This window comes from Carettochelys insculpta, chromosome 10 (assembly GCF_033958435.1).
Source record: "Carettochelys insculpta isolate YL-2023 chromosome 10, ASM3395843v1, whole genome shotgun sequence".
Lineage (NCBI taxonomy): Eukaryota > Metazoa > Chordata > Testudines > Carettochelyidae > Carettochelys > Carettochelys insculpta.
The window spans coordinates 53,310,533-53,453,907 of record NC_134146.1 but is presented as its reverse complement, the minus strand read 5'-3'; the positions used below and the strand labels follow the sequence as shown (position 1 = coordinate 53,453,907).

The following is a 143,375-nucleotide window of genomic DNA, read 5'->3' as shown; positions in this document are numbered from 1 at the left end:
TGTCTTTAAACCTCTCAGCTGACACTGCATGGTCTGGTTACCACTGCAAAGACCCAGCAAGGATCAAGCAGTGAAAGGGTTTGAAAGACAAGGAGTTACTGTAGCTAGCCAGCGTCTTTTAAAGAGGTAAGCCTGAGAAATGTCCGCATCTCAGTTGCAAGCTTTATCTATCTGATGAACAGCAAATCAATTCTGTCTTTTTAAAAAGTCTCCTTTCAGGTAAACAGAGAAGCTAAGAATTTACTAAAATATTTTTTCCATAGTGTGCCAAGTAATAATATAGCACTTAAACAAGGAATATGGTGCTTGTGAGAAAATACTCCTCTTCCCCCATGGAATTTAAATGTACTTACGTATACTTGGTGAATCATTAAGCCCAGAGGGAGTGGCAATCTCACAATTCTTATCCCCCCTTCCGCCCGCCTTGCAGACATGCCTACTAGTTGCAGTGGCAACTTTCTCATGTTAGCATTTTACAGTCAGAAGTGGAATATGTGTTTAATGTTCCTTCTGACCCTGCTCTGATTTGCATAAACCTTTTCTGGGTGGGCAATTTTCTCTAATTAACATATGTTTGTTTAGTAATATTATAAATAGAGTCATAACCAATCACAAATGACTTAAGTTGTGTTACAGCAAGGGGTTCTGTTGACATTTCAAACCTTGAGGCTGCAGCTGGCGGGGTTGTTTAGAAGTCATTTAGAATCTCAAGGAGGTGTGAATGGTTTTAATTTCAAAAGGCATATTACATTGTCATATTTCATACTGCTTCCTAATAAATTTCCTTAATTGTGCCATGACTAAATTCTTGGTGTTACCTTGGTAACAATATAAAATAATAATACTCTCCTATGATACCCTCAACAGCTCATGAAAGTATTCCTCAGTAAATCCCTAGGTAGTAAGCAACCTTAGCCCCTTCCAGAAGGGGTAATCTGAAGAACAGAGAAGGCGCATGTCTTAGTAAAGATCATACAACTGTGGTGGAGCAGGGATGAGAATTCAGGAAAATAAATTTCCTAGCACTTTGCTCCAACCACAAGTCAATAATCCCTCTCATTCACAGAGGGAAATCTTGGCTTCCTGAGACACTACCTCCCCAAACTGATTGTCCAACCCTTCGGAAAACAAAAATGATGAGAGAAGAAAGAGACCCCCTCTGGGAAATGTCCAGCTCAAGTAATGAAGTAAGTGGCAAGAGAGCAGTAAGATTTGGTCTAGTTCTCTTTGGGCTCACTCTGGATTGCTGTTTAGGGGTCCACAACATAGAAGAAGTCAGACTGGTGATCCAGTGGTGCCTTCTGGCCTTAAACTCTATGAGAAGTTAATAAGTGATATCCCACACAGACTACAAAAGCTTGTCAGCTGAAGGTCAAGGTATCTGGATTGCTGGATCTGTGAAGAAGCCAATTCTTTAAACTTGTTTAGTGCTTTTCACCCAAGGAACTCATGTTATAGATTGGCAGATACTATCCTCATGATACTGCTGGAAAAGCTGAGGCACAGTGAGGAGAAAAGGTTTGCATAATGCAATACCTCGGAACAGAGACTTGGTATCCTCATTCCGAAGTCCCATGGCTCTTAGATTCTTCTGATACCTAACCTTTGTTTCTTTCACATTCCACAGTAGTCTGGTGGCTGGAGAGAGACCTGGTGCTATCATGCCCTCTGGAACCTGAGGAATTCTTGTTTTGTAGTGTTGCTAATTGGGAGCAATGGCTTCAATTTTCAGACATGTTTACTAGTTTTGGATGTCCACTTTGAGATGCTGAAGATGCATACCAGGGCACTAAAATTAAAGGATGCCAGTATCAAATGGAGTGCCTCAGGGGCTGGTCTTGTGACTGGTTTTGTTCAACATCTTCATTGGTAATACGGATGGCAGGATTGACTGCACCTTCAGCAAATTTGTGGATGATACTAAACTTGGGGGGTAGGGAGCAGTGGTAGATATGCTGAAGAATAGGGATAGAGTCCAGAGTGATCTAGACAAATTGGAGGATTGGGTCAAAAGAAATCTGATGAGGTTTAATGAGGACAAGTACAGAGTCATTTACTTAAGACAGAAAAATCCCAAGCATTGTTACAGGCTGAGGACTGACTGGCTAAGCAGCAATTCTACAGAAAAGAACCTGGGGATTACAACAAATGAAAATTTGGATATGAATCAACAGTGTGCCCTTGTTACCAAGAAGCCTAACGACATATTAGACTGCATTAGTAGAATCATTGCCAGCAGATCAAGGGAAAGGATTATGCCTTTCTATTTGACATTGGTGAGGCAAGGTCTGGAGGATGGTGCTCACTTTTGAGCCCCCCCACCCCAGCTACAGGAAGGAGTTGGACAAACTAGAGAGAGTCCGGTGGAGGACCACAAAAATTACCATGAACACATATTAGAAGACTAAAGCACATGACTTTTGGAGAGAGGCTGAGGGAACTCGGCTTATTTCATCTGCAGAAGTGAAGAGTGAGGAGGGGATATGATAGCAGCCTTCAACTACCTGATGGGGTCCCAAAGAGGATGGAGGGAGGCTGTTTTCAGTTGTGACAGATGACAGAACAAAGAGCAATGGCCTCAAGTTGCAGTGGTGAGGTCTAGGTTGGATATTAGGAAAAGCTCTTTCACTGGGACAGTGGTAAAGCACTGGAATGGGTTACCTAGGGAGGTGGTGGAATTTTCATACTTGAAAGTTTTTAAAGTCAGGTGTGATGAGGCATACCAATCCTGTACAGGGACTGCAGGGTTAATCCTGTTCACCTAGTTGAGGAGGCCCTGCCACTTCAGCTCTGCTTGGCATACTCCAGCTGGAGGCCAGGTATAAAGATCCGTAGAACAGCTCAGCCTGGCAGAGTGGGGAGGTACACAGAGCTACGAAATAACAGAGGGGAACAGTAGATTTACCAAAAAGAGCTCGGCATGTTTTGGTGGGATCCCTGCTGAGCTGGTGGCAGGAACTCTGCCACTGACAGGCCCTGTGTTAGGATGTATGGAGAGGGAGGTACAAGGCCCTTCTACCCCACCATAAACACCATATCCCAAGGTAGTGAAACTGCACCTTGGGTCACTGACTCTGGCTGCTGGGTCTCACTGGAGGGAGGCATTGTCATTGATGCTGGCTGCTAGGCCACATGGTCCCTGTAAGAACAGGAGTCTGCTATTGAGCCAAGATGCCTAGCTAGGTTCGCCCAGGTCGTCTGGATGTGGGCAAAGACCTAGACTAATAAGTGTCATGGGATTGAGCCCCTATCACAGGGCTTTAGAGCAAGCTACCCACCTCTAGAGAGGGACCACATATCAGTCCTGCAAAACCAGGCTTGATAGAGCCCTGGTGGAAATGAGTTAGTTGCGATTGGTCCTGCTTTTAGCAGGGGCTTGGACTGGATAACCTTGTGAGGCCACATCCAACCCTCGGTTTCCATGTTTCTATGCCCCTGGCAATATCATCTTTAGAGTTCTAGACCTGCACACGAAGAATGTGACATTGTGCTAATGGTTCCTGTTTGAGCCAATGTCAGCAGTGCCCGCCATTGTGGGAATCTAGTGGGCTAACCAAAAGGCAGAGCAGATTAAATACATGGTGTTTAGCACTCAAACGGATGCTTAAGCTGATTCACAAACATTGTCTAATTAGCCCTCCCAACACCGGCCTGAGGCGGGAAAGTTCAGTAATACGCATTTGCAAGTGACCAATCCTATGACTCTGACCCTGAGTGTGGTGCTGTCCTCTGTCTCCAGAGCTCCCCCACCCTTTCCTGGGACTGGAAGGGGCAGCTACACTGCCATTAACCCCTTGTTCACCCAGAAGTAGACCCTGTCACAGGGCTAAACTTTAGCCTGTATGAACACTCCCACCAGGCAGGACCCCCACCCCCGCACCAGGGTCCCTGGTGTGGGGCCAAAGGCAACCTCTCCTTCACCACAGGCTCCACCACACCCCTTCTTCACCCCCACCCTGTCTCCTTACCTCCTGGTCCTAGGCCACGGCAGGACCCACCTCACCTCACCTCCCTCCCACACGCACCATGTGGCGCAGTCTGCCTCACCCTGCTGCCACGCCCTCCCGGCCTGCTGTGCCTCACTCCCGCTTCTCTGGTTCCCGCCACTGTGGAGAACAGAAGCACAGTGGCCAGGAGGGCAGCACAATGCAGCAGGGCGGAGCAGGCTGCTGCTCCCTCCGCCCCATGCAGAGGGGCGGTGGGCCCTGCTCCTCTGCCACCAGGCCCTTGGTCGTTGTGACAGGGCATACCAACCCTGCACTAGCCAGGGGGAGTGGGGGGCCAGGCTTTCTGGGTGGAATAGGCTCTTCCCCATGGCCCTGCTGGGAGTGCTCCAACTGCAGCCAGGTATAAAGGCCACGGAGGCCAGTGAATTGGGGCCGGCCGGCAGGGGAGAAAGAGTTCCTGTGGCAGCTTGGGAGGAGCAGCCGCCGCCGCCGCCGCCGCCGCCGCCGCCGCCGCCGCCGCCGCCGCTGCCACCCCAGGAGGAGCAGCCGAGGCGGGATGGCATGCCTCATCAAAAATGGGGTGGGAAGTATCCCAGGGCAGAGAGCCAGGGGGTGTCCTGCCAGCTCAGCGTGCTGTGGTGGGAGCACCTGCTGAGGTGGTGGTTGGAGAGACATGCCCATCACGAGCAGGGCCCTGGGCTGGATCCTGGTGGAGTGGGAGGGCCTAGTCCCACCCCTGTGACCTCAAGGAAGGGGAAGCACTGACCTGAGAATGCCAGCTGGGCTGCTGAGGCCTGATGAGGCTGTCGAGGCCTGCAAACACCAACTGAGCCACTGAGGCCTCGTGAACTGCTAGGCTGGACTGAGGGAATATGGGCTAGAACACCGTGGCATGAGTGCAGTGCGAAAGTCCTCAGCAGAGGCACGGGGCTAGAGGCCCCGCCACAGTCCTACATAAGACCCCATCTGTCCTGCCCCTAAGTTGGTTGGGGCCACTGCCATGCCCCCCTGCCAAAGCAGGGAATCTAAGGTATCTAGCCCAGTTCATCCTATGGATGGGATGCCTCAGATGCCCACACTTTAAGGAATCTCAACTCTTACAGCATATCTGAAATTTGCAGCTGGGCCCAGCTCAAATATGTTCTGTTTCAATGTGAAACTTTTGTCTGTGCAGTTCCTACTAGCATTAGAGGCAATTAAGGCTCTTAGTTTGTTCTAGTATCTTATATGCACTTTCCTCTTGGGCCTGCTGTTCCACCAACTCACAATGTTCCTTTGAGCTGTGACTCCAGGCTGAAAACTGTTGTCATTAGCATCTGTAGTTGTGTGTCTGCTTTGTCTTGCTATCTCATAGACTTTAAGGTCAGGAGGTCTCCTCATGAGCCACTAGTTTGATCTCCTGCACATTACAGGTCACAGAACCTCAACCACTCACTCCTGAAGTAGACCCTTAGCCTGTGGCTGAGTTACTAACGGCTTTAAAGACTTCCTTGGACTGAGACCCCACCCTTTACATAAACCTGCAAGTGACCTGTACCCATGCTGCAGAGGAAGGTGGAAAAGCTCCCAGCATCTTTGCCAGTCTGACCCGTGGGGCATGCCTTCCTAACCCTAAATAAGTTGGACCCTGAGCATATGGGTGAGAAGTGAACTTCATGCCAGGAGCAGGCAGAGGAAGTACCCTGTACACAGGATTGTGATTGTAGGGTCTGAGTAGGAAGCAGCCTATCTTTCCCCAGCCAGTAGTCACATCAGAGCATTCAGCTGAGAGGCCAGAACAAAGCCAGGAAAAGGGTACCTCAGGTAAGCTAGGGCCTGGCCTTCTGCACCTGGAGAGCACATCTCAGGGGAGCCAGGGTTCCACCTGTGAGCCAGCCCCTTGCTGGGTACAAGCAAGACACACTTGTTAAGCTAAAGGGATCTGATCCAAAATAATTTGCTTCATGGACCAAAGCCTGAAGCTGTACAAGGAGTTTTCCAAATGGCCTAGAAATGGAGCTGACCCCTCACACCCACCCATTGGCTCAAAGAGCAGCAATGGAGTTGAGCCATGGTCACTACTGCCCCCTATTAGGCCCCCCCCCATGCCTGGGTCATTGGATTTGGCCTTAAATGCCGGTTGATGAAGACTCTACACCTCTCACAGCAATGGATAGGCATTGCAGTTCTGCCTCCCAACATAACCAAAACAATAGGAATTAAGACAACACCCAGCTGGCAGGAAGGCCATGAAGTTCAGTGGCCAATCCCTAAGCATCAGGATACCCCCTACTCATTGCGAATATTAACAAGTTGCGGCAGCCTGGCCATGAATGGGGAGTCAGGCGCTGAGAACGAGTAATGTCAAGCTCAGCCACAATAGCATAGCAAACAAAGAGTCAATTCATGGGGCTGCTTGAGTGTGGGACTTGCCAGGTGCTGGTCCCATTCAGAACGTGGTACTAGTCTGTACTCAGCTGCTCAACACCATGGGATCAGCTTTGTTGTCTGTCCATTGTATGAGTGGCTGAACAGTCTCCCTTGGCTATGTCTTCTCTTGTTCTCTGCCCTCCCAGCCCTGACAGAGACCCCATGAAAACTAGAGAGCCTAAGCCACACCTCTGTCCAACTGCACATAGGGTCTTTCAGGGGATTCATCCACACTGCAACAATAGTGAATGTGCACTGCACAGATGTAGGAGAAGAGCATTTTGTATGCAGGAAAACTGGCTCCCCAGCACTGCTGTGGCAGCAGTTATTGTTCCGTGGAAGCACTGCAGGGTACAGGGGCAGGCAAAATACAGCCTGTAGGCCAGATCCAGTCCCCGCAAACATTCAGCTCCAGCCTGCCATGATCATCTGGGACACTCATAGCCCGTAAGTCAGCAGTGCTCTCAGGCAGGCTCACTGCCAGCTACATCTCCACATGCTGCTCAAAGCAGCTGGCTGCAGGGTCATGGGCATCTCTGTGCGGTGTACAGCTCCTGCAGGGAGGTTGCCATGTACTGCCACTGCTCCCACAGAATCTTGCAGCTCCCGTTAGCCATGCTTATGGCCCAGGTGGCATGCAGAGATGCACATGGCTGCAGCAGCTGGCCACTTTGCAAGGCATGTGGAGGTACATCTGGCAGGGTGCCTGCCCAAAAGTCTTGCTGAACTGCTGGCTGGGACAGGGATCCTGCATCAATTCCTGAGTGGGGATGCTGACAGCCATTGAATCAACCTGCAAACCATGCACCTAATGGAAACCATTTCAAGCCAGGGGTGCTACAGCATCCCTCACACCTGTGGGCTGGAAGCCATATACTATAAGCATCTCCCAGACAGATCCTGCACCTGGCACTCACCCTACCATCCTGCCCAGGTCAAAACGCAAGTCCCTGCATCCTTTGCTATACCCCTCCTATTGACAGAATCCACTCCTGCACCCCAATCTTCTTTACTGTGCTCCTTTCTGCACCCAAATGGTAGCCCACACTCCTCACCTCTTCATTAATGTTATAGAAAGGTGAGGCCTCAGCACACTTCCCAAATTTATGGCATGCCCCGCCCCATCCAAAACTATTGCCCACCCCAGGTTGAGTAGCTGCCCAAGGCCACACAGAGGGGGTGCTGGTAAGAGAATTGATTTAGGGTCTTGTTCAAAGCCCAGGCAGCCAGCACCCCAAAGCGTGCTTTCACTGACAGTGATGCTTCTCACTGGAAATGCATCTGGCATAATGCAGCCCATGCATGCCATGCTCCCTGGCTTAGCCAGCTCAGCATCTCCCTCCAGCGACTTTCAAAGAATCACAGGGCTGGAAGGGATCTCAGGAGGTCATCTAGTCCAGCCCCCTGCTTCAAGCAGGATCAACCCCTACTAAGTCATCCCAGCCAGGACCTTGTCCAGCCGGGACTTAAAAACCTCAAGGGATGGAGAATCCACCACCTCTCTAGGCAACGCATTCCAGTGCTTCACCACCCACCTGGTGAAGTAATTTTTCCTAATATCTAACCTACACCTCTCCCTCTTCAACTTCAGACCATTACTCCTTGTTCTGCCATCTGACACCACTGAGAACAGTTTCTCACCCTCCTTTTTAGAGCTCCCCTTCAGGAAGTTGAAGGCTGCTATTAAATCACCTCTAAGTCTTCTCTTCTGTAAACAAAACAAACCCAAATCCCTCAGCCTATCCTCATAGGTCTTGTGCTCCAGACCCTTAATCATTTTTGCCGCCCTTCACTGAACCTGCTGTAGCAAATCCACATCCTTTTTATACTGGGGGGCCCCACATCTGGACACAATATTCCAGATGTGGCCTCACCAGTGCCAAATAAAGAGGAATAACTACTTCTCTAGATCTGCTCAAAATGCTCCTCCTAATGCACCCCAGTATGCTGTTAGCCTTCTTGGCTACGAGGGCACACTGTTTAACCATATCCAGCCTTTCATCCACCATAACCCCTAGGTCCCTTTCCATCGTACTGCTGCTGAGCCAGTCGATCCCCAGCCTGTAACAATGTTTGGGATTCTTCTGCCCCCAGGTGCAGGACTCTACACTTCTTATTGAACCGCATCAGATTTCTTTTGTCCCAGTCCTCCAGTTTATCCCGGTCACTCTGGATTCTCTCTCTACCCTCCAACATATCTACCTCTCCCCTAGTTTTGTGTCATCTGCAAACTTGCTGAGGGTGCAATCCAGTCCCTCCTCCAGGTCATTAATAAAGATGTTGAATAATACCGGCCCCAGAATCGAGCCTTGTGGCGCTCCGCTTGAAACAGACCGCCATCCAGATATTGAGCCATTGACTGCTACCCGTTGGGCCCAACCATCAAGCCAGCTATCTATTCATCTTCTAGTCCAAGGATCCAATCCATATTTCCTTAATTTATGGACAAGAATGTTGTGGGAGACTATATCAAAAGCCTTGCTGAAGTCAAGGTATATCACGTCCACTGACTTCCCCATGTCCACAGAGCTTGTTACCTTGTCATAGAAGCTAATCAGATTGGTGAGGCAGGACTTGCCCCTGGTGAATCCATGTTGGCTACTTTTGATCATTTTCCCCTCTTCCAAGTGCCTCAAAATGGATTCCTTGAGGATTCCCTCTATTATTTTCCCAGGGATTGAGGTAAGGCTGACAGGTCTATAGTTCCCTGGATTGTCCTTCTTTGCTTTTTTAAAGATGGGCACTACGTTTGCCTTCTTCCAATAATCCGGTATCTCCCCTGATCTCCAAGAGTCTTCAAGGATAATGGCCAAAGGTTCAGCAATGACCTCTGCCAATTCCCTCAGTACCCTGGGGTGCATTAAATCCAGACCCATGGACTTGTGCACATCTAGTTTTTCTAGATAGCTCAGAACTTGTTCCTTCCCCACAGATGGCTGCCCTCCACCTTTCCATACTGCATCATCTAGGACCCTCATGGGGAAGTTGACTTTGTCCGTGAAGACTGAGGCAAAAAAGCATTGAGTACTTCAGCTTTTCCTGCATCATCTGTCACTAGTTTACCTCCCTCATGCAATAATGGCCCCACACCTTCTCTGATAACCTGTTTATTGTTCACATGCCTGTAGAAACCCTTCTTGTTACTCTTCACATCCCTTGCCAGCTGCAGTTCCAATTGTGCTTTCGCTTTCCTGATAACTGCCCGACATTCTCCAGCCATGTGTTTATACTCCTCCTTAGTCAACTGTCTACGTTTCCATTTCTTGTATGCATCCTTTTTGAATTTAAGCTGACTAAGGATTTCCCTGTTAAGCCAAGCTGGTTGCCTACCATGTTTGCATTTCTTACTATGCAGCGGGATTGTTTGTTCTGTTTAGCCAGTCAGTCCCCAGCCTGTAGCAGCACTCGGGATTCTTTTGTCCTAAGTGCAGGACTGCACTGGTCCTGGTTGAACCTTGTCAGATTTTTTTTTTGCCTAATTCTCCAATTTGTCACTCTGGACCCTACCCCTACTGTCCCCACTGTCCAAGTTATCTACCTCGCCCCCTAGCTGAGGGTGCAATCCAGCCCCTTGTACAAGTCAATAATAAAGATATTGAACAAAACCAGCTCCAGAACTGACCCTTGGAGTGTGCCACTTGATACTGGCCACCAACCAGACATAGAGCCATTGATCACTAACCATTGAGCCTGATCTAACCAGCTTGTTCATCACCTTACAGTTCTTTTGTTCAATCCATATTTTTTTTGCTGCCAAGGACACTGTGGGAGACCATACCAAAAGCTTTGCTAGAGTCAAGGTACATTACGAGAGGTCCTGTGGCTCCTTACAGACTAACATTTCTGAGACATGTTAGTCTATAAGGTGCCACAGGACCCCTTGTTGCTTTTGCAGATCCAGACTAACACAGCTACCTCTCTGATACAAGGTATAATACATCCACCACCTTTCCCATAACCACAGAGCCCATTATTTTGCCACAGAATCATAGGACACTAGAACTGGAAGGGATCCTCGAGTCCAGTTCCCTGCCCTCATGGCAGGACCAAGCACTGTCTAGACAATCCCCGATAAATATCTATCTAGCCTGCTCTTAAAATTCTCCAGTAATGGAGATTCTACCACCTCCCCCCAGGTAATTTATTTCAGGGTTTAACCACCCTGACAGGAAGGTTTTCCTAATGTCCAACCTAACCCTCCCTTGCTGCAGAAGCCAAGGAGAACATTTTTTTCTCTTTCCTCCTTGCAAATCTCTTCAAGGTACTTGAAAACTGCTATCAAGTCTCCCCTCGGTCTTCTCTTTTCTAAACAAACCAAGCCCCATTCTTTCTGTCTTCCCTCATAGCTCATGTTCTCTAGACCTTTAGTCATTCTTGTGGCTCTTCTCTGGATGTTCTCCAGTTTCTCTACATCTTTATTGAAATGTGATGCCCAGAACTGGACACAATACTCCAACTGAGGTCTAATCAGCACAGAGTAGAGTGAAAGAATGCCCTCTCGTGTCTTGCTCTCAATACTCCTGTTAATGCTTCCCAGAATCACGTTTGCTTTGTTTGCAACAGCATCACACTGTTCAGTCATACTTAGCGTGTGGTTCACTATGACCCCCTAAATCCCTCTCCACAGTACTCCTTCTAAACAGTCATTTCCCATTCTATATGTATGAAGCTGATTATTTCTTCCTTAGTGGAGTACTTTGCATTTGTCCTTATTAAACTTCATCCTGTTTACCTCAGACCATTTCTCCTGTTTGTGCAAATCATTTTGAATTATGAGCCTATCCTTCAAAGCAGTTGCAACCCCTCCCAGCTTGGTATCAACTGCAAACTTAATAAGCATACTCTCTATGCCAGTATCTAAATTGTTGATGGAGATATTGAATAGAACCGGTGCCAAAACAGATCCCTGCCGAACCCTACTTGTTATGCTCTTCTAGCATGACTGCAAGCCATTAATAACTACTCTCTGAGAACAGTCATCCAGCCAGTTATGCATTGTTGAAGTACAAGACTTCTCTGGGTTTAGGTGGCTAACATTCAGCTTTATTGAATTCAATAAAGCAACAGATGATCCAAACTGGATACTAGTAAAACCAGATCCAGCAAGGCTCATCTGTTGTCTTATTGAATTCAATAAAGCTGAATGTTAGCCACCTAAACACAGAGAAGTCTTGTGCTTCAACGATCTGGAGGGTTCCACTGAGATCCCAATGCATCACCTGCCTGGACGGAGGGACCGGCACCCCACTTCCAAGCCTCTCAAGAGCGCTCAATAGAAGGTAAGGGGGATACCTGTTACAAAATCGCCCAGCAGGGGCTTGGGACTGGAGTGCCAGCGGCCATCAGGGTAAGGGGGAGCTAGGGGTTCCACCTTTGTGGAGCAGCTAACATTCTTTGTCTGTTTGTTTGTTTGTGTCTGTCTTTGTCTATTAGGCCTGTCTTGTATGTCACAGTTCCAACAGGGCACACCGGTGTCTCTAGTGAGGCAGCCATGTGCTGGACCCGCTCTGTTCGGATGCTAAAAGCTGGTGCGGTGTCACGACTCTCTTTCGGCACACGGAACTGAGGGAAGTTTTGTTGCCGCCCTCTGTTTCTGTTCTGAAGTAAGACTAACCTTTAAAGATCTCACTAAGCCCAGGCAGACTTAACTCCCACCAGGCTGTCTCCAGGCGCCAGGACGCAGGTGTCCTGCTGGGCTGGAGCGGGAACCCCCCCCCGTGAGCCATGTGGGCTTCGGTCCAGTGCCTCACACCCCTGCAAGCCAGGTGAACTGTGGTTCGGTGCCTCACAGGGCGGAGAGGGGGAGGAAAGATCGGGTGAGCCAGGTGGACCTCCATCCAGTGCCTTACGCTCTGTAAGCCAGGTGAACTTTGGTTCGGTGCCGTGCAGGGAGAGATCTTGTGAGCCAGGTGAACTTCTGTTCAGTGCCTCGCACCCTCTGAGCCAGGCAAACTCTGGTTCGATGCCTCACAGGGAGAAAATAAATTATGGGAATAGATGAGTCTACAGGAATTCCAGCACCCTCTAAAAGCAGTCCAGCTTTTTTATGTACACTCATTATGGAGAAAATACTTGCAATTTTTTAGATAAATGGAATTGGTATACCAGAAATGATCCTTTGAACCAATTTCCTCTAGAGGGTACATTTGACTTTAAAAAAAAATTATTTCTCTCTGGAGGTCATTAGAATCAAAAGGTAGCAAAAATTTCTCAAACACAATTTATTGGGAGTAAGGAATATCAGAGCAGTTGCATCTGGGCTGTGAGAAACAACTATTTGAACAAAAGCCCAGACTATAAGACCTTGAAGAAACTGCCCAACTCTGAAAGCTGTTAGTTCAAGTTCTTTTCTTTCAACTCCTTAACTCTTTGTGGTACAGAGTGTAGTCATGCAAGCATTTATGTTGCGGTATATGTGTATCTGTCATGGAATTTTGTTTAAATTAATTGTCTTGCTAACACATGCTTGTGTCGGAATCTGATAACTTGCCCTTGGGGCAACAAAGAGCTGTTTTGGTTTTGTACTGCCAAGTGTCTGGCAATTAGAACCTGTACTAATCTGGACTCCTCCTCCATTTGTGTTTGGAGCTTCTTTGTTTTTGACCGGTCTGGGGTAGTTTCGTCTGTCTGTTTGTTTGTCTGTCTTGGTGGTGTATCCATAAGGAGGGGATGCCTTCCGATGTGGACAGCTTCCAATATCAGAGAACAAAAGTTGTGTAAAACCTAAATAAGCTCACAGAGTTAAATTTTCTCTTCTGTTGTAAAATTAAGTAAATTATAGAGGTTACATTAATATATAGAAATAATGGGTGAGATGTATTTGAAATCTCCTGCTAAGGGTTATGCCCAGCAGGACCACAGGGATCTACAGAGTCTGGTAAATCAAATATACAAGTTGAAAGAAGTGTTTAATACCGATCTGCCAACAGCGCTCAGCTTTATAGTTAATCCAAGATTTACTAAAGGAAGGGGTTCTCATTAAGACTGAGAGCCTCTTCAATAGCCCAGATTTGGCCAGTTCTAAAAAAAAATAATCAAATTTAAATCTCCATAATTCAGTAAAACTTGCTAAAAAAAAATAAAGGGTTTCTATTGGGATTTAACTGCCCCAAATGTATAAAAGGGAATGTAAGCTGTGTACAGCACTGTAAAATTAGTTAGAGTAGTGAAACGGGTGTTTTTTTTAAAAAAAAGTATGCACTTAACTTAAGTGACCCTGTCATAAGGTGCAAAGTATATAATTGTCTTTTAATAAAGGGGAGCAATAAAAGTCAAAGGGAAAGTCAGATCCCTGTAATAACACCTTAAAGTGGTGAAATCTAAACTACTAAAGTTTTCATTTTTAAGGGAACAAGCGTGTGATTAAAGGGAAAGAGTAAATCACTAACTCTGAAGAGTCTAAAAAAAATTCAAAGTAGCTTGCGGAGTTTAAAAGGAACTAAGCATATTTGTAAATGGAGTATTTTAAGATGTAATCTGTATTTTAAGATGTAATCTGCTACTCCCAAAGGGGGATAGAAAATTATTCTTTTATCTTTCAGAAACACAGAAAAACTGGTAGTTACTGAAGAACAACCTGAAACATATGAATCTCCTTTCAAAATGAAAAGCGTGGTTTTGTATTTTGTTTGTGCTTGTCTTATTAATAGCGTTGTTGTTTATGTTGGTAACTAAACAAAAATACACATGGGCTCACAAATTAAAAAATGGTCCAAATGTTTCTGCCTTATTAAATGCCTTGAAGTTACCATGTGCTGTTGCAGTTGCTGCTCATCAGGCTGCATGTGTGCTGCTCATCAGGCTGCATGTGGAAATGCCTTGGCTACTCAGAAGCTGAGGCTGCAGCCCTTTCCCCTTTTGGGCCACTTCACTATTTCCTATTTTTACAGACTCACAATCTCCTATTGCAACTCGTATTGATACTGCCCTATTCCAAGATCAGGCCCTAAATTCGGAAAAGACCACCTGGAGACTGGATGAATGCCTTTTGCATCCTGACCATCTTTGGTGCTCCCCAGACAGCCGCCTGGTTGCGCCCAAGGTCCTTCTCCCTTATCTTGCTTGCGTGCACCACAGCATGGCTCATGTAAGCAAAACAGAGGGGCGGGGATGATTACTGCTGTTCAAACAAAATTGGTTTGCTCCCAAATTCTCCCAAGCAGCCCAAGACTACTGTCTGGCTTGCCCAGTCTGCCTAGCCCACAACGTGGGTAAACCTGTAAAGACAGTTCCGGCAACCAGACCCCCACCTTTAGGACTGTTCCTGAATTTGCAGATGGATTTAATTCACTTGCCTAAATGTAAACCCTTTGAATATGTGCTGGTTATTGTTTGTTTGCTCTCGGGATGGGTAGAAGCCGATCCATGCAGGAAAGCTGATGCCATCACAATGGCTAAAAAACTTCTAAATCACTTTATCCCATCCTGGGGAACACCCCTTGTGATCTCCACTGATAGAGGTACTCACTTCACTGGACAAATCATTCAAAACATGGCAAAGTACTGTTCCATCTGACAGGCGCTACACTGTCCGTGACACCCTGAGAGCGCGGGAGCAGTGGAAAGATGAAATGGGATTTTAAAGAATAAACTTGCCAAAATATGTGAGGACTCTGGTTTAACTTGGGTAAAAGCTCTCCCGATTGCTCTGAGTATGAGAGCCACTCCTAACCAAAAAACTGGACTTAGTCCTTATGAAATTGTGTGTGGTTGGCATATGGGGCAGCTGAGCAGCCCAGAGATTGACCAGGCTGACATCACACTTATCAAAGGAAGCATAGTTAAGTACTGTCAAGAACTTATGAAGTGTGTGCAGTCCTATCATTCACAGGTCAAGGATGCTTTCCTGGAGGCCCCGACTGAACCGTGCCATAAGCTGCAACCAGGAGATTGGGTCTGTGTAAAGGTCCACCAGTGAAAGACTGCCCTGGAACCAAGGTGGAAGGGCCCCTACCAAGTCCTTTTGACCACCCATACCGCTGTGAAGTGTGAGGGATTGCCCACCTGGATCCACGCCTCCCACTGCAAACCAATTCCAGCTCCTACAGAGGCTAGTCCTGAAGAGGAGTGCCGCAGACCTGGTACCGGAAACCCAGGTCCAGAAGTAGATGGGGATCAGCGCAGGCCTGGTACTGGCAAGCCAGGCCCAGAAGCAGATGAACATGAGGGACCAAGACTACGGTACCAACTATGGCCCAGGAAACCTGCCAGCGATAGGTGAAGAAAGCTACGAAGTCCTGACGAACAGCCAAATGGGACTGGCCAAACAAATCCTGCTGAACCTCTGTTTAGTTTTGTTTTTAATACCTAGTAGCTATAGCCTATATGGCTCAAATACGTTTATGCTCTTAATGGACCAAGTTTCTCTAGAATTTAATACCTCAGATTGTTGGATATGTGCTCATAGTCCTGTACATTCAGAAGGAGGTGTCCCAATGATTCCAGTCCCACTAAATAACACTCAGATAAATGGCACATGATTTGGTGAATTGGGCCAGAATGACACATGGTATGATAAAGAGTTTAATGACCTAGGATATGTCCGCCTAGCCATAACCTCAGTTGGAGAATACTGCTGGACATGCAATGGTACAGGAGCCCGAGTGGGAAAAACAAGTGTGAGATAAGCATTGTCCAAAATGGAGTTTAGTATAAAAATAACACCTGGGAAAAAAGATAAAGGCCCTGCCCACTTTGGCATCTTTGGGTACTATTTTCAGTGGATGATGAAACCCCAATGCAGTAAAGCCTTAACAGCTGAGACTGGCCATTATTTCATATGTGGACAAAGGGCATCTAAAACCCTGCCCATAAATTGGAGTGGAACCTGCTATACTGGGGCAGCCTTCCCAGCCATTCGGGTAGTAGACCGTCTTTCTGGTGGAAGGGTCCGAAACCACTGAGAGATAACAGAAGTGAAATGGTATTGGGGAATCACGATCCCAGGTTTGGGTGTGGCCTTTGCGATGAAGGAAATCTGAACGCTGTCAGAAGCTTTTGAGAAGGTAGCCAATGCTATAACCAAAGCCTTCTGAGCCATTGATAAGGAATTAGAAGAAGTTAGGCAAATGGTCCTCCAAAACCAAATGGCCCTAGATTACATCCTAGCGACTAAGGGCGGGGTTTGTGCCATGGTGGGAAAGGAATGCTTTGTGTATATTACAGACATCAGAAGAAAGTAGAGGAAGACGCGTCAGAAATTGAAAAGGCTGTGATGAGCCTTAAGCATGAGGAAAGTTGGACCCTCTGGGATTGGTTGGGAGGTTGGATTGGGTATGTGGGAACTTGGATTTTGCAAGGAATAGCATTATTATTGACAATAATCCTTTGCGTTTATTTCTGTTTCTTTCTAATCAAATGTTGTATTTCCTGTGCTCTAAAAGGAGCCAAACAGGCTCGTACCAGCAGGGAAGTGAAGCTAATGATTTTAAGGCATGATGAGCAAAGAAAAGAACAAGAGATGTACATAAATACTTTAATAAACATGTATCCATGAAATGGCTTCTGAGTTAGCCTTTTTAAGGCTAAAAGTGGGGAGTTGTGGAAACCATCTTGTATAAGAAACCATTTCACATCCCTTACTTCTGCACGCACACAAGAGCCTGTACTTTCCTTGACCTGTTTGGGAATGGCCGGGAGGATGGGCTCTATGGAATACGTTAATGGACTGTTTGGAGTTAAGGCTCCAGCTCTCCAGTACCTGTTTCTCTTTGCTGATAACGGTTTCTCTTTGAGAAGTGACTTACAATTTTCTAACTAATTGCCTCTGACACTGGGCTTTGTTTGTGTAAGGGTATAAAATACTAGAGTTAGCTGCATCAAGCAGCCTTGCTGGACTTGGTTTTACTAGTGTCCAGTTTGGCTCATCTGTTGCCTTATTGAATTCAATAGCGTCCACCTTAGAGTGGCCCCATCTAAGTTGTATTTGCTTAGTTTATTGATAAGAAGATCATGTGAGACCATGTCAAATGCCTTTCTAAAGTCTAGGTATACCACATCCACCATTTCTCCCTTATCCCCAACACCTCTTATCCTGTCAAACAAAAAAACAAAACAAAAAAAAAAAAAAACAACTATCAGATTGGTCTGGCATGATTTGTTCTCTACAAATCCATGCTGGCTGTTACCTATCACCTTATTTTCTTCCAGATGTTTGCAGATGAATACCTTAATTATTTGCTCCATTATCTTTCCCAGCACAGAAAGATGGCTGGTCTGTAGTTTCCTGGGTTGTTCTTTTTTCCCTTTTTCTAGATGGGCGCTATATTTGCCCTTTTCCGGTCTTCTGGAATCTCTCCTGACTTCTAGAACTTTTGAAAGATGACAGCTAAAGGCTCAGAACCTTCTCTATCAGCTCCTCAAGTATTCTAGGATGCATTTAATCAGGCCCTGGGGACTTGCAGACATCTAAGTTTTCAAGTAATTATTAACTTGTTCTTTTTTTATTTTATCTCTACACCTACTTCCCTTCCCACTAGCATACATTATGTTAGCCATTTCTGCATCAGCCTTCTTGATGAAGACAGAAACAAAGAAGTCATTAAGCACATCAGCCATTTCCAAGTTTCCTGTTATTGTTTCTCCATTTCCAAGTTTCCTGATATCAGGTTGGTCAGGCATGACTGGCCAGCGGTGAACCCACGTTGACTATTCCTGATCACTTTCCCCTCCTTCCAAGTGCTTTGAGGATCCCCTCCATGATTTTTCAGGAGACTGAGGTGAGGCTGACTGGTCTATATTTTCCTGGATTCTCCTTCTTCCCTTTTTAAAAGTGGGCACTACATTTGCCTTTTTCTAGTCACCTGAGACCTCCCTCAATTGCCATGAGTATTCAGTGATAATGACCAATGGCTCTGCACTCACATCATCCAATTCGCTCAACACCCTAGGATACATTAGATCCCGTCCCACGGATTTGTGTGTGTCCAGCTTTTCGAAATAGCTCTTAACCTACTCTTTCCCCACCAAGGGCAGCCCCCCTCCTTCCCATAGTGCATTGCCTAGGGTCATAGTTTGGGAGCTGACCTAGATTGTGAAAACCAAGGAAAAACAAACAAAAATACCCATTGAGTACTTCAGTTTTTTCCACATTCTCTGCCACTAGGTCACCTCCACTGTGGGGAACAGAGTGCAGCGGGCAGGGACTGGGGCACTCTACTTCCTGCTGCCTCAGTAAAGCCGAGCGACCCCGCTGGGGGATGGTGGCAGAGTGACACAGGCTGCTGTGTGTGCATTGGTCCCTTCCTGGGCTCCTGCCACTGCAGTAAAGCTGAGCGACCCCGCTGGGAGATGGTGGCAGAGTGACACAGGCTGCTGTGTGCATTGGTCCCTTCCTGGGCTCCTGCCACTGCAGTAAAGCCGAGCGACCCCGCTGGGAGATGGTGGCGGAGTGACACAGGCTGCTGTGTGCATCGCTCCCTTCCTGGGCTCCTGCCACCGCAGTAAAGCTGAGCGACCCCGCTGGGGGATGGTGGCAGAGTGACACAGGCTGCTGTGTGCATCGCTCCCTTCCTGGGCTCCTGCCACCGCAGTAAAGCTGAGCGACCCCGCTGGGGGATGGTGGCGGAGTGACACAGGCTGCTGTGTACATTGGTCCCTTCCTGGGCTCCTGCCACTGCAGTAAAGCCGAGCGACCCCGCTGGGGGATGGTGGCAGAGTGACACAGGCTGCTGTGTGCATCGCTCCCTTCCTGGGCTCCTGCCACCGCAGTAAAGCCGAGCGACCCCGCTGGGGGATGGTGGCAGAGTGACACAGGCTGCTGTGTGCATTGGTCCCTTCCTGGGCTCCTGCCACCGCAGTAAAGCTGAGCGACCCCGCTGGGAGATGGTGGCAGAGTGACACAGGCTGCTGTGTGCATTGGTCCCTTCCTGGGCTCCTGCCACCGCAGTAAAGCCGAGCGACCCCGCTGGGGGATGGTGGCGGAGTGACACAGGCTGCTGTGTGCATTGCGTCACTTCCTGGGCTCCTGCCACCGCAGTAAAGCTGAGCGACCCCGCTGGGAGATGGTGGCAGAGTGACACAGGCTGCTGTGTGCATCGCTCCCTTCCTGGGCTCCTGCCACCGCAGTAAAGCCGAGCGACCCCGCTGGGGGATGGTGGCAGAGTGACACAGGCTGCTGTGTGCATTGGTCCCTTCCTGGGCTCCTGCCACCGCAGTAAAGCCGAGCGACCCCGCTGGGGGATGGTGGCAGAGTGACACAGGCTGCTGTGTGCATCGCTCCCTTCCTGGGCTCCTGCCACCGCAGTAAAGCCGAGCGACCCCGCTGGGGGATGGTGGCGGAGTGACACAGGCTGCTGTGTGCATCGCTCCCTTCCCGGGCTCCTGCCACCGCAGTAAAGCCGAGCGACCCCGCTGGGGGATGGTGGCAGAGTGACACAGGCTGCTGTGTGCATCGCATCACTTCCTGGGCTCCTGCCACTGCAGTAAAGCCGAGCGACCCCGCTGGGGGATGGTGGCGGAGTGACACAGGCTGCTGTGTGCATTGCATCACTTCCTGGGCTCCTGCCACCGCAGTAAAGCTGAGCGACCCCGCTGGGGGATGGTGGCGGAGTGACACAGGCTGCTGTGTGCATTGGTCCCTTCCTGGGCTCCTGCCACCGCAGTAAAGCTGAGCGACCCCGCTGGGAGATGGTGGCGGAGTGACACAGGCTGCTGTGTGCATTGCATCACTTCCTGGGCTCCTGCCACCGCAGTAAAGCCGAGCGACCCCGCTGGGGGATGGTGGCGGAGTGACACAGGCTGCTGTGTACATTGGTCCCTTCCTGGGCTCCTGCCACTGCAGTAAAGCTGAGTGACCCCGCTGGGAGATGGTGGCAGAGTGACACAGGCTGCTGTGTGCATCGCTCCCTTCCTGGGCTCCTGCCACCGCAGTAAAGCCGAGCGACCCCGCTGGGGGATGGTGGCAGAGTGACACAGGCTGCTGTGTGCATCGCTCCCTTCCTGAGCTCATGTGGTCGCAATGAGTGCAGGGGGCCAACCCCCACTGCTGTCTTGTGCCCGCTTCCTCCCCATGTAATCCCTTGGCCACTCTGGGGTCCCATCAGTATGGGGGACCAGCCCATCCATAGGATTGTTGGGAAGGCCACCACACGGCCCCCAAAGCGTGGGGTCAGGGCAGCTCCCCCAAACTGTCCTGTAGGGGGGACAGCTCTGTATGTGGTGTTCCTGGACCTCAAACAAATTGCATCTGGTGCTGACTCAGCACTGCATCCCACGGGCAGGCCCAGTCCAGGTGGTGCACTGACAAGGCAGGGCTTCTCAGCTGAGCCTGTCTGCTGGATGAGGAAAGGACTTGGTGCTGATGCCAGGTGAGGGCTGGAGAGCAAACTCACCTTTTAGAAGAATAAAAATGAAAACAACAGAAGATGTGTATTTTCCCATGTTGGAGCCGCTCAGCTTCCCTTAGAGCAGCAGTTTTGCAGGCTGCTGAGCTAGCTGTGTAGGCAATCCACAAGGAGAAGCCAAATCCAGCAGGAATTATCTTTATGGCTTCAGGAAGATAAGCTGATTTTACACATCGTTAAAAAATTCATAGCAACATGGATTATGCACGAACCACCTCCAACAACAAAATCTGTTTTCCTCTCCAGTTAGAAAGCTTGGGTTTAAATTTCCCCTGCAGTTTAAATTAAACCCAGGGAAATTATTTTCATAATCATTGGAAACTAAATCCATCTTGGTGGATGATTTTATATTATTAACATTACTGTTTGAATTGAGAAAAAGGCTTTTTGTGATCTGTCAATGTCTGAGTTCTTACAGGGGTTCAGATTCTTTGTAGCACTCCCCAGGGACCTACACAAATATCAGATAAATAGCTTAGGCAGCACACTAATCAACACTGTAATTTCTTCTGAGGCTGATATGAAGTTTTAACTCAGTAAGCTGGTCTGACCTCAGACAGCTTTTTTAAACAGTAGCTATGTAATACTCTAAATCCCTAATGCACTCCACAACGCAGGAACTCTGGCACACCAGAAGCTGCTGCTGGAGAGAGGAACTCTTAAGAGAGTACTTGTCTCTTTAAAATACATTTCAGCTATAGAGTTGATTACAAATGTTTTGTGGCAGCTGAATGCCTAAGCTACAGTGTAAGCTACTGCAGAGGGAGTTTGGTCCAATAGTTTAGCCCAAAGAATGGAGATCCAGGACACCTACCTAATCTGTTGGTTGAAGGGTTTATATTGCTATTCATAGTATCTGTCACATAGTGAATTCCACTAGTGTTTTCCCTGGACTTGGGATGGGGAGTGAGCACATTAGCTTGGTGCTTCAGTTAAGATCACCATCTGTGAAGTAATCCCGAGGTGAATTACAGTCCTGTCATTGGGATTCTGAGTCACCAGGCAGCTCAGACCTCAGGGCTGATATTTCAGACTGTCAACAGATTCTGGTTGGCATTACTGCCTGGGACTTAAGGGACTCTTGCTGGCCATCTCTCCCACTCACACAGCTTGAATCGCAGGCTATGTTAAAATGTGTCAGTGTAACGACATCAAGCAGGGGGATGGAAATCCACGCCCCTGAAGTGGGTCTTTGCCCACGAAAGTGTATGCTCCAAAATATGTTAGTCTATAAGGTGCCACAGGACTTCTTGTTGTTCTACACCCCTGAATGACACACTTCTTTCCATCTGAGCCCGAAGCAGACAGTGCTGTGGATGGGAAGGCTTCTATTGCTGACACAGCTACCACCTCTTGGGCAGGCGAGTAATGGTGCTGATGGGAAAGCTCTCGTCAGCACATCTTCACAAAGTAGTACAATGGCACAGCTGCACTGGTGCGATGCTAGACAAGCCCTGAGACTTCCTTTCTACAGGGAATTCCCTTCTCTCGCCAGTTGGCTGTAGCTCCAGGGTAGTGCGCCTCTTGGGATGTGTGCGCCCCTGCTTTGGGCAGCTCCCTGCCTCCTTCCCTGAATTCTTAGCTGTGCCTGTGAGGGTGGAGTGGGACCAGGCTGGCAGGTCAACCTTCCTGTCCTGCCTGAGTCTTCTTTCAGGTGCTCTGGGATGAGGCTTTTGTAAGCATCTGCCTTTCAGAGAGTGACCTGCTCCTGCCCTTTTAGCAAAGAACCTGTCTCCCTCTGCCTTACCTGGCTGCACATGCATACACACATCAGACCCATGGGAGAGTGGCCAAGGTGCACGCTCTGCCCACCCACAGAGAAAGCCAGCACTGTGGACAGCAGCACAGCTGCACAGAGCTTGTGGGGATGAGGGGGGTTTTGTGATATGCTTGTTGCCACTGCTCACTATGCCTCCCTGCGTGGCCCCTGTAGTCCCATCTTCCCTCCTCACAAGCCACGCACATCCCTGCAGCTAGTCACTTTCCTAGATGCTCACTTCACCAAGCCAGGTGAGCTGGTCCCTCCACTGCCACAGCTTGACTAGAGTAGGGCGTTTGGTTCTCGATTTGGGGGCTGAAGTGTCTGGTGCCCAGCTCCAATGTGCTCTAATTTCAGGACTCTCCAGCCAGTGCAGAAGAACCCCCTTTTGATCCTGATGACACACAGATCCTTGTTTCAAAACCTTCCATTTATCACCCTAAAAGACAATGACAGACAACAGGTCTAGGAAGACAGTTAAACCTCATGTTTCCCTGATTAATACCTGAGACAAAAAGCCACAGCTGTGTTAAGAGTACTCCATCTCTGCTGCTCTGAACTAGATCAGGAAAAGCTATTTACATTACACAGAAAGCCTTGGTGACAATCAGCTGAAATATGTGGAGCCATACAGCATTACACACAGAACAGCAAGAGCTGTGACAGCCTTTGGCACTTGCATGGCCCGTGATCCATAATTTAAGCAGTAAGTAATTATTTCCCCTTCTAATTTGCTGAGACAAGTAAGGGAAGCTGCCTACATTTCTGTCAAACAATCAAAGGGACCTCATTCCCTTGCACAGTCACACACAGCCTCTCACCCGCAGCTCACCCCGATGGATCGTTACCCCAGTTGTCCTGTGGGCAGAGGCTGGCCTGTATAAATTTCCCATCTCCATTTACTGAAACTTCCTTCCAGAAAGAGGCTGATAAAATCAATTTCAAAGTGCAAAAGGAGCCATGACTAAGAAAGAAAGGTTACTCACCGTAGTAACGGTGGTTCTTCGAGATGTGTCCCCGTGGGTGCTCCACATTAGGTGTCGGGCTCGCCCGGCGCCGCAGATCGGATCTTCCAAGCAGTTTCTGCCGGACCGCGCATGCGCCGGTGCGCGCCGCTCCCCCGCGCGCTCCCGGCCATGTGCACGATCCGGTCCCCGCCAGTTCCTTGACCAACCGCCTCGGATGCTCCTGCAAAACACTAAACAGAGATCCGGAGCGGGGAGGATGGGCGGGTAGTGGAGCACCCACGGGGACACATCTCGAAGAACCACCGTTACTACGGTGAGTAACCTTTCTTTCTTCTTCGAGTGTCCCCGTGGGTGCTCCACATTAGGTGACTACCCAGCAGTAACCCAAGATAGGAGGTGGGTAATCGGATTATGTGCAGCTTGTCCCCGAGAGGACCGCTGCCAAGAGACGGGTATCCTCTTGGAATACCCTGTGAAGGGCGTAATGTTTGGCGAAGGTGTCACAGGATGACCAGGTCGCCACTCTGCAAATGTCTTTTAGCGCAACGCCCTTGAAAAAAGGCTGTTGATGCTGCCACCGCCCTAGTGGAATGAGCCCTGGGCGTGGCCAGTAAAGGAGTCTTTTTGAGTTTGTAGCACATTTTTATGCAAGATACGATGTGCTTAGAGATTCTCTGTGAAGAGAGACATTCTCCTTTTGATTTGGGAGCGATAGAGACTAGGAGCCTATCCGTTCTCCGGAAGGACTTGGTCCTGTCCATATAGAAAGCTAGCGCCTGCTCACGTCCAGGAGGTGTAGGCGCACCTCTTTGTTAGAGTTATGAGGCTTTGGATAAACAAGGGTAACAATAGGTTCGTTAGTATGAAACTCAGAAAGAAACTTTAGGAACAAAGGCTGGATGCAGCCGTATGGTTACCGCCTCCTTGGAAAAACAGCGCAGGGCGGCGTTGCCATAACTGCCTCAAGCTCGCTCACCCTGCGAGCCGACGTGATTGCGAGAAGAAAGGTCGTCTTCATCATAAGGAGGCGGAGGGAAACCGTGGCCAAAGGCTCAAACGGTGGTCCCCTTTTCGCATTAAGCACCAGGTCCGAGTTCCACAGAGGTGGAAGCGGTTTCTGAGGGGGGTATAGGCTTACCAGCCCTTTGAAGAACCTGGTAACCATGGGATGGGCGAACACCGTGTGCCCTTCCTCTTCGTGTCTGAACACCAAAATGGCGGCCAGGTGGACCTGAAACGAGGATAGCGAGAGTCCTCCTCTCTTGAGGTCCAGTAAATACTCTAATATCACAGCCATAGGCACCGAAAGGGGGCTAGCTGTTTGGTAGAACACCATGCCGTAAAGCGAGTCCATTTCTGCTTGAAGGTCTTCCTGGTGGAAGTCCTCCTGCTACTTTCTAGGACTTGCTGCACTTCCTCCGTACATGTGCTCTCTAGGGAGCTGAGCCATGGATTAACCACGTTTGTAGTCGCAGGCTTTGGGGGTGCGGATGCACTATGGACCCCTGGGCTTGCGTGAGCAGATCCCGCGCCACCGGAGGGGACATCGGTGGCCGGTCCGACATGCGCAGGAATAGGGGGAACCATTGCTGTCGATCCCACGTTGGGACTATCGGGATCATTCAGGTTCCTTCCCTCCTGGCTTTCTGCAACACTTTGTGGATGAGCACTGTGGGAGGGAAAGCGTAAAGCAGGGGGCCCCTCCATGAGATCGCGAAGGCATCCCTCAGGGACCCCCGTCCCAGTCCTGCCCTGGAGCAGAATCGTGGGCACTTCTTGTTGTGCTGAGTAGCAAACAGGGTCTATCTGGGGAAAAACCCCATGCGTGGAAAAATCGGTTGCAGCAGATCGGGACGGATCTGCCACTCGTGCGTGAGTGCGAAACGCCTGCTCAGCTGGTCTGCCTTCACATTGCGAGCGCCTGGTAAGTACGAGGCTTTCAAGGTTACATTGTTGGCGATGCAGCAGTTCCACAACCGGACTGCTTCTACACATAAGGCACGGGACCGAGCTCCTCCTTGCCGATTTATATAAAACATGGTGGAGGTATCGTCTGTACTGATCCCGACTACCTTGCCTTTCAGTTGGTCTCGAAAGTGTCTGCAGGCGTTGAACACTGCTTTGAGCTCCAGTATATTTGTGTGCAGTGACTGCTCCATAGAGGACCACAGCCCTTGCGTCACCTCTTCGCCCATGTGTGCTCCCCACCCTATGAGGGGGGCATCTGTAGTAAGAAAAACCAATACGTGTGGTTGGTGGAAGGGTACCCTTGTAAGCAGGTTCTCGGGGTTTACCCACCATTGCAGGGATTTGCGCACCTCCGTTGTGGGCAACGCCATCCTGTGAACAGTGTGTGCTGCCGGTTTGTATACGCTCGCCAGCCAATGCTGCATGCTGCGCATGTGTAACCTGGCGTTCTGTTCTACGAAACGTTGCTGCTGCCATGTGGCCCAGCGGCTGTAAGCACGTCAGAACCGGCACCATAGGGCTGAAGGTGAAGCCTTGCGCGAGGGAGCCGATGGCCCGAAAGCGAGTCTCTGGTAGATACGCCCTCGCTGTAATAGAATTTATGCGTGCCCCTACGAACTCTATGTCCTGTGCGGGGTCTGTCTTTGATTTTGTCAGATTGATAAGCAGGCCGAGCGAAGAGAACGTGCCTGCTGTGACACATATTATGCGTAGTACCTCCTCCTTTGAGGCCCCTTTGAGTAGGCAGTCATTCAGATACTGGAATATAAATACCCCCTGTCTGTGCAGGTAGGCTGACACCACTGCCAAGGTCTTGGTGAAGACTCTGGGGGCTGAGGAGAGCCCAAACGGTAGGACCTTGTAAGTCGAGGGCTGCGAACCAATCTCCATCGTCTAGTGCCGTAAGGATGGAGGCGTTTGTGATCATCCGAAAACGTTGCTTGCGCAGGTACCGGTGGGGCCTCGAAAATCTAAGATGGACCTCCCCGTGAGGAAGTACCTCGAGTAGAACCCTCTCCCTTGCAGTTGCTCCGGCACTCTTTCCACTGCCCCTACGAGCATGAGATGGTCTACCTCCTGCTTGAGCCTCGCTACATGGGAGGTCTCCTGGAGGTGGGGCCCCGGGTGGAGGTCATGGCGGTGGGAGCAACTGGGAGGGGATGGCGTACCCCGTGGCTATGATCTCCAGCACCCATGTGTCTGTGGTGATCCTTTGCCACTGGTTATAAAATGGTCGGATGATGGCCTTGAGCACTGGTTTCGTGCCCTCTGGAAGCGAGTCCATGAGGGAGGTCAACCTAATGTGGTTGTTGAAATTATGGTTCGCTAGATGCGCTGCGTAATTTGCCATTGGCAACAGTAGCGTGGAGGAGGAGTAGACCTTTCTGCCCAACAGCTCTAGCTTTTTGGCATGTTTGTTTATTCCCCCACGTTGCGACGACTCCACCACCAAAGAATTTGGTTGTGGGTGGCTGAACAGGAACTCCATGCCCTTCGTGGGCACGAAGTATTTATTTATTTATTTATTTATTTATTTTCGCTCTTTTGTGGACAGGCGGAATAGTCGCAGGAGTCTGCCATATCATAGTGGCAGACTCCAAGATTGCGTCATCAGCGGTATGCTATTTTGGAGGAGGCCGGAGGTCTCAGATTTTTGAGGAGCTTATGGTGTTGCTCTTGCACCTTTGCTGTCTGGAAGCCTTGCGTGAAGGCCACCCTCGTAAAACAGCTCTTGGAACTGTTTGAGATCGTCCGGAGGATGGACGCCCCCCGGGGCCGTAGCCTCATCCGGGGAGGAAAGCGAGGAACCGCTGGGGTACGTCTTTCTGGACCCTTCCGGTTCCTGCTGATGATGGTACACCCTCTCACTAGAGGTGTGCGAGGAAAAATCTCGGGGTTCCATAACCAGTCCCCCCTGAGATGCTTAAGTCTCTGTCCCCGGTCACAATTGCCCTCGGGGGTACGAGATCGTTCGTAGGGATCTTTCCCTAGTAGATTGCCGATGGTGTCTATGCCCTGCGTGGTAGGGGCGACCACGGCAGTATAAGCACTGGTCTTGGGAAGGTGACCTAGACCACTCCCTTGGTGCATACGCTTTGCGTCTGGGGGAGGGAGACCGTCGAGACCCTGGAGAGGTGGTCCCAGCCAGGGTGAGGCTGGTTGCAGAAATGGAGAAGGGGGCTCCGGGTAGGCCAAGGGGGGGGGGACCCCTGCCTTCTAGTTGGAGTCTGCAACATAGCGGAGGGCTGTGAGAAAGCAACTACACAGCCCTGTGCGGAGAGGGGCTGCAATGCCTCCTCTTGTGTGCAGTCTTCCCCCTCCCTTGAGGAGGTAACTCCGCCCCTGACATACAGGGGATCCCGGCCCCGTCCGCACCGAGTTCGGCACACTCGAAGTCGGTGCCGCATGTGCGGTGTCCTTCGGTGCCGGCAGGCTGCGTGCCTGCGCGCTCTGCACCGCCGGTTTTCCGGGGGTCGGTGGTACCGGCGCTTGTTTAGCCGCCGCCCTGCCTACGGTGCGGGGCGGCTGGCTGATTATCGAAGGGTGAGCCGCTTGCACGTGGCTCTCCGTGCCGCCGCCGATCAGCTGTTCTTCTTCGAGTGTCCCCGTGGGTGCTCCACATTAGGTGTCGGGCTCGCCCGGCGCCGCAGATCGGATCTTCCAAGCAGTTTCTGCCGGACCGCGCATGCGCCGGTGCGCGCCGCTCCCCCGCGCGCTCCCGGCCATGTGCGCGATCCAGTCCCCGCCAGTTCCTCTTAACCGCCGTCGGCTGCAGACGGAATCCAACTAGGCTAAGGCCAAGTAGTGTATTCAATGGCTTTATTTGTTTTTTCTTAAAGTTTTTTCAGGCACTTAGGCTACTATAAGCTAGCCGTTTGTTATTTTGTAAAAAAAAAAAAAAAAAAAAAAAAAAACAACAACGAACAAGCTAGGAGAGGGACAGCTCAGCCAGTCCCAGTAACAAGCGCCGGAGGCCAGGAGCTAGGGCTATCAGCCCTCCGGCTAAGGCAGACCATCGGACGGGGAAAACGGCACAAAGAAGGTGCTAAGTACCCACTTAAAAACACAAAGACTCACCAACAATGTCCTCTTCAGGCTTTAAAAAAAAAAAAAAAAAAAAAAAAAAAAAATGCTGCTTCTTGACAAGGCCCTCCAGCCAGAAGCGCCGGAGCGGCCGCAGCAGGAGGGACCCTCCGGGGCCCTTAAAAGGAAAGCTGCCTCCCTCACCCCATCAGCGCAGAAACGGAGGAAAGTATCTCCAGCCCGATCCCTGCTGGCAGCAACAGCGAGCGGGACGGGAGGAGCAAGCAGCCCCCAGCCGCAGCTACAGCTGATCGGCGGCGGCACGGAGAGCCACGTGGAAGCGGCTCAGCCTCCAATACTCAGCCAGCCGCCCCGCACCGCAGGCAGGGCGGCGGCTAAGCAAACGCCGGTACTGGCGGCACCGCAGGCAGCGGCACCGACCCCCGGGGAACCGGCGGTGCAGAGCGCGCAGGCACGCAGCCTGCCGGCACCGGAGGACACCGCACATGCGGCATCGCCCTCGAGCGTGCCGAGCTCGGTGCCGACGGGGCCGGAATCCCCTGTATGCTCCCCAGCCCGATCCCTGCCGGCAGCAACAGCGAGCGGGACGGGAGGAGCGAGCAGCCCCCAGCCGCAGCAACAGCTGATCGGCGGCGGCACGGAGAGCCACGTGGAAGCAGCTCAGCCTCCGATAATCAGCCAGCCGCCCCGCACCGCAGGCAGGGCGGCGGCTAAACAAGCGCTGGTACCAGCGGCGCCGCAGGCAGCGGCACCGACCCCTGGGGAACCGGCGGTGCAGAGCGCGCAGGCACGTAGCCTGCCGGCACTGGAGGACACCGCACGTGCGGCACCGCCCTTGAGCGTGCCGAGCTCGGTGCGGACGCCGGAATGCCCTGTATGCCCCCCAGCCCGATCCCTGCCGGCAGCAACAACGAGCGGGACGGGAGGAGCGAGCAGCCCCCAGCCGCAGCAACAGCTGATCGGCGGCGGCACGGAGAGCCACGTGCAAGCGGCTCACCCTTCGATAATCAGCCAGCCGCCCCGCACCGCAGGCAGGGCGGCGGCTAAACAAGCGCCGGTACCACCTACCCCCGGAAAACCGGCGGTGCAGAGCGCGCAGGCACGCAGCCTGCCGGCACCGAAGGACACCGCACATGCGGCACCGACTTCGAGTGTGCCGAGCTCGGTGCAGACGTGGCCGGGATCCCCTGTATGTCAGGGGCGGAGTTACCTCCTCAAGGGAGGGGGAAGACTGCACACAAGAGGAGGCATTGCAGCCCCTCTCCGCACAGGGCTGTGTAGTTGCTTTCTCACAGCCCTCCGCTATGTTGCAGACTCCAACTAGAAGGCAGGGGTCCCCCCCCTCCTTGGCCTACCCAGAGCCCCCTTCTCCATTTCTGCAACCAGCCTCACCCTGGCTGGGACCACCTCCACCCTTCCTGGGATTTGAACCGCTGGACTATTAGGCAAAGTCGCTCTCTCCAGGGTCTCGACGGTCTCCCTCCCCCAGACGCAAAGGGTATGCACCAAGGGAGTGGTCTAGGTCACCTTCCCAAGACCAGTGCTTATACTGCCGTGGTCGCCCCTACCACGCAGGGCATAGACACCATCGGCAATCTACTAGGGAAAGATCCCTACGAACGATCTCGTACCCCCGAGGGCAATTGTGACCGGGGACAGAGACTTAAGCATCTCAGGGGGGACTGGTTATGGAACCCCGAGATTTTTCCTCGCACACCTCTAGTGAGAGGGTGTACCATCATCAGCAGGAACCGGAAGGGTCCAGAAAGACGTACCCCAGCGGTTCCTCGCTTTCCTCCCCGGATGAGGCTACGGCCCCGGGGGGCGTCCATCCTCCGGACGATCTCAAACAGTTCCAAGAGCTGTTTTACGAGGGTGGCCTTCACGCAAGGCTTCCAGACAGCAAAGGTGCAAGAGCAACACCATAAGCTCCTCAAAAATCTGAGACCTCCGGCCTCCTCCAAAATAGCAATACCGCTGATGACGCAATCTTGGAGCCTGCCACTATGATATGGCAGACTCCCGCGACTATTCCGCCTGTCCACAAAAGAGCGAAAAAAAAAAAATAAATAAATAAATAAATACTTCGTGCCCACGAAGGGCATGGAGTTCCTGTTCAGCCACCCGCAACCAAATTCTTTGGTGGCGGAGTCGTCGCAACGTGGGGGAATAAACAAACATGCCAAAAAGCTAGAGCTGTTGGGCAGAAAGGTCTACTCCTCCTCCACGCTACTGTTGCCAATGGCAAATTACGCAGCGCATCTAGCGAACCATAATTTCAACAACCACATTAGGTTGACCTCCCTCATGGACTCGCTTCCAGAGGGCACGAAACCAGTGCTCAAGGCCATCATCCGACCATTTTATAACCAGTGGCAAAGGATCACCACAGACACATGGGTGCTGGAGATCATAGCCACGGGGTACGCCATCCCCTCCCAGTTGCTCCCACCACCATGACCTCCACCCGGGGCCCCACCTCCAGGAGACCTCCCATGTAGCGAGGCTCAAGCAGGAGGTAGACCATCTCATGCTCGTAGGGGCAGTGGAAAGAGTGCCGGAGCAACTGCAAGGGAGAGGGTTCTACTCGAGGTACTTCCTCACGGGGAGGTCCATCTTAGATTTTCGAGGCCCCACCGGTACCTGCGCAAGCAACGTTTTCGGATGATCACAAACGCCTCCATCCTTACGGCACTAGACGATGGAGATTGGTTCGCAGCCCTCGACTTACAAGGTCCTACCGTTTGGGCTCTCCTCAGCCCCCAGAGTCTTCACCAAGACCTTGGCAGTGGTGTCAGCCTACCTGCACAGACAGGGGGTATTTATATTCCAGTATCTGAATGACTGCCTACTCAAAGGGGCCTCAAAGGAGGAGGTACTACGCATAATATGTGTCACAGCAGGCACGTTCTCTTCGCTCGGCCTGCTTATCAATCTGACAAAATCAAAGACAGACCCCACACAGGACATAGAGTTCGTAGGGGCACGCATAAATTCTATTACAGCGAGGGCGTATCTACCAGAGACTCGCTTTCGGGCCATCGGCTCCCTCGCGCAAGGCTTCACCTTCAGCCCTATGGTGCCGGTTCTGACGTGCTTACAGCCGCTGGGCCACATGGCAGCAGCAACGTTTCGTACAACAGAACGCCAGGTTACACATGCGCAGCATGCAGCATTGGCTGGCGAGCGTATACAAACCGGCAGCACACACTGTTCACAGGATGGCGTCGCCCACAACGGAGGTGCGCAAATCCCTGCAATGGTGGGTAAACCCAGAGAACCTGCTAACAAGGGTACCCTTCCACCAACCACACGTATTGGTTTTTCTTACTACAGATGCCCCCCTCATAGGGTGGGGAGCACACATGGGCGAAGAGGTGACGCAAGGGCTGTGGTCCTCTATGGAGCAGTCACTGCACACAAATATACTGGAGCTCAAAGCAGTGTTCAACGCCTGCAGACACTTTCGAGACCAACTGAAAGGCAAGGTAGTCGGGATCAGTACAGACGATACCTCCACCATGTTTTATATAAATCGGCAAGGAGGAGCTCGGTCCCGTGCCTAATGTGTAGAAGCAGTCCGGTTGTGGAACTGCTGCATCGTCAACAATGTAACCTTGAAAGCCTCGTACTTACCAGGCGCTCGCAATGTGAAGGCAGACCAGCTGAGCAGGCGTTTCGCACTCACGCACGAGTGGCAGATCCGTCCCGATCTGCTGCAACCGATTTTTCCACGCATGGGGTTTTTCCCCAGATAGACCCTGTTTGCTACTCAGCACAACAAGAAGTGCCCACAATTCTGCTCCAGGGCAGGACTGGGACGGGGGTCCCTGAGGGATGCCTTCGCGATCTCATGGAGGGGCCCCGTGCTTTACGCTTTCCCTCCCACAGTGCTCATCCACAAAGTGTTGCAGAAAGCCAGGAGGGAAGGAACCTGAATGATCCCGATAGTCCCAACGTGGGATCGACAGCAATGGTTCCCCCTATTCCTGCGCATGTCGGACCGGCCACTGAGGTCCCCTCCGGTGGCGCGGGATCTGCTCACGCAAGCCCAGGGGTCCATAGTGCATCCGCACCCCCAAAGCCTGCGACTACAAACGTGGTTAATCCATGGCTTAGCTCCCTAGAGAGCACATGTACGGAGGAAGTGCAGCAAGTCCTAGAAAGTAGCAGGAGGACTTCCACCAGGAAGACCTTCAAGCAGTAATGGACTCGCTTTACGACATGGTGTTCTACCAAACAGCTAGCCCCCTTTCGGTGCCTATGGCTGTGATATTAGAGTATTTACTGGACCTCAAGAGAGGAGGACTCTCGCTATCCTCGTTTCAGGTCCACCTGGCCGCCATTTTGGTGTTCAGACACGAAGAGGAAGGGCACACGGTGTTCGCCCATCCCATGGTTACCAGGTTCTTCAAAGGGCTGGTAAGCCTATACCCCCCTCAGAAACCGCTTCCACCTCTGTGGAACTCGGACCTGGTGCTTAATGCGAAAAGGGGACCACCGTTTGAGCCTTTGGCCACGGTTTCCCTCCGCCTCCTTATGATGAAGACGACCTTTCTTCTCGCAATCACGTCAGCTCGCAGGGTGAGCGAGCTTGAGGCAGTTATGGCAACGCCGCCCTGCGCTGTTTTTCCAAGGAGGCGGTAACCATACGGCTGCATCCAGCCTTTGTTCCTAAAGTTTCTTTCTGAGTTTCATACTAACGAACCTATTGTTTACCCTTGTTATCCAAAGCCTCATAACTCTAACAAAGAGGTGCGCCTACACCTCCTGGACGTGAGCAGGCGCTAGCTTTCTATATGGACAGGACCAAGTCCTTCCGGAGAACGGATAGGCTCCTAGTCTCTATCGCTCCCAAATCAAAAGGAGAATGTCTCTCTTCGCAGAGAATCTCTAAGCACATCGTATCTTGCATAAAAATGTGCTACAAACTCAAAAAGACTCCTTTACTGGCCACGCCCAGGGCTCATTCCACTAGGGCGGTGGCAGCATCAACAGTCTTTTTTCAAGGGCGTTGCGCTAAAAGACATTTGCAGAGTGGCGACCTGGTCATCCTGTGACACCTTCGCCAAACATTACGCCCTTCACAGGGTATTCCAAGAGGATACCCGTCTCTTGGCAGCGGTCCTCTCGGGGACAAGCTGCACATAATCCGATTACCCACCTCCTATCTTGGGTTACTGCTGGGTAGTCACCTAATGTGGAGCACCCACGGGGACACTCGAAGAAGAAAGAAAGGTTACTCACCGTAGTAACGGTGGTTCTTCGAGATGTGTCCCCGTGGGTGCTCCACTACCCGCCCATCCTCCCCGCTCCGGATCTCTGTTTAGTGTTTTGCAGGAGCATCCGAGGCGGTTGGTCAAGGAACTGGCGGGGACCGGATCGCGCACGTGGCTGGGAGCGCGCGGGGGAGCGGCGCGCACCGGCGCATGCGCGGTCCGGCAGAAACTGCTTGGAAGATCCGATCTGCGGCGCCGGGCGAGCCCGACACCTAATGTGGAGCACCCACGGGGACACATCTCGAAGAACCACCGTTACTACGGTGAGTAACCTTTCTTTGCTGCGGCTGGGGGCTGCTCGCTCCTCCCGTCCCGCTCGTTGTTGCTGCCGGCAGGGATCGGGCTGGGGGGCATACAGGGCATTCCGGCGTCCGCACCGAGCTCGGCACGCTCAAGGGCGGTGCCGCACGTGCGGTGTCCTCCAGTGCCGGCAGGCTACGTGCCTGCGCGCTCTGCACCGCCGGTTCCCCAGGGGTCGGTGCCGCTGCCCGCGGTGCCGCTGGTACCAGCGCTTGTTTAGCCGCCGCCCTGCCTGCGGTGCGGGGCGGCTGGCTGATTATCGGAGGCTGAGCTGCTTCCACGTGGCTCTCCGTGCCGCCGCCGATCAGCTGTTGCTGCGGCTGGGGGCTGCTCGCTCCTCCCGTCCCGCTCGCTGTTGCTGCCGGCAGGGATCGGGCTGGGGAGCATACAGGGGATTCCGGCCCCGTCCGCACCGAGCTCGGCACGCTCGAGGGCGATGCCGCATGTGCGGTGTCCTCCGGTGCCGGCAGGCTGCGTGCCTGCGCGCTCTGCACCGCCGGTTCCCCGGGGGTCGGTGCCGCTGCCTGCGGTGCCGCCGGTACCGGCGTTTGCTTAGCCGCCGCCCTGCCTGCGGTGCTGGGCGGCTGGCTGAGTATTGGAGGCTGAGCCGTTTCCATGTGGCTCACCGTGCCGCCGCCGATCAGCTGTTGCTGCGGCTGGAGGCTGCTTGCTCCTCCCGTCCCGCTCGCTGTTGCTGCCGGCAGGGATCGGGCTGGAGATACTTTCCTCCGTTTCTGCGCTGATGGAGTGAGGGAGGCAGCTTTCCTTTTAAGGGCCCCGGAGGGTCCCTCCTGCTGCGGCCGCTCCGGCGCTTCTGGCTGGAGGGCCTTATCAAGAAGCAGCATTTTTTTTTTTTTTTTTTTTTCTCGTTTTAAAGCCTGAAGAGGACATTGTTGGTGAGTCTTTGAGTTTTTAAGTGGGTACTTAGCACCTTCTTTGTGCCGTTTTCCCCGTCCGATGGCCTGCCTTAGCAGGAGGGCTGATAGCCCTAGCTCCTGGCCTCCGGCGCTTGTTACTGGGACTGGCTGAGCTGTCCCTCTCCTAGCTTGTTCGTTGTTTTTTTGTTTTTTTTTTTTTTTTACAAAATAACAACCGGCTAGCTTATAGTAGCCTAAGTGCCTGAAAAAAACTTTAAGAAAAAACAGATAAAGTCGTTGAATACACTACTTGGCCTTAGCCTAGTTGGATTCCGTCTGCAGCCGACGGCGGTTAAGAGGAACTGGCGGGGACCGGATCGCGCACATGGCCGGGAGCGCGCGGGGGAGCGGCGCGCACCGGCGCATGCGCGGTCCGGCAGAAACTGCTTCGAAGATCCGATCTGCGGCGCCGGGCGAGCCCGACACCTAATGTGGAGCACCCACGGGGACACTCGAAGAAGAAGTGGAAGTCCAGGGGTTGCAGAATGGCATGTACAGCAAGCACTGATTCATTCCAGCAGTGCTGAATGCCTTATCTTGGCTATAGGGGGAGCTCGGAAGGGTTAGCATTTTTCCAACAGGACCTGCCAGGGGACCACCTGGCCACATGGTCATTAAGCAACAGAACACAGTGGTTGAACATGTTCATAAGCAAACTGATGACTCAGAACTCCAGCTGTTTCACAGCAGCTATCTAACTAGTCCACAGGTTTGCTTTGCAGCTGTCAGAACTCTCCCACTGCTCTTATAACTGCCAATCCATCTCCTAGCAAAATAACCACTTCCACTTCCAACTTGCTTATCCAGATGTTAGATATTGACCTCAACACAAAAGATTGCTTAGCATTTTTCACAAGAGCAGGGTGTTCATTGGGGTGGGGCCTGGAAGGAGGGGTTGGGTTTGAGCACCCCTTGGTATGAAGAAAAGTTGGCATCTATCAGGGGGTTAATCCCAACTTCCTGGCCAAATTCTAACTCCACTAATTAGATTCTGCCTCCTGGACTTCTCTTTGCACTGTATGGCTGTGCACATTGTCACCTTTCCTCAACAGAAAGCAGCATCTGCTTTTCTTTCAGTGGTGGGTGGCATTGCTATAGCAATCTCTGTGTGTAGCCTCCAAAGTACTTTACAATCCTTTGTGATAAAGAATGCTGTGTAGATGTCAAGTGCAGCCTCAGTATTTGGGTTTCCTGCTGTGCGGAGAACGAATGCAGCACCACTTCGTGTCTGATGCATCATCTCGTTGGGCTCTGAATGTTGCCCTTGCAAGAGAGCTGGGCTCAGCAACTGAACTGATTGCAAGGACTAGCTGCAGTTATTCTGGATTCAGATAAATATCACGGGTAGCTGGTGCAAGTCAGAGTGTGGCCTGCTGACCAGAATTACCTGTTCTGGGGTCTATCGCTATTCTGAGGTCCTTGAGAGTATCTGCCAATGAACAGCTGTGTGACTTCGGTTAGGTCACAGCCCTTCACTGTGCTGCAGGTCCCTCTTCTCTATTACTACCATAAGCTCTTTAGCGCAAGAAAAGTCTCCTGGGCTACGTCTACACATGCAGCCAACATCGAAATAGCTTATTTCAATGTTGCGTCATCGAAATAGTCTATTTCGATGAATAGCGTCTACACCTCCTCCAGGGCCGGCAACGTCGATGTTCAACTTCGACGTTGCTCAGCCCAACATCGAAATAGGCGCAGCGAGGGAACGTCTACACGTCAAAGTAGCACACATCGAAATAGGGATGCCAGGCACAGCTGCAGACAGGGTCACAGGGTGGACTCAACAGCCAGCCGCTCCCTTCAATGGCCCCTCCCAGACACAGTTGCACTAAACAACACAAGATACACAGAGCTGACAACTGGTTGCAGACCCTGTGCCTGCAGCATAGATCCCCAGCTGCCGCAGAAGCAGCCAGAAGCCCTGGGCTAAGGGCTGCTGCCCACGGTGACCATAGAGCCCCGCAGGGGCTGGAGAGAGAGCATCTCTCAACCCCCCAGCTGATGGCCACCATGGAGGACCCAGCAATTTCGACGTTGCGGGACGCAGATCGTCTACACGGTCCCTACTTCGACGTTGAACGTCGAAGTAGGGCGCTATTCCTATCTCCTCATGAGGTTAGCGACTTCGACGTCTCGCCGCCTAATGTCGAAGTTAACTTCGAAATAGCGCCCGATGCGTGTAGACGCGATGGGCGCTATTTCGAAGTTGGTGCCGCTACTTCGAAGTAGCGTGCACGTGTAGACGCAGCCCTGGAGTGCAGGCATGTATGTAGTACCCAGCATAACAGGGTTGCTGGGCACCTTCCTAAAAATCATCAATAACAGATCCACGGATTCCAAGGCAGGGGTGAGCGGGATCAGAGCAATCCGCTAGTCTGACCTGCTGGGCAGCACAGGTGAGACACCCGCTGGACAGTTTCCCCACAATAATTCTCCCAGCAGATCTTTCAGAAAAAACATCAAACCTTAATTCAAACTTTGCTGGAGGTAGAGAGCCCACCTTCCCCAGTGACAGGTCCAGTAGTTAAATACCCTGCCCAGCTCTGTAAATGCATACCTTAGTTCCATCAGAATTTGTCCGGCCTTGGCCTCCAGCCTTTGGATCCCGTTGGGCCTGTTAGATCCAAGAGCCCATTTTAAATCATTGATCCCTGTGCAGATACCCATAGACTGTCACCAAGCTGCCCCATCACCTTCTCTTTGCGACACTAAACAGACTGATCCCTTTGCCTTCATCACAGTATGGCAGGTTTAGTAACCCAGCCATCATTCTCTGAATCCTCTCCAATTCATCAATGCCACTCCTGAATTGGGGCACCAGGAAGGGGCACAGGATTTGAGTAGTGGTCATACCAGTGCCAAATGCAGAGGGGAATAACCCCTCTGCTCCCACATGTCATTTCCCTGTTTGTGGATCCCAGAATTACATCAATCCTCCTGTCTACAGTGTCACATCACACTAGTAGCTCATTTCAGCTGATTGTCCCTCCCAACAGCTCTGCTTCCCAGGGTAGAGCCCTCCCATCCTGAAAAGACGGCTTTTCTGGGTTTCTCTGGAGCAGACAACACTCCCCCATGTGACGGGGCACCCGATGTTGACAGTAAAGGCAATCCTGAGTCTCCCAAGGGGGTGGTGGGACTGTACATTTGCCAGGCTGCTATGAGCCTGTGGTCAGCAAGAGAGTTAAAAGCAATGCCTTAAATAGTTGGATCCTGACATAAGTTTGCCAGGTCTCAGACTGTACGCTGCAGCTTTTTCTCCAGCAGCAAGGATGGAGAGAAGAGTTGATCGCAGATAGAGAAGTTGCATTTCCTGTCCTTGCTGTCCTTTCTTGCCCCTCGGAGCTCGTCTGTCTTGGAAACAAGACTGGACGTAAGCAACAACAGTTCCAGCCCACCTCAATGTCTTTTACTTACCCCAAAGAGCAGCAACCCTCCTGCCTGTCATAGCGCCTACAAGGGCATCAGGCAGTGTCTTTCCTTATCAAACACTTTCTGGCTAACAGGAAAGGAAACTGGGTTACAATAAAAGCCTTATTTACTATTTCACCTTTAAAGGGCTTTGCCTGGCTCTCCTTTTGTCACAGCTGTAACCGAAGGCTATAGAGCTGCTGACTGGAGTGTTTGTCCAGGCACTAACGAGGTTGAGCTCTATGGGTGCCAGACCCCAAGCCTTTCTCAGACCTGCTACATGCTGGGCAGTTTTAGGGCTCTGTTAATATCTTTAGCATGCTGGGCTCATATAGTCCATCAAATTAATGCATGACTTCTTGTCTCCTGAATTAATCACTTCTGGTCAGAATTGTAAAGAGCGTGACTCTGACCTCATAAAACCACAGAATCGTAACATAGTTCAGTAGCTGGGCGAAGCCTGTGTGCGCACGTCGCCCTGGTTCTGCACCTGCACAACTCAGGAGTGAATGTCAGGCCAAGTCCAGAGGTAAGCCTCTCACCTTCCATTCAAAAAAAAAAAAAAAAAAAAAAGCTAGAGCCTGTAAACTTTATCACCATTAGTTTTAATGTTAATCAGACCGAAGGGTCTTTCGATTGCTTACTCTTTCCATTTGCTCCAGTACTTACAACAGGACAACAAACCCTTTCGCTCCATTTTCTCCAACGTGAGAAACTCACACTTACCATCCTGCTCACCTCTCACACTTCAGAAGCGCAATACTTGGCACACCCCGCGACAGGCTTTTTGTTACTGTTGTTGATTTTATGGATATGTTTTGGTGAGTTTCTTTACAGTACAAACAACGGTTTCTAAGAAAGGCTGCAATGCTGGCAGAGGTGCGGGGAAAATGTAGCAGACATGGAAGGGGGGTGGTGTGGAGGACTGAGCCCATCCCCCACCCTGGCCTGCAGGGCAAAGCCTGGCTTTGTGACCTGGCACAGGGGGTCTCAGAGCCACTCAGGTTTGGCCCATCTGCACTTCTGTAGCTGGAAAAAGAGGGACCAATGGGCCAAACTCGAGTGGGACCCTGTGAGTTAGGGGCCATGTCACTCTGTTTAGAGCCTACTCCATGGTGCTTTCCAGTCACTTCCAAGACTTCGCAGACTTCATTCAAATTCATGAATTCTAGGACTTCTCTGACCTTGATGACAAAATTGTAGCCTTATGTCTCAGTCACTTAAACATTATAACTGCTGTGGAGACTAAACTTCCCTTAAAGTTTTCCCGTTTTTCTTCATTTTCTACTAAAGATCATATCCAAACTTCATTAGCTAGCGAAACATTTCAGCTCCCATGACTCCTTCAGTGTAAATTACTACTCTTATCAGGGCTGTTTGTACTACAGTAGGGCCATGACGCCCCAGTGGGTCAGAACCCCTTTCCACAAGGCACTGTTCAATCATATGCTCAAAAGGTGACATAACTTTGAGGTCCCTAGTGAAAAATGACATTCATCGTCAAACTGTTGCCTCTGAATGATCCAAGCAAAAAAGAGAGGAATTGAATCTTATCTGGAAACAGGTCAGTGGTGCCACTGCACTACGTTACGTTAACAATAGTGCAATTAAATATACTTCAAAGCCTTTTACTTTGAAGTCACAGTGTTGAACTACTGCTGAAGAAATGAGGAATACTAACGTGGGTTGATCCTGCAGCCTTACTTGCCCATGCAATGCATCTCACGCTCATCGGTGTCAACAGAGTACTTGCATGAGGAAAGAACAGCTGGGAACCAGGACTTCCGGGTGGGCATATGCTCTATTGAACTCCTGGAGAATAAAGAACGTGACCAACAGAGGCTGAACCCTTTGACCCATTTCCCATCTTTGTAAAGTATACCAATTAAAGGGACAGGATCAGCAGCTTATTTCAGCGCTGAGAGTAATGTTGGATAGGATCCCTGAATTAAAGAAACCCGCTGCCCCTGTAACAACCTTTGCAGCCGTTAGCCACCAATCTGCAGCAATATGCCGCAGCAGCAGGCGAGTCTGAGGTTCATGGTGCAAAGGCTGCTCCCAGGCACAAACTGTTAAAGCTGGTGTAACCTTTTTCAGCAGAAGTTAGACTGAAAATCCCTTCAGAGCACCCGTAAATTAAATGGGGAGCTTAACTTGGCTGATTTTGGGGGAGCGGGCTGAGGGGAGAAGAAACATCTAAAATAAATAGGACAGAGACGGGTCCCTACAATATACATAATACATTCCTGCCTACGAAAGGTCCGATGCATCAATTACTCCCTTTTAAATTACATTCAAATCTTTAAATTAACTTTTTAGATTTCAATTATGGTACCTGGAAAAGAGCTACAAAAATACAAAAGTGACTAATGGGAATTTATACAAACATGCCCTTCGAAATTAACCTCCCAGCTTGGCAGCCTAGTGACGAGACACCTCAGTAAACGTAGACCCGATCCGAAATAGCAGCAGGCAAGTGCGTCATGATCTGCACGCGCAGCCACCAGTAGTAATCCATGGGGTGGTAGCGGGTGTAGGGGGAGGACGACGTCAATGCATGGGTGATGCTGTTGATGACTGGCGAGGTGTCTGGTGAGCCACTGTTACAGTAACTCTCCATCTTGGCGACTTGCTCATCCAAGTACTTCCTGCCATAGTCTTTGCGGACAGTCTCTGGAAGCTCCTTCCACATCTTCTCTGCTATGGCCTTAATTCGCTCTGGGGTGTACAGGTTGGTGGCACCTATGAAGTTCCCGGGCTCCACCAAGCAGACCTTCACTCCGTGGGGATGCATCTCGTAGCGCAGGCAATCTGAGAACGCTTCCACCCCATACTTCGTGATGCAATAGGCTGATCGAGCAGGGCTACCCATCCGACCCATCATGCTGCTGATGTTCACCACACGACCTAGGAGGGTACCAGGTAAATGACAGGGCCATCAGCATAAAGAATTAGCACAAGACACTCAACACATTAGATTTAACAGGCTTTGAAGTCAGATGCTTCTGAAATCTCCTGGCCTTGGGCATTTTTCAACTCAGGTGTGGCATGCTATGTGTACTTGCTGTGACTGTGTGTGCAAATGGGATAACAGTGAATGCCAATAGCTACTTGTGCTGAGCTGCAAACCGGGGCCCAAAGGCTACTCAGCCAGTGAAGCTGAAATGCCAGAGCAGAGAGGGAGCTAGTAGAGCTGATGAAAGCAAAGGCACTCAGTACAGATTTCTGCAGAAATACAGGGCTGGGGCCAGTTTCCTCGGAATTCCTTGGGCTCCTCTCAGTTGCAAGTCCCCACCCTTTGCCCCTTTGTCCAGCAGCTAACTTCACCCCAAGGAGGAAAATGGTCAGATATTCTCACTGTCTGGTGCAAGCAGAATTTCTGTCTCCCAGTTTTGCTCAGTTCTGCAGAAGCTGAGGGCCTGTCTGCCCTTCCCTGGGACAGGCGAGCAGGGAAGCTATGTAATCAGCTATACAGGTAAGGGGCTACACAGAGATGCCCACTGTTTCAAGGCTGCTTAGCACTATTTGTATCCAAATTCACTGTTGTTGCCAAAGGCATGGCAGTAGTTTGGGTAGGTGGCAAAGTGAGCCAGTCCTTACATGAGAGCTGCCTCTGGGCTGCAGCACAGAGAGGGGCCACAGATTCCGCAGCAAAGAGCTAGATGTTTCTGAGCAGACAGCAACTGCCAACATGCTGGAAAGGAGGTGGGTGTTTTACAGTTGCCCTCCACCCGAAATACCCTGGAGACCATTCCTATGTCCATGACAACTGGGCCATTAGTCACAGCCCTTCCCGAACTGGTGTTTCGGCCACACGGACTGGCAGGGCAGAGCAATGCGTGCTGACCGCCAGAGCTGGGGGCAGGGCTGTAGGTACTCTCTGAACACCAGCTCGGGGGTGCTGAGTCAGCAGTATGAACATAGGGCCGCAGCCTGCTCCCAGCAACAGCTTCAGGGACCAGCCACCAACTTCAGTGCTGTGACTCCGAGTTCCTGGGTGTGGGAGCAAGGGCTCAGCTGGGCCCTTCTGTACCACATGAAAATGTGAACAGGGCAGTCAGGAACCAAACCATCCCATGGGCGCCTCTGGGACCCTGGCACCAGGCTGCACTGAGAGGCCTCATGGGCTGCTGACCCCATGACAAGCACAGCCTGCGGGAAGAGCTAATCCTGCTGGTGGCTCCAGCCATGGATCACTGCAGTGCACGACAGGCCTGTGCCCATGGGCAGCAGTGCAGCCTCTCGCTGCCCACCATGGAGTTCCCGTTGGTCTCTGGGAGGCAGGTGGGAACAACAAGTGAGAACTGACAGAATGTCACATATTCCAGATTGTGCTCCCCCTCGCTGCCGTCACTGCCCTTCTGCTCACGCTGCTTACAGCTGGAGGGGGCAAACAAACCCCTGGGCCAGTGCACTGTGCAGGATCTGCCCGCAGACTCTGGGCCTTGTTAGGCAGCAGCTGGTGCACGTCTCTGATTGGGGCAATCTCCTGCCTCAATGGCATTGCTTGCACACACCCCGGCTGGACTGTGTCTGCGGTTCGTTGGAAACCTGGGGTGGTTCCCCTCTTCCCGTTGTTAATGTAACAGCCCTGACATAACTGCCAGTCAGCCATCAGCCTGTTGCCCTCCCCCTCAAGAGGATGCCTGTGAAGATGAGCATGTTAACCTCTGAGCACACCACCGGGGTTAACAAAGTTGTCATTTAATAGCTCAGATGGCTCAGTGTGGAGCTCTCTTCCCCTTACGCCGCTTTCCAAAATCTCCAGGAAAACCAGGCTTAAACTCTTGACTCCAGAGCCCCTGTGGCTGGCAGCTCAGCCAGCCTACAACAACCGTCCCACGGAAGTATTACAGAAACACACCCACACCCAGCCATCTGAGGTTCTTCAGTGACAACACTTCATGCTGCTGCTCCCTGTTGCCATCACAAATTGACCCCTCCAAAAACAGGCCAAATAGGGCAGAGGGAGAAAAATCACAGGGGAGAGATGGTCAGAAAGTATGTAAGTGGCCCAAACAGGCGTTGAATGGAGAACACAAGGTAGGTAGTAATTCTGGAACCAATCAATGCTAAACGATCCCTATGCTGGCAGCGCCACCCTCACCATGAGACATCCAACACTAACAATACATGTGTCAGCAGCACCATAAGACACCCAACACTAACAATTACTCTGCTGGCAGTGCCACACTCACCGTGAGACACTTGACACTAACATTACCTGTGCGGGCAGCGCCACGTTTACCGTGAGACACTCAACACTAACTATCCCTGTACTAGCACCACCACGCTCACCATGAGACACCCAACACTAACAATTCCTGTGCCGGCAGTGCCATGCTCACTGTGAGACACCCAACACCATGAGACATCTGACACCAACAATCCATGTGTCACCGCACCATAAGACACCCGACACTATCAATCCTTGCGCCAGCAGCACCACGCTCACCGTGAGACACCCGACACTAACAATCCCTGTGCCGCCAGTGCCGTGCTCACCATCAGACTCCAACACTAACAGTCCCTGTGCCGGCAGCACCACGCTCACCGTGAGACACCCGACAATACCAATCCCTGTGCCGGCAGCGCCACGCTTACTGTGTGGCACCTGACACTAACAATTCCTGTGCCAACAGTGCCATGCTCACCGTGAGACACCCGACACTAACAATCCCTGTGCTGGCAGCACCACGCTCACTGAGAGACCTGTAGACTATTACCCCTTCCTACTTCTTTATGTAGGAACCAATGATACAGCTAAGAACAACTTCGATGAGATCACGGCAGATTACGTAACCCTCGGGAGAAAGATCAAGGAATATGGAGCACAGGTGGTCTTCTCATCTATCCTCCCTGTGGAAGGATGGGGTCTGTGGAGGGACTGTCGAATCACAGAGGTACATGCACAGTTACAGAGGTGGTGTAGCAGGGAAGGATTTGGTTTCTTTGACCATGGGATTCTGTTTCATGAACAGGGATTGCTGAGAAGAGATGGGATCCACCTCACTAAAAGAGGAAAGAGCATCTTTGCGGGCTGGCTTGCAAACCTAGTGAGGAGGCTTTAAACTAGGTTTGTCGGGGGAAGGTGACACAAGCCCGGAGGTAAGTGGGGAAGGAGGAGGGAACAATCAACTGGGTTTCCTGGGTGAAGAGGAGAAAGTGGGCCAATCGGCCCCTTCTCTAAGATGCTTGTACACTAATGCCAGAAGCCTGGGGAACAAACAGGAAGAATTAGAGGCCCTGGCACAGTCACACAAGTATGAGGTGGTTGGAGTAATGGAGACTTGGTGGGACAATTCGCGTAACTGGAGCACGGTCATGGAAGGTTATAAATTGTTTAGGGAGGACAGACAGGGGAGAAGAGGAGGAGGAGTTGAGCTCTATGTGAGGGAGCAGTGTGATTGCTCAGAGCTCCAGTATGAGGAGGGAGAAAATCCAGTTGAGTGTCTTTGGGTTAAGCTTAGAGGTGGAAGTAACAGAGGTGATATTGTAGTTGGTGTCTGTTACAGGCCGCCAGATCAGGGAGAGGAGATAGATGAGGCTTTCTTCAGGCAGCTTAGTGAAGCTTCCAAATCACAGGCCCTGGTTCTCATGGGAGACTTTAATCATCCTGACATTTGTTGGGAGACCAATACATCAGCACACAGACAATCCAGGAAGTTTTTGGAGAATGTTGGGGATAACTTCTTGGTACAAGTGCTGAAGGAACTGACCAGCGGCCGTGCGCAACTTGACCTGTTGCTCACAAACAGGGAAAAACTAGGAGAAGAAATACAAGTGGGAGGGAACCTGGGCTACAGCAACCATGAGATCGTAGATGTCAGGATCCAGACGAAAGGAAGAAGGGTGAGCAGTAACATACAGACCCTTGATTTCAGAAGCGCAGACTTTGACTCCCTAAGAGACTGGATGAGCAGGATCCCTTGGGAAACGAAGATGAAGGGGAAAACAGTTGAAGAGAACTGGCAGTATTTTAAAGAAATCTTACTGAAGGCACAGGAACAAACAATCCCGCTGTGTAGTAAGAAATGCAAACATGGTAGGCAACCAGCTTGGCTTAACAGGGAAATCCTTAGTCAGCTTAAACTCAAAAAGGATGCATATAAGAAATGGAAACGTGGACAGTTGACTACGGAGGAGTATAAACATACGGCTGGAGAATGCCGGGCAGTAATCAGGAAAGCAAAAGCACAATTGGAACTGCAGCTGGCAAGGGATATGAAGAGTAACAAGAAGGGTTTCTACAGGCATGTGAACAATAAACAGGTTATCAGAGAAGGTGTGGGGCCATTACTGCATGAGGGAGGTAAACTAGTGACAGATGATACAGGAAAAGCTGAAGTACTCAATGCTTTTTTTGCCTCCGTCTTCACGGACAAAGTCAACTTCCCCAGGACAGTCCTAGATGATGCGGTATGGGAAGGTGGAGGGCAGCTATCTGTGGGGAAGGAACAAGTTCTGAGCTATCTAGAAAAACTAGATGTGCACAAGTCCATGGGGTGCATTAAATCCAGACCCAGGGTACTGAGGGAATTGGCAGAGGTCATTGCTGAACCTTTGGCCATTATCCTTGAAGACTCTTGGAGATCAGGGGAGATACCGGATGACTGGAAGAAGGCAAACGTAGTGCCCATCTTTAAAAAAGGAAAGGACGACAATCCAGGGAACTATAGACCCGTCAGCCTTACCTCAATCCCTGGGAAAATAATGGAAGGAATCCTCAAGGAATCTATTTTGAAGCACTTGGAAGAGGAGAAAGTGATCAAAAGTAGCCAACATGGATTCACCAGGGGCAAGTCCTGCCTCACCAATCTGATTAACTTCTATGACGAGGTAACAAGCTCTGTGGACATGGGGAAGTCAGTGGATGTGATATACGTTGACTTCAGCAAGGCTTTTGATACGGTCTCCCACAACATTCTTGACCATAAGTTAAGGAAATATGGATTGGATCCTTGGACTTTAAGATGGATAGAAAGCTGGCCTGATGGTCGGGCCCAACAGGTAGTGGTCAATGGCGCAATATCTGGATGGTGGTCAGTTTCAAGCATTGTGCCGCAAGGCTCAGTTCTGGGGCCGGTGTTATTCAACATCTTTATTAATGACCTGGATGAGGGACTGGACTGCACCCTCAGCAAGTTTGCGGATGACACAAAACTAGGGGGAGAGGTAGATATGTTGAAGGGTAGAGAGAGAATTCAGAGGGACCTGGATAAATTGGAGGACTGGGCCAAAAGAAATCTGATGTGGTTCAATAAGGAGAAGTGTAGAGTCCTGCACCTGGGGCGGAAGAATCCCAAGCATTGTTACAGGCTGGGGATCGACTGGCTCAGCAGCAGTATGATGGAAAGGGACCTAGGGGTTATGGTGGATGAAAGGCTGGATATGAGTAAGCAGTGTGCCCTTGTAGCCAAGAAAGCTAACAGCATACTGGGGTGCATTAGGAGGAGCATTTTGAGCAGATCTAGAGAAGTAGTTATTCCTCTTTATTCAGCACTAGTGAGGCCACATCTGGAATATTGGCTACGTCTACACGTGAAGCCTACATTGAAGTAGCCTATTTTGATGTGGCGACATCGAAATAGGCTATTTCGATGAATAACGTCTACACGTCCTCCAGGGCTGGCAACGTCGATGTTCAACATCGATGTTGCGCAGCACCACATCGAAATAGGCGCTGCGAGGGAACGTCTACACGCCAAAGTAGCACACATCGAAATAAGGGTGCCAGGCACAGCTGCAGACAGAGTGACAGAGCGGACTCAACAGCAAGCCGCTCCCTGAAAGGGCCCCTCCCAGACACAGTTGCACTAAACAACACAAGATACACAGAGCCGACAACTGGTTGCAGACCCTGTGCATGCAGCATGGATCCCCAGCTACCGCAGCAACAGCCAGAAGTCCTGGGCTAAGGGCTGCTGCACACGGTGACCATAGATCCCTGCAGGGGCTGGAGAGAGAGCGTCTCTCAACCCCTCAGCTGATGGCCGCCATGGTGGACCCCGCTATTTCGAAGTTGCGGGACGCGCAACGACTACACGGTCCCTACTTTGACGTTGAACGTCGAAGTAGGGCGCTATTCCCATCCCCTCATGGGGTTAGCGGCTTCGACGTCTCGCCGCCTAACGTCGATGTTAACATCGAAATAGCGCCCAACACGTGTAGCCGTGACGGGCGCTATTTCGAAGTTAGTGCCGCTACTTCGAAGTAGCGTGCACGTGTAGACACGGCTATTGTGTCCAGTTTGGGGCCCCCCAGTATAAAAAGGATGTGGATTTGCTGGAGCAGGTTCAGCGAAGGGCAATAAAAATGATTACGGGTCTGGAGCACAAGACCTCTGAGGATAGGCTGAGGGATTTGGGCTTGTTTAGTTTACAGAAGAGAAGACTTAGAGGTGATTTAATAGCAGCCTTCAACTTCCTGAAGGGGAGCTCTAAATAGGACGGTGAGAAACTGTTCTCAGTGTTGTCAGATGGCAGAACAAGGAGTAATGGTCAGAAGTTGAGGAGGGAAAGGTGTAGGTTAGATATTAGGAAAGCTTCTTCACCAGGCGGGTGGTGAAGCATTGGAATGCGTTGCCTAGAGAGGTGGTGGATTCTCCATGCCTTGAGGTTTTTAAGTCCCGGCTGGACAAGGTCCTGGCTGGGATGAATTAGTAGGGGTTGATCCTGCTTGAAGCAGGGGGCTGGACTAGATGACCTCCTGAGGTCCCTTCCAGCCCTATGATTCTGTGAGACACCCGACACTAACAATCCCTGTGCCAGCAGTGCCACACTCACCGAGAGACACCCGACACTAACAGGTCCTATGCCGGCAACACAGCACCACACTCACTGTGAGAATCCATCCGACACTAGCATTAACAGGCTGCTCGAGATGAAACAGTTAATCTCCCTGATGTCACTGGATCTTTGCAGGCCAGCAAAACGTGATTCATGTGCAAAGGGGCCACCTGAGATGTGGTTTTGGCCACATATCTACCATGTCCAACAACTGCAAAGCAGTGAAAGGAGTTGTTAAGCCCAGCTGGGTGACGCACTAGCCCAGCACTCACAAAGAGCAGCAACAGGCACCAGCAATACACAGTCATACCCTAACCTGCTCTGCATGGCAAGGGAAGTCCCTAGCAGACTTTTCAGGCAGTTTCTCAGCTGCCATTCACTGCATGGCTTTCTTTCACACCCACTGCATCTAGGGTAAACACTGCCATCCTAAGCTGGTAGCATTTCACACCCTCTCACCCTGCAGCAGCAGGTGCAGGGCAATGGGGAATTCATCCGCTAACCCACCAGCACAGCAGGGCTACAAACATGCTTGTGTGGGAAACCACTCACCTTTGGCCCTCCGGATTAGAGGGAGGAAAGCCTTGGTAGTTTGGATCGTCCCCCAGAGGTTCACTTCAGCTACTTCCTTGTAGGTTTCCATACTGGTGAACTCGACTTCCCCGAACGTGGAGATCCCGGCATTGTTAACTACCCCCCAGAGTCCTGGAAAGTAAATCAAGCCAGAAGAATCACCTCTTTGTAACTAATGACAGAATCCTGGGAAAAGGCTTTCTAATGGATTATCAAATTGCATCGTGCAGCTTTTAATTATAATAATGCCAAGGTCTGATGGCGCCTTTCAGCTGTGGCTATCACAGTGCTAGGCAGGGCCTGGCAGCATCCTTTTCCCTATTTTATAGATGGGAAAACTGAGGCACAGCAGTGCCATGTGATTCGCTCAGGCTACCCAGTCAGCCAGGGGCACAATCAAGTATTTAACTTGGGTCTTCTGAGTTACAGGCTATTCGCTGGCCTCACTCTCTCTCCATCATGACCTATAAAGGTACACTTCAGACCAGAAAGTAACCCAGACTGAGCTCACCTAACTGAGGAAACATGACCATCATCCCAACCTGTTCAGCAACACCTAACTCCAGAGCATGACAAATGACGGTAATGAAATTCTAAATCAAATAAATATAGACTCTCAACCATGTCTAAACTGTCCATGTCTAAACTGTCATCCTTTATCAGATTAAAATGGAAAATAATCCTCTTGCAAAATGCAAATCCCAAGGGCTGGTGAGATCTTGTAGAGACAATGGAATCTTGCTCAGAGCCAGTTACATGCAGCAGTGCACCTATACAAGGAAAGACATACTGGGGAAAAATGCCAAACAAACCATCCCTGCAAATCCAAGTTTGTTACAGCCACAATGGTCTGAAAAGGCGTGAGATCGTCACAACAGCATTCATTCTCACACAACAAACAACTTCCATATTTCCCATGTGAGGACCTGGCCTGCAATCCTGCAAGAGCTGAACAGCGTTTTGGTGCTCCCCCCCGAGAGGTGCAGAGGAGGACTCAAAGGAGAAAGATCAAAATTTCAGATCTGGAGGCAGATTCAGATGTTCCTGCTTAGTCTGTCCCCTCCTCAGATCCCCATGTTCTCTGTATGGGGAATTAAAAGACAAGTCACTCAGCACAGGGCACAGTGCAGATCTCAGAATCATAGGGCTGGAAGGGACCTCAGGAAGTCATCTAGTCCAGCCCCCTGCTTCAAGCAGGATCAACCCCCATTAAGTTATCCCAGCCAGGACCTTGTCGAGCTGGGACTTAAAAAACCTCGAGGGATAGAAAATCCACCACCTCTCTAGGCAACGTGTTCCAATGCTTCACCACCCTCTGGGTGAAGTAGTTTTTCCTAATACCTAACCTACACCTCTCCCTCAACCAGGTGCTTGCGAACAGGGTGGTTGCTAACAGGTGGGAGTTTTGAGAGGGGCTCTCCTGGGGAAGCAAGGGGCAAACTACAGCACCTTTGGGTAAGTGGCTCTCTGGAGCGTGTGGGTGCCTGGGTTTGGGGGTTCTGGGCCTGGGTTTGTCTGTTTGTTTGGTGTTTGGAGTGCTGTGCTGTCTGTTTGAAAGGCCATGTGCTCAGGCTGGCCATGTGCTCAGGCTGCGCCGATTGGCTGAGTGGTAGTCAGAGGGAGGGGCTCTCTCAGGTAGGCCAGAGCTCTAAAGCCCTGCTGGCAAGCGACCAGGGAGCATGCGAACGGGGTGGTTGCTAACAGGAGGGAGTTTTGAGAGGGGAGTTGAGAGGGGGAGCTTAGAGGGAGCTACTTACTTCTTCAGGTGTAAGAGGCAGCATCATCCCCAACTGCTGGCTGGAGCTGAGGGACCCGCTGCAGCACGAGGAGCCAGGGGGTGGGGGGGGGGGCGAGATCGAGGGATGTCAGTGGTGGGCAAGTGGTTTGGGGGCATCTGGTACGGCTGTGAGGATGGCAGCACCCACGGAGGCTGCTTGCGGAGTGCTGGCCCAGATTGCATGGCTTCCAGGCCCAGTTCTGCGCTCCCTGCATGCACGTGCCGCACCAGATCTGTGGGGCTCCGGGGACAGCCATAGCCAGATGAAGAGTTGGTAGCTTTGGCTGGGACCCAGGGTGCGGCTGGGCTGCGAGATCGGCGCCTTCCTGGAGGACGTGGGGCTGCAGCAGCATGTGGCCAGGTGCGGAGAGGCCAGGGGAAGGGGGACCTGGGGGCAACTAGAACTGAGAGGGGGCAGTGTGGTGCAGTCGGGAGACATGGGAGTGGATGGGGGAAAGGGGACAGGGAGGAAGGATCTGGGGGGTGATGGTAGCCGATGAGAGGCAGAGGGGTGGGGAGGAGGGTCCTGAGGAGGCGAGGAGGTCGTCACTGGGAGCTTTGGGGACATGTGGCGCCAGGGAGGTGCAAGAGGTTGTGGGACCGTACCCACGTTCTCCATGCCCCACTCCCTTGTGGGTTATCCTGGAAAGGAGCAAGGCTAAGGGAGTAAACCCTGACAGAAAATCCGGAGGGGAGTCCTAAGGCGGTTCTGTGCCAACTTCTGGCATTGACCCAGCAACTCCTGCAGCTGAGCTGGTACCAGACGTAGAGGTTATCCTCTCCTTTGGACTATATCAGTAAAGCCGAGAGGGGAACACTGGCATCTGGGCAGCCCAGGGTCCCAATAATCACCCAAGCTCGCGCCTGGAGAGGTACTCCAGCATTGCTAGCAGTGTTGAACCAACACGGGAGGTAAAAGATACCGGTTATAAGCTCTTGCTCGAATGGCGTAGAGAACGAGCGCCAGGGGTTGCCTCCGACGGTGGGAGAGATCGTCGCATCTCACTGGATAGTCACCACCCACCTCAAGCTGGGCAGCGCCCAGCCAATAGGGTACTGTCCCACTACAGTTCACCTGCCTCACTGGGTGCATGAGGCTTAAGGTTCCCAAACCTGACAAGTGACCTGAAATCTGAGCACCAGGCAAACCAATAAGAAAATCAACAAGAAAAGGAAACCAAAGTTTTAAGCTTGCTTGCTGGAATGTGTGGACCATGCTGACAGGTCTGACTGAAGATCTTCAGGACATCAGCGACACCCAAAAGACCGCTGTCATCAATGAGGAACTGAAGAGGCTCCAAGCTGACATTGCTGCTCTGCAAGAGACATGTCTCGCAGATTCGGGATGTCTAAAGGAAAAGGACTACACCTTTTTCTGGCAGGGGAAAGCCCGAGAAGAACCCAGGGAGCATGGTGTTGGCTTCGCCATCAAAAACACCCTTCTACAAATGGTGGAATTAGTCATGGGTGGATCAGAAAGACTCCTTCAGGTCATACTTCAAACTCACGCCGGTCCTGTCCACCTGATCAGCGCTTACGCCCCAAGCCTGTATGCTGCACCGGAAGTAAAAGACAAGTTTTATGACGTGCTTAATGCTGCCATAGCGCAAATACCTGCTCGTGAACAACGGTACATTCTGGGTGACTTCAATGCAAGAGTTGGAGCCGATCATGACTCGTGGCCTTCCTGCTTAGGCCACTTCGGTGTGGGAAAAATGAATGAAAATGGTCAGCATCTTCTCGAACTTTGCACGTATCACAATCTGTGCATCAAACACATATTTCCAAACCAAGCCACAGCACAGTGTGTCATGGAGACACCCACGCTCAAAACACTGGCATCAACTAGACGTGGTCATCGCTAGACGTGATAACCTCAAAAACATCCTTCTGACACACAGCTATCATAGTGCTGACTGTGATACAGATCACTCGTTAGTTTACTCCAAACTCAAGGTGATTCCCAAGAAGCTGCACCGCTCTAAACCAACTGGAAGGCCCTGCATCGATGCCAGAAAGACAACTAACTCAGAGAGAGCTGAAAAGTTCAGAGTGACCCTCGAGGAGAATCTGCACAGCAAGCCTGGGGGTGCCGATGTGACATCCAGATGGCAGCATCTGAGGGATACAATGTACAACACGGCCTGTCGGTGTTTGGAAGAAGAGCTAGAAACACAAATGACTGGTTCGAAGCTAACTCCGATGAGATGATTCCAGCCATCGAAAAAAACGTGCTGCGCTCCTGGAGTACAAACGTTCACCGAGCCAGAGTACCCTGCAAGCGCTCAGAGTAGCCAGAAACACAGTACAGCAGATGGCCAGGCGCTGTGCCAACAACTACTGGCTCGAGCTATGCAGCAGCATCCAGAACTGTGCTGACTTTGGTAACCTCAGGGGAATGTACGAGAGAATCAAGAAGGCATTAGGACCCACCCAGAACAAGATGGCACCTCTGAAATCCAAATATGGTGAAGTCATCACTGACAAAGCCAAACAGATGGAGCGCTGGGTCGAGCACTACTCCGAGCTGTACTCACGTGAGACCATTGTGGTCGACTCAGCCCTTGAAGCCATCAAACTCCTACCAGTAATGGATGAACTGGACCAGGAACCAACTGTGGATGAACTGAAGAAAGCCATCAACAACATTGCAGTAGGAAAGGCCCCGGGCCAGGATGGTATACCAGGAGAGGTAATCAAGTGTGCCACAGACACTCTCCTGGAACCCCTACGTGAGCTACTGTGCCTGTGCTGGAGAGAGGGAGAGGTTCCACGGGACATGCGCGACGCTAACATCATAACCTTACATAAGAACAAAGGAGACAGAAGCGACTGCAACAATTACCGTGGAATCTCCCTCCTAAGCATCACTGGTAAACTGTTCGCTCGCGTCATCCTCGGCAGACTCCAGAAGATTGCTGAGAGGCTGTATTCTGAATCACAGTGCGGATTCTGCGCGGAGAGATCTACAGTTAACATGGTCTTCGCTCTGAGGCAGCTGCAGGAGAAATGAAGGGAGCAGAGGAAGCCACTCTATATTGCCTTCATCGACCTAACCAAGGCCTTCGACTTGGTCAGCAGGGATGGTCTGTTCAAACTGCTCCACAAGATAGGCTGTCCTCCACGGTTACTCAAGATGATCCAGTCGTTCCACGAAGACATGAGAGGAACCATCCAATACGACGGCACATTATTGGATGCTTTCAGCATCAGGAGCGGCGCCAAACAAGGATGCGTCCTTGTGCCGACATTGTTTGGGATCTTCTTCGCGCTCCTCCTTAAACACGCCTTTGGATCTTCAACAGAGGGCATCTTTTTGCACACAAGATCTGATGGGAAACTGTTTAATCTTGCAAGGCTGAAAGCTAAATCTAAGGTGCGGGAAGTCCTCATCAGAGATATGCTGTTCGCAGATGACGCTACTGTCATGTCACACACAGAAGACCAGCTTCAGAAGCTGCTGGATCGGTTCTCCAAAGCATGCAAGGACTTTGGGCTCTCCATCAGCCTAAAGAAGACAAATGTACTTGCTCAGTACGTTGCTGATTCTCCATCAATCAGCATTGACAACTATACATTAGAGGTCGTCCACGAGTTCGTTTACCTCGGGTCCACCATCACTGACACCCTGTCCTTGGAGACTGAGCCAAATAGCAGGATCGGTAAAGCAGCCACAACTCTGTCCAGACTCAGCGAGAGTGTGTGGAATAACAACAAGCTGTACACTCACACCAAAATGCAAGTCTACAGAGCACCCTCAGCACCCTCTTTTACAGCAGCGAGACTTGGACCCTGTATGCCCACCAGGAAAAGAGGCTGAATGTCTTCCACTTGCACTGCCTCAGGCGCATCCTTGGAATATCTTGGAAGGACAGAGTGTCCAACACTACCGTCCTTGAGCAAGCTGGAATCCCAGCTATGCACACCCTCCTCAGGCAACAACAGCTCTGCTGGCTTGGCCACGTCCACAGGATGAATGGTGGAAGGATCCCAAAAGACATCCTGTATGGCAAACTAGCCTCTGGCAAAAGACCTCCCGGACGCCCCCAGCTGCACTACAAAGATGTTTGCGAGAGACACCTCAGGGAAGCAGACATCAACCAGACAGCTGGGAGGAGCTGGCAGACAATCGCAGCAGATGGAGGCAGGAACTATACAAGGGCCTTCAGAAGGGTGAGTTGAGGATCAGACAGCTAGCAAAGGAGAAGCGAGCCCACAGAAAGCACAGCAAGGACCTGCCAGACTCCCATTATACATGCAACAGATGCAGCAAGGACTGTCACTCTTGTGTGCGTCTTCACAGTCACAGCCGACGCTGCAAATGAGGATGCCAAACAGAACTACGAAGGGCGCGTTCCATAGTCTACGTAGGCTGAAGGATGCTACTACCTCTCCTTCTGCAACTTCAGACCATTACTCCTCCTTCTGCCATCTGATACCACTGAGAACAGTTTCTCACCCTCCTCTTTAGAGCTCCCTTTCGGAAAGCTGAAGGCTGCTATTAAATCATCCTTCAGTCTTCTCTTCTGTAAACTAAACAAGCCCAAATCCCTCAGCCTACCCTCATAGATCTTGTGCTCCAACCCCTTAATCATTTTGTTGCCCTCCGCTGAACCTGCTTCAGCTCATCTGCACCCTTTTTATACTGGGGGACTCAAAACTGGACACAATATTTCAGATGTGGCCTCACCAGTGCCGAACAGAGGGGAACAACCACTTCTCTAGATCTGTGCCACTTCATTTACCCACCTGAGAAAGTCCCAGCATTGTTTGTAAACTGTACTAAAAAGAAGCTATGTTCGAAAGCAGAAGTCAGGTACCCTCTGCACAAACGTGTCTCTGCACTGGAGCTTTGCAGGGCAAGCTCCTTTCCCAGTTTGTAAAGGCTGGTGTGAACGCTCCCCAAAGCCCTATGGTAAATGATGTCCTTTTGTTGCCTGGAACAAACATGTAGGAAGTGTACAGACCATCTTTTACAAATAGATTAACTGCTTCAAGTAACTGTGGTTCTGCTAATCTGCGGCAAAAACTCTAGTGTTGACACGCAAGCCAGAAGGTTTGCAATGCCAGAGGATGTGCTCACGCTTCTCTTGCCTCTTCCTTTTGCTCCTCTACAGAAAAAGAGGAGGTGACTGATGGCTGTCCCCAGCAGCCTTCAGAGATTAACAAATGCATAGAACAGGGAGGTGACATAATTTGAGCCAATGTGATATAGGAAGCTGCCCTGGAGTAGTCCATAAAAGGCTACTGGTGAATCCCATGAGATGGCTTTATTTTGTTTTCCAGTGAAAGCCAAATGCTACCTGCTGATCATGTGCGTTTGACAGAGCTGATGTTTTGGGAACTAAGCCACAGAGGGCAAACTGCTCATCTGCCACTGAGAACTTTGAGCTGGAAGATTTATACATTATTTAATGGGAGTAATTAGTTTATTTTACAAGAATTATGGAACAATTAGTCTCTGGCTTCCTCTGTATTACTCCGATTTGAGCTTACTCCTAGCATGTGACAGTGACCACCTTCTACTCCCAGGCCTGAGTTAAGGACATTCCTTAGGGAAAGAAAATTGCTGGTTATCAGGAAGTGTTCACAACATTCCATCAGACGCCCATGGGTAGTTGGGGCTTTCAGAGTGCACAAGCTCAAGCATTACCCTCTCTTCCCAGGAACTTGTTTCTGGTTAGCACACGTCTCTCTGACAGGCTGAAGGCAACAAGTCAATTCTGGCCTCCCCAGTGGAGCCTGTACAATCTGAGAAGGTCTTAATGGCCCAAGTTGGATTTGCGGAAGTGTCCCAAAGGGGCTCCCCATTTCTATGAATGATTTGCTTAGCTGACTGCCTTTAGAAGACCAGGCTAGACTCCCACTCGGCTCTAATCTCCAGTCATCTAGAAGGGGCCTCACCATTGCCCTTCTGGGTTCACATGAGTGGTATTGCATCCACTCCTGGCCCTGCTCAGCACATGAATACGGGGAATGATCCTCCTCCCCAGGCCTCTGCATGGAGCTAATTACACCTGTTATGTTACAAGCCGCAATGAATTAATAACACTAACACTTAGCATTCATCTTCAGCTCTTCACTGACATTGGTCCCAGTCTTGCAGGCCTTGAGCACCCAGAGCTGCTGCAGGCTCCAATAGCCTCAGTGGGAGTTCTGGGTGCACAGGTCTCGCAGACCTGTCTCCACTAACTTGCCCATTTTCACATGGCCCCTGTGCACAAGGCAAGCCGCAGTGCAGACAGCATGTCCTCCAAATCAGAGCTGGGATTAATCCTCTGAAAGGTTTGCCTCTCCAGCGAGGGCACAGCCAGGGTCTTTGTTGATGAGGGCTGAGGTCGCTTTGTGGAGTGTTCATCCTGAGGGGCTGGGTGTTATTGTCACTTAGCAATTCCCTCTGTGAGCTTGTTTGGAAGCACAGCAACCACTGCCCCAGCTCCAGAAAGCAATATGAGAACTGACAAAGTACAGAGAAGGGCAACGACAACAATTACCAGTATAGCAGGATGCCTTAGGAGGAGGCATTAAACAGCCTGGGCCTGAGGTTGGGAGGCAGACTTCACTTCGCCCTGGACAAGGCGGGGCAGACACCTGGCACTGGCCACTGTCAGCAGACAGGATACTGGGCTAGATGGAGATCTGGTCTGACCCAGTGTGGCCACTTTTATGAGGGGCCCAAATCATGCTGTGGATATAGCCCTAAGCGTGCACCTGCCTCCTCCCCAAGGGGCTCCACCAAACAGGGGATGGTCTCCCTTCCACCAGGGCTCCACGGCTGCCCCCAGGGCAGGCCATGGGAACACATCCCCTGGTCATTCAGGATCACTCACTTTGGGGCTGTGACCCTGCCCCCGAAGGGAAAGCAAGAGGTTTCAGGTGTTCTGCTCTCCCCTCCTGCAGGGTTTCCTCAGAGGCCCACGTGCTGGATTAGCTGGTGCAGTCCAGGGACAAAGGTCTGTCCTAGGAGGCTGCAGTGAGCTACTGGGAGTCACTGGTTAGCTAGGACTGTACGGGACGGTGCAGGAGGGGGAGTAACAGACAGCAGCTGGCACCCAGCAGATTCTTCACACACATTTCAAAATGTAATTCACTTTTAAACCATGTGCTGCTGTCCCCATTGCTTCAGGAGGCTCCTGCCCCACTGGGCTGCTTCGCGAGCTGTCCTGCAGCTCCTGGAAGTAACCACAGGTCCCTGCTGCAGCAGGAAAGGTTGTAAAGGCTGTGGCTGCAGCACTAGATAAGAGCTGGAAGTGGGCAGCACGATTCCAGGTGGCACAAGCCATGCAGGCACTCAGCATGCCCTGGCAAGGCACACAAAGCTACTTTTCATCATAGCTCTAGGCAGTCTCCTGGTGATCTGGGGTGTCTGGATGGGATGGGCTGCTTTCACTGTTGCTGCCTGGGGTAGCCAATAGGCAGTTTGTGGGGTGCACCAGAATTTGCAGCTTCAGCCACCCCGCCCCCTCCTCCCCTGGCCCTAGAACTCAGGATGGGACCTGGGGCTTCCGCCCTGCGGTCTGACTGAAACGCGCCCCCCTTCCTTCCCTCCCCTCCCCCCGCCCACACACAGCGGGGCTGAAGCCAGAAGTCCCAGCATGCCTCCTGATTGTGCTGGGACTCAGATCTTCACTTCTGCCTTGGGAACAGGGTGTCAGCCTGCAGGAGAACTGGTCCCTCTGATGCAGGGCAGGCAGCATGAAGTGTCCCCTTCCCTCCCAAGGGGCTGAAGCCCCAAGCCCACCAGATCTGGCAGGGCTCCATTTCGGGAGGGTGGGGCAATGCCTGCCCCCTCCCGCTGAGTTACAAATCAGCTCCTGGCATCTGCTGGGGCTCCTGCTGTCAGCCCCGCAGGTGTGGGACTCCTCTTAGGGAGGGCAGGAGGGCACCTGCCACGCTGTCAGCCCAGGAGCAGCTCCCAAGCCAGCCAGCACCCAGCCAGTCACTCCTCTCCCCCATGAGCCCCCACATTAAATCCCCATGGCCCCCAGAGTTCCATGGCCCAGTCAGAAGCCTCTGGTGGCCTGGATTTGGACCACAGCCCCTGGGAGTTGTAGTGGACGAGAAGCTGGACATGAGTTAACACTGTGCCATTGTAGCCAAGAAGGCTAATGGCATATTAGGTCGCATCAAGAGGAGCGTTGCCAGTATATCCAGAGAAGTGATTATTCCTCTTTATTTGGCTTTGGTGAGGCCACATCTGGAGTAGTGTCCAGTTCTGGGCCCCCATTCGTAGGAAGGATGTGGATACGCTGGAGAGGGTCCAGGGGAAGGCGACCAAAATAATTAGGGGGCTGGAGCATATGACTTATGAAGAAAGGTTGAGGGAATTGGGACTGTTTAGTCTGCTGAAGAGAAGAGTGAGCCTTCAACTTACTGAAGGGAGGCTGCAAAGAGGCTGGAGAGAGGCTGCTCACCCTGGTCACAGATGGCAGAACACGGAACAATGGTCTCAAGTTGTGGTTGGGAAGGTCCAGGTTGAACATTAGGAAAAACTTTTTCACTAGGAGGGTGGTGAAGCATTGGAATGGTCTACCCAGGGAAGTAGCGGAGTCTCCATCCCTGGAGGTGTTAAGTCTCGCCTCGACAAAGCCCTGGCAGGGCTGATCTTGTGGGTTTGGTCCTGCCTAGGGCAGGGGGCTGAACTTGATGGCTTTTTTACGTCTCTTCCAGCTCTATTGTTCTGTGATTCTTTGAACAGACTTCCCCTGTGATGGGCTCTTTATATATCATGCAACACCTGGGGCATCTTTGGTGTGAAAAATGTCTCTCTGGAGTCCCAACCTTAGTCACACCTTGACCAAGATACAGGGACCTTGACAAAAATCAATTGTCCCTGCTTTATACCCTTCCACAATCAGCTTGTGAAGCCCAATCTGGTCACAGGAGGCTCTGGCTCAGTGAGCTCCTGCCATGTACGTGTGTCTGGCACAAAGAACATCTCCCACCTTTCTGGGGGTCCGTCAGACTAGTCCTCATCTGTTCCACTGCTTGCTCAGTCTCCTGGCTGCTGCAAACATTCAGCTGTATCGTTCTCATCCGTTCACTCTTCATATTGTCCAGCTCTTGGGAACCTGCTACTCCCTTGTCCTAGGCAGGAAAGACAGCATGTAACATCTGTCTGGGGCTCAAGTGGAATGCAAGGCAGCTGCTGGAAGAAAGCTCAGGAGTTCAGTGGGCAGTCCCAGGGTGGCTGACTCACTCCTGCCGCCCGTCCCCCGCCCCTGGGAGCCCCTCTCCTGTCCATTCAGTCCTGGATGCTGAGTTTCCCCTGCATCTGCTCCTTTGTGAGGGAAAGTGAAGAAAGCGTGAGATGTAACTACCATACATCTCAGGTTTAAAGGCTTGGATAATGCCCCAGGCTGAGAGCAAGGGGGGCTGGGCAAGTAACTCAGGTGGGTTTGAGACTTGCTCCTTAGGATTCACATTCAGCTGGGGCATGATAACATATTGAGTGCAGAAACTCACACAACGAGTGGCTATAGGCTTAGCATAACGCCCTCCCCACCCCCCTCCACGTCCTTAGATGGAATCAGGGCTGGACAGGCACTGGGGCATCTAGTCCAGCCTGTGCTGGGTTTCTTTCTGCCTCTGAGATCATCACCAGTATAATCACTCTGCAGCCAGACATTTGGTCACTATTGCTATGACTCAAATTCAGGTCTCTCTCCCATAGCTGTACTGGGTCCACAGGGCTAACCTTGGATCAGTCCATAGTTAAGGATATGACTTGAAGACGTGCAGAGAACAGATCTGCTGAGTAGGGTTTTGCCATTTTCATACTCGCTTTTCTATAGAGCAGGTTCTCAAACTTCACTGCCCTACAACCCTCTTCTGATCACAAACCTTCCAACATGTCTCTGGGGTAGGGCGGGCTGAAGCTTGGGCACACCCAAGCTCTGCATCCCCAGAGAGACCAAAGCTGAAGCCCAAAGGCTTCAGCCCTAGGTAGGGGCCTATAACCTGAGCTCTCTGCCCAGGGCTAAAGCACTCAGGGTTTGTTTCTGGCCTAGGCAGCAGGGCTCAGGATTCGGCCCTGGTCCCCAGCAAGTGTCCCTGGTGACATGAGCAAAAGGGGGCTGTGACCCACAGATTGAGAACCGCTGCTGTAGATAACTGCTCTGAGGCTGCCCTCACTTGCTATGGTCTCACTCTTAGAAGAACACACCTGGGGGATTCCAGCAGAACGTGCTATGTGTAGTTCCAGAGGGAAAGACATTATGTGGCCCACATTCTCCCAAGTGCTGGAAAGAAATTCATAACCACACAGAACCTGTCGTAGCTTCCAGGGCACTGCTAGGCAGGTCAGACCCAAATCATGGCCTAGGTGGGAACTGTTCCTGGTCAAGGTTTTCTAAATTCACGTTGATTGTAGATGCCCAGCTTGAGACACCATAAAAGGGCTGGGGTTGCAGAGGTGCTGAACACCCACTCTCTGAACATTCACCCCTTTAAGGTGTCTCAAATTCGGCAGCCAAAACCCCAAACCACAAAATCACTGGCCGCTTCTCAAGATTTAGGCCAGATCTGTCCAAGGATGGATATTCTTTCAGCATCTCTTTAGCCTTTAACTCTGCCACACGACACTGACAGACCATAACATTCATCCTTCTTTCTAAATGATCAGGAGAAATGCTCATAACAAGCACACCAGCTGTTCTGCCCCCACGTAGTTTTAAAACAAGTACCTGTTTCCACAGGCCTACTCAGTGCTCTTTTGCAGCAGAGCCAGCAGAGGGAGCCTGAGTTAACGAATAACTTTTTCCCAGTGCTGCACTACGTTATGATGAAGTGAGTTTTACCCACAAACGCTCAAGACCTCGTAATTTGTTCATCTCCAAGATGCCACAGCACTGCTTGTGTTTTTAAAGTTACAGACTAACATAGATATCCTCCGAGACTTACTACCATAACTGATAGAGATACTGAAAAACAAAATTCCTTTGTTTGAAACAATGCTGGAGAAAACAATTTCTACGATTTAAAGGATTTAAACAACTGGAAAGGCAAAAATAAAGGGCTTGTCTTAACAACATTTTAAAAGCACTCGGCAGGAGTTCTTCAAAACAAATAATTTGGAGTTGAGCATGGATACACCTGAACTAGGACACAGGCTTTAAAATAGGCGAATCCCTCCTCAGCATCCTACTGAGACCAACACTTGTTTTCACAAGAAACAGGTTGGTTTAGCTGCCGTCCAGTTATGGGAACAATTCCAGGGCCACATGCTGACAAAAGTAAGAATTTTGGCCTGCCTGACACCCCACTGAGACCCTCACTGTCACAGACAGGGGAATCAGGGAGCATCACTGGAACCACTTCTGATTTATGCTGGGGATTGCCTGTGCTGACGGCTCTAGAAATTAGTGAATATGCTCCTTGCCCCGTCTAGCCACAAGAGGGAACCCGGATGCACTAAAGGGCTAGTCAAAATAGAGTTTAAAGAAATAAGCTTTATCACACCACTTGGCCCAAAGCCTGAGCCCAGAATTGACACCAGCGTTCTGATTCCAGATGGGCCCTGTCACTGTGTTCAGATTTCAGTCTATTTTTAAAACTGGGTCAGAGCCATGCCACTTGGGTTGGGGTTGAGATATGTAACTCCCCACAATCTCATCTTAGGTAGATCTGGGCTTTTAGCCCAGGCCCATCTCCATCCCCCATAGAAGCAAAACAAATGCTTGTGCCATTTCCAAGCGTGATACCCCAATAGGAAATTGTGCAGTGTGTTCCAGTGTCTGTGAAAACCAAGCTCTCATCTCCCTACCTTGAACAAGCAGCCAGCATAGACAATGAAGCCTTTCGAGTGCAGGTGTTTGGCTAAAGAGAACCCAAATCCTGAGTCACAGCCAGTAACGAGCACAGCTTTGCTGCCAATCTGTAAAAAGAAACAGAAGAAATAAAGCATATTAAAAGACAGTGTTTGAAGCAAGTGAATTTCTGAGCAGGTATTCAACCTGGTTACAGTTAAGGGCATAGTCTCTCAGGGATGTGCTCTGCACTGCAGGCTAGTCACTGGAATCTAGCACATCCCCAAAGCAGCAAACGTTAGCTCTTCAGAAGCATCTGAGAGAGTCAGGGATAAACATCATCCTAGATCAGAGGGACAGCTCAGCAGCCCATGGTGATGGGCTCTCAAAAAAGAGAAACCAGGCAACCCTTACAGCCTTTCATATACAGCTGGAAATAAAGCCTGCAAAGAAGAGCTGCTAGCAAATCTCAGCTGCCCCCTGAACCTGGAATGGCCCTTGTCAATCCAGAGTCAGCTGAACTAAGCAGAGATGAATAAATGCAATATTCAAAACACAAGCACGAATGGACAAGGGAAGAAATACGTCCATGTGATTAATAAAGGTTGCCATTTAATCCTGCTCACTCCTTGTGGTAACTCTATAACCCACAAGGCCCCTGGTTACAAATCTAGCTCATCACATCTCATAAGCTAAGTAGAGTCCGACTGGTTTCTTGTCTGGCTGAGAAACCAGTTGATTAATGTAACATATTGCTTTCTGCCTAGTCATTTTTCACTGTGAAAGCCAAAGAGGGGAAGTTAATATTGACTTCTCCTAAGAACACTGGATGGCTGGAGGTCCATGGTGGAGGACGTCAGTATCCCTCTCTGTGATGTGTGAAGTTCTATCATGTCCTTTAGGAGCAAAGGAATTGATTTTACCATTTTGATTAGATTTGGCTCTCAAAGACCATTGCACTGCAAACCCCTTCTGGTAACACAAGTCACTACCCAACCCCAGCAGAGGGACTGAAGCCTGAGCCCCACCAGCCCAGGCAGGGGACCAAATACAAACACTTTTAGCCCCAGTTGAGGGGGATGGAGGAGGGGCAAGTAACCCCCTGATGAAGTCCTCTAACTTCAGTTTCAGCCCCAGGTGTTCAGGGTTGGGCTTTGGCCTTGGGCAGTGTTCCCTGTAAGCTGACCACTTGGGAGGCCGACCAGGAGAGATTCAGCAGCCACCCAGCTAATCAGCAGAGCACATTCAGCTGGCAGCATGTTTCTATTGGTGGTGCACAGCTGCATGTCTTGGTGCACAGAACATTTATTCTGCACATGAATGGAAAAAATGAAAGGGAACACTAGCTTTGGGTCCCTGAAAATCTCACTCCAGCCCTGGCAACCCCCTTAAAACAAGGTCACCACACATGTTGGGGCCCTGACCCACAGTTTAAGAACTGCTGGATACAAGCCCAGGCCACTGTGCCACGTTTCAAGTGCTGACCCAATTTGGGGACAGAGACATACATACACATATCTCATCGAGCTGGAAGGGACCTCAAGGGGCCATTGAGTCCAGTCCCCTGCACTTTTGGCAGGACCAAGCATAACTGCCCACAGGCAGACTCAAACCCGGGACCTTGGGAGCGTAGTGCAGGTGCCTCTACAACTTGAACTGGCTCTCAGCTTAGGCTGCAGAGGACAGAATCACAGGGCTGGAAGGGACCTCAGGAGGTCATCGAGTCCAGCACCCTACTTCAAGCAGGATCAACCCCCACTAAGCCATCCCAGCCAGGACCTCGTCCAGCTGGGACTTAAAAACCTCAAGGGATGGAGAATCACCACATCTCTAGGCAACACATTCCAATGCTTCACCACCTTCCTGGTGAAGTAGTTTTTCCTAATATCTAACTTACACCTCTCCCTCTTCAACTTCAGACCACTACTCCTTGTTCTGCCATCTGACACCACTGAGAACAGTTTCTCACACTCCTCTTTAAAGCTCCCCACTTCAGGAAGTTGAAGGCTGCTCTTAAATCACCTCTAAGTCTTCTCTTCTGTAAACTAAACACACCCAAATACCCCAGCCTGTCCTCGTAGCTCTTGTGCTCCAGCCCCTTAATCATTTTTGTTTCCCTCTGCTGAACCAGCTCCAGCAAATCCACATCCTTTTTATACTGGGAGGCCCAAAACTGGGCACAATATTCAAGATGTGGCCTCACCAGTGCCGAATAGAAGGGCATAACTACTTCTCTAGATCTGCTCGAAATGCTCCTCCTAATGCACCCCAGTATGCCGTTAGCCTTCTTAGCTACAAGGGCACCCTGTTTACTCATATCCAGCCTTTCATCCACCGTAACCCCTAGGTCCCTTTCCATCATACTGCTGCTTTACCAGTCGATCCCTAGCCTGTAACAATGCTTGGGATTCTTCTGCCGCAGGTGCCGGATTCTACACTTCTCCTTGTTGAACTGCATCAGATTTCTTTTGGCCCAGTCATCCAATTTATCCAGGTCACTCTGGATTCTCTCTCTACCCTCCAACATATCTACCTCTCCCCCTAGTTTTGTGTCATCCGCAAACTTGCTGAGGGTGCAGCCCAGTCCCTCATCCAGGTCATTAATAAAGATGTTGAATAACTCCGGCCCCAGAACTGAACCTTGCAGCACTCCGCTTGAAACCGACCGCCATCCGGATATCGAGCCACTGACCACTACTCGTTGGGCCCAACCCTCAAGCCAGCTTTCCATCCATCTTACAGTCCAAAGATCCAATCCATATCTCCTTTACTTATGGACAAGAATGTTGTGGGAGACCGTATCAAAAGCCTTGCTGAAGTCAAGGTATATCACATCCACAGACTTCCCCACGTCCACAGAGCTTGTTACCTCGTCATAGAAGCTAATCAGATAGGTCAGGCAGGACTTGCCCCTGGTGAATCCATGTTGGCTCCTTTTGATCACTTTCCCCTCTTGCAAGTGCTCCAAGGACACTGTCTCTTCCTCTGTGAAGTGGTCTCGATACCACTACATGGGACAGTGAACCGCACATAGGTGTGTGAGTTACACAAGCACCATCCCTGGCCTATTTTTTTTAATCTTTTTGCCCCAGACCCCTAAATGGCCTCCTCAAGGACTGAACTCACAACCCTGGGTAAAGGGTTTCAGTTCAAAACTCAGCACTGGGCCTCCGCCAGGACACACTGGGGCTGAGTGACAATGCCGTTAGCTAGCCCGAGTGAGCACTCCCCAGGATTGCTCAGAGGCTTAAGACTGGGGCAAAATCTGGGTTTAATGTGGTGTGGGATTTTGATAATGTCAGGCCTGCACCAAGTGCAAGGCAGGAGGCACAAGCAGCTCCACCCTCCCTGTGCTTGGCCACAAGTGCACCTGGGAGCACAGCCCATCTGGTGCCCAAGCAGGCCACCACTGTTGCCAGGAAGAAGATGAGGTGGGTTGACATCAGGCTCCTGAGCAGCTAACAGTGCTGGTTGTGTACTGAGGGGGAGCACATGGGGCTTTCACCCAAGTGTGTGCAGTGAAGGGTACTGCTTAGCCAGTGCACACCGACAGTCCCCGGCAGGTATTTGGGCAGGCTGACCTAGCTAGCTGTGCTCCTACCCTCACTTTGGGTGCAGTGCCGAATCTGACCCTAGTTAGCTGTAATTTGCAGCAATATAAATAACTGCGCCTGGCACTGTGGTCACGGAGATTTTCTGTCAGAAAACACATTTTAAACACTGGTGCATGGCGAAAGCTTGGGAGGTGCATGTGGAAAAATGCTACCTGGCATCTGCACAGCACTTTTGTCCCAAAGTGCTTCACTTACCAGTGCTCCCAGGCCCTGAAATCTAGCCAGCAGGCATTCTGCACGGTCAGAAGGTGAAACTGTAACCAAGGGCACTGTCAGTGGCACGTCCTGTGACCAGAGCATGTGAGAACACACAATCCTTGAAGGGCTGTATCCTCACCACACATGCAATTATTCCCACAAGCCAGAGGCTCAATACTGCAGTAACTGAGTCTGGGTTACACAGGAGGTCAGGCTAACTGGCCTTAATCCAAGGAAGATGAGAGGCTAAGTGACTTGTCAAAGGCGACCTAGAAAGCATGTAGCAGAGCACAGAACTGAACCCATGTCTTCTGAGTCCCAGGCTAACACCCTAATCACTGGGCAATATGTCATCCAGCAAACACAACTGTAAGCCTCTCTTCTCCAGAATGCCATTGAACACATAGTAGGGTGACACCAATTTACACCAGCAAAGAATTAAGCCCTTAACATCCACTCCTGGGGGAAGGACTACTGCATACAAAGTTTCCCAATGAATTGTATACACGTCCTTAGAGAGGAGCTTTCCAACCAATGAAAGTTCTTAATGTAGTAGGAAAAACACTGGACTTAGTGTTCAAGTCCACTGCTAACAGCATGTGTTCTTCTGTAGCAGTGGAAGCTACATGCTAGGAAAGAACATGGGAGAGAGGCTGAACGCTGACTCCACAGTGTAGACCAGAGAGGAGAATTTTTTCACAAAGTGTATATATCTGTGTTAAAAATCCCAGCTTTATGGCTCTGCCACACTCACACTCACCTGATCTACTTCACTTGCATAACAGCGTCTGCCACTTGGAGTAAGGAAAGGAAAGCAGAGTCTTTGCACAGGCCTGCAAAAAAAAAAAGAAAAATTAGGCCCAGAATCTCTCTCCCAGTCATTGACCTCAATTCCTAGGTGAGGGCCACAAAGAGGTGATTTAGTTTTGCACCTGTTCATGGACAGGAGGTAATTTGAGAACAGCAGGTTTAGTTCGTAAATCTGCCTATACCTATTTTCTGTGGCTGTGTCAAGCATTTTTGTCTCCAAAGACTTTGGTGCTATTCCCAGCAGCTGAAGCTGTCAGAGTCTCACAGCCTTGTAAAACAGTTACTAACCTATACTCCAAACAAGAACGGACACTCCAGTGTTCTGAGGTTCTGACAGCAGCAATATTTATTGGTCAATACACAGAGAGGAAGCTTGTGGGCGATCGTTCCACCGTCCAGGAAAACTCATTGTATAGGAGAGTCTCTGCTATTCACGCTTAAGTGTCCTTTACTCAGTTCTACCTCATTACTCCTTATTACTGCCCCCACTCCCGCAAATAACACCTCTTTTGCTCCAGTGTCTGCACCAATCGGACACTCTTGTGTAATTCTCACATCCTCTCTTGGTAACAGTTTAACTCAGAGCCGGTGTGGCTTTGAGCAGGGCCTGCAGTAGAGGTTACAGTCCCCTCCACAGGTTCCCTAGTTTCAGACACCCTGCACTTCCATGTGGAGGGCGGCAGGGAAGAGACAACGCTTCCCATGGAACAAGCATCTCTTACGAAAAACTGCGTGACTGGCAGCAACTCGCTTGTCAGCTCTTCCCCTGGCTGACAAAGACCTCTTAAAGACAGGGCTCAGTGAAAACATCCACGAGAATATCCAACCCCTGTCCCTGGGCAGTCACCTCTCCTGGGGCCTGTGCCAGCTTCCTTCTGGTTCCTTCACTGACTGGAATTGCATCTTGCTCCTGGCTCTCTCTCTCTTTGGTTCCCTGAAATATTTCAGCTTCCCCCGGGCTTCCTTAGCTGCACTCTGGTGAGGTTTCTCTATAACTTCTTCCCAGGGAGCAGAACCCACTCTCAAGCAAACTGGTTCAACTGCTTACAAGCAGCTTGTGCTGAGATGCCCTGGCTACACCTAAACACGACATGCCACATTGGCACTTCATACCAAGAGCTACAGCCACTCAGCTTTGTGTGCATCTAGGACTGCAGGGAGCTGAGACAGGAAAGGGCTGTGACTCAGATAGGTAAGGTGGAAACCTCTCGTGGTTGGACGGAACTGATATTGGCAAGTTTGACGAACTGGGTTACTACAGGTCACCTGCCATTCCATGGGCCAGCTCCTTCTCTGCCTCAGCTGTGGTTTCACCAGCCCTGCTTCCTCTTGAAATAGCAGAAGCCAAGCAGGAAGAGATTTAATTGCTGCAGAGGTCAGGTCTGGGTCACAAACTGGCTGTGCGTAAGATTACTGAAGTGAGAACCTGGCATGGGGCTTTCCTTTTTCCAGCTTTGTGCCTTTTTCTAACATCTCATAACATTTCATAGCTTTCATCTTTGGTACATGAAAGACTTCAATCTTTCAGTCATCTTTTTTGCTATTTGCTTAAGAGGCATTGATTTGACTGTTAACCCCGTGCAGTCAGCAGAGTGGAGCTATCATGTGCAGATCACTGTGAATTGTGTCTGTCTTGTTTGGATGGTAACAGAGAGGTAGCTGTATTAGTCTGTACTCTAAGAAAACAAGCAGCAGGCATGTCGCACTTTAAAGACTAACAAAATGATGTATTAGGTGATGAGTTTTCGTGGGACAGACCCACTTCTTTAGATCTATAGAATTTCTAATCCAGACTCACTTATATAGCAAAGAGGTCCAAAAACAATTGCAATAAAAATGACAAATCAAATACGTAGAACTGAAGGAGGGGAGCTAGGGATGGGGCAACGTTAAGTGTCTTGCCTAAGATAATTACAAACATCAAAGGAAGGGAAGCAGTCCTTGTAATATGTGAGATAGTTGTCCTTGTTCATACCAAGCATTAATGTGTCAAATTTGAGTTCACAAATCTCCCATGTGATCTGCGTTTAAAGTCTCTTTGTTGTAGGATGCATATTCTCGGGTCTTTAACAGAATGGTCCACACCACTGAAATGCTCACTGACGAGCTCATGTGTATTGAGATTCCTAATGTCTGCTCTGTGTCCATTCATTTTTTGGCGAAGTGTTTGCCCACTTTGTCCAAGGAACATGGTAGAGGGGCATTGCTGGCACATGATGGCATATATAATATTGGTCGAGTTTCCTAACACCAGACAGGAAGAAGGGGCTTTCAAAAACTGGGGGGTCCTTTCAGAAGGTCCCCGTCTCCACGGGCGGCGCGCGATTCGAAAACCGCACTTTCAAATCGCCACGGCCACCATTATGCTAATGAGGTGCTGCATATTCATGGCAACGCCTCCTTAGCATCTTTTGAACCCACATGCCCCTTCCAAAAGGAAAGGGCTCGTGTAGACCCAGCCAAAGCGTTCTGTGGACAGATTCTCGACACAACTCTGCACTTGTCTCGACAGCATTGTCCCTCAAAAATTTGAGGCATAACAATCCGTCGACAGAGCAGAGTACTGTTGACAGAAATACAGTGCAGACACTTCTGTGGACAGAGAGGACTTCCAGTGCCGGCAGCCCTCTTTGCAGAGCTGCCGTTTTGCTTTCTGGCACTTCTCTGCGACGGAGCAAGTTGCGTGCAGACGCAAATCTGTCTACAGAGCGCTATCAAGATTTCCGTTGACAGATGCTTCTAGTGTAGATATAGCCCTACTGACAGAGACCGAAAACCGCAAGATCTCTCCCAAGCATTCATAAAACTTAGTTACCCACCAGGAGAAGTTAAAAACCAGATTGACACGGCCAGACAAATAGCCAGAAACCAGCTACCTCAAGATAGGCCCAAGAAGGTTAGTAACAGAAGACCTCTTGCGACTCCAGCTCAAACCCCTGCCATGAATCATTAAAAACCTACAGCCTATTCTAGGTCATGATGCCACACTCCAGAAGGCCCTAGCTGACAGGCCTGTTCTTTCCTACAGACAACTTCCTAACGTAAGGAAGATTCTCACTCACAATCACAGGTTACACCACAGTAATACTAACCCTGGAACTTTTCCTTACAAGAAACTCCATTGCCAACTTTGCCCACATATGTATTCTGGGGATACCATCACTGGACCTAACCAAGTTAATATATATTAAACTATATAACTGAGTCTGGACTGGAAATTCTACAGATCTGAAGAAGTGGTGATTCCCATGAAAGCTCATCACCTAATAAATCATTTTGTTAGTCTTTAAGGTGCTACATGACTACTGTTTTATTTTGTTTGGATGGGAAAGGGGAGTGGAGCAAAGGTTCATTGCTGATTATTTACTGATGCCAGAAAATGAAACTCCCAGCACACATGCTTTTATGGGGTAGACCATTTTAATCACCTTTATCCAAAAACTGAGTTCTAAAGGGCACATCGGAGACTCTTGATTCTAGAGTGAGGTGATGGTTTTGGAATTTAATTTATCCTCTTAAATCTACGTTATCTTTGATTAATTTAACGATATGCAAATCTCAGGTAGAATATGCCCTAATTCAAGTGTGCAAAATGTTAATCCATTGCATTAAGCAGCATTTCTCAAACTGTGGGCCTGGACCCCAAAGTGGGTCATGACCCCCATTTAAACAGGGCTGCCAGAGCTTGGCTTGTTGGAACCCAGGGCCAGAGCAAAGCCTAACCTCACTGCCCAAGGTCAAAGCTTAAGCTCACTGCCAGGGGCTGAAGCCTGATGGCTGCAGCCTCCCTGGCCAGGGTCATGCGGCTCAGGCAGGCTCAGACTTTGGCCCCTTTCCTGATGCTGCAGAGTAGGTGTTGTCAGAAGGGGTCGCAGTGCAGTGAAGTTTGAGAGCCGGCCCGGCGTTAAACTACCAATGAGGAGCGACACCATCACTGCCTTTGGTGTCCACAGGGCCGCTGTAGCTCCGACTAGCAACCACGCGTGCTTTAGAAGAGGCAGAGTAGAGAAACAAGTTGTGCATTTAGGGAACAGAAACGTGGTGTGAGCAAAGGGCACCTTCGCCCCACTGCGCTTTTCCTGGGCAAGGTGTCTGCTTGGGCAGAGCTGACTGCAGTATCTGCATCAAAGATACATCATCCTATTTGTACTAGAAATCTCTATGTCACTTTTCAGTCTTCACAGTGTTCAAACCTGTTACTCCATAAGCCGTCTGTGAAGTAATCACTAACCAAAACTTTCCATGAGTGGTAAGGTCCAGGCCCGCTATCTTCACTCAGGCTAACACCTCCTCCCCACATCATACACACACATGTAGACTCCACGACCCTCTGGTGTCAGGAGCAGCAGACTCAATACCTTTCAGGGCTGGACTCAGACTGAAGTGGTCTGATAAGCAAAGTTGGGGCAGTTTTGCCTGAGTGAAGAGCTCAGGGATGGACCTTTACTGACTATTACTGAGGGACCACAAGCACTAGGCCTGTCAGCTGCCATGGGTTTGATGTGGCCTCCACATCTTCCAGGCATATGTGGCAAATGGAACAGAAATATTTCCTGGTGTTTCTTACAAACCTGAACGCTTGAAAGCCTAGCTGCCTTTCTCCCCAGGCCCCCCACCACACAGTCAGGCTAGGGCCCTCCTGGTTTGCACTGGGAGGGGTTGCTGGCACAGGGTTTTCTATGAAGGCCACCACCAGCCTTGGAATTCACCAGGGGCCATCAGAACCAGGATTAACTAACTTTCCAGGCACACTGTAAAGTGCTTCTTTTGCCCTGAAGAAGAGCTGGGAAGTTTGATGCTCCCACCAACAGCAGCTGGTCCAATAAAAGGTATTCCCACCCCCAGCTGGTGTCTCATTTTTCTTGGGCATTCAGGGCTTGACCCAAGCCCACTGGAGTCACTAGCAAGACTCAATGGATCAGGCTCTGGTGGGGAATGGGGGTTGAGGGACAGCGGGATATAGTCATCTGTGGGAACATTAGGGTTAACATTACTGTGATGGCTCAATATTGTGCTATATGGATTTGGATGAGGAGTTGGTTGTGCGTCGGGCCTCATGCCCTGATTCTTTTCCTGTAAAGCACATTATAATTGCTGTAAAAGTGTCAAGGACAAAGGTGAAGACGTCAGTGTAAATCTAAAGATTAACAGAAAATGCGTGATTTCTCACAACAATTCTTGTTATTGTAACTTGAGTTGGAAAGAAGATTATTTGTATCATCTCAGGCCTTTTTCAGGACAGAAGTTAACATAGGGGCTGATCCTGTAAACACTTGCCACTTAGCTTTGTCCCATTGACCTCAAAGGGCTACTCACAGCAGTGAGCACTATGCGCAGTCAGAAAGGTTAGCAATAACTGGCTCTCGCATTTTAATCCGCTGCATCTGTTCACTGTAACAGCTGATTTCATGTTCCAGAACCTGTCCTTATTTATAAACCAGGAAACATTCTTAGACAGCACGGGTGGGAGACAGAAGTTTAGACTCCAACCTAATTTTACAATTTCATTCCTCCATTCAAGTCTCTGCAGTCTAAACTCAAGCGCAGCTCTCAGTGCGAGTCAGATTCTGGACTCATCTATCCCAGAACAAGCCCTGAAAAGTGAGGGAAGGTATTCTGAGTTCAGACCAGTCAAACTCAAATCAGACTCCAGACCCACCTTTAGAGGATGTTTCATCTGAGACAGGATTCTGCTTGCATTTAGAGAGAGAAGTAAGTTCATTACTTTGCCCACATCATCTTCATAAACAATCCCCTCCTTCCCTCCCTCCCTTACAAATTTCTCTTTTTTATTTGTTTCAGAACCTGTTTTATGGAGTCATAGAAATGTTTAATGTTCCCAGCTCCTCAGCTGCAATCTCTTACTGACATGAGTGGTCCCCACTCATGCAAATAACCAATCCCACTGAAATGAAGGAGCCAGTTTTGGACCCTTGATGTGCGCCATGCTACCAGTAACGCTCTTCTGAGATCCCCCATGTTCCTTACCTGAGACCATTTCCTGTGTCCCTGAAATTCAGAGTTTTCACAGAAAAAAGTGATAGAGGCCGAGATATCCTAGTGGTCAGCATCACTGCAATCCACAGTCTGCACCAAACAGCAAGCTCTTCCCCTTCAGCTCTAAAACACAAAAAAGCAACTCTCCTTTATTTGCTCTGCAATTTTACAGTCCTGCTGACTCCTAGTATTTTAACAACAAAATAAAGTCCAAAGTAGGCTCACCCCACACCGTGGGATAAACAGCAACATCTACCAAATTAAACCATTTTAAAAAAGAGAAAGAGCTAAAGCAAACAGAAAAGCAATGGGTCATTTTACAAAAATCTTCATTTTCATTCATTTATTAATTCTTAATGTCTTCATTTTCTTAAACATTGAGGCTACATCTACATTAGAGGGTCTTGTCAATAAAACTCAGAGCGTCTACACACAAAACGCATTTTGTTGACAGGAACTGTCAACAAAAAAGCCATATAGATGCTCTGGGGGCTCTTTTGTCAATGGAATGACTCAAAAGATTGATCTGCTTTTATGTGTAGATGTGATCTGTCGACAGAAGTTTTGTCAGAACATCGCTTCCAACAGTAACTTCTGTAGACAAATGCTTCTAGTGTAGACACAGCCTGAGGACAAAAATATAAATTGCTTCCTCAAGTAACATAGTTTCAAGTCAGCTGTTTGATATAGTTTACCATTTAAATATAAACTCAATGCTCCAAGCAAAGTTAAATCCTACACTTTCAAAGCATTCACTGGACTGTAAGGCCAGTTGCAGCCAGATGGCTAAAAATGTACAGCTCTTTGAAGTACAATGCCCCAAATGGCTAGGAATAGATATCTAACGTCAGGAAGTCACTGAAAAGGTATTTCTGAAAAGGAAAACTGCACAAAAGCAGGAATTATGAAAACGGGGCCTTTCCAAGAGTGAACCAATTTTGTTTAAAAGGAAATTCAACCTAGTTTTCTCCTAAAGCCCGAATCATTTTTTTCCCCTTTAAGCTGGAAAATACTTGTTAATTTTATTGTGTGTATAGATAGATATTCAATTTATGCTGTTATTGCAATTCTAGGGTGTGTCTGGAAACAGAGGTGGCCCAGAAATTAGAAAATTCCATGAGAAGTGTTGTTGTGAAGGCCTTTACAGTTTGGTCAGAAGGGGGAAATACCGGATCTCTTTTAAGAAAGCCTGTTTGCATGAAAGGCTGTGCTAGCCGGCTTTACAAGCTCTGATTCAATTGGTTCCAATAGGCATCTGAACTTTGGAGTTCTCTGCCAAAGGCCTTATCAACGGTTCCTTCATAACTCAGGTCTGTTCGGCTACCGATGGGGCGAGAGGATTGCTGCATGACCAAAGGGCTGTACAGTTAGAGGCCAGGAGTGGAGGACCTGCTGTGGTGACACAGTGGAAATACAGTGGCACAGGGTTCAGCGCACCACTAATGCTGTGTTTGGATTATTTAAAAAAGAAAACAAGAACATTTTATGACCGTTCATAAAATCTGCATCTATGGCAGCAGAGATAATGATAACAAGAGTAATAAACTCTCAGGCGTCAGGGTATAAGTCTGTTGTGCAGAAGAATTTTAACTCTGTATAAATCATTGCTCAATTGCCAAAGTGCAGGCTAGACAGGTTCTGGTCCTGGCCTCGGGGAGCCTGGGTGGGTGTTGCGGGAAGGCTGCACAGAAGGGAAGATTAGGGTTTGATCTCCTGATCTGCGCTCACCACTTGTAGTGCTGTACACTCTGCCCCTGGCCGTCCATGGGTGGGAGAGCTGCTTTCTGCCCATACGCTGCACTCCTGCTGGGTGTGCTCTGTCTGCCCCACGCAGCCAGAGCCATGCACCAGCAAAGCAGTTGGGTACATTAAACAGAGCCCCTGCTCTTTATGTCTTGGAGTGAGCCAGCCACATTCAGGATGGAAGCAACAGAGGGAAGGGGCTGGTGCCTCCTGGTTGATTTCCCTCTTTCTTACTCCTCCCTGTAACATGGGTTCTTCCCCCATCCTCACACCTATTGCATCTTCTCCGTAGACACCATTGTACCGGTTCTGCCCCCTACCCTAGCCCTGCCTCGTCCTTCATTTTATCTGACTTCCTGCTGCTAAAGCTGCCCTGCTCCTCCCGGAGAATCTGTTGTTCGCTCCTCACCCTCCGCTGCCTTTCCCACCTTCCCCAGCCCCCTCTCTGCTCTTCTCCAGGGCTGCTTGCCAACAAGCTCCCTGCACTAGGAGGGACTGCCCTGTAAAATGTATTACACTACTTGCTGCCTCTTGTGCTGTAAATGGAGAAAGATTAGCCCAGTAAAACCAGCTTGGGAGCACAGCATGCAGGAGACACAACAGCCAGAGGGTCAGGGCAGTAGGCTACAGCCCAGCCAGCAAATGAGGGCTCAATCCTATGAGGTGTTGAGCATTCCAGAGAGATTGTCTGGGCAGTAGGTACTACAGCAGATGGCCATTGGTCCCATGTGATATTGCAAACCCTACATGTCTGCTTGAGATTGTGCCCATGCTCCGATAGTGTTAATTCCAGCTAGTTGTAAACCTGGTTGCATCCATGTGGGAAAAGCTTCAGAGCTGTGTCCATGAGCCATAAATGGGTTCTCACTGCATGGGGGCTCCAGTGCACCCGGAGTAACTGCCCTGAGCTCGCAAGGGCATCTTTGCACCATGCATTGTACTGTCAGGACTTGGCCACATCCCCATTGTGACACAAACACATCGGTTGGTTTAGGCAGAGCTGCCATAGTCACAGCTGTGCAGCCTGAGATCCCTCTCCCTGCAAGGCAGGCTTTGATGCTGCTGTATCTGGTCCAAACCCAGTTAGAGGGGACAGGGCTGGTCCAGGGCACATTCTTTGCTTCCCTGTTTATTTATACTTTTACACACACTGCACAGCTGCTGGATGCTACGCAGGGCTCCCTGACTGGCCCTCTACACCTGTCCCCGTCACAGCTCCTGCAGCAACCACACCTTCCTGGGTGCCCAATCTGTGGGCAGGAGAATCTTTCTCCTCCAGTCTCTGTTGGGCCCAGAGAGCCTGTGGCCTCAGCAGGGAGAGGTACCGTGCAGAGGAAGTTTGAGGGGAACCAGATCTATGAGCCCCTCCTCTCTCTTCTCCCACTGCATCCCCTCTGAAGTCTCTACCTCCCCGCAACTTTCCTCCTGCAGGGCCATACACCCTTTAATCTCCTCCTGTCCCACTCCACTGTGGATCCGGCCTGAAAGTACAGCCCTGGAGTATGGTTGTCAGCTCTAACTGAGGCTGTTCCAGGAGACTGTTTTTCCCAACACTACATAGGTTTCTCAACTTTCTGTGAACTAGCCCAAATGAATCATAGAACACTAGAACTGGAAGGGACCACAAGAGGTCATAGAGTGCAGTTCCCTGCCCTCTTGGCAGGACCAAACGCCATCTAAACCATCCACGATAGTTGTCTAACCTGCTCTTGAATATCTCCAGTGACAGCGATTCCACAACCTCCCTAGGTAACTTGTCCCAGTGTTTAACTACCCTGACAGTTAGAAAGTTTTTTCCTAATGTCTAATCTAAACCTCTCTTGCTGCAGTTTAAGCCCACTACTCCTTGTCCTATTCTCAGAGGTCAAGGAGAACAGTTTTTCTCCCTCCTCCTTGTAACCCTCTTTGAAGTACTTAAAAACCGTTATGTCCCCTCTAAGTCTTCTCTTCTCTAAACTAAACAAGCCCAGTTCTTTCAGTCTTCCCTCATAGCTCATGTTTTCTAGACCTTCGGTCATTCTTGTTGCTCCTGCTGTACCTTCTCCAATTTCTCCACATCTTTCTTGAAATGCGGTGCCCAGAACTGGACACAATACTCCATTTGAGGCCTAATGATTGCTGAGTGGAGCAGAAGAATGACTTCTCGTGTCTTACTCATAACACTCCTGTTAATGCATCCCAGAATCATGTTTCCTTTTTTTGCAACAGCATCACACAGTTGACTCATATTTAGCTTGTGGTCCACTATGACCTCTAAATCCCCTTCCGCAGTACTCCTTCCTAGACAGTAACTTCCCATTCTATATGTATGAAGCTGATTGTTTCTTCCTAAAATGGAGCACTTTGCATTTGTCCTTACTAAATTTCATCCTATTTACCTCAGACCATTTTTCCAGTTTGTCCAGATCATTTTGAATTATGAGCCTGTCGTTCAAAGCCGTTGCAATCCCTCCCAGTTTGCTATCAGTGGCAAACTTAATAAGCACACTCTCTATGCCAATACCTAAATCATTGATGAAGACACTGTTCCCTCTGTACCTGCTAACTAAACTAAAACACAAAGGGCTTGTCTACACTATCACCTTCCTTCAAAGGAAGGATGGTAATTAGGGTGTTTGGAGTTTACTAATGAAGTGCTGCTGTGCATAGGCAGCACATTATTAAGCAAATTCCCCCCCCCGCGGCCACTTTGAAGTTTTGAGGAGTAAAGGGACTTCGAAGTTGCCCCAGCACTTCGAAGTTCCGGCGGGTGAGCCGCAGCTAGATACAAGCCGGTACTTCGAAGGAAGGTGGTTGTGTAGACAAGCCCAAAGCGATTAAGGCAAATGCAATTTTGCACAAGGGAAACTGAAAGTTCTTATATTTTGACAAATTTAAATACCACTCACCACCTTGAAAAGACTGTCCATCTGTTGGTCTGTTTGTTCAATAACTCCTCCCAAATGGTAAGAGCTATGCCTACCAAATTTGATATGCAGCTTCCACTTATAACTTAAAATGAGGTCTGGTTTTGGTTGGGTCAGGAGAATGTGATTGTTTCATACCAAAGTGAAAGGGAGGGGTGTGAGAGCAGGGAGAAATGACCACTGGTGGCAGCAAGCACAGGGGCACTTATTCTCACTTGCGATCACAGAAATCACCCCAACGATCACTTGCTTGCTGGCAGCATGGTGCCTGCCCCGGGGAGCAGCTGCCAGGTGCCCTGCCACCCTGGGTTGCCCTGGAGAGTACCAGTGGGGAGCCTATGCAGGCCAGACTGGCCACCAGAAAAGCCAGAAGGTCCAGTGCGCAGCCCCACCCTGTCCTGGGGAGTGGCTGGCCAGTGGGGTGCATCACTCCCACCCCGGGGAGAGGCCAGCAGGCAGGTTGTGGGCCCCCTCCTGCCTCAGGCAGTGGCTGGCCAGTGGAGTGTATCACTCCCACCCTGGGGAGAGGCCGGCAGGCAGGGTGTGTGTCATCTCCTGTCCCATGCCAGCACAGCCCCACCCTGTCCCAGGGAGTGGCTGGCCAGTGGGGTGAATCACACCCTGCCTGCCGGCCTTTACCCGGGGTGGGAATGTGCCCCCTCCTGCCCCAGGCCAGCGCCAGTGAGAGGCTCTAACAGCAACGAAGGGTCCTGTGGCACCTTATAGACTAACAGAAAAGTTTTGAGCAGGAGCTTTCGTGAGCAAAGACTCACTTCATCAGATGCTGGTCATGGAAATCAGTGAGAGGCTGCCGAGCAGGCTGCGCAGCCTCGCATCCCTGTCCTCAGCCCCAGGCAACACAGAGACCTTGACCCCTTTCAGGTTGCAGGGAGGCTTATTAATATAACATATCTAGCCCCTGCCCTAAAAATACTTAAAGACAGGGAGGGGATTTAAAATATCACAAATCCATATCAGTGGAAGGGCTTCTCTGCTCCATGAGGATCACCTTGTGTTTAGTTATAAAAATATACATCCATATAGCTTAGCTTCTACTTCCTATGGACATAGGTAGAGTAGGCCCTCAAGTTAAGCAAGGGTTCCAGTCCCACGTACCCTCACATAACTCAAATTTCACATAAGTCGGGGGGCAGCTTTTTTCCCCAGCGGAATGCATGTTCTGCAGCCAGGGAAGCAGTAGGAGCACCTGGAGTTCCTACTGAAAGGTAAGTCCTGGGGTTTGGGGGGACAGTTGGGGAGGGTTAAGCCTGGCGGTGGGTTGGGGCCATGTGGGGGGGAGGGGGGTTAAGCATGGAGAGGGTTAGGACTGTGGCGGGGGAGTGGAGTTGAGCCAGAGCTGCATGATGGGGGGCAAGGCAGTGATCCAGAGCCACGCACCGGGGGCGGGGGGGGGCGTGAGCCAGAGATGCACGCAGGGGGCTGAACAGGGCTGGGGGTGGCGAGCTGCAGCAGCACATGAGGGGTGGTGAGCCAGCACTGCATGCATCAGTTTGAACCAGGGCGTGGGTGGTGAGCTGGAGCCACACGTGGGGAGTTTGAATGTGGACTGGGGAGGTTGAGCCAGAGCCACATGCGGGGTGGTGAACTGGGGCTGGTTGAACCAGGGCTGGGGGGAAGTAGGATTCTGAGTTGTGCTTAACTTGTGTTAATGTGAGTTAAGCGCAACTCGAAATCATGCATTTACAGGGTTTACTGTACATATTTGCCAGGCTTTTTTAAAGCCCTTTTTTTTAAGTGCTTTTTTTCACCCCTAGTGAAACCCAGAATTACTCTGAATAAGCCTTTGTAGTCATGAAGATGGATAGTGGCATTGTTTGCCTGATTAATACTGGTTGTTTATATGAATGGTCAGAGTCTCAGCTGAGTCCGAGTTTCTGTGTCAGGACCAGGGTTCCTGCTACTATTTTCCATCCATGGGCAGAATAAGTTTTGTTCTGAGCACTGTGTTGATGTGCTCCACCAATAGAAACACATAGTGCTGGCTGTATGTGCTTTGCTTACCAGCTGGGCAGCCCTGCATCTCTGCTGGGAGGCTGTCCAAGTGCTCAGCTTAGAGAAAACACTGGTCAAGAGGCTGGCAGGTGGTCTGACGATGCCATCCTACACTGGGGTAAATCAGAGCTGCTGAGAAGCACCTATAACTCATGCCTCACGTTCCCCAGCGGTGGGATGCAGTGGAGGGCTGGGCCCAATGGAATGCCATTCTGCTACTCCCTGCCTGCCCCTGCAAAACTGGACACACTTTCCCCTTATTCCAGGAACAGGGAGTGGGGGGTGACCATCAGAGAGCGCCCATGTGCTGGCCTCTCCGTGGGCAGGGCATTAATCCGGGGCATGGGTTGAAGACACGTGGGATTAAGCCTAGGCATGGGGCGTCCAAGGGGTTAACCCTGCCACAGGTTGGGGCTGTGTGGGCAGAGGTTAAGCCTGGGTGAGGGGAGGGGTGGAGTGGGGGGTTTAAGGCCAGGTGTGGGGGGGGTAGGATTAATCCTGGGCGCAGATTGGGGCTGCGTGTGTGCGGGGGCATGAGTGATTAAGCCTGGGAGCAGGGGGAGGACCAGGGGGTTAATTCTGAGGGGAGATTGGGGCTGCACAGGGGGTTAATCTTGCATGTGGGGGGCTGCACGGGGGGTGTGTGTGCTAAACCTGGGTGCAGATTGGGGCCATGCAACAGGGCAGGGGGGGTGAATGCTGCACACGGGTTGGGGCTGCGTGGAGGGTAGGGGGTTAAGCCTAGGCATGAGGAACTCACTCTACCACCAGCTTATTTACTTTAAACAGCTGGGAACTTCATTGATTAATTGGGAACATTTAAAATTGATAACATTTTAACCGGGCCAAATTGCCCTCTTAATTTTTGTGAAAAAGGCAATGAAATGCCAAAATCCACATAAACATCAAGGGTATACCGTTAAAAAAACCCACAAAAAGTAAAATCTTGCAAACGTTAGGGATTCAACAACAACATTATTTAAGGCACATTGTAAATACTGTTGTATTAACATGAAAGGGATTGAAGGGGAATTCTTACAGTACAAAAATATCTACTTCAATATTTTTGCAAAAGTGGTGAGTGAAGGTTGACTGAATCCAGCCTGAGCTCTGCTTTCATTGCTTCTGCTGATTTAAACTTTGAATTTCATTTCAGTATTCCATGTTACAGGCTGTTGCCTGGAAGAAAAAAGGTTGTGCCGTAGTTGTCCTTGTATGCAAATCAATTATACAGTACTGTATACATAAAAATAACGTGTGGAGCCATCATCCTGCTGACATCAAACCTAGTCCCAAAGACAGAATCTGGTTCCTTCTTCGTATATCCACATTTGTTATTATGGTTCAGCAGGATTGTGTTATTTTGCACAAACAGCATCAACACCACATGTGGTGGCAGGCTAAATACTGGTGCCACAATTCTTGGCATGGTGAAAAGCCTACAAGCAATTATTAATATGTAATAATTTTGTGTATTGATGTAATTAAATAACAGCTTTCAGAAAAAATCTTTAAGCAATTAGTTCCACAGGTTCATTGTGCATTGTGTAAAGGAATGCTGCCTTTTGCTTGTTTTAAAGCTGATATCTATCAATTTCACTGAGTGAACCTTAATTTTTGTGCTACACGAATGAAGAAATAAAAGTTCCTATTCATTTTCCCCATTATTTTCACACCACTCATGATTTTATAGGTAAGTATCAGATCCCTTCTGAGGTGTGTCTTTTCCAGGCTGCAAAGTCTCAATATTTTTAATCTCTTCTCAAGTGGAATCTGTTTCATATTCTTAACCATTTTGTTGCCCCTTTTCAGTTATAATATGCAGGCAACCAGAACTGTGGCCTGTTCTATGGTGTGATCCACTTTGTTGGTGAAGTGTCTTTTTCTGGTGAAGGCATTTTTAAGTGCATGAAGGCGTGTGTGGTGATCTCTCTCTTCAGAGCATATTCTGTCATAGCTGAAGGCCTGGCTACATTCAGCTGATGCCTTGTTGCGTTGGGGTGGTTACTGGGTCTGTGAAGGCGGGTGTGTTGATTCATGGGTTTCTTCTACCTAGATCTGTAGGATCCCACTGTTGAAGCTATTTGTGGTGTACAGGAAGTTAATGCTGCAATGGAAGTATTCTCAACAGAGTTTGATGGCTGGCTGGCAGTGTTCCCACTCATATTTTAGCTTGGGTGAGGTTTGGAGGTTTACGGGGGAGCAGGGTTAAGCCTGGGCATGGGTTGGGGCCATGTTGAGCGTGTGTGTTTAAGCTGTGTGTGCGTCTGTGGCAGTTTGGGGCTTGACTTCCGCCACCATTTTTCCTCGGGGAAAAAAAGCACTGGTGGACACCAAAGCTGTACCCATTATTTCAGCAATGATCTTGTCAGTGCTGTACGCAGAGGTAACAGCTGTGCATGTCCCTGCTCCTTCTTACACACCCAGGATCACATTAACTGTCTTAGGGACAGGGCTCGTGCTCACTGGCTGCCTGGGGTCTTGTCTTCCTCCTTCCAGGATACTTTCTCATCCCCTAAGCCTGACCTACTTTCTTTGCTCCTGTGTGGATTTGGCTGTATTAAAAACAGGCTGTTCTGGAGTTGGCAACCTTCAGCAGGTACCCACCAGGGTAATTGACCGTTCCTGGACAATGAGAACTGCAGGAAGCAGCAACCAGCACATCCCTGTGGCCCCTCAACTGCTTCCTGCAGCTCCAGTTCACCGGGAATGATGAACCGCAGCCACTGGGAGCGCTGAAGGGTTGTACCTGCAGACAGTCAACATAAACAAAATGTTTTGTGGCCCACCAACTGATTATCCTGTTAGGCCACATGCCAAAGATTTCAGACACCTGTGCTATACAAATGAGCCCACCTTACCAAGCAGTCCAGATCAGAGTGTATGACTGACTGACCTGACCCCATCAATATTTGCCAGTCCTCCAATTTGTGTGTCACCTACAAATTGACCTGGCAATTATTTCATATGTTCTACCAGTCAATGATAATAGCTGACTGCACTGGTTGAGCAGATCTTACACCAGTGCAATTATCACTGTTTAAGATTAGGGAAAATCCCAGCATATATACAGGGGTGTGGTGGGGAGAGTATTGCACTGGATCACGGGCATCAAGGAGCCTACTCCTATGCAAGAAACCCGAATGCAAACAAGCCTCTACAGCAGCCAGGAACACAAAATGCGTGAAAGAGCAGCAACCGCTGCCGGAAGTTCTGCGCCAAAGTCATCCAAGTCACTGCTGCTTCACCCAAAGAATATTGCAAACAAGGACCCTCTTCTTTCAATTGCAAACTTGGTTCATACAGGAAAAGGAGTGCTGTCTAGGGACTAATTAGGGAGACAGATCTGCATTCCATTCCCAGCTTTACTGGAGACTTGCTGTCTGAGCGACAACAAATAAATACACATTTCTGTGCTTCCATTTAATCATCTGTAAAATGGGGTCAATAACTTCCCTATGTCACAGGTGCTTATTGGGAGGCTTAATTAGTAAATATTAATAGAGAGAGTTGTAAGAAAAATACTATGTAATATTAACCACAATAAAATGAATAAGGGTGAAAATGTTCAAAAAGGGCAAAAATATTTAAAGATTCACAAGCTAATAATGTTTAACAGGTTCAGGTTAAATAGATACCTTTAACAAAAGGAGAGAAATACAACAGAAGAGCTACTGAAAAGTATTGTATCAAACAGAATAATAATATCAATTAAACCACGGCTGTTTGGGACCATGCTCTGCCCTCGATTCTTGCACCTATTTCCCATTTAAAAAAAGTATTTTCTGGCCGGGCTGGTGCCGCCCTCTAACACTCACCCAGGCGCTACATCCCCTGAGCCTGATTCTGCACCGCTTTACCGCGGCTGCTGGCTGAGCGAGCGGGTTCAGACGTGGCAGTACTTTCCCTCCCCGGCCCAATGTAACTGACTCCCGGGATACGCGCTGCAGTTTGCAACGCCGGGCGCCTCCAGTGCACTCAGCAACCCAACAGCTTCGGATGCAGCCGCCGGTGACCGACTCTGGGCAGCAGGATCTGGCCCGGATCGGCCCCGCAGCAGCTCAGACAAAGCCCAGTCCTTCAAGCCACCCGCCATGCTTCTGCCCAAGCAGCATCCAGCATCCAGCGCGCACGGAGGGCCGGGCGGGGGCCGGGCCGGGCTGAGCCAGCCCCCGGCATCAGAAGAGGTGACGTGCTCGCCGGAGAGCTGCATCAGCAGCCTATGGGAGCGGGGGTGTGTGCACGGAGACAGCCGGAGCCCCCGAGGAGGTGCCCTTGCCCGCGTGTCTCCAGAGCGATGGCAGCGCGCCCGAGCCCGCTCCCAGGGGCTGGGCACAGAGCGCACCGCCCTGTCTGACCTCCCCGAATCCCCCGGGCCAGACCTCCCACGCCCCCGTCGCGTCCGCGCGCCTGTTTCGGGGGGAAGGGGGGCGGGGGGGCTGTGTGTGTGGGTGCGCGCTATCCTTGTGCGTGCCCGCGCGTGAGCCGTCTTTGCGTGCGCACGCTCGCGTGTGCGCCTCCTTCTGCGCGTCGTCCTTGTGTGCGCCTCCTTGTGCGCGCCTCCTTGTGCGCGTTGTCCTTGTGTGCGCCTCCTTGTGCGCGTTGTCCTTGTGTGTGCTCGAGTGTGCGCGTTGTCCTTGTGCGCGCTCGAGTGTGCGCCTCCTTGTGCGCGTTGTCCTTGTGTGTGCTCGAGTGTGCGCCTCCTTGTGCGCGTTGTCCTTGTGTGTGCTCGAGTGTGCGCCTCCTTGTGCGCGTTCTCCTTGTGTGTGCGCGTTGTCCTTGTGTGTGCGCCTCCCTGTGCGCGTTGTCCTTGTGTGTGCGCCTCTGTGTATGTGCACGCGTGTGTGTGCGTCTCTGTGTATGTGCACGCGTGTGTGTGCGTCTCTGTGTATGTGCACGCGTGTGTGTGCGTCTCTGTGTATGTGCACGCGTGTGCCTCGTTGCCCCGGGTAGCCGCGGGACCGACCCGTTCCCGGCCGCCCGCGCTGTTACCTGCGGAGCCGCGTGCGGGATGCTCCAGGCGCAGGGATGTGTGACCCGCCTTCCCGCGGCGAAGCTGCAGCGCCGGCCGGCCCGGAAGTGACCTCATCCGCCCCGCCCACCGCCGCGGCCTGCGCTGCCGTGCGGGGTGCCGCTGGGCCTGGCGCTTCCCTGCCCTGCCCTGCCCTGCCGTGAGTACGTGACCCCGCCCCGCTGCCCGGGGCTCCCAGGGGATCAGCCCCCTGCACCCCACACCCCCTCACAGCCCCAACTCCCCGGGGCTGCCGGGGCATCACCCCCTGCACCCCACACCCCCAACTCCCCGGGGCTGCCGGGGGATCACCCCCCTGCACCCCACACCCCCTCACAGCCCCAACTCCCCGGGGCTGCCGGGGCATCACCCCCTGCACCCCACACCCCCAACTCCCCGGGGCTGCCGGGGGATCACCCCCCTGCACCCCACACCCCCTCACACCCCCAACTCCCCGGGGCTCCCAGGGGATCAGCCCCCTGCACCCCACACCCCCTCACACCCCCAACTCCCCGGGGCTGCCGGGGCATCACCCCCTGCACCCCGCACCCCCTCACACCCCCAACTCCCCAGGACTGCCGGGGCATCACCCCCTGCACCCCACACCCCCTCACACCCCCAACTCCCCAGGACTGCCGGGGGATCACCCCCTGCACCCCACACCCCCTCACAGCCCCAACTCCCCGGGGCTGCCGGGGGATCACCCCCCTGCACCCCACACCCCCTCACAGCCCCAACTCCCCGGGGCTGCCGGGGGATCACCCCCTGCACCCCACACCCCCTCACACCCCCAACTCCCCGGGGCTGCCGGGGGATCACCCCCCTGCACCCCACACCCCCTCACACCCCCAACTCCCCGGGGCTGCCGGGGCATCACCCCCTGCACCCCACACCCTCATCACACCTCCAACTCCCCGGGGCTGCCGGGGGCTCACCCTCCTGTACCCTGTTCACAACTCCCCACTCTCCAGGGCTGCCGGGGGCTCACCCCACTGTACCCCACTCACAACCCCCCCACTCCCTGGGGCTGCCAGGAGCTCACACCCCACTCACACTCACCCGGGACTTGCCGGGGACTCACCCCCCTGCATCCTACACCCCAGTCACACCCATCACCTCCCTGTGACTGCTGGGGCTCACACCCCACTCACTCCACCACCACTCCCCGCAAGGCTCACACCCCACTCAAGCTCACCCGGGACCCCCCAGGGGTGTCATACTCCCGTGCTTCCCATTCTCTCCCCCTCCTGTTCCCTGGGACCTGCCAAGGGGGTTTGCATGTAGCTCAGTGGTTTAAGTATTGGTCTTGACATGGTTGTGAGTTCAAGCCTCGAGGGGGGCCTTCCAAGGCTCTGGAGCAGTTAGATTTAAAAAAAAAAAAAAAAAAAAAAAGTGTCAGGGATAGGTCCTGCTGAGTGCAGGGGGCTGGACTTGATGACCTCTCAAGGTCCCTTCCAGCTGTATGAAAATGACACCCCATGCTGCTCCTGGGACTCACGCCCCATGACTCCCTGGGAGTGGTCAGGAACCACAGGGGGTGCACTCACACACCTGCTCCCTGGGGCTCATCCGTGGGCTCACATCCCACTCACACTTTCCAGGACCCACTGGGGGCACACACCCCCACACCACTCCTGGGGAGCAGCTGGGACTCACCCAAGGGCACACCCCCACTCCCTGGGAGGGGCCCAGACCCACACGTGCACGCACCAGTGTGCACCCTGGTGAGCAGCTTGCCAGTCGGGCACTCCCTTCGGATCAGTAGCTGTGCCCTATCTGTGTGTGACTGACTTCCTGGACCAGCCCACCAGAACCACACTGCTCAGCTCCCCACTCAGGTCCCCACCTGTCCCATAGCCCAGCAGTGTTTAGAGCTGGGGCTCAGGTTATCCTAGAGTTTGAATTGCAAAATTTGGATGCATCCTGCTTCCCCCTAGTTGAGGTGTTTGGAGCTAGCTTCTAATTCATGCCCATCTTTTTAAAAAAGAGCTTTTGGGGAAACACTTCAGGGAAGGGCGAGACCTGAAGGGCGCGAGGTATGTATGTATGTATACAGTAATGTATCAAGAGGGGTAGCCATGTTAGTCTGGATCTGCAAAAGCTCCTACAGTAATAACACCTTCCTCCTCTGCTCGTTCCTTTATCTCTCTTCTTTTCCTGTCAAGGTCACTTCCATTAATCTTTTGTTTGCTTTTTTCAGTCTTTAGACACTCGAGGTTTGATTTAACTGATGCTGGCAAGCTGCTTAGACCAACACTTCTCTGACATCAGCATAAATCAAAGTTCAAAAAACTAGATAAATTCATGGAGGATGGGTCCATCTATACTTATTAGCCAGGATGGGGCGGGATGGTGTCCCTACCCTCTGTTTGTCAGAAGCTGTGACAGGAGACAGATCACTCAATGATGACCTGTTCCATTCATTTCCTCTGGGACACCTGGCACTGGCCACTGCCAGAAGACAGGACACTGGAATAGATGATACTTTGGTTCAGCCAGTCTTCTGTTTAACACCAGTGAGAACACCAGAGAGCTAGCTGTATTAGTCTGTAGCTTCACAAATAACAAGAAATCTTGTAGCACCTTAAAGACTCACAAAAATATTTGTTAGGTAATGAGCTTTCGTGAGTAAGACCCACTTCATCAGATACTACTTCAGGTATAATTTGTATAACAATAATTTTGTTAGTCTTTAAGTTGTTTAAGTTCTTTAAGGTCCCCTGAAAACAGTGGAACTATAGATTTGTGGATTCCAAGGCCAGACGATACTACTGTGATCACCTAGTCTGACCTTCTGAGTCATATAGGCCAGAGAACTCCCCACAGAAAACTCCTAGAGCAGCAGTTCCCAACCATTTCAAGATGGCTACCCATTTTGACAATTCAGTAAGACTTCGTGACTCAAGGCAATTCAGAACCTTTCTGCTTAAAAGTAAGTGCCAGATCCTTGGGGCAAACCAGCATTGCTCCACTTGTTTCAGCACAGCTGCACTGATTTTACACAAGTGGTATCTATACCCTAAGAAAAAGAAATGATTTGTTCTTTAAGAAATCTCATTGCATGAACTCCCACATCCCCATTTGCTTTGACTTCGACAGTGCAGCTTGTCGTGGGTTGAAGAGACGCAGGGCCAAATTCAATTATAGTGTAAAGAGGACACTGTTCCACTGGACTTCTAAATGTGGGCCAAAATCTCTACAGCCAGTTCCAGCTAGTCACCACCTCACCAGCTGCATGTGAATTTAGCAGTGTACCATTTCCTAGCAGCTCATATCCAGATCAGTACCTGCTTTAGTGCAAAAAGCAGTCAAGTAGCACTTTAAAGACTAGCAAAATGGATATTAGGTGAGCTTTTGTGGGACAGACCCACTTCTTCAGACCATAGCAAGACCAGAACAGACTCAATATTTAAGGCACAGAGAACCAAAAACAGTAAGCAAGGAGGACAAATCAGAAAAAGATAATCAAGGTGAGCAAATCAGAGAGTGGAGGGGTGGGGGGGAAGGTCAAGAATTAGATTGAGCCAAGTATGCAGACAAGCCCCTATAGTGACTCAAAGTTCCCATCACGATTTAAACCATGTGTTAATGTGCCGAATTTGAATATAAAAGCCAGCACAGATGTTTCTCTTTCCAATGTTGACTTTTAATGGAATGGGGCATTCTGTCAATGACCTAAAGGTATGTGTGTTACTGAAAAGGAATTATTGCACCGTTTTGGAAAGAGAAACATCTGAGCTGGCTTTTATATTCAAATTCGGCACATTAACAGATGGTTTAAATCGTGATGGGAACTTTGAGTCACTATAGAGGTTGTCTGCATACTTGGCTCAGTCTAATTCTTGATCTTCCCCCCCACCCCTCCACTCTCTGATCTGCTCACCTTGATTATCTTTTTCTGATTTGTCCTCCTTGCTTACTGTTTTTGGTTCTCTGTGCCTTAAATATTGAGTCTGTTCTGGTCTTGCTATGGTCTGAAGAAGTGGGTCTGTCCTACGGAAGGTCGCCTAATAAACAATTTTGCTAGTCTTTAAAGTGCTACTTGACTGCTTTTTGTTTTGATAGTGTATAGACTAGCACGGCTTCCTCTTTGTTGCTTTAGTGCAGTCACCACAGAACCACCCTTACATGCTACTCTCCAGCCCAGAGTGGATGCTGCTTTCTGTACAGCCACATTCGAACCTCAGTGATGGAAGCACTGGCGCAGCTCTCATGATTTCCACTGGAGTAAAAGAAGCATGTTCCCAGCAGCTAGCTCCATGAGGGGCTGATCAGGGAGAGGAGAACTTTGTGCGCTGAAAGAGGGATTTGAAATCCCACAGAGTGGATTTTTGTCCCCTGGCTTTGGGATTGATGCTTATACGAACCAGCCCATACGTCAGTTACAGCAGCATACTTCTACCTGCTACCTGATGACTTCATTTTTTATCTTCACCCTTTTGGACACTAGCACAAACCCCCAACTAAAACATTCCAGCCAGGGCTATGTCTAACCAAAGGGCCATACACAGAGGGGTGCGAAGGGTGCAGACACATTCCCGCCATGTCGAGTTTCTCTCCCTTCCTGCTGCATTGTGCAGGGGAAGCCTGCAGGGCATGATGGGGAAACCCAAGACGCCCTGGGAGCTGTAGATCAACCTCACTTTCCTCTCCCTGCCTAGACAGCTGACCGTGGTTCAGGGAAGAAACTACATTTCCCAGCATGCCCATGGTCATTAGCAACAGGAGAGGGAGGGGGACAAGAGAATATTGTTTTTCATTTACATGATTACTGCAGGATCCCAGAAGGTGATTTCTATAAAATCTTTATTATTGTATACATTTTTAGTATGTTATAACAAAATCATTTTACCGATCACTGTTTCCACTGACGTTTTTCATTAAACTCTCTTATATATGCCCATCACATGACAATTTTGAGTGCTTTCATGTTTTAAAAAATTGTGATCCACATTTACAAGTAAAGCGCATGCAGACAGAGAGAGAGAGAGAGAGAGACAGAGAGAAATTCTTGCATACAAGCCTGAGCCTGGCCTTAGAAACCTCTTAAGGGTGGAGGTTCCACCACTTCAATAGGTAACCCATTCCAGTTTTTTACCACTCTGCTAGTGAAAGAGTTTGCCTAGACATACCGCCCATCCCCTCCCCACGTAACTTGAGACCAATGCTGCTTGTTCTGTCATCTGCCACCACTGAGAACAGCCTGATCCATCCTCTTTGGAACCCTCCGTGAGATAGTTGAAGGCTGCTATCAAATCTCCCTTCACTCTTGTCTTGTGCAAACTAAATAAGCCCATTTACAACAATCTCTCCTCGTTAGTTATATGCTCCAGCCCCCTAATCATTTTTGCTGCCCTTCACTGGACTCTCCAATTTGTCTACCTCTTTTCTGTAATGGGGTGCAAACCTGAACACAGGACTCCATATGTGGCCTGACCAGTGACATCCCTAGATCGGCTGGCAGATCTACTAATGCACCCCAATATGCCATTATCCTACTTGGCAACAAGGGCACACAGTTGGCTCATATCTAGTTTCTCATCCACTGTAGTCCCCAGGTCTTTTAATGTAGAACTACCACTTAGCCAGTTGGTCCCCAGACTGTAGCAGTATTTGGAATTCCTCCATCCTAAGTGCAGGACTCTGCACTTGCCATTGCTGAGCCTGAACATATTTCTTTTGGCCCAGTCCTCCAATTTGTCTGGGTCACTCTGGACCACATGCTGGACCTACCCTGCAGTGTGTCTGCCTCTTCCTCCAGCTTAGTGTCATTCACAAACTTGCTGAGCATGCAATCCATCCCCTCATCCAAGTCTTTAATGAAGAAGTTGAACAAAACTGGTGCTGGGACTGACCCCTGAAGCACTCTGCCTGATACCAGCTGCCGTCTGGACACAACCTGGTGAGCTAACCAATATTCTGTCCCCTTTATAGTTCATCCAACCAAGCCATGCTTCTTTAAATTGCTGGCAACAACACTTTGGAGCTGTCTCTATATGTGCATAAAGCATCGAAATAAGCAGCCCTCTTTTGACAGAGCAGGAGGAGCGTCCACATGTGTAACACCATCTTTCGAAAGGAAATCAAAAGAACGGGGCGCAGACGTCGAAATCTGAACCCCATCCGAGATCAGGAAGATCGGCCCCTTTTGAAATACTAAAGCGAAACAGGACACACGTAGACGCTCCACAGTCTGCTTTTTCGAACTACGGGTCCTCCATGGCACTGGTCAGCTGAAGCGCAAGGCCGCTCCAGCTGGCAGCAGCAGGGCTCCATGGTCCCTGCATTCGGCTGCCTTAAAGCTGCATGCATGCAGGAAACACGTGGCAGGAAGCTGAGAGCGGGCTAGGAGCAGCCTCTACACGTGCTGCAGCCCCGGGCTCCAGCGCCGCAGCATGGCCAGCAGCCAGCCCCCGCCCCCGTGAGCCCCACAGTCCCCCTCCGAGTCCCCACAAGGCTCCCGGGGGGAGAAAAAGGGCCCCCTTCTGGACGGAGGAGGAGCTCTGGGACCTCCTTGGCCTGTGGAAGGAGGAGGAGTCCTGCATGAGATGGGGGTCACGCGGCGCATTGCCTCTGCCTTTGGCCACCTGGCTCACGGCCTCCAGACCAGGGGCCACACGGAGCGTACTGCGGAGCAGGTACTCTCCAAGGTGAAGGAGTTGCAGCAGGGCTGTACCCAGGCCAGGGACCAGACCGGCCACTCCGGGGCAGCTCCAGCCACATGCCCCTTCTTCCGGGAGCTCCGGGGCATCCTGGGGCCCAAGGACAGCTCCCCACCCCCGTCGTTCCTGGACACCTCGGCTGAGGAGCTGCAGCCGGAGGAGGAGGAGCAGCCTGGATCAGGGACCCAGGAGGGCGAGGGGATCACGGAGTGGTTGAGTGAGGAGCGGGGGGCTCACCATCGTCCTCCTTTCCTGCTCCTCCAGCCGGGAGACAGAGGTCTGGACATCCCCGGATGTTGCCGAGGGACCTTCTGGTACGTATGGGAGGGGTGCACACCTGCTCCACAGGGTGGAGGTGACGCAACGGCGAGTTGCCCGCACACAGGACCGGTGGTCCCAGGCCACACACAGGCCACCCCCACATGGGATGTGGCACCCCTCAGTGGCCCACCAGTGATGCCCAGCACCCACCTTCAGTGGACAGCGCCGCAAGCCGCACAGGGGCAGCGGCTGGTCAGCGCTGGATGGCACCTGGGTCCTGCACACCGCAGGCTGGGAAGGTCCACCTGCATGAGAGACCCCTGGATGCACCTCCAGGCCAGGAGGCCCAGCCTATGAGGGGCAGGTTGGTGCCCCTTTGTGGGTGGGGGGGGTCAGTGTCCTTCGGGGGCTGGGCCCCATGGGGTGGGCTCGAGTGGGTGGGCCACAGGCACGTACCCTCCGTCCAGGGCACACTACTGACATGCTCTCCCCTCTCCATACAGCTGCATCATCTGTGGGCTGGGAGAGCCCTGTGCTGTCCCTCGTCCCCGAGAGCTCCATGCAGCCCTCGGAGGCACCGGGATGCCACCCCGCACGGCGCATCGTCAGGGCCATGGGCAGAGGGCCCCCCGCCAGGCTGAGGAGAACCCAGCCAGCCAGCAACAGGCAGAGGTGGCCAAACAGCACCTGTGGCTTGCCTAGGCAGAGATGGAGTGGTGGAGGGCAGCCTGGGAGAGGCTGCTGCCGACACTCGAGGGCATTGGCCACACCGTCCCGGACCATGCAGCCAACATTGCCCATCTCCTGGTCCCCCCAGCAGCTCCCCTTGCTGAGCCTTCCCTCCCGCCCCCCACCAGGCCCACTCTCGTGCATTACCAGCCGGTGCTACCTGCACCCTCTCCTGCCCGCCAAGGACCCCACACCCAGGGAGGTAGGGGCTCCAGGGGCCGACGGGGCCCGCAGCCCACCACCCCTGCCCCGGATGAGTGCCCTACCCTCCCCCAGATTAGGTTTCCCCCACCCCCCTCAAAGTTAAGTTCGCACCCCCTGTACATAGTTAACAAGAATAGTCTACATAAATATTTATTTTAACGCTCAGCACTCCGTGCTGTGCTCCTCAGGGGGATGGTGGGTGGTGAATGTGTGGGTGCGGTTCTGGTGGGGGTGGCGGGGACTGTGGGTGACAGATGTGCATGGGATGTGGGTGTGCATGTGGGTCAGAGGTGGCCGTCAGCAAAGGCCTGCTTGAGGACCTCCCTGATGCAGTGGCCATCCCGGTGGGCCTGGTGGATGGGGGCAGTGCCTGGCTGCTTATAGGCGGCACCGTCCAGAGGGAGACCCCCCCCGGGGACATAGGCATCCCCTTTTCGCTCCACAACATTGTGGAGAATGCAACAGGCACCCACCACCTGGGGCACGTTGAGGACCCCAAGCTCCAGCCATATGTGGAAGCACCTCCACCGCCCCTTTGGGTGCCTAAAGGCCCTCTCCACAACATTGCGGGCGTGGTTGAGGTGCTGATCGAATGCCTCCTGGGTGGGGTCGAGGTGTCCCGTGTGCGGCCTCATGAGCCACGGCTGCAGGGGATATGCCGCATCTGCCACCGTGCAGAGCGGCATGGTGATGTGCTTCGCCACTGGGATCTCCCGCTGGGGGACGAACGTGTCGGCCCCCATGCGCTGGCAGAGGCCGGACTTCCAGAACACCTGGGCATTGTGGGTGCGGCTGGCTCAGCCCACATAGATGTCAGTGAACCGGCCCCTCGTGTCCACCAGGGCCTGGAGCACCACTGAATGGTAGCCCTTCCTGTTGACGTACTGGCCGGCGCTGTGTGGTGGGGCGCGGGTGGAGATGTGCGTGCCATCCAAAGTGCCCATGCAGTTTGGAAAGCCCAGGTCCTGGAAGCTGGCAATGGTGTTGTCCAGATCCCGCAGGTGAATGACCTTATGGAGCAGCATCGCGTTGATGGCTCTGATGACCTGCACGGGGGGCAGTACACTTGCTCTAGTGCAGTTGGCAGGCTGTCTCCCTCCCTGTCTTGGGCCCATTCTGTCCTCCTCCCATCTGGCCCCGACCCTGTCCAGCCCCCTCCCATCTGGCCCCTTGCAGAGGTAGGTTCCCCTCGCCCCAGCTACCCCACCCACCTGTGGGGGACGCGTGACCCAGCCCCGCCTTACCTCCATACGTACGGCCCCAATGGTGGCCTTGCCCACCCCGAACTGTTGTCCCATGGAGCAGTAGGAGTCCAGGGTGGCCAGCTTCCAGATAGCGATCGCGACCCGTTTCTCCAGGGTGAGGGCTGGCCGCATGCAGGTGTCCTGGTGCCAGAGTGCAGGGGCGAGCCAGTGGCAGATCTCCTTGAAGGTCTGCCTCAACATGCAGAAGTTCTGCAGCCACCTTTCCTCACCCCACTCCCCCAGCACCAGGCGCTCCCACCAGTCGGTGCTGCTGGGGTGGGTCCAAAGGAGTCAGGGCACTCGGGGCGGGGGGAGTTACCTGGTGGTGCCCCAGGTGGGGGAGCCCCACAGCCCCAGGGGGACCGCCCAGCCACCCGATGAGATCGGATGCAGCCGCAGCAAGGGTGCACAGCGCTGCCAGCAGGGTGTCCATAATGAGGATGTCTTCCTGCAGGCACTGTCTCTGTGCTTCCATCATGGGCACGGGTGGGCTCCGCCAGGCTGGGAAATGCTAGGCAGCACTCAGCTCGTGGAGGGAGAGGTCCTTTAAAGGGGGCGGCTGGCTGCGGCCCCGGAAGGGCTTGTTGGCCATGGGACCCATCTGTGGCGTTTCCTGCTTCTCTTCTTTTGAAAGAGGGCTTGGAGCTGTGTGGACACTCTGTTTGAAAAGACCTGCGGTGGCACTTCAAAAGAGCAGATCAAAATGCCGATCTGATAATGGCATCGGGTGCTCCCATTTGACGGCCACCGTTTTGACCACCAAACTTCGATTTTCACCCTTTTGAAAGGGTGCTCGCGTGTAGACCTAGCTTGGGTGACTGTATCAAAAGCTTTGCCAAAGTCCAAGTTTATCATGTCCATTGCTTTCCCTGTATCCACAGAGCCTGTTACGTCATCATAGCAGGCACTGAGATTGGTCAGGCATGACTTGCCCTCAGTAAATCCATGTTGACTGTTCCTGATCACCTTCCTCTCCTCCAAGTGATTCCTTGAAAAGCTGTTCCATGATTTTTCCAGGGCCTGAGGTGAGGCTGACTGAACTGTAGTTCATTGGATTTTCCTTCCCCATATCAAAGATGGGCTTGACATTTGCGTTTTTCAGTTTTCTGGGATCTCCCCCAATCACCACGAGTTTTCAAAGATAATGGCCAATGGCTCTGCAAACACAATAGCCAACTCTCTGTGCCTTTAGGTGCATTAGATCCGGCTCCACAGACTTGTGTATGTCACTCATGCTAATGCAAAGTCCTCTGGAGCAAATCCAGCCCTGTTCTATTAGCTGAGGCCAAGAAGAGTAAATTTGATTTGTGTCATGGAGATCAGTGGATCTGGCTTAATATGTGAAGTGACACAGAGTGCTCTTGCACCCCAGCTCGAGGTCAGTTCCTTCGTAGACAGGGTTTACAGTTTGGTTCAGTGGCTCTCAGCGCTGCCCCCACTTCCCTTCTGCCTTTACACATTGTTCCAGCCCCGCTGCAGGGGGGCAGACCTGAGCAAAAACAGATCCTTTTTACACAGAAACTGCTCGAAGCAGCACTGTACTGCTACTTGTGACTTCATACTATTGAGGGAACACTAGAAAAATCAGCACTTCTGCGGTGCTGAAATGTCCAGAGAGGAATGCTGCCGGAGTCGGGCTCCTGCCTCAGAAGATGTAATTTCAGTGGGCTCATTTTGTGAAGTTGCCCCAATGTTATGGTACCTTTGAGGTGGTTCCCCTTACTAAACAGGAGACCTGAAGTGCCCAGTGAAATGGTGTGAAATTAAGGGTTTGTTATTGGAACAGGCAAAAGTTCAGTATGGCAGGTTAATTGGGTGTTTTGAACTGAAAATGAGTCTACCTTGTGCCAGATAATGAGGAGGGGTCCCCACCAAATCCATAGGGATGGGACCTAAGAAAAACAAATGTCAGCAAGGGTCTAGGAAAAAGTCTAGACGAGTGTGTGCAGGTTCTGAGCTTATCGGGAAAGGCTGTGGTTATCTGTCTGCTTTGCTTAACTTTGCCTCTGTTGCAATAAGTGGGTCTAATTTTGACCATGTGTGGAAATTATGCAACATAGCGTAGAGAAAATCAGGCGCTTTTCTGAGAAGAAGTAGTAAACTGTAAATATGTTGCTGTGGTGCAGGTTTAAGTGGATATTTATTAACACTGCATTGAGACACATAACCACCCTTTGTGCAAACGATCATCTATAGCCATGCTGTTGGTATGGATTAGTGAGATAGTGCACCTGACTTCACTGGATTGTCTCACCCAAGCCATGAGTTCAGTGTTCCACCATGTCAATAGATCCAAGGTATGCTGGCGGAAGGCTGTGGGGAGAGTTGCCCCCATGCTGCTTGCTTTGTAATACTCCCAAGTGCTGTATAAATGTCAGTGAGAGAAGCCTCATTGTCCTTTAAGCATTGGTAACTAATATCTCCATCTCACAGAGGGACAAGCAGGCACAGAGGTGCTAAGTGATTTGACTAAGGTTATTGCAGTCTCAGAGCTGGGGCCTGATTCCCATTCCTGAGCTTCTGCCTGCCAACCATGCTGCCTCTATCTGCTCTTCTCAGGGCTCTACATTACAAGCATGCAGTTAACCTCTCTTTAAAATGCTGGGGGGGCGCTGCTTGGGTGATGGTCATTTTTATACCCTTCTTGTGAGGAAATTATGTATGTGATAGAATAGGGAGCAGGAACATGTAGTATTTACACCATGATATATTTTCAAAAGTATACATTTGCACATCCATGTCTTTGAATGAGTGTGCAACACGGTGTTATTTTCTCGCACAAACCGTGAATTGTGCACAAATACTAGGAGGTGTGTGTGCAGCACGTCTAGATACTTATATGCCCTAATCTGAAATAATGCATGTATAGTGCCCAGAACACCTTATGAAACCAGGCAGTGCTGCTGTCTCTGGAGGAAATCAAGGCACAAAGCCACTAAGGCTACGTCTAGACTGCAGGTTGCAGTCTCCTGCATCCAAACAATGCTTTCGCTTTTCCAAAACCACTCTTGGAAAAGTGGAAGCGTTCTGCCGGGACATCCCTGTATACCTTTGCCACAAGGCAAAAGGGATGTCTCAGCAGAGGGGCTTTTCCTGACATTTGGCCCTGTGTGGCTGGGCCAAATGGCAGGAAAACCTCTCCCAACAGAACGCAATTGAGAATCTTTTGCTGATAGTTCCCCGCAGTTTAGACACAGCCTAAGTGACTAGCTGCAGGTAACACTGGGAATGTCTGGCAGAGTAATGCACTGAATTCTTGTGTCCCAGCTGAGGACTTGACCACAAACAACCCCCCTGAATGGCCTTACTGAGGCTATTAGGAGTCCACCCTTAGAGATCTGGTGTACGATCTGGGTGTGGGCACATGCCCTACCAGTGTTATGGCTCAGGCTCTGCTCACAGCTGCTCACCTCAGATTAGCACTCCTGAAGTAGAGTAAAGGTGGAGCCTGTCTGGAGATGAGGGGAGAGTAGAAGCTGCCATGTGAAGTAATGTGGTATCTCCCACTCTGTCTTATTAACTAGGCAGCAGTTTAATCAGTCATAGCATAGGCTGAGTGTCCCTGGCAGAACTGTGGAAACTGGAGAAGCAAAGACCTGTTAGCTCTAATCTAGTTGACCACTTGCAGTGCAGGGCTGCTTACCCCCCCGGTGTAGTGAGTTCTTGGGGGGTAGGGATTGCCTTTTCTCTCTGCATCACAGTCTGTCCATGTACTTGTAGGCCAGGCTGCCCTTTGGCCCTTGCCTTGGATAGTGTCGTGATGGGTTCATGCCCCATTTTGTGCTGTTACCTGATGTGCTGAGATCCAGTGAGCCTGCTTTTCCTGTGAGCATAGGCACCACTTAACCCTGTCTTACTTAGTCAGACGCGCTAGCCTGCTGCCACACTCCCAGAGCTGCAAACTATAACTGGATATAGCACAGCAAGATACCCATCTTCAGCACTCAGATCTCTAGTGGAGATCTACACAGTATAAACTGAAATTCAACATCTTTCTCCCTGGAAAGAGAAATGCACAGACTCTTTGCCCTATCCCTCCTGGAAACAATTTTCAACACTGGGTTTCTTAATAAACAAAAGGTATTTATTGTGCATAAAAGGAGGATTTAAGTGATCATAAGAGAGAGCACACAGAACAATGTGGGTTACCTTGCAAAATAAAACAACATGCAAGCTAAGCTTAATGCACTAAGAACTGGTTACACATAACATCTCATGCTCAGAATTGTTCTAATAAGCTTCTTTCGTAGACTGGAAGGATTTCCAGACTGAGACCAGTCCTTACACCTGTTCAGTCTTAGATGTGTCCAGCAGTCATCTTGGGTGGAATAGCCAGGGAGAACTGACAACCAAGATTACCTCACTTCCCACCTTTAAATAGGTTTTACATAAGGTGGGGATCCTTTGTGTTCCCTCTAAATTGTCCTGCTCATGTTTAAAAATACAGCATTCAAGATGGATCCCAGCCAGTGTTCCTTCTAATGTTTTCATCAGTGGAGTACATTTTATGTGCACAAAGCCCTGTGTGGATGTGCACCACCACACAAATGTTGCTGGCTGAAGGTGGATGAGGGCACTCTGCCAATGAGCTGGGCGGCACCTGAATCTCTTTTGGGTGACTGCCCCAGAGCTCAGATTACAGGGAACTCTGGTTCCAGCATCAGGTGGCATAGCTACATGTCTTCGTAAACTGGACCATAGCCTCTCTTCCCAGGATTACAGGAAAAACAAGTGTATTGACAGTTAACTGTCCTGAGTATTAGACCAGTAAGTTCCTTGAGTGTTACTAGTGACCCTCACTCAGTGTGACTACATTATTAACACAGGGACTTCGTTTTCTAACTGCAAATACAAGCATGATACATGCATACTTATGGGATAATTCTGTTCAGTACATTACAACCCTGCCAATGCTCTCTGATATAAAGCATATTCCCATAAAGCATATGGAATGTGCCTGTACCCGCCAGCCACGTAGCAGAGGGTAACAAAGCTAGCAACTGACCCATCAGACTGTGGGGGGATCCAATAACTGTCTTCAGCTACATTAAGGCTTGTTAACCAGTGGACAGTGATCAGCTGTTCCCCATGTCCAGTTGAAGTAGGAGAAGACATGACAGGTTAATCACATAAGGGAGGTCTAGGCTAGATATTAGGAAAGTCTTTCTACATACAGAGGTAGCTACACTCTGGCATAGGCTTCCAAGGGAAATTTGGGCTAAGTTCATGAGAACACGAGAATGGCCATACGGGGTCAGAGCAAAGGTCCATCCAGCCCAGCATCCCGTCTGCCGACGGTGGCCAATGCCAGGTGCCCCAGAGAAGGAGAACAGAAGACAATGATCGAGTGGCTTATCTCCTGCCATCCATCTCCTGCCCTTGTACTGAAGGCTAGGGCACCATACTTTACCCCTGGCTAATAGCCATTTATGGACCTAACCTGCAAACATTTATCGAGCTCTTTTTTAAACCCTAATAGAGTCCTGGCCTTCACAGCCTCCTCCGGCAAGGAGTTGCACAGGTTGACTGTGCGCTGTGTGAAGAAAAATTTCCTTTTATTAGTTTTGAACCTACTACCCATCAATTTCATTTGGTGTCCCCTAGTTCTTGTATTATGGGAAAAGGTAAATAATTTTTCTATATTCACTTTCTCCACACCATTCATGATTTTATATACCTCTATCATATCGCCCCTCAATCGCCTCTTTTCCAGACTGAAAAGTCCCAGTCTCTCTAGCCTCTCCCCATATGGGACCCGTTCCAAACCCCTAATCATCTTAGTTGCCCTTTTCTGAACCTCTTCTAATGCCAACATATCTTTTTTGAGGTGAGGAGACCACATCTGCACGCAGTACTCAAGATGTGGGCGTACCATAGTTTTATATAGTTATAGTTCCCTGTAAGATGCGTGGCTGTACACTGCCTATTTAGCATCATGGAGGTGCTGAATGAAGCTGCACAAGCCAAGGACCTGTGGCAGGCAGGGAAGGGCTACTGAAACCCCGGCCCTCAACTAGATCACTCTCCAAGCAGCTGGGGTGCTGGGTTCCAGCCTGGATCCTGCCACAAGCAGCGTGTCCACAACCTGCCTACTGCCATAGCATCCTGGTCCCCATCTGACCATGGTGGGCCCTGCCCTGATCTGTCCATAATCCAGTCCTGCCGGCCCAGCCCTTATGCATCTGGCCATGGCAGCCCTTATCTGGCCTCATCCCTGTACCCGCTATGGCCTGATCCTGGCCCCCATTCAGCCATAGCTGCCATCTGGCCCCTGGGTGTTCCCTCACACAGGTGCTGCTCCAAGAAGAGAGAGCTGGGGGGGGATCCTTTCTCCTCACAGTAGCCCCAGAGTACCTTCCTTCACCCCAAGCCTTTCCCGAACCCAGCCCCACCCCATAGCCTGTATCTCTGTCTGGATACCTCAACCTTCTGTTCCAGCCCCAGCCCTTCCCCAGAGCTTGCACCTGCCATTGGATCCCTCACACTCCTGTAACCCAACCCCCGTCCCAGGCCTGAGCTGCCTCCCACACTGTGAGCCCATAGGCCCCACATCCACCATGTTAATTTTGCTATGTCCACCAATATACAGGTGATGTGTTGCACGTGTCTGCCATATTGGAGCACATGAAATTCTGCTCAAGAGTGAGGAAAAATTGGAGCCCTGCGTGTGGAATCCTGGACAGTGGGGGCTCTAAGGACAGGCTGGACAAATGCCTGGTGGGTGGTCTAGGTTTACTTGGTCCTTTGCAGTGCTGGGATCTGAATGAGGTGACTTCTCTAGGGACTTTACAAACCGACTTTTCTATTCTATCTTTCTTCTAGTGCAGCTTTAGTTGACAAGTTGATTCTATTTTGAACAAGAGGCTAAGAATTCCTAGCTCTGTTTAAACATTAAACACAAGTTATTCTGTGTGATTCACTCTTATGTTCATTAGGGACGTGCTCTTCACACATACGTGAACAACTTCATGTCACTTCTTACAGGGAACAATACTACCTCACTCTTATGTTGCATTTTTCATCCATCAAGCTCAAGCAATGTAGGTAGCATTATTTCCATTTTTTTCATATGAGAAAATTGAGGCACAGAGCAGTGTGGTAGATTGTCCCAGATCACATGGCAGGACTGTGAATAGATTCATGTTTCCCATGTCCCAATACAGTGCTTTACCTAACTGCTGTGTCCAGCCTACTAGAGGAGTTTGAATATGTCTTGTGAAATTTTAGTGCCCTTCTCTTATTCTTGGTGTGTGAAATGTTGCTGCCTTTTTCTGTGTCTCTGCATTGATTTCCTTTTTAGAAGGGAACTATTGTCAGTGTCATTTTAGCATAAATACTCTAGTTTTCTTGCTAGAATGGAAGTGTGTGCTAAGAGAGAGATTGTACAGTGTGTTTTCAAGTGAGCTCATTGCATTTTTGAACAATTGGTCCCAGGTTCTCATCTCATTTACACACACAAACCACGAGAAAGTCGATAAAGTTTGGCTAGTGTACAATGAGCGTGACAACGGATTCAGGCCCATTAGGCTTTGTAGCTGGGGGTGGTATTGTTTACAGTTGTGCATAGTGGATGTGAAATGCCACCACTGGTGTAAATGTGTAGAAGGTTTTGAGTCTGATGACATCTCACGCTGTGTATGGGTGTACGTGTCAATGCAGGGGGCGGGGTAGAGTCAGGACAACTTTGAAGTAACTTTGAGCTTGTTGACATATGGCGTAGCCAGTATGCCTACTACAATACAACTGATGTTTGCTAACCCACTGTCAGCCCTGCTCCTGGGGCTGCCACTGTGCTGTTACATTTTGTCAGTTAAATGGACTTCTGCAGCATTGTAATGCCCAATTTGGTCTGCGTCAACAATTGGCCCTGCTACAAAACTTTGACTCTATAGCACTATTGTCATGTCCACTACAATCTACGCCAGTGAAACATGGAAAAACACTGCAAGAATATCACATAAGCTGCATGTGTTCCACCAACGATGTCTGTGTAAGATCCTTGGTGTTACCTACATCGATCGCATTACTAACGAAGAGATTCTATGAAGATGTGGTCTGCGGAGACTGCAGGATGTTGTGGTGGAGCATAGATTGCATCTTGCTAGACACATCTTGCGTCTTAGGTAGCAAAGCAATGGACACCAGCTAAAGGAAAGAGAAAGAGGGGAAGACCGCTGAAAACGTGGCAAAGCACAGTTAAAGAAGACTTTAAGAACATTGGTATAACATGGGAAGAAGCAGAAACAGAGGCATCAAACCAAAATCTCTGGAGAGCACTTGTTGCCCAATGTGCCCAGACGCCCAGAGCATTGTAATACCTCATGCTCTCATAGCCTGTATCCACTCCCTCTAAACTGTTGACTTCCCTTGCGCAGGTTGCTGAGAAGGCAGTGCTAGTAACAGGCTGTGACAAAGGGTTTGGGCATGCCTTGGCAAAGCAGCTCCATGCAGAGGGATTCACTATTTGCTGGTTGCTTGCTCACTGTGAGAACTACCTTTACTCTGGAGGTTAGGAAGGGCACATTTTAAAGGGTTAGTAACATGCTGATTTAAAGGTGGAAGCCTGTGATCAGTGAAAATATCTCTCCACATTTTCATAAAAAGAGTTCAATTTTTTTTTTTTTTGCTTAGATGTCAACATTTCTTCCTGAGCCACCCTGAGTCAAAGCAGCTAGCAATGGAAAAGCCCTAAGAATGTCTCAGCTAGGGTTGCCCAGCCTGGGGCCTGTCCTGCTCCACTTGTGGTTTAAGTATCTGAATTAACTGACAGTACAGGCCCACAACAGTGAGTGCTGTTACAACTGAAGCAGCAATACATTCTATATAGTGCAGCGCAAGCTGCCCAGCCACCAACATCTGATCTGGAGTAATGCTCGCTCCAGCCACCAACATCTGATCTGGAGTAATGCTCGCTCCAGCCACCAACATCTGATCTGGAGTAATGCTCGCTCCAGCCACCAACATCTGATCTGGAGTAATGCTTGCTCCAGTCACCAACAACCCTGGCAGAATTCTCAAGCTCGACGTTTCTGTGATTCTGTGCAGCTGCCGGTGGCAGACTTGGGGGTGGGGAGGAATGAGATCTGCAGTCTGGTCTGTTTCATCTCCCTGTTGCACCTTGCTATTTAGCTTCACTTTGAAACTCCGGCCTGATATCTGGCATCTCCTGTAGCTGTGCTGCTTCCAAATTTTTCCAGGCCTGGGGGCCCAAATGTTAGCTCAAAACAGTTCAAATTATAATTTTCTTAGAGAGAAGATGGGCTGCCTGCAGAATTCTACCCCCTCCGCATCTATCATTGGTTTGGTGTAGTTATAGCATAGGTAAGTTGGGTTAAAAGAACTGGGCTTTTATTAATAACAAACAAAAATAGGATCTAATGCCAAATGGAACTAGAACTCCCTACAACATAAGAATAATGGCTGGGTTGTTAGGGAAGACTGACAAAACATAACAACCTTACACTAGGACCAAGAGTAGAAGGAGGAAACAATACCCTAGACTGAGTGACAGGAGAGGACACGGGAACTGAACACTGGGGACGTCGGGAACTGCTATGTGGATCTCTTCAGTCTCCTGCCTTCTGTTCTTGACCCTCCTTCCTGCTGGTAGTGAGCGGACCTACCTATGTGCTCTGTGCATTTGGGCAAGAGACAGGATCCCTCTGTACCAGTCCTACAACAAAAAAATTTTAAAAATAAAATGGAGAGAGAAATTTCTGAGCTGCAATTCGTTTGCAAATTTGACTCCATCAACCAAGGCTTAAACAGAGACTGGGAGTGGATGGCCCATTACAAAAGCAGTTTCTCTGCTCTTGCTGTTCACACCTCCACATTAGCATCTGACAATGGGCCACATCCCCTCTGATGAACTGACTTGTTTTCTACTCTCTTCATGTTCACTACTCCACATTAACTGACGATAACGGGCCATTTCCACCCTGACTGAATAGACCTGGATGAGCAACTCTTATCTATGAGAAGTCAACACTAGAGTCTGCTCAGATCAGAAGATGTGGCCACTACAGAGTGGGAAAAATGAACAACAGGCAAAGACTGTGGGAGCACTACACCCGCTGAGGACTGGATTACCGACACGTTCTTCCAAGATGATTCCACTGGAAGGTCTTGTGGAGACACCTTAGGTCCAGAAACCGGCAGCAACTAGCTTTAACTGTAATCCTCAGAAAACACCTACAAGATATTCTCTGTACTCTTAGTTTGCACAGTGCAGACTGTGACACAGACCATGCATTGCATATTGCAAAATAAGGTTTTCTATCCTACCAAGCAAAACTGTTACTGTGCGTTATCAACAATAAAAGTGACCGAGAAAAGTGTTGCCGTTTCCCTCATTAACAAGTAACATGTGTCACTGCCTGCACTTCCCATGCATGCTGGTGCAACATAAAACACACTCAGACTGCACATCCATGTAGCCACAACCTGAGGTATTGGAAAAAGGATTGTATAAAATAAGGAGCGGTTTGCTGGAAACTGAGGAAATGCTTCTAGTTTCTGAAGTAAAATACGTAACATTTCTCCACCATAACACAAGCCCCTTTTCTGAGATATGCTAACCTCAGAGTGTCCAAAAGTGCTTTGCAACAAATATCACACCAAGGTGCTCAACCATACTGGCTTGACCTGCCTCATTCGACTCTCTTATTAGAGAGATCATCAACAAAAGCAATGCAAGTGGAACAGAAATGGAAACTCTGTTCATGTCAAGACACTGTTTCTGAAGCAGCTTTAGAAGAACTGTCCAGATTATCAAGGATCTTGATACAGAGTGCTCTGTAGATGAGCCTGTAAAGCTAGTCACTTCCTAGCATGAGGAATGGCTACAGGAGAAGATGGAATCCCACTGGAAGTACAGAAAACAAGAAGACAGGTCTCAGACTTGCTGAGCGGTTAGCTGAGGCAGGAACTGGAACAAAGGACTGGCTAACATAGGAGCAGGCTGAAGCAAGATAAAGGGCTGAATGGAGCAGCAGCAGTATGTCAGAAATACTAGGCCATGGGAGTGTTCCGGCCAGGGAGGGGGCATCAAGCAGACCAGAAGAGCCTGTACCCCCGGGAGGAGCTGGGTGTGTCATCACCTGTTGGTAGTCCCCACACCATCTAACCAGAGTTCAGCCAATCCCAAGATCTGCATATCACTCTTGATGACTCGTTACCCTCCATCGCAGGGATGATTCATTGAGTTAAGGATGCTTAGAGGTAACAGTCCAGCCCACTGTGGGTGAGTACTGAATTGTAAGCTTACTCTGGAGCTGTGTTGACAGTGAGGAAAAACCATTTTTCTGTATGTATTGCATTTGCACGAAGCCATCCAGCAGAACTGTTTCAAGTGGTGTAGGGCCTGTTACAGTCTGGCCCTTATGACAAAATGGAGACACTTTCGGCTTCCCACTGTGATCAGTTCACAAAGCACTTTGAAGCTAAGATTGCTCTCATTTGATCTGACTTGGACTCTGGATACCATGTAAACAGGATACAGAATGTGTGGAGCTCACCATCCAGTTGTTCTTCTTTGGAACAGTTTCAGTTACTGCAGACCAAGGATGTGGACAAGGTGCTTGGAGGAGTGTGTCTGACCACATGCTCACTTGACCTCTGCCCTTCCTGGCTAATTAAATCTAGCTGGGAAGGGATCCCTGGTTGGGTCCAGAGGATTATTAATGCTTCTTTTAGATCTGGTATAGTTCCAGCTGCCTTGAAAGAGGCAGTGATAAAACCGCTACTTAAAAAGCCTTGTCTGGACTCACATCACTTGAATGACTATTGCCAAGTTGCTAATATTCCATTCTTGGGCAAGGTGCTTGAGCAAGCAGTGGCATTACAACATTCTTGGAAGAAACAGACTATTTAGATCCATTTCCATCTGGTTTTAGGAATGACTTTAGGAACTGAAACTGTCTTGGTCGCCCTGGTGGATGACCTATGCTGGGAAGTAGACGGGGGAGTGTGTCCCTCTTAATTCTCTGGGGCTGTCAGCGGCTTTTGATACCATTGACCGTGGTAGCCTTCTGGAACACCTGTGGGAATTGGGTGTCAGAGGCACTGTTTTCCAATGGTTCTGGTCTTACCTGTCAGGGCGTTTTCAGAAGGTGGAATGAGGGAGCTGTTATTTGAGCCCATGGCAATTGAGCTATGGGGTCCTGCAAAGTTCCTTATTGTCCCCTATGCTCTTTAACATACACATGAAGCCACTAGGAGAGGTTGTAAGGCATTTTGGAGGACAGTGCCACCAATATGCAGATGATACCCAATTTTTTTTCCTGTGACGCCAGAACCAAGTGTGGTGATAACTGATCTACATCTGTGTCTGGAGGTGGTGATGGACTGGATGAAGTCTAAAAAGATGAAGTTGAATCCAGATAAGACTGAAGTCGTGTGGATCAGGAGACCATGTGCTCAAGAATGTGGCATGGTGCCCGCTTTAGACAGGGTTACTCTTCCCCTGAAAGAACAGGTACGTAGCTTGGGAGACCTCCTGGGCCCTTTTCTAATGTTTGAATATCAAATTGCTTTGGTGGCTAGGAGTGCTCCTGGGCAGCGTTGTTTGCTCCACTAGCTGTGACCCCTCCTGAACTAGCACAACTTGCTCACAGTGATCCACGCTCTTGTCACATCTCAACTGGACTATTGCAACGCACTCTGTGTGGGACTGCCTTTAAAGAGTCTTTGGAGACTTCAGCGGGTCCAGAATGTGGCTACCCAAGTTTTAACTAACACTCGTTATGCAGAGCACATGGTGTCAGTACTGCAGTTTATATGTACAAACATTTTGTAAGCTGCCTTGAATATTTTAGGGAGGCAGGATAAAAATATTTTAAACAAATAAATAAATAAACTCAGGTTTAGGAAGGCTCAGACCAGACATAACTAATCATATCAGATTGTGCATATATTTCAGCACAATGTCAGGCTTGCCTGCCTGAGGGCAAGAGAGGGAGACCATAAGACAAGAGCCTCCTAATGTGGTACTAAAAGAAAGGAGATTGGAATGACTGCAGCAGCTGCAGAGGAATCTCTCTTTAATGTTATTTGTATGGGTCGTTCTCAAAAGGCTACAATTTCTTGATGAACCTGTATAGCCAGGTGTCACTAAGGCTTTTGTGTTAATAGATCAACTGTCAGTATGATCTTGAGTGTGAAGCAAATGCAAGAAATGTGCAGGAAAATCTTTCTACATGGACTTCATACATCTTACAAAGACTGAACTGGTCAGCAGAAGGGCCTTTTCCAGTTGTTCAGGAGGATCGATTGGCTCCTGTCCTAGGTAGTCTGATTTTATCTTTCCATGATGGCATGAAGGCTACCATCCAGCATAATGGCACTCAATCTGACAGCTTTGAAATCTGCAGTGGTGTCAAATAAGGATGTGCTTAGGCACCAACACTTCTTGGTATAGTCTTCTCTCTCAAGCTTCATCCTACTTCCTCTTCTAACTCCCGATGCCGTATGTCCCCATGCAAGATTGCCTGGGAATGCCTTCAGCACTGTACATACAATAGCAAAAGATAAAGTCAAACACATCCTGATAAGATAACTTCTTTTTGCTGTTGCTCAGGAATTAGACTTTTTAACCACTCATGAGCTGTGTCTACACGTGCACGCTACTTCGAAGTAGCGGCACTAACTTCGAAATAGCGCCCGTCGCGGCTACACGCGTCGGGCGCTATTTCGAAGTTAACTTCGACATTAGGCGGCGAGACGTCGAAGTCGCTAACCTCATGAGGGGATCGGAATAGCGCCCTACTTCAACGTTGAACGTCGAAGTAGGGACCGTGCAGACGATCCGCGTCCCGCAACGTCGAAATTGCCGGGTCCTCCATGGCGGCCATCAGCTGGGGGGTTGAGAGATGCTCTCTCTCCAGCCCCTGCGGGGCTCTATGGTCACCGTGGGCAGCAGCCCTTAGCCCAGGGCTTCTGGCTGCTGCTGCGGCAGCTGGGGATCCATGCTGCAGGCACAGGGTCTGCAACCAGTTGTAGGCTCTGTGTATCTTGTGTTGTATAGTGCAACTGTGTCTGGGAGGGGCCCTTTAAGGGAGCGGCTTGCTGTTGAGTCCGCCCTGTGATCCTGTCTGCAGCTGTGCCTGGCACCCTTATTTTGATGTGTGCTACTTTGGCGTGTAGACGTTCCCTCGCAGCACCTATTTCGATGTGGTGCCGCACAACGTCGAAGTTGAACATCGACATTGCCAGCCCTGGAGGACGTGTAGACGTTATTCATCGAAATAGCCTATTTCGAAGTTGCTACATCGAAATAAGCTATTTCAATGTAGGCTTCACGTGTAGACGTAGCCATGATGTTGTAAGATGACACAAGCTAACCAAATGACTGTTAAGACAGGTGGCTGCCATGTATTTATTATTGTGTTACTGTAGTGCCCAGCAATTCTAGTCATGTGCCAGAATCCCATTGCTCTAGGCTCTACACAAACACAAAACATAAACACAGACCCTGCCCTAAGAAGCTTGCAGTCTAAGACAAGATTGATGGGGAAGAACAAGTAAATAATGAAAGAATATTGTTCAGCATGACAGCCAAAGAGATCTGTACACCAGCAGCCTCACCAGTGTCATGTTTCTGCAGGCGCACCAGTGAAGTGGGGTGCTGAGCAGGGATTTGAAGGTGAATAGGAGGTATTTAATGATAGTATGACTGTCCCACTCACCCTTTTCTACCTGTGTGTGAGAGATTCACTTGTTCTGCCATATTGATGTAGACTGCAGGTGGGCAAAAATTTTTGCTGGGGGGCCACTCCACCAATTTTGATAAAGATTAGGGGTTGCACATTTCTTAGCTCACCATCTTTCATCTATTGCAGGACCCGGCAAGATACAGTCCATGGGCAGATGTGGCACACATACTGTTTATATCATACTGCTTGCCACCGGGGCTTCCTGCAGCTATATCAGAACCCTGTAGCTCCTAGCCCTGAGTACCTCAGCAAAAGTGGGACGTAAGTACCCTGAGGGCCAGATGCAGCCTGTGGGCCTGATCCAAGGCTTAGGCCAGCTGGGTGTGGCCCATGGGCAGTATCTTGCCCACCCCTCTTGTACATTATAAATTCCTGGGCAGCAGCCAAAGCTCTGTGAACTCTCCTTGGTTGCAGAGAGAGGCCATCTAGGATATTTGTGATGCTTGAAAAATGAGGCAGGAAGAGACTTCCAGAGCACCGGACAATGCAAGACAAATTGCTCCCAGCAGGTCACCCTCTCTGTTGGCTGTAAACCAGGGCTGTGATTAGCTTAAGTGTCTCCAACAGTTGCAACTCCAGTGTTACCCACTGGTGCTGACTTCCCAAGGCTCCACCTAACCACTCTGCCCTGAGGCTCTGCCCCTTCCCTGTAGCCACATCCTCAGTCCGCCTCTTCCCGCTCCCACTGCTTCTCTTCTGACTGCACAGTTATTCACAGAATCACGGGTACATTCTCATGTTCCTCAACTAGCATCATATATGCCATCGTGTGCCAACAATGCCCACATGCTTTGTATACTGGACAGACTTCAAACTCTCTTAGACAAAGAATTAATGGGCATAAAACAGACATAAAAACACTCCTGATTCACAAACCTGTCAGCCAGCATTTTAATGGAGTGGGCCATTCTGTTAATGACCTGAAAGTCTGTGTTTTACTGAAAAGGAGTTTTCACAGCTGTTTGGAAAGAGAGGCTGCTGAACTCTCTTTTATATTCAAATTGCAACACATTAACATTTGGTTTGAACCAGGATGGGAATTTTCTAGCTCATTATAGGGGCTCTTTTACGCACTTTGCTTTATCTAATTCTTGACTCCCCCCATTCTTCCCCCCCCGCCCCATTTGCTCACCTTGATAATATTTTTCTGATTTGTCAACCTTAATTACTATTTTTGGTTCTCTGTGCCTTAAATATTGAGTCTGTTCTGGTATGGCTATGATCTGAAGAAGTGGGTCTGTCCTATGAAAGCTCATCACCTCATAAATTATTTTGTTAGTCTTTAAAGTGCTACTGGACTGTGTTTTTGTTTTGATAGTATATAGACTAGTATGGCTCTATCTCTGTTACAGTGAGTTAGTGGGGCCCGACAAACATCTGATTGGAGAGTGGTTGCTGGATGCTGAGCAGACATGACTTGTTTTCTGTGTGTGCTGTAGCCCCATGTGCTTCCCAGTGTTCTGTGATCACAGCAGTGTGCACAAAGTATGGAGCACCAGAGCAACATGCTAACAGACAGACAACAGCCCTGTGGAGTGAACGTGGCCTGTTTGGATGTTCCAAGCTAAGAGTAAATTTTTTTAAAAAAGCAGCGAAGTGGGACGAGCCAATTCAGGTTTTGATGTAATAACTGAAGATTTTACTAATACCATGAGAGGGAACACAGGGCTTTTAATATCACTTTTACTTCACTGTGTTCCTTTAAGATTACTTACACTAACCAGGAAATGTTTGAAGGGCAGGTAGCTGCTGTCATCCCGGGATGGAGACCACATTGTACTTTCAGAAACCCACACAGTACAGCCTGAGTATGACCCACCTGGCCACCCAGCATCACTGAAGGTCACATTCAGTCACTGCACCAGAAAGGAGTGTTGGCTGGGCCAGACACCTCAGCTGACATTTTTCATAATCTGGCAGAAGAAAGCCCCGTTAGACAGCTGCAGTGATGTGAAAATTTCCATCCAAAGGCTCTGTAAATCCTCCAGTACTAGCGTCATTGGTGCTTTGAGCTGGCCCTTTGCTGCTGCGTCAGTTTGTGTCATGCTCAGGCTTGAGATAGGAGCAGCAGGTGGAAGACATGGTGCGCACATGGAACTGAGTATTTACAGAGACGGCTATTTCAGGAGGCTTGCACACCCACCAGTGGAGAGCAGAGAGGGCATCTGAGGGCAAATTAGTGAATTAAGTTTGCTCCATAGTTAGTTCTGTGTGACTAGTTCGGTCATTTTCAGAAGAAAGGAATTTTCACCTCTTGTTGATAAGTTAAAGCCTGTCCCAATTGGAAGTGGCCTAGGAGGCAGTGACAGAGTGCAGGGTTCTGCAGTTATAGGTTGGTGATGCCTCATTTTAGAGTAGAAATTATTTTCATCACCCCCGCCCCATCCCTTCATGTAATATAGACGTAAAAACAAAAATATCCCTTTGATAACAAGGCTAAGCCTACAGAACTTAACAGGAGGCCTTGTTCACAGGTTGATCTTGAAGGGTGAAGGGAATAAGACAGCAAAGTTTTATGCTTTTGATTGTTATTCCTTGTAACAGCCCCAGCCCCATGTTTGTACCTTGTGACCCCTTGGGGTTGTGATCATGGCTGGGGACCTGGGGTAAAGAAACATGAGGTTGAAGCCTAACAGGATCATGGGCTTACTTTATGCAGCATAAGTCACACTTATGCTCTGGGACTCAGGTTCCCTTCCCGAATCATACTTGTCCTTGAACTCCACAGCCAGAATGGCTGATGTCTTGGAGACTAGGCTTTCTCCTCCTTCAATGGCTGGCCAGGCATGTTTGGCCTAGGTTCATCTTCCTCTTGTTCTGCATTTTGCTGTCAGTTGATTATTGCATCTCAGTGACAGCAATTTCTGATGAACTCCCAGCCTTCTGTCTCAATGCTGGGCAACCTGGGCAATGCATTCTTTTGCTTTATAACAAGCCAAGTTTTCCATCTTTTTCCTTCTTGCAGTTTGTCCCAAACATGGCCATTGGCTTCCAGATCAGGCAATTCTCTGAGTGATGTTGCTTACAATAATGCTTGTAAGCTTTTTGGCCTTTTGTCCTATCTGTCCACTCTTCTTAGGTCTGGCCACTAGTGGTGGTGGGGAATGTTCTTTCCGGGGCCCAGGTTGGAGCAGTAGACCTGAGTTGCCTTCCAGTCAGGGACTAGGCTGGGCTGCATCCTGCAACTACTAATAGTGGTGGCCTGTAGCTTAGAAAAGCAAGGTGTGGGTCTTCCTACTTCAGTATTTCATCTCTGCCTGTACAGTTCTCTCCATTTCTGCGTTTCCTTTGGTAATGTGGGCTGCTAGTGGTGTATTTTGCTTGGGATAATATAAATTCAGCTGTGGTTAATTGCAGTCCTTTGTCTAGCAATAATTATTAAGGAATACCAGCATGGGCAAATGTGCTCTTTAATTTCTTGATAACACAACACATTGCATCTTTCAAATATTTTATTTCAGCATATCTAGAATAACAGCCCAGTACAACTAGGTAATGATGTCCTGTGAATATGCATCAGTCTGCTGCTGGCCTCCTCCAGGGTCTGCCTGGCAAAGGTGCTGTTGAGATGCAGGTGAAGGAGGTAATATTTTTCAATGGACAAATTTCTGCTTGTGAAAGGTGCAATCTTTAAGCAACAGAGAGCCCTTCCTCAGAGCTGAGAAAGATGTAGCGGTATAATTACTAGAGGATCTTTGTATTATGTTGGTTGGTTAGTTAATCAGTGGTTACATTAAGACATTTTATTCTTTATGACCTTGCTGATTCCAGGCCAGCCGCACTGATGGACTGGCTGATTTGTGGTATGTAGCTAGTCTTTGAGGTCCTGGATTGGTGAGCTCTGAATTTCTCCTCTCAGAGCACTTTGGATGACAGTATGATCACTTCTTATCATTAGTCCATTGGACTTGCTTAACTGTGTACACCAAAGAAGCCTCTTGTCACAGCTGTTGTGTTCATCAGATCTTAGGGCTTTCTCTGCTCAAATGTAGCTAACAGCATCTTGACATTACTCTGTAAAGCAGGTCTAGTTTCCTGCTGTCTGCTATTCCCAGATTTTTACCAGGAGCATATTCAGTGATTGGGTTAAATTACATTAGCATGTTCAAAAGACATTGGCATCACATTGGTGCTTGATACAGGTCTTTTCCATTGATAAGGGTTACAAGAGGTTTATGGGCAGTTATCAGTTCAAAGGAATGTAAGCCCCACAGATATCTGTAAGAGTTCTCACATGCTTCTGCACGTGCATGCCAAGGCACTCCTTTTCAATCAGTGCATATAGTTTTTTCACTTCTACACGTGTACAAGAGCATACTGCACCTGGCTTCTACTCAGATCCATGTAGCTGTGACAGTACTCTACCAAGGACTTAGCTACTGGCATTGGCACTGATCACTGTGAGTTTGTTTGCATTGTTGAAAACTGAAAATGGAACCATTGAGATAATTTCTTGTACCCTTCTTCTGACAGTCTCCTGATTTGGCACCCTTAATCCAGATGCATTGCACCTTCATGGCCCATTGAGGGGGAAGAAGAGAGAAGAAGTGTAAAAGTCCTATCTTTCTGCACACAGGTATCTGCCCCTTCAGAAACTGCTCCAGAAACTGCTCCCCCAAACAACAACAACCCCCCTGCCCTCCCCCCAGTCTATACAAATGGTCTGCAAGTCTTTGACCAGGCAATGTACTAAAGCAGTTATAGCCCCTGGAACAGCATTGTCTGTTTCTTTCGGAGAGATATTTAATTGCTTAATGTGTTGGGATTTTTCCTGAACACTAAAGTGAATCATTTTGTGTAAATGGAAAGTAATAAAGTGGCATCTGAAATGCTGTTATAATTACCCTCTGTGTGCAACCCTTAGTCTGATGCTTATTTGATATAAAAATAGACCTTCCAAATCAACATACTCTCTCAACACTGTGTGATTTGCAGGAGAGTTAGGGCAGATGGGCTTATTTTACGTGAGAAATACTAGTAAGTGCTGCTGTTTTCCCAGGTCGTTGACCAATGGCTCTTTGGCAGAAGTGTTGGAAACATGTCTCTTGTACATTGTAGAAGGGGCCAAGGGGGATGCAGACTTACCCGGGGAGCAATGGATCTTAGCACTGCGAGATGCCCAGAAGGGCCTTGTGCACAGATACAGTAAGGCTTTGTTAGTGAGCTGCATTGGCTTCACTTCATTCACAGCAGCAGCTGAACAGCTCTTTGTATGACCTGAAGCTAAGTTTCAGCGATGTTTCCCTGCGGTACAGGGAGCACCAGCGTACCAAGTACACGTGGTTTGCTTTAAAGGGAGCCCAGCATTTTGATGCTGTGACTCTGCCTTCCAAAATGCCAACCTCAGACTTTGGGCAGTTTCCTTTTGTGTATGTACAAAGCTGGGAGAAATGCTGTTGTGTCTCATGTACGGTCGCCAGGAGGTCCCACAGCCTCATCCTGGCTTTCTGTCATGCCTGGAAATATTAAAGTGTGGGGCCAGATCCTGATTTCTCTTACTCTGGTGTAATGCTGGAGTAACTCAACACTGAAGTTAATGAAGTTATCCCATCTACATCAGTATGACTGAGATGGGAAGTTAATCCATCCTACCTAACCACACAGTCCTGCTTGCTGAAGAGATCAGGGAAGGGCCCTTTTGCACTGTGTATCTTTCAGGGGCAGGCTGTCTGCAACACCAGTAAAAACAGCTACGTAGATATGCAATATTTACATCAGTCTACCTGCAAAGGCAGTTGAGCAGGTCCCTGTCTAGTAAGAGAGGCTCTTTCCCCGCCTACAGTAACATGACGTGGGAGTATACTTGCCTTGTCTTGTCTGACCACAATAACTGGAAAATAGTATGAAAGTACAGGAAAAATCATATCATTCAGAAGTGCTGACTCATAGCAGCCCATCAAAATGCAAATGTCTCCTCCCTGATGCAGTTAATGATAGGGAAGGAAGGAAGGGATGACTTAAATATATATTGAATTCCACCTTGTAAAGGAGTTTTGTTTCTGGTTTTTTGTTCTTGTTTTTCGTTTTTTTCCATTCTTTCCCTGACCCTTGACAAGACCCTAAAGCCAAGTGCCAAATCCTGTCTGCTTTACTTGGCAATGACCAGGCACTATTTGGAATTTAGCCTCAAATAGAAGTTTTGTCCAAAAGAAAGAAAGAAAGAACCCCACAGAGCAACAAAGCCAAAAATATCCCCAACTGAGCCAAAGACCTCTAGAATTGTTCCATTATTCTGTTTAAAGTCCCAGGGAACACATTTCTTCCCAATTTTTACCTCAGTGTTACAAACTAAATATTGCAGCCTTGTGCCTATTGCAGGAAACCCTGAAAGCAAAATTGAGAAAAAATTGGTCATAAAGAAAAGTGGAGTTGACCTGTCTTTTCTCATTACCCAGGGTGGAGTAAGTATTTGTTCTGATTGTTCTGATGTCTTTACCCAGATTTCCTTTCTCCATATTGCTGTGAACCTGGTGTCTTGCTGCCACTCTCCTCAGGGGTGGCCGCATCTCTGTAGTACCTCCATTGTAATAAATGCAAATTACTGTTCTTATACAGATGCTCATCTGTTTTGTATCTTTCCTTCTTTATAGTAGTAGACGGTTTGCTCTCAGGTTCAGACAGTGAGGACATGTCTTGTGGCATTGTAGTCTTGCATTCTCTTCTGAAAGAGAATGAAATAATACCATTAAGTAATTTAGATAAAAGTTTTTAGAGTGAGCTATATTCCAAGGAACTTCCTGAAAAGCCTCTCACTCTCAAGCCCAGAAAATGTGGCACTCTGTGATCCTTTTGCAAATGTTGGCTATGTAACCCACTGCTCACAGAAGCGATCTGTATAAAAGCACAGCTCTCATTTAGCACTTACGTAGCTTTCTACTACACCCTTAGAGTGTGGGGCCAACAATAACCAGCGATGACTCCTGTGAGGGAGGAGAGAGTCTCACTAGTTGCCAGGTGGGGCAATTGAGACACAAATGGGAGGTAAATTTTCAAAGGTTGCACTTGCATTATGTGATTGCATGAGTTGTCTGGGGGCCACCTCTGTATGTACATTTCCAGCAGCCCAAGCCCATGTCCTTGCCATGAGGCTGGGTTACTGCCAGCCTGCCTAAGCAAGACATCTCTCTTCTTTCTCTCTTGAACAGGGTGAGAACGGAGATGGTGCCAGCGAGCTGGAAAGCGTGAAGTCAGATCACATGAAAGTGCTGCAGCTAAATGTGTGCAGTGACCAGGAAGTGGCTCAAGCTGTGGAGTTTGTGAAGAACAGTCTGAAGGAACCAGTGTTACAGGCTGGGGGGAGCCTGAGCTCAGGCCAGTTGCCTGTTTAGTTCACTTACATTCATCCTTGTCAAGGAGGAGTTACCCTTTAAGGGCAGAGTTAAGTTTATCCATGTGCTGTAGTAATGGGTCTGTGAGCATTTGGTGGAAGGCATTTCCTGGTTTTGTTGTCACATTCTGGAGGGTACAGAGGAGAGCTGAAGTTCTGCATGACAAAAGCACGGATACATGTTGACAAATGGCAGCTCCCTTATAGTATGAACAGCCTGGCTCCTGCTTGATCGGACTGAAGTCATTGCTCTGCTGCACTGAAAATAACTGGGCTGACTGTGGGGCGTGGAGCTTGAAATGGGTCCTCCCTCTCTCCTCTGTGTCTGAGCCTGCTTTGGGGGATTTGTGAGGGTTCTTGGCCACGACGGGTCACACTTGCCTGCTCTGCTGAACTCACAGATCCTGCCCAGCAATGTTCCATCCAAGTTTCTCCATCCATATGTGGAATAAATTGCATTGTGTTCTGAGGCTTGTGTGGATGAGCACCACCCATAGGAACACATGCTACCGGCTGTGGGTGCTCTGCTAATCAGCTGGGCAGCATTTGAATCTCTCCTGGGTAACCACCCAAGCATTCAGCTTATAGGAGACAGCTGCCTGGCCACTCGCAATCAGTAATGAGTAATTAGCCTCAGACCAGGGCACATCATGTCAGGGTACTGAATATCTCCCCCTTGCTCACTGTTCAGCACAGAGACATCCACACAGGAGCACTTGGGGGTTGCCCCATCTAAGAGGGGCAGGGCATTAAGGTGCTGGGCAGATAAGTACTGCCAACCTTCATTCAAAGTGCACCACAGGGTCCTTAATCCCTGCATGAATGACACTGTTAAATACAAGGAAGAAATAACCAGAAATCAGTTTCCACCTCCTCCCACAACTGTGCTCTGTGTGCACAGCTATCCTCCTGCCCAATCCTTCCACACACCCTGTCTCCTCAGATTCACCTCCACACCCTTCTACAGTCCTCCAGCATTTCGCACAGAGCATATTAACAGCAGCCATGGCACAGAGCTGTGCTGCACAGCATGGCAGCTTGCAAGCAAACAGCACAGTTTTTTCTCTGCCAGCAGCGTGAAAGGAACATCTGGGTCCCAGCAGGGATGTGCAGAGGATCACTTGCGTACGTGTCTGTCTGATAAATGGTCAGTTCCTTCTTTGTGAAGATTTGTACAGTCACTGTCTGCCGCAGCTTCCTTCACTGCCATCTTGGGCAGAAGCATGGAGCCTGCTGAGCTCAGGCCTTCAGGACGATGCAATGTCTGTGTGACTGTAGTCTGAGGCCATTTTAGCTGGCTATACGAATGGCCTCTGAAACCACACTTCCCTTCTGACGGTTAATGGAGTTATGTCTGGGATGAGACTGAATTCTGCTTGGGGAAGAGATGTGCCTCTACGTACAATGTAAACTCAGCACAGCGAGTCTTTGTGGCAAGCCCAACACACCACAGATCAGCTGGGTGAAAGTAGTGTGTGCCCATGGAAACAGTGACTTGCTTCATGCCGCGTTCCAGCTAACCTTCCTGCCATGGCCAGGAGCACAGAGCCCAAGTGACGCTGTCTCCATCTGGAAGCTAAATTTGCCACGTGGGGAATTCGGAATTTGTTCCAAAACATTCAAAGAGTGCAGCATTCCAGAGTGAGTGTCCTGGCTCTGGGACGCTAAACTCTGTGAGGTGGGGATTGTGTCTGTTTCTCTTGGGCATGAGTTGCACACACCGTGCTGGCACCAAACAAATAGAAGGTGGTTGTGCTGAATGCACTGGGTACCAGGTGATCACTGAAGTTCTCTACACACTGTTGTGGTATGATTGACTAACAATGGACTCCGAGAGAGGGTTACCTTCTAGCTTTTTTGTAAATGGTTCTAAACATTCTTTTATACAAGCTCTTGATACTGAGAAGCCTGTTCCAGGATATGGCAGGGATCCATGAACTCCCGTGCCAAACCCTGCTGTAAGCTCTGTTCCCTCCCTGGCCTGCAGGAAGTCACCAGCAAACTCATTCAGTACAAGTCTTTGCTGGACTCTCTGACTTAAGTGAAATTACACCAGGGACTAATAAGGCAAACCATCTCCTAGTACTATACTACGTGTGTCATGAGACCTCAGCAGGATTGGTGCCTGATTTTGCTGGTTTCTGTGCAAATATATAGGGAAATGCCATCTTTGCCTGGAGGAATTTATCTTTGAATGGCAGTACTTACCAGCTGGGTGTGTTACCTAAGAGGCGCATGTATGGAGGATAGAAGTAGCCTGGAGAGCAGGAACAGGGGCACTGGGTTGCCTGGATCAGCTATGTTTATAATTTACAAACTGCAATTAAAAATAATCCTGTGTACACAGGCATAAGAGTAAATGAACGTGAGGTTTCAGTGACTCTTCCAACTGGCTGCTTGCCTACCCATAGTCTGTGGCTAGTTAGTGGAGGCCACCACAGTAGCAGAGCTGTCCTGTCCATAGGATGAAGTGGGGTGGCTTCCCCAGACCTCTCACTTTTGGGGGTCTTGCAGCAACCATCCTATGACCAGGAACGAGGGTGTGGGGCTCCTGCTGAGGGTAACCCTGACAACCAGGTAACACCTTTGTACTGCAGACGAAGGAGGAGGTGGAGCCTGAGGGGTTTGAATTGGAACTGGGAGTTGGAAGCAGTTAGTCTGGGCTGAGGGAGAGCGAGGCAAAGGAGGGGGCCAGGCCCCAGCTCTGGGGGCCCCTCGGGGCCTCCTCTCCTCAACATGGATGGGACTGGCTGTCTCTGCCTGCTGTACTGACTCCTCTCTACGATGCTGTGTCCTGTCGGCTAATAAACCCGCTGTTCTCCTGCTGAGTGAGAGACTCTCCTGCCTGCGGACAGGGTGCAGAGCTTGGGGGACCCCAGAACCCCATCACACTGGTGTCAGAAGTGGGATGTTCTGCACCCTGAGGATGGAGCATCCAGCAGTAAGTGACCGGGGCCCCGGAAGAAGTGGGGCCTGCGAGACCCAGGTGTGCTGAAGGGCAGTGAGGTGCAGTTCCCCAAGGCGGAGGGGCCTGCGGCCGAACCCAAGCAACTGCGGTCGTGGTCCTCGAGAGGGGGTGTCACACCCGAGGAGGGGTTACTCCTGGGAATCTGTTGGAGTCGGTCCCAGAAGGTGGAGGGGCCGAGAGCCCAACCCCCAGGAACAAGTGACCCCTGAGGAGGCTGACGCTGAATGAGTTCTTCCCAAGACAGTGTGTTCATGGTCCTTGAGAGCGGGTGTCACACTGAAGAAGGGGTTCCTCTGAGAGTCTGTTGGAGTCGGTCCCAGAGGGCGGAGGGGCCTACGGCCTAACCCTGGGCAGCTTGTGACCCGCAAGGAGCCTGGCACACTGAAGGGATTCTTCCAGGAATCGTGGGGTGCAGAGGGCATCAGCCTGAGAGCCTGCAACCACACTGAGCAACTCCGCTGTGAAGTGGCAGCACCTGGAAACCGAATCGAGATTAAAGGAGCTGGACAAGGCAGCGTGGATGTGCAGTGGCAGAGCTGAGGGTTAAGGAAAATCCTGCAGAGGTGAGCCCGGATCGGGGCAGGGAACCCTGGACTGCATGGAGCTCTGAACCGAGTGGCCTGCCACAGCTCAAGGAGGGAAGGAGCGATTCCAACCCATCATCTACTAGTGGCCAAGACAGACCTGCAAAGAGTTTTCCAGGCCTGGGCCGAGGAAGGTGCCTGTGTGTCTGTGCAAGAAAGCAGCTGGTCCACTGGGAATGGCAAGTTGTCTGTGAGAGAAGCTGCTTCACCTTCTGTGTGTGTGTGGAGACCAGCCGGGGGGCTGGGACAAAGGAGAGAGTGTCTCCCATTGTCTGTCTGTGTTGAACAGCAGCAGCAGCCTGGGGAGAGAGCAGAGCCTGCGTTTGGAAAAGGTGCCAATGAGGAAACTAGCCCATTGTCTGAGGAGGATTCCTCAGCCTAGGGTGGCTGGAGAAGGATCCACCAGAAAAGAGCATTCCAGGTGTGTCTCTGAATCCAGCCGTGGGGGCTGGAGCAGAGGGAATGGCTCTGGGATGAGCAGTGGTATCCCTGCTAAGGACACTGGTCCTTGGTGCAAGAAAAGTGCTTCTGCTTCTGGGGAAGTGAATCCTTTGCCTGAGCCTGTGGGGGCTCAAGATGGAGCCAAGATCCCAGAGCTGGATCTGAGGGCAGCTGAAGCCCAGATGGGAAGTGGGCCTACCTCTGTGTCTCTCAGGGGGGATGATGCTTTAACTTGGTCTAATCCAGTTAGTATCATCAGGGAATCCCAGAGACCAGACGATTCTGGTACTTGTTCTTTGCCTGATGCTGAGGTGTTATTGGGAGGGGGTGAGAGGACTCTGTCCTACCAGAGTCATCCTCTCGCCAGGACACAAGAACAGACGGGCAATGGAGTTACGCTGACTGATGAAGATAAAGGAGCTGGTAGCAGAAGGGAGGAAAGGGACCCTAACCTTCTGTCCGGTGGTACTGGCTGTCTGTCTGGAGGGGGATTACGTGGGAATCTGCCTGATGGGCCAGAAGTGATCCTGGGTGTAGGTGAAACCCAGGAGCTGGTTGTGCCTCAAGGGAGCAGTGACCCTGTGGAGGCAGACAGGGGTGAGTTATTGTTTGGGGGAGCTCTTGAGGAAGAGAATTTCCCTGAAACTTTTCCTGACCCGTCTGTGGGGACTGCAGAAAATGGGAGTGAGGTGGAGGAGAGTGAACAGGAAAGGTGCTTGTCTGTAAGCACCAGAGCAACCCTTTGCCTGGGGAGAAGTTTGTTTCAGCTCCTGATGGCCAGGACCTGCCTGAGTGTGAAACCACTGGCTGTGCTCTGGAAGGGTCCAAAGCAGGCAGTGTAAAAGTTTCTTAGGAATTGGAAGTTGGTGCAAGTAAAGTGAAAACTATCAGGGAATGTGAGCAGCCCTGTGAGAACCAAGTGAAACGGCTGCACCGTCAGTCTCTGTAGGATGCAGGAGAGGGCCAGCAATTCCCCATCTCCAGATGCTAGAAACACTTATATTCTCACACTGGACTCCCATTCTGATTCCATGGGGAGGCAGTAGTTGGAGGTGGAAGGACAAAGGAGCTTTGGGCCTGGTGGGCCAGTAAGGGATAAACAGGGATTCCTTCATGTGGATTCTGTGTCTGGGACTCACAAAACAACTCTCAGAAAGCAGTTTGGTTTGCAAATTTCCAGACTGGCAGGAAGGGGGCCATTTCCCTGAGATCATCAATGGCCCAGCTCTTGTTAGAAGGGAGGGCACACCCAGAGAGATCAGATTTCCACCCCAGGGGGCAAGAGAGAAGATTAGAACTTGATGGTGCTAAGAAAGGCCTCAGCCATTTATCCCCAAAATACCAGATTCTCAAGGAGGTTACACAAAAGTTGTGGTCTACCAAAGAGCAACGTAAATGTACAGTTGCAATGGGTTTGTTCTGTTACTCACGCTGACTGCTGTAACCAAGGGGTGCTGCTACCAAAAGCTGTAGAATTGTACCATGCACTGAATGTTTGAAAAGAGCCATGTGACATGATGACATTGATGTAGAAGCATGAATTGTATGTTGAAGGAGTCTGTAACTCTGAAATGTCACCATTGTTCCCTGTAACTAGTCTTGCAACCTCTGACATGAGAAGGAACATTCCAAACCTATTGTGTGGCATGGAAGGGGAAACTGAGGCACACAACCATTTTGGTGGTCTGGCTAAATGCCAAGGATGGAAGCATTTGTACCTTCTTTTACTGGACTGTAACTGAATTCCAAACATTGGCTGGAGCAGCTGTATGGGCTGGTGGTCAGACAGGGCAGGGCCCAAACCAGAAAAGAACTATTTGATCTGTTGGTGCTGCAGCATCTGTATGGGCTCTGCCTGCCCGATTTGAGAACGTGGCTGACGGACCGGGGCTGAAGCAGGGAGACCGACCAACCTGAGGGAACTAAAGGGACTTGTCCGGCTGCATCACATGAAAAGGGCCAATACCAAGCTCCTGAGTTGGAGCCTCCCCCAGCAGGATTATGACATGGAGGTGGTGCACATCAAGGGGAGCACTGAGGGTGCAGCCGATGCCCAATCACGAGGGGAGGGCCCCAAACTTCCCCAGGTCACTGGCTGAGTGACCCCGCTCAGTTCGGTCTGGAAGCGGGGAGAGATGTGATGGAGTGGGGGATACCTCTGTGTGTGTGTGTGGCTCACAGAGGGTGTGGGGCTCCTGCTGAGGGTAACCCTGACAACCAGGTAACACCTTTGTACTGCAGACGAAGGAGGAGGTGGAGCCTGAGGGGTTTGAATTGGAACTGGGAGTTGGAAGCAGTTAGTCTGGGCTGAGGGAGAGCGAGGCAAAGGAGGGGGCCAGGCCCCAGCTCTGGGGGCCCCTCGGGGCCTCCTCTCCTCAACATGGATGGGACTGGCTGTCTCTGCCTGCTGTACTGACTCCTCTCTACGATGCTGTGTCCTGTCGGCTAATAAACCCGCTGTTCTCCTGCTGAGTGAGAGACTCTCCTGCCTGCGGACAGGGTGCAGAGCTTGGGGGACCCCAGAACCCCATCACACCATCCTATGACCAGGAACGATGGAGGGCTACCTGGGGCCAATGGTTGGGCAGCGGAGACAGCTGTGGTCACCTCCCCCACCACCACCACTCACCACAGGGGCAGCTGGAGCAGCAGCCTGCTCTGCTCCACCCTGCCATGGGCTCGTGGTCTGCTGAGTTCTGCACCTCCATGGCAGTGTGAACTACTCTCCGCTCTCCAACTTGCATGCAGAAGTCAGGCTCAGCAGGCTGGGAGGGTGTGGCAAAGCAAAGTAGAGCAGGCTGCTGCTTGAGCCACCCATGTGGTGAGTGGGGGCCAGTGACCTCCGGTTGTTGCCACCACCTGCTGCCTTGGCCTGCCCCAGGTAATCTCCGGCCCGACTAGCTGTGGAGGGTTTAAAGGGGAGAGTGTGGGGAGCAGGGGAGGGGTGAGGCCTGCAGTGTGGGGTTGTCTTGCACAGTGGAAACAGAACTTGAAAGGTGATTTGAAGGAGGGTTGATGATCTGAACTGCAGTGTTCTAGGCACAAGGAGCAGCGGAGGAGAAGGTGTTTAAAGAGGAAAAGGGCATTGGAGTTTGCCACTGCTGGTTGGGCAGAGGGGCCTGTCCAGAATGGGTCAGACTGGTGAGTAGATAATTATAATGGGGATCCTGAGTATGTCTGGACCCTGCCACAAGTGAAATAATATTAATAAATAAGGTGCATGCAAAACTGGCTGGATAACTGTACTCAGAGAGTAGTTATAAATGATTCTCAATCCTGCTGGAAAGGTATAACAAGTGGGGTTCTGCAGACGTCTGTATTGGGACTGGTTCTGTTCAATATCTTCATCAATGATTTAGATATTGGCATAGAAAGTACACTTATTAAGTTTGCAGATGATACCAAGCTGGGAGAGGTTGAAACTGCTTTGGAGGATAGGGTCAGAATTCAAAATGATCTGGACAAATTGGAGAAATGGTCTGAGGTAAACAGGATGAAGTTTAATAAAGACAAATGCAAAGTGCTCCACTTAGGAAGGAACAATCAGTTTCACGCATACAGAATGGGAAGCAACTGTCTAGCAAGGAGTATGGCAGAAAGGGATCTAGGGGTTATAGTGGACCACAAGTTAAATATGAGTTAACAGTGTGATGCTGTTGCAAAAAAAAGCAAACATGATTCTGGGGTACATTAACAGGTGTGTTGTGAACAAGACACGAGAAGTCATTCTCCCACTCTACTCTGCGCTTGTTAGGCCTCAGTTGGAGTATTGTGTCCAGTTCTGGGCACTGCATTTCAAGAAAGATGTGGAGAAATTGGAAAGGGTCCAGAAAAGAGCAACAAGAATGATCAAAGGTCTACAGAACATGACCTATGAAGAAAGGGTGAAAGAATTGGGCTTGTTAAGTTTGGAAAAAAGACGATTAAGGGGGGACATGGTAGCGGTTTTCAGGTATCTACAAGCGTGTCATAAGGAGGAGGGAGAAAACTTGTTCTTCTTGGCCTCTCAGGATAGAACAAGAAGCAGTGGCCTTAACCTGCAGCAAGGGAGGTTTGGGTTGGACATTAGGAAAAAGTTCCTAACTGTCAGGGTGGTCAAACACTGGAATAAATTGCCTAGGAACATTGTGGAATCTCCATCTCTGGAGATATTTAAGAACAGGTTAGATAACTGTCTATCAGGGATGGTCTAGACAGTATTTTGTCCAGCCATGAGGGCAGGGGGCCGGACTCGATGGCCTCTCAAGGTCCCTTCCGGTCCTAGCATTCTATGATTCTATGACCAAATAAGTGGTCAGAACTAACTGTGCAGTCTGATACTTGTTTTTCTGTTGTTTGCTCTTTCCTTACCATTGGTTACTGCCTGCCTAGCACCAGGCAGATATAAACAGGACTTTACAAAACAGAGCCCTTGCTCCAAAAAACATAAAATCGAAGGGCTGTAGACATTGCTGGGATCTGCTCTTGGAAGCACACTCTATGCCTGGCAGAAGGGGGACTGCCGGAAGTAGACCGGTATTATTCAGTGAGGCCCAGATCTGTGACTGGCTCAGTGGGGTGCATGGGGCTCTGCATAAGTGTAGGTCCCCCCGTACAGGGCAGTGTGAGGATGGTGGCCTAACTCGTAATCTCTAGCAATGTCCTGTTGGTCTTCTGGTCATTAGTGCAAACTAATGAGGTTCTGCTGTAGTAAGGGTTGAAGGAAGCCACATCGCTGGGCCAGTTTTGCGTTGCTGCCCACAGCAAACTCAGAACAGACAACATGGAATCATAGAACACTAGAACTGGAAGAGACCGCAGGAGGTCATCAAGTCTAGTCCCCTGCCATCACAGAAGAACCAAGTAACATCAAGACCATCCCTGACAGCTGTCTATCTAACCTGCTCTTAAATTCTCCAGTGATGAAGATTCCACAACCTCCTTAGGCAATTTATTCCAGTGTTCAGCCACCTTGACAGGTAGAAAGTTTTTCCTAATGTCCAGCCTAACCTCCCTTGCTGCAGTTTAAGCCCATTGCTTCTTGTCCTGTCCTCAAAGGCCGAGGAGAACAATTTTTCTCCTGCCTCCTTGTAACACACTTTTAGGTATTTGAAAACTGCTATCATGTCCCCTCTTAGTTTTCTCTTTTCTAAACTAAACAAGCCCAGTTCTTTCAGTCTTCCCCCATAGCTCATGTTGTCTAGAGCTTCAATCATTCTTGTTGTTCTTCTTTGAACCTTCTCCAGTTTCTCCACATCCCTCTTGAAATGGGTCACAGAACCCTGCAGCAGTGCCAGGGTTAAGTAAGGGCCTTCAGAAGTTGCCTCTGATGTTTCAGGTGCCCATCTTGAGCCTCGTTGTTCAGAGGTGCTGAGCACCTTCATCCCCCCAGGGGTCAGAGGGAGCCGTAGCCGCTCAGCCCTTCTGGAAATCAGACCCTCGGTTGGGCTCACCAAATCACGTGTTATCCTTGGCTTGAGAAGGACACTGTGCCACTGCTAAAGGGTCCCTGCTCCAGGGAATTCTTGCCTACTTCCCTTGTTTGTGTTGCAGTTCAGTCAAACACCAGCAGGAGGGGGTATGCTCAGTGGGACAGATACAGCCCCATCCTGCAGCTGTGTCCACGCCAACCTCCGGAGAACTACGACATGACAGTGAGCAGCAGCATTCCTCCTGTGTGAGGCACAGGTGTGGGCCCTTTACTAATTGCCCTGGTGCATTGAGCCAGTCCCTGGATAAGTATCAGAGAGATAGCCATGTTAGTCTGTAGCTTTGAGAACAAGAAGTCTTGTGGCACCTTATAGACTATTTTGGAGATATTTTGGAGCATAAGCTTTCGTGGGCAAAGACCCGCTTCATCAGATGCATGAGTGGGGCGGGGGTGGTTTCAGAGGGGTATTTTAAGAGTGGGGTCCCTGGATACTTACTCTTCTGTCTCTTCTGTTGCTCCTGTATTGCCTTAGCCCTCAGGTTCCTCTCTTTGTGGGTGTGTTTTACTGTCCTACATGAAAATACCCAGTTTCTACCAGCAGGTTGTTTTACCCAAAGGAAAACTAAAATCTGAGGAAGAGCTGTTTCTCCCAGAGGGACCCGCACGTAACCCCTCTGTTGTTTATTGGCAGGTCTCTGGGGTTTGGTGAATAACGCTGGAGTGTCAGCCTTCAGAGAGGTGGAATTCACAAGCTTAGACAAGTACAAGGAGGTGGCAAATGTAAACTTCTGGGGAACTGTCAGAGTGACCAAGGCTTTCCTGCCTCTCGTTCGCAGAGCCAGAGGTACAGATGGCACCTGCCTTTGCTGCAGTCAGGGAGAAGCTTTGCAAAGCAACAGGGAAAAGCCACTAGCAACCATCACTAGTTCTGCCTTCAGTGTGGCAGCATATGAAAACACTGCACTGGCATGATGGAGGGCAGGACTTGCCCTGTAATATGAGCACTTGACAGATCCATAGGGGGTCACCTTGTGTAACTCCTGGTGCTGAGGGGACCCTAGCTAGAGTGAGGATGATAAATGAGGTTGTAACAACATGTATGCATAGAGACATTTTAAATGCTTCCCAAAAGCCAGCCCATCTGACCATGACAGGGAGGTAATAAGTATGAGGAAATCTGAGGGGCTGTTGGGAGCAGGCGTCAATTGGCTGCTGCAAGCCCAGCCTCCTGCTCTGGGGAGGGAGGCACAGACACACCAGAAGGAGACAGAGTTGATTTTTCCAAGTATCATTTATATTGTGTGCTGCTAAATATATCCCAGCTACTCTATAATTAGCAGCTCCCCTGTCAGGTTTGTATGTTGTTATTCCTGTTCCATTGCCATGGTGAGCATGCATACCGGGTGTGAACAATAGAGTAGGTACCAGTGTGCAGCTCTGCTCTGTACAGTTCTAGCATTTCAGCCCCCTACAGCTTGGCCCATAAAACTCCTCAGTGCTGTAATAGCTGAGAGGATTTTCAGGGCCAGGTCAGCAAATGTAGCCGAACCTGAGCCTCCAGTTCGCAGTGCCCTGGCCTCCCACCCCTCTGGGAGCTGGATGAAATGCTAGCATGAGGTTTCCTGTTACGAGCCACTTAGCGCTGAGGTGGGCTGCCCTGAGGGTTCAGGATCTCTCCCCTTTAAGACAGCTGCATTCACAGCTTCTCTCCTCTTTTAAGGGGCAAGCGCCATTCTCCTCCCTTCACTCTCTACACACTCACCGTCCTTTCTGGACCCAGACCAATACACGAATGGACCTGCAGAGAAACCTGCACTTCACTGGCATGGGGTTAGGAAGAAGGCCAGAGAGAGAGAGTGTCCTCAGGCTCCCACCTGCGGGCCCCAAATGCTCCTGAGACAGCCCTGTCTGAGGTTTTGCTCAATGTTCATTATTGCCTGGCAATAGTGGTCACATCTCTTTGGGATGGGTTGGGATGGGATGGCTGTAGCCCTCAGATATCCCAACAATGACCATCATTGCCTCAGCTTCTGCCCCAAGCTCCTCCTGGGCTAGCACCCTGCTAGCAAGTGAGTGCAAATGCCACTGTAATTATTCCTGGTGTGGAGCTGGAAAGGGGAGTGAGGGCGTAGGCAGATGTCCGGCAATGCAGTTAGCCAGGTTGGTGTGGAGGAGCTTGATGACAGTGAGCGTGCTGGAAGTCAGTCACCATGCAGGGCTGAGAGAGAGAGGACATGTCAGCAGCAGAGGATCAAGGAGGGGGCTTACTGCCACAGGCTGGGCTGAGGGGCTCTTCCTCCAGCACAGAGCTTATGTTGCCTGGCGGTTACTTCCTGGATGGGTTAGCCTGTCTCCCATATATCCAGGTGTCCTCTCTGCCTCCCCCAGAACAGAGACTACAGATCTCCTTTTCCCTTGTCTGTTCTCTCCAGGTCATGTGGTGAACATCACCTGCATGTCAGGGTGGATGGCCTGCCCTTCCCGCTCTGCCTACTGCGTGTCCAAGTCTGGTGTGGCAGCCTTCTTTGGGTGCCTCCAGCAGGAAATGTCCCACTGGGGAGTCCACGTTATCCTCCTCAAACCCGGCATTCTGACACATGACAACACCGAAGCCCAAGCAGAGGCGCTCTGGAGTGGAGCCAGTAAAGGTGTCCAGGAAGACTATGGGAAACCCTGTTTCATGCTCCAGATAACCCGATGAAGTCATTGGTTAACAGCGGCCTGAAAGACGTGTCCTCCATCCTGAACAACATCACAGATGCTCTTGCTTCCAAATACCCTTACACCCGGTACAATCCCATGGCAGCACTTCGGCACATGAGGCTGTACCTCATGGCTCACCTGCCCACTGCAGTTGCTGTCTGTCTGTATATTTACTGAGCCACACTTCAAGTAACTGGCCTGGCAGCATCCTCTCACTCTTTGTATTTGGAGCTTAAAATTGACCAGTGGTAGCTTGAGCCTCTGGAACTCTGTGTCTCTGCACAAGGCAGTTGGGGCTTGTACAGGATCAGGCCCTCAGCCCGGGTCTCTGTTGTGGAACAGAGAAATGCCTGGGTTGGGCCCCTGCCTAGCCCTCACTCCATCATGCTCCCTGCTGTTCCAAGGGCATTTTCCCCTGGGCAGTGGAGGAGGCAGGGAAAGGTTTATTAAAATGGGACAAATCTGCTCCTGGTGTGAAAAGGTCAGTTGAGTTCGGCCTGGGATGGACCTCTCTCATTCATGGGATCTTGCCAAGGGCAGGCCGATTGTGATGCTGCCAGTAGATGGCTGAAAGAGAGCAGCTAAAATGGGAAACAGAAGCAGCACTTTCCTTTAGGTCAGAAATAGGTTAGCCACAGCCTCCTCCCCCCGCCTCCCCGTCCTGTCCTCGTGATATTGCTGAGTCACACAGCTCCACAGCCGTCCCTAGGAGAAACAGCACTCTGCCTCTGAAGGGCTTAATTGCGCAGGATCAGGCTAGGGAAAAACTAGCCATCCTGCAAGCACAAAATCTTAGTAGGGGGAGGCCGTCCACTCCAGTCAGCCTAAGCAGGAAGCCAACAGAGCCACTGCTAGAGCCAGGGCCCAGCCACGGGCTGGAAAGGAGCCTGTCTAAAAGGGAATGAGGTTTCCTAGCTTCTTGGCTCTCTGACTGGCTGCAGGAGCTACAGGCCCTAAGGTGCCCAAGGAGTGCCCCACGCGGGCAGGCTTTCATCTCGGGCAGACAAACAGGCACTTAACTTCTGGTCCAGTTTTGGAATCAGTCTGCATTGGGCTGCCCTGGCCCCTGCTCCAATCTGGCATGATTCCTGCCAGGGGCTTGTGCAGCTCAGCTATGCACCTGGGTGAGTGGTGGCTCTTAGCACAGCTGGGCTTCTTAGGGCCACACCCCCAAGTTAGTTCGAGATAACAGCTATTATTCTGAAATAGCTTTGCTGTCACCTACACTGCACACACACTGTTTCGAAATGAATTCGAAAGAGCACGTGCATTATTTCTAAATCTGTAAACCTCGTTACAGGAGGCATAGCACCTGTTCTAAAATAACGGTTTTGAAATGAGCGCCATTCCCTGTCTCACCAGCACCTGTTTCAAAATAGTTATCATTAAGAGGTGCTATTTTGAAATAAGTGCTCTGTGTGTGCTGACCATGTATTTTGAAAGAGCTAAGTGCTATTTTTAAATACCCTTTTGTGTGTAGCAGCCCTATTTCAAAATACCTATTCCAGAATAGCTTATTTCGAAATAGGGCTGCTGGGTAGATGTAGCCCTAGAGGGCTGGGTAAGAGAAGTCAGAGGGAGAAGCCAGTGTTTCCTGATCAGAAATCAGGACAGGACCCTGGAGAAGGATGGTGGTTCCCAAGAGCTTGGTTGGCTGCTTGGTGTGCAGTCACTAACTCCCTGGAGGGCTGAAACAGAGATTCCGTAGACAGCCAGTCTGGTCTCTTGGCTAAACAAGAGCCCTATACGAAATCACTGAGGGGAATCACCATTGTTGCTTAGCCCAAGGCCTCCTGTGACTTCTTCCTGGTCATGCCAGCTCCAGCTCTGCTGCTATCCTGAACCCTCTCTGGGTTCAGAGTGAGGGCCTGCCATGAACCCTGGGTGCTCAGTGCTCGGGGAAGTGGGGGGGCAGTCAGTCCACCCCCTGGGGATGGAGGTCCCCAGCACAGAGGGCATACCCCTGGCTGGTGCTAACTGGTCCCCTTTTGGTCCTGCCTAACCTGCCTTCTTACCAGCCCAGCACTCCCCCAGTGAATAAGAGGAATCAGCTCAGGACAAAAATGCCCATATAGTCTGAGGACGAAGCCCTGAGAGGATGCTGCAAAGGGTGCCATTATTTCTTTTCTCTTTTATTAATATTTCACAATGAAATGCCAATAAACATCTCCTCAGAAAATAGCTCTGCAGCTAATGACAGTAGATGTGTCTGGTGGCTCAGGGAAGAGGCCTATTGTTTGTAGCACTAGGGTGCCTTGGCTTTGCTAGTGCTAGAGTTGCTCAGCATCTCACCCCTGCTCCAACAAGTAATTGTTTGTAAGACCATGATCAGAGTGCCAGCATTGCTGGTCAGGTTGAGATGGAGCATCCAACTTCAGTGCAGTCACACATGCCCCCTGCTGCTGTCTTCAAACTGACTTGAGAGCAAGTGAATTTCACACCTGTTTGTTGTTCACCTGACCCTGCGCTCCTGTGTGAGTTGCAGCTTTTTATAGGACGCAGCCTGTACCCATGGCTGGAGTCTGAATCCAGCTATGAATGCCGTTTGTCACAAAACCTCTTGGGAGTAAGGGAGACTGCACATGATGCTTGTGTTATAAATAAGGACTGGAAACACTGAACGGCAGGGCTGTTTTCCACTGCAGCTCACAAGGGTACAGAGAATGTCAGGGATGCAGGATGTGTGTTACTGGGAAACATGAGACCCTTGTGTCAAGCGCTGCATGGCTGCTGTCCTCTGGATCCTTAGTGTCACCTGCACTGTGAATTCTGGGAACACTGAGTGAGACTTGATTACACAGAAAGAAAAATAAAGGAGAACATGATTGTTTCCAATACTTGTATATTTTCTCTGGGGGCTCTGTTGCCAAGCAGAGCTGCTCTGGTGCAGCACAGCTGCCTCTCTCAACCTCTTTAGATGGAGACCTGTCTCTCTCCTGGCTGAGCTATACAGCTCCCTGCCAGCGTTGTGAATTCCCCAGCAATCAGGCTGCCTGCTGCTGCTGGCTTTGCCATTTCCACAGTGAGAATTAAATTATCCATTGGTGTAAGTTACCATGCCACCCTTTCTAAGCAAGTGCATGCTTGAGGAGCAAGCAGGAGGGCTGGCCGTGGGATGGCTCAGCAAGCTGGCCTGAGTCACTTTCAATGCAGGTGCTTTACCCAGCAGTCCTTTGTTGGTTATCCAAAGAATCCAGTGGTAACTATCAATGGGCCAGGCAAGAGCTGTTACTAGAGGCCCAACTTAAATGTATACCCCAAATAAAAAAACACAGTAAGAGACCTAACAAAGAACCACCATGGCTAAACAGCCATGTTAAAAAGGCAGTGAGAGAGAAAAGGGCAGCTTTTAAAAAGTGGAAGTCAAATCCTAGTAAGGAAAATAGAAAGGAACATAAACACTCCCAAATTAAGTGTCATAATGTAGTAAGAAAAGCCAAAAAAGAGTTTGAGGAACAGCTAGCCAAAAATTCAAAAAACGATAGTAAAATGTTTTTTAAATACATTAGAAGCAGGAAGCCCGCTAAAAAAGCAGTGGGGCCCTTGGATGATAAAGATATAAAAGGAGCGATCAAGGAAGACAGTGCCATTGCGGAGCGATTAAATGATTTCTTTGCTTCAGTCTTCACGGCTGAGGATGTTACAGAGGTTCCTAAATCTGAGCCAGCCTTTTTAGGTGACAAATCTGAGGAACTCACTCAGATTGAAGTGACATTAGAGGAGGTTTTGGAATTAATTGATAAGCTGAATAGTAACAAGTCTCCAGGACCAGACGGCATTCACCCAAGGGTTCTGAAAGAACTCAAATGTGAAATTGCGGCGTTATTAACAGTGGTTTGTAACCTATCCTTTAAATCCACTTTGGTACCAAATGACTGGAAGACGGCCAATATAACACCAATATTTAAAAAAGGCTCTAGAGGAGATCCTGGCAATTATAGACCGATAAGTTTAACATCAGTACCAGGCAAATTAGTAGAAACACTAGTAAAGAGTAAAATTGCAAGGCACATAGAAGAGCACGAATTGTTGGGCAAAAGTCAGCATGGTTTCTGCAGAGGGAAGTCGTGTCTAACTAATCTATTAGAATTCTTTGAAGGGGTTAATAAACATGCGGACAAGGGGCACCCAGTGGACATAATATACCTAGATTTCCAGAAAGCCTTTGACACGGTCCCACACCAAAGGCTTTTATGTAAATTAGGCGGTCATGGGATAGGAGGAAAGGTCCTTTCATGGATCGGGAATTGGTTAAAAGACAGAAAACAAAGGGTGGGAATAAATGGTAAATTTTCACAATGGAGGAGGGTAACTAGTGGTGTTCCCCAGGGGTCAGTCCTGGGACCGATCCTGTTCAACTTGTTCATCAATGATCTAGAAAATGAGGTAAGCAGTGAGGTGGCAAAGTTTGCAGATGACACCAAGTTGTTCAGGACAGTCAAAAGCAAAAGGGATTGTGAAGAACTACAAAAAGATCTCAGCAAACTGAGTGATTGGGCAGCAAAATGGCAAATGAAATTTAATGTGGGTAAGTGTAAGGTAATGCATGTTGGAAAAAATAACCCAAATTACACGTACTACATGATGGGGTCAAATTTAGCTACGACAGATCAGGAAAGGGATCTTGGAGTTATAGTGGATAGTTCTCTGAAGACATCCACGCAGTGTGCAGCGGCAGTTAGTAAGGCAAATAGGATGTTAGGAATTATTAAAAAAGGGATCGATAATAAGACAAAAGATATCATACTTCCCCTATATAAAACTATGGTACGCCCACATCTCGAGTACTGCGTGCAGATGTGGTCTCCTCACCTCAAAAAAGATATATTGGCATTAGAAAAGGTTCAGAAAAGGGCGACTAAGATGATTAGGGGCTTGGAAAGGGTCCCATATGGGGAGAGGCTAGAGAGACTGGGACTTTTCAGTTTGGGAAAAAGGCGATTGAGGGGCGATATGATAGAGGTATATAAAATCATGAATGGTGTGGAGAAAGTGAATATAGAAAAATTATTTACCTTTTCCCATAATACAAGAACTAGGGGACACCAAATGAAATTGATGGGTAGTAGGTTCAAAACTAATAAAAGGAAATTTTTCTTCACACAGCGCACAGTCAACCTGTGGAACTCCTTGCCTGAGGAGGCTGTGAAGGCCAGGACTCTATTAGGGTTTAAAAAAGAGCTTGATAAATTTTTGCAGGTTAGGTCCATAAATGGCTATTAGCCAGGGATAAAGTATGGTGCCCTAGCCTTCAGAACAAGGGCAGGAGATGGATGGCAGGAGATAAATCACTTGATCATTGTCTTCTGTTCGCCTTCTCTGGGGCACCTGGCATTGGCCACCGTCGGCAGATGGGATGCTGGGCTGGATGGACCTTTGGTCTGACCCAGTATGGCCATTCTTATGTTCTTATGTTCTTATGTTCTTAACATAAAGGAATCCCTCCTCCCCCGACCCCTGTCAATTCTGCTATTCCTAGATTCCAGAGGCCCTTAATCTCTGTGCCCTGGCCCCCACCCCCCACGGAATTACTGTGGTCTACAATGACAATGACATTTAATAAGGTCATCCAGGATATGGGCTGGAATTGCAGCAAGGGAGGTTTGAGTTGGACAGTAGGGAAAACTTCTTGTGCACGTGGCTAAGCACTGGACTAAATTGTACAGGGAGGTTGTGAAATCACCATCATTGGAGATATTCAACAGCAGGATAGACAAACCCATCAGTGATGGGCTAGACAGTGCTTGGCCTTGCCATGAGTGCAGGTGACTGGACTTGATGACCTCTCAAGCAAAGTTGAAAGTAAGCCAGTGCTCCCCAGTGTGGCACACCAGCGAGAGCCTGGCCAACTGGAGTGGAGGGCTTGGTGCTGCCAGCACCCTGGGCAGTGTGGGCCCTGCCACTTCTGCCGGCCCCAGGGATCCAACTGCTCCCAGCCCCAAGCTCCTCTTACACCTCACCATCCCCTGCCCTGATCCCTGTGCCCCCACATACCCTCTATGCCCCTACCCTGATCCCCACATCCTCCTCCTCTGCCTTGAGTCCAGCACCCCCCAACCTCTTGCCCTGAACCCTCCACATATGCTGGCTCCTGCACCCCACACATCCCAACACCCTGCCCTGAGCCTTCCCCCAGCTCTATTCCATACTTCAGTTTCTTACAGGTACTTTTATCACCACCCTCCCAGCCTCCTGCCAGGACCTTGACCAAGGGAAGGGGTTGCAAGACAAGGGTATCTGTAGGAAACTTCAGTTCCTGCTGAGGGGACAGCTCTGGGCAGAAAAATGCCAAACCCCTGAAGGGAGCAAACCCATAGTTCTAGACTAGCACCTATCACATCGTTTCTTAATTCACACTGGAGGGAGTTACAAGGCCCATGAGCAGTGCTAGGTTCATGTTGGTACTCACAGTATGCCATGAAGTTAAACTTGAGTTCATGTTATGGTAATCTTTGCTGTGCCACTTCACACAGCATGGAGGTGACTGGCTTCTTCCTGAATGAGGGCATATGGAACAGTTGTCTGTGCAGAGTCCTGGGTGTGATAAGGATGTTACAAGGCACCACCAAGTGGACGTGAATTATTAAAATTAAAAATAAGGGAAGAAGCCAATTCCAGAGCTAGGCACTGTTCACATAACTTATATGCACAAATACTCAACTCTACCTACTACCCAAGATCCACAAACCTGGAAACCCTGGACGCCCCATCATCTCGGGCATTGGCACTCTCACTGAAGGACTGTCTGGTTATGTGGACTCTCTCCTCAGACCCTATGCCACCAGCACTCCCAGCTATCTCCGAGACACCACTGACTTCCTGAGGAAACTGCAAGACATTGATGACCTACCAGAAAACACTATCCTAGCCACCATGGATGTAGAGGCTCTCTACACCAACATCCCACACAAAGATGGAATAAATGCTGTCCAGAACAGTATCCCTGATGATGCTACAGCACATCTGATGGCTGAGCTCTGTAACTTTATCCTCACATACAACTATTTCAGGTTTGGCGACGATATATACCTTCAAATCAGCGGCACAGCTATGGGTACCCACGTGGCCCCTCAATATGCCAATATTTTCATGGCTGACCTGGAACAGCGCTTCCTTAGCTCTCATCCACTAACACCCCATCTCTATTTACGCTACATTGATGACATCTTCATCATCTGGACCCATGGGAAAGAGACTCTGGAGGAATTCCACCGGGACTTCAACAACTTTCACCCCAACATCAACCTCAGCCTGGAACAGTCCACACAGGAGATCCACTTCCTGGACACCACGGTGCTAATACATGATGGCCACATCAATACCATGCTGTACTGTAAACCCACTGACTGCTACGCCTACCTTCATGCCTCCAGCTTCCATCCCAGACACACCACACAATCCATTGTCTACAGCCAAGCACTAAGATATAACCGCATTTGCTCCAACCCCTCTGACAGAGACAAACACCTACAGGATCTCTACCAAGCATTCTTGAAACTGCAATACCCACCTGAGGAACTGAAAAAACAGATCAACAGAGCCAGACGTTTGCCATGAAGCTTCTTACTACAGGACAAGCCCAAGAGAGAAACCAACAGAACACCACTAGCCATCACCTACAGTCCTCAGCTAAAACCTCTGCAGCGCATCATCAGGGATTTACAACCCATCCTGGACAATGATCCCCCACTTTCACAGGCCTTGGGAGGCAGACCAGTCCTTGCCCACAGACAATGTGCCAACCTGAAGCAAATGCTAACCAGCAACTATACACCGCACCACAGTCACTCTAACTCAGGGACCCATCCATGCAACAAACCTCGTTGCCAGCTCTGCCCACATATCTACACCAGCAACACCTTTACAGGACCTAACCAGATCAGCCACACCATTGTGGGTTCATTCAGCTGCACATCTACCAATATAATTTATGCCATCATGTGCCAGCAATGCCCCTCTGCTATATACATCGGACAAACTGGACAGTCTCTATGTAAAAGAATAAACACACACAAATCAGATATCAGAAATGGCAATATACAAAAACCCGTAGGAGAGCATTTCGATCTCCCAGGCCACACAGTAGCAGACTTAAAAGTAGCCATCCTACAGCAAAAAAATTTCAGGACCAGACTCCAAAGAGAAATTTCAGAGCTACAATTCATCTGCAAATTCGACGCCCTCAGCTCAGGCTTAAACAAAGACTGTGAATGGCTGGCTAAATACAAAAGCAGCTTCCCCTGCCTTGGTGTTCACACCTCCAGATCAACTGCTGATAGTAAGCCTCACCCTTGTTGACTGAGCTAACCTTGTTATCCCCACCCTTTCTCTGGCTTATTTATACCTGGCCCTGCAGATTTCCAAGACCAGCATCTGATGAAGTGAGTCTGTGCTCACAAAAGCTCATGCTCAAAACTTTTCTGTTAGTCTATAAGGTGCCACAGGGCCCTTTGTTGCTGTTAAATACCCAACTGTGTGGATTGATTGAGTTTGCTCATGTAATGGACATGTGCAACTGGATATGGAATTGTCCCCATGGACTTGTCTGTAGAAACCAGAAACTCCTTGTAGTTAGTGAATATGCTCTTTGTACATCTGCTAGGTAGCTGAGTAGCATAGGGCTTGGTATTTCTGGTCCAAATCCCTACTGCGAACTAGAATTAGAGGGGGGGCGGTTTGTAATATACACGGACTTTGTAATGAAGAAGTAAAATATGGCTGGAAGGGTCAGATGTGGAGAACTGGAAAGAGAGAAATTTGGGACAGAAAGACAATGGGAAACTAAAGGGTGATAAGACCAATAGCATAACAGTGGCTTTTATGTGATCAATTGTAGGTTATATAAAGACACTAGAACAGTGGTTCTCAACCAGAAGTATATGTCCCCTGGGAACATGCAGACATCTTCCAGGGAGTACATTAACTCACCTAGATACTTGCCCAGTTTTTCAACAGGCTACATAGAAAGCGCTAGAGAAGTCTGAGCAAACTAAAATGCCATAGACAATTATTTGTTTATACTACCCTGTATACTATACCCTGAAATGTAAGGCCAGTATTTATATGCCACTTGATTTATTTGATAATTATATGGTAAAAGGGAGAAATTCAGCAATTTTTCAGTGCTTGTGTTCTGTGACACGGCTGTATTTTTATGTCTGATTTTGCAAGATTTTTAAGTGAGGTAAAACTTGGGGGTACATGAGACAAATCAGACTCCTAGCAGGGGTGCAGTAGTGTGGGAAGATTGAGAACCATTGTGCTAAAGAGATCCCTGCAGGTGCAAACATGGAAGCTCACTGGAAATGGGCAATCTGCTGATGGCTAATGAAGCAATTACAGTAGCTGTCTGTGATGGGGGGGACTACGCCCTGGTGCCCCTACAGAAGGCCAGAGGCCTTGTCACGTCCCATCACAGTGAGAGGAGTGGAAAAGAGGTCCTCCAGGCAGGATAGAATGGCTGTCTTGGTGGCAACCAATCAGGACTGAGCAGGCTACTATAAAACAAGCTGCAGAGCTAGGGTTTTGCAGTTGCTTACAGGAGCTTGACCTAGGCAGGTCTATGTACTGGTGAGAGAGCACCAGCACCACAGATGTGCGAGTTGAGAGCTGGGTGAGGCCCAGCCCAGTGGGCAAAGACTGGCAAGAACCCTAATGCAAGAACTGGTAGCGCTATGGACAGGGAGAATCAGATCCCAGATTCAGAACTTTAAAGACAACCAGACAAAGCAGCATCCAGGGGAAGTGGCCCAGGGAACAAGGAAGTACCAGATGATCATGCAAGGACCTCATGTGTCACCCCTTTGGCACAGAGGTATGCTCACAAGCAGATGGACTGTTACATTTGCCATTTGTTTTAGTCTGGTTGCAAACATAGTATAAAAGATAATTCATTCTGAACCAGCTTGAATCACTGCAGCTGTACAGATACAGGCTTGTGTGACTATTTCCAACCTGAGCCTTTTCATACCAGATATGAAAATACTTAACCACTTGAAGAGAAATTAGAATGTAAAGCAGGTGGGTTAAGCTGACTGGCCTTTCATCAGCTCCTATGCCTGAGCAGGTTAAAACAATGAAAATTCCTGTTGCACCTTATAGACTGACAGATTTTTTTGGAGCATAATCTTTCATTGGCAAAAACCCACTTTGTCAGATGCATGTAGGTCTTTGCCCATGAAAGCCTGTGCTCCAAAAAATCTGTTAGTCTACAAGGTGCCACAGGACTTATCATTGTTTTTGCAGATACAGACTAATATGGCTACCCCTCTGATACTTGTTGCCAGAGCAGGATAGACCTGTTCTCTTCAGCAAATAAGTTACTTTCCTATTAAGGAAATCTGAGAGCTGTTTGCACAGCTGCAATTTATCTATGTGCTTTCCCAATTCAAGTGGGGAAAAGAAAGTGACTTCCTCAAATCTGTTGTAGACAGCAGGCAAAATTCCCTGAAGTGGATCAGAGACAGTTTCTTTTTCATGAGCAGAAAGCTGAGATCATGAAGGCTTGTTATTAGTCTGTGAAATAGCTTGTGAGTGGAGAGGCACTGGCCAAGTGTCTTGGCCAAATTCCAGTTGTGCTATTGCCACTGCCCTGGTGTTTTCACTGGGATGTTGAATACTTCCCTTCTGAGTTCTTGAGGTAGTTATAATTTCTTAAATGCACACCCTGAATTGTTGTATAGGAAAAATGCTGCTTCACTTTTAGAGGTAGTTCTTCATTGTGGTGGAGTGCTTACTGATGCTTGTTAATTTGTTCATCTCGCTGTCCACCTCACCCACCCACATTAATCTCTTTGTGGCAATCTGTGGTCAGGCACCTGTTAGCAGGATGCATTTTTCTCCCAGTGTTGCTGTTGCGTGGTGATCATTCTGTCCCCTGCACGATTTGGAAATAAGGTGGCCCAGGCTGGTTTGAGTCCAGCCTTGTTTCTGTGCTATATAACACTTGCTGGGTAGCACAGCTCAATGCAGTTTCTACAAGAGCACATGTGGAGGTTCGTCCAGCAGCAATCAAAGCTACCACTGGGAGCAGGACGGGGTCTTTGGGAGAGGAATGTTTTCTTTTCTCCCCACCACCCCCACATCTGTGCTACTGTAGGGCTTGACTCATCAGTGGAGCAAGGGCTGCAGGGGTGGGCCCCGGTTTCTACACCTAGTTGTAATACAGACTCGCACAGAGCCTCGGGACCAGGCAAAGGGAAATTCCTCAGTTTCCTCAGGGGTTCCTGCCAAACCCTGTTGCTGAATGTTCCCAAACTTCACCTCTTTCACAGGATGCAGGAAAGCCGCTTGCCTCCTACCTGTTGCTGGGGTCCTGCCAGGGCCAGAGTATTGCAGCCCTGAAGTAGCTGGGGTGCTAGAGATTCCTCATGGTCCATCTTCCCCTACCAGTGCACAGGAGTCCATGGTATTAGATTAACTTTTCCAGGTAGTCTGTGTTGCTTTTTGGAGAGCGTTAGAGCATATCTCTGGCACCCCTACAAATGGGGCCCTTTGGAGAGCCCCCTGGCTCCCCATGTGCTCAGAAGAATGGGGATTTGTGCACAGATCATGGAGAATGTGAGAGAGCTCATTGGGGTTTGAATTTCCTGCTAGGGATTGCTCTAGTTCTTCTCAGTGCAGAAAATGCCTCCCAGAATCTTTAGCAGGGAGCAGGATCCATCCGTCTGGATGGCCTGGTTCACTGTTAATGGCCTCAGGTTTTGTCTGTCTTGGCCGCAAGACAAAATTCAAAGCATGCCCAAAACCCCATAGCAGCTGTGAGCCCAGTGAGAACTCCAGCACTTCTCAGGGTGACAGAACGAGTAACACAAGAGGATGGGAGAAATCAGAGAGAAAAGGTGTGTTCAGAAGAGATATAAACAAAACCTGTGAATGCAGGAGGTTCTTCTAGGCATCACGAATTGAAAAGAAAACGGTTTGTGGCAGGCTGATGACACTTCTGTTTCTGTGACCCAACATCAAAGTACTGAGGGGCAGCAGGAAGACAGACAACCGCTGTGGTTGCACCTCCTGTATAATTTTGTAGTTTCATTTCTGCAGTGAGAATTTTGCATTAGTAGGAGCATTACCAGAACATCAAGGGAAGTGATTATGCTCCTCCATTTGGCAATGAGGAGGCCACACCTGGAGTATTGCATCCAGTTTTGGGCCCCCACTACAGAAAGGATGTGAACAAACTGAGAATCCAGCAAAGGGCAATGAAAATGATTGGGGGGTTGGGACACATGACTTATGAACAGAAGCTGAGGGATTTTGGTTTATTTAGTCTGCAGAAAAGATTGAGAGGGGATTTAATAGGAGCCTTCAATGGTGATGTTACAGACAGTGCTACATATATCTTGCGCTTATTTTAACATGTAGGCGTTAGAATTTAGAGAAATGCACTTCCTTTTAGAAGCTACGACTATCACTAGTCATGGTAATTCCCTGTTTTGAGTCTGTCTTTGTATTGTTCTTGGGTGCCTACAGGTTATACCTCTGCAAGAAAACAAAACATAGTAGTGCCAAAATAGTAGCAAGTTCTTCTGTTTTCCTCTGGCCAGAGGGCTTCAGCTAAGACTGACATTGTCCTCTCAACAAATGACAGTATTTGTGGGGTAGTCATATGGTAGATGAATCTCTATTGTTCTGCTAAATTATACTTGTTACCTATCTGTGTGCCTAGTTCCACCTGCTAACATGCACGGGAACATTCTGGGTTCTGAGATTCTCACCATACAGCATTTGAACCTGTCTTGGGTGTATAACATCCTGCGCCTTGGCTCGCAACCCCATAGGGAGAGATGTTTGGGAGGTGCCTGCTTTTAGCAGGAGAACTCAGGGCACCAAAGCAGTATGCTCAAGGATTATCTAACCTGACACATTCTTCCTCCTCCAGCATAGGGTGCTGACCCATTCCCAACCTGGAGATTAGCATTGTGCATTTAAGTCATTTGTCAAAGTCTGCTGCTGCAGGGTGCCCACAGCTCACAGCTTCCTGACCCTGCTGTGCTTATGGTCTCAGCAGTTTAACACACAGGTCTCCCTGTACCTTTCTCTGGGAAATATCTGGTATGGCAGCTATAGCACAAGCCAGAAACTCAGTCAACCCAGGTGCCCAAATGAACATCACCTCCAAGGCTCTGGATGTTGGTACTGTCCCTTTTGTGCAAGTTAAACGGGATCGAAACAATCCTCTTGGGCCCCTCTCTTCACAGCCAGCTGCTGCAAGGTGTGCAGTCCTGGAGCATACAGCAGGAGCAGCTGAGCTGCAGGGAGCTGGACTCACTGTTGCAGCATCTGGCCCTGTTGGGTGTACAGGATGCAGCAGGTGTCTCAGGTGAGGGGAAGAGTCCTGCCCACGGCTGAGCCAGTCTGTGCCAATGATCACATTCTGCTCACTTGGGTTGCACAGGCCCCTGGTTCATCCTGCCCCTTTCCTTACACCACTGGTTTCAAGCAGAGGCCCTTACTGCTTTGAGATCTGGCCTAGTTTGGGAGCAATGGCACTTACACTTGCACTGGGCCAGTCCCTGAAGAGAACAGGCTCGTACGTGCTTCTGGCTCTCTCAGGGAGGGCAGTGGCCTCACATGCACATTAATCAATGCAGTCCCTGGGCATATTTCAGACTTGCCTGCCCCAGCGGATTAAAGTGGTTGAGGTAGGTGAGAACTGGAAGCAGGCTGGTTATTGCTGCTAGCTCCCCATGTGCACGCTTGGAGTCAGGAAGAATTGGTTCAGTCTTCCTCCTGGTTCTATTTTCTATCAGCTACTTCCTCCCTCATGTCTTGTACTTCCACAGTGCCAGGAGCAGGGTGGCTCTGGCTGGAATACGTGGCCATTGTGGAGGGAGCCTGACGCTCTTGATCCTACAAGGCCACAGCAGTGTCACCTGAGAGGCCTCTCTTCTGATGGGCATATCGTCAGTGCTCTCATCTTCTAAAGCAGGGGTGAACAAACTTTTCACGCCAGGCCCCACTTTTCGTCCCTGCAGTTAGCAGCCCCACCCACCTGCCTCTCTAATGTAATCCAAACCAATGGAAATTTTGGTTATGTTCATATGAGGAGAACCCCCTTTTGTCACATGTAAGAAAACAAGTAGTATGGCAGACCACAGGCAGCATGCTTCAAGAGTCTGGTCGAAGGCAAGTGTCCTGGGAGCTGGGTCAGTGCCTGTTTGTTCCTCATCTAGGCTCATGGTGTGCAGCCCAGCAGGCAGGGTGGGCAGCTGGGGCTTGTTAAGAATCAGTCTGCAGCAAAAAGGCTAATCAGACACCAGCTGCCAGTTAAGGCCTTCTGGCTTGCTATAACAGGCTTCCCCCCAGGCAGGGAAGGGGAGGAGATGAGGAGCGGAGCAGACCAGGAAAAGAAGCTAGAGGATTGAGGTTTTGAAAGAGAAAGCAGCTCAGCCAGGCACAGAGGAAAAGTGCTAGAGGGAAGTGGTGGGAGAAGTGGCTTAGGAAAAGGCTGTTGGGTTTGGGGCGGGGGAAAAGCCCTGTCTCCAGGCTGGAGCCCTGAGTAGTGGGAGGTCCTGGGCTCCCCCCACCCTTCCTTTTGAGAGCTGCCCTAGGGAAAGGATGGGGGCATCAGAATCTTCTGAGGGAGTCTTGCATTCTCTCTCTCTCTCTTGCCTTTTAGGACTTGCTTATGATGAGAATGGCTCGGTAAATGGAGACTGTCCTCTGGAAATACTCAAGGTAGTCAGAGGGCCACCCTGAGTCTCTGAGGCGCTCAGTAAAATCTGCCAAGAGGTGCAGGACCCCTAAGGGGCTGACAAGGGACTTGTCACAGTATGTAGACTATAAAAACTATAAATTGATATGTAAATGTGAATACACATACATAAAAGTAACATATTTCAGGATTATTAATGAGATGGATGAACCTGAGACCCAGCAAACAATTGTGCTGCACCTTCCTTACAACATTTCATGCCCCCTGAGGGGGCCCACCCCCACTTTGCACACCCCTGTGCTAGAGCAGCTTTTATACCCTCTCCCTCCCCTCTGGCAGAACATACATCACCCACTGCATCCCTCCTCTGGCTTCCCCTGTTCACTCACTGCAGGCATAGGCTGCTTGTCTTCTGTGTCACAACCTACTCACACCCTACTGTTCCTCTCTCCCTGGCTAGAAATGCAAAACAAAAAGCAGTGCTGTAGCATTTTAAAGATGAACAAAATGATTTATTTGGTGATGAGCTTTCATGAAGCAGACCCACTTCTTCAGATATGGAAAATTCTGGTCAACTCCTAACTCCTGCCTGCCCATGAAATCAGCCGCTGCTGACCACCAGTTTAATTTTAATTAATTGTTCATTCTGTTAATTAATTAGAGCTGCTATTTAAAATACAGAAATGCACCTAGAGTTAGAGAGCAAAGCTCTTCATTGGCTGATGCTGCCAAATTTGAGGGAAATCAGAGAAGAAGCCAGAGCCAGAGGCTGATTTGCAAGGGCAAGTCAGAAGACTGGACAAACATCTCTCTGAAGGTGAAGGCAGCAGAACAGTCATGGGAAGGAGAATGGGAGAGCCAGGAGGGAGGGAGAAGGCGTGAAGGACAGACTTAAACCCAAACTGAATTATAAAAATCACACATTAAGTGAATCCCAGGGAAAGCTTGATAAG

The 143,375-nt window shown here is 49.9% G+C and overlaps 2 protein-coding genes and 1 pseudogene across 2 annotated transcripts; 2 read left to right on the top strand and 1 right to left on the bottom strand.

Annotated features, from left to right (window-relative positions):
- Window positions 1–38,933: 38,933 nt before the first annotated feature.
- On the bottom strand, window positions 38,934–84,589 carry LOC142018473 (D-beta-hydroxybutyrate dehydrogenase, mitochondrial-like). The gene is made up of 7 exons (XM_075004322.1): window positions 84,504–84,589; window positions 72,841–72,972; window positions 66,803–66,875; window positions 62,248–62,358; window positions 59,429–59,570; window positions 48,686–48,838; window positions 38,934–41,252 (listed from the first exon to the last, which is right to left on the bottom strand). The coding sequence occupies exons 2-7, from the start codon at window positions 72,921–72,923 to the stop codon at window positions 40,783–40,785; spliced, it is 1,032 nt and encodes a 343-aa protein (XP_074860423.1). The 5' UTR covers window positions 72,924–72,972; window positions 84,504–84,589; the 3' UTR covers window positions 38,934–40,782.
- A 5,217-nt stretch (window positions 84,590–89,806) lies between these two features.
- Window positions 89,807–92,499, top strand: LOC142018498 (uncharacterized). Its single transcript, XM_075004383.1, has 2 exons — window positions 89,807–91,498; window positions 91,949–92,499. Exons 1-2 carry the CDS (start codon window positions 91,071–91,073, stop codon window positions 92,145–92,147), a joined length of 627 nt encoding a protein of 208 aa, XP_074860484.1. The 5' UTR covers window positions 89,807–91,070; the 3' UTR covers window positions 92,148–92,499.
- A 563-nt stretch (window positions 92,500–93,062) lies between these two features.
- Window positions 93,063–128,212, top strand: LOC142018672 (D-beta-hydroxybutyrate dehydrogenase, mitochondrial-like; annotated as a pseudogene).
- The last annotated feature ends 15,163 nt before the right edge of the window (window positions 128,213–143,375 follow it).

Excerpts from the sequence above, each read along its gene's own strand:
- LOC142018473 (XM_075004322.1), bottom strand. The coding sequence starts at position 72,923 with ATGCTGACCACTAGGATATCTCGGCCTCTATCACTTTTTTCTGTGAAA. Across the intron at positions 62,359-66,802 it reads ATGCAAGTGAAGTAGATCAG|ATTGGCAGCAAAGCTGTGCT; the intron begins GTGAGTGTGAGT and ends TTCTTTTTACAG. Across the intron at positions 59,571-62,247 it reads ATGCTGGCTGCTTGTTCAAG|GACAAGGGAGTAGCAGGTTC; the intron begins GTAGGGAGATGA and ends TTTCCTGCCTAG.
- LOC142018498 (XM_075004383.1), top strand. The coding sequence starts at position 91,071 with ATGGGGGTCACGCGGCGCATTGCCTCTGCCTTTGGCCACCTGGCTCAC. Across the intron at positions 91,499-91,948 it reads TGTTGCCGAGGGACCTTCTG|CTGCATCATCTGTGGGCTGG; the intron begins GTACGTATGGGA and ends CTCTCCATACAG.